This window comes from Ananas comosus, linkage group 12 (genome assembly GCF_001540865.1).
Source record: "Ananas comosus cultivar F153 linkage group 12, ASM154086v1, whole genome shotgun sequence".
Classification (NCBI taxonomy): domain Eukaryota; kingdom Viridiplantae; phylum Streptophyta; class Magnoliopsida; order Poales; family Bromeliaceae; genus Ananas; species Ananas comosus.
In genome coordinates this window covers 9239024-9383202 of record NC_033632.1, presented here as the reverse complement: position 1 = coordinate 9383202, position 144179 = coordinate 9239024, and the positions used below count along the sequence as shown (strand labels likewise).

The 144179-nt window shown below is 39.9% G+C and overlaps 2 protein-coding genes and 10 long non-coding RNA genes across 31 annotated transcripts; 5 read left to right on the top strand and 7 right to left on the bottom strand.

Annotated features, from left to right (window-relative positions):
- LOC109718055 lies at positions 3218-15367 on the bottom strand. 2 transcript variants are annotated; one of them, XM_020244055.1, is made up of 23 exons: positions 15022-15367; positions 13556-13996; positions 13034-13142; positions 12873-12957; positions 12708-12773; positions 12460-12594; positions 12074-12195; positions 11357-11527; positions 11168-11273; positions 10585-10690; positions 10393-10503; positions 10113-10285; positions 8766-8883; positions 8160-8384; positions 7518-7708; positions 6444-6611; positions 6197-6302; positions 5540-5677; positions 5291-5449; positions 4759-4962; positions 4098-4292; positions 3927-3998; positions 3218-3633 (listed from the first exon to the last, which is right to left on the bottom strand). In XM_020244055.1, exons 1-23 carry the CDS (start codon positions 15067-15069, stop codon positions 3520-3522), a joined length of 3363 nt encoding a protein of 1120 aa, XP_020099644.1. In that variant the 5' UTR covers positions 15070-15367; the 3' UTR covers positions 3218-3519. The 2 variants fall into 2 exon arrangements, with proteins under 2 accessions (XP_020099644.1, XP_020099645.1); XM_020244056.1 differs by having other exon boundaries at positions 5540-5671.
- Positions 30292-33279, top strand: LOC109717902. Of its 3 annotated transcripts, XR_002218333.1 has the most exons (6): positions 30292-30391; positions 30473-30868; positions 31211-31372; positions 31465-31625; positions 32381-32425; positions 33027-33279. It is a non-coding gene; the product is annotated as an uncharacterized LOC109717902 (long non-coding RNA). The 3 variants fall into 3 exon arrangements; XR_002218331.1 differs by having other exon boundaries at positions 30473-31372; XR_002218332.1 differs by lacking the exon at positions 32381-32425 and having other exon boundaries at positions 30473-31372; positions 33027-33277.
- On the bottom strand, positions 36553-43244 carry LOC109718335. 2 transcript variants are annotated; one of them, XR_002218444.1, is made up of 4 exons: positions 38884-43244; positions 38718-38786; positions 38535-38602; positions 36553-36591 (listed from the first exon to the last, which is right to left on the bottom strand). It is a non-coding gene; the product is annotated as an uncharacterized LOC109718335 (long non-coding RNA). The 2 variants fall into 2 exon arrangements; XR_002218443.1 differs by having other exon boundaries at positions 38718-43244.
- On the bottom strand, positions 43417-53030 carry LOC109718333. Of its 6 annotated transcripts, none has more exons than XR_002218441.1 (6): positions 52892-53030; positions 50731-50899; positions 50518-50650; positions 50316-50403; positions 49935-50243; positions 43417-44554 (listed from the first exon to the last, which is right to left on the bottom strand). It is a non-coding gene; the product is annotated as an uncharacterized LOC109718333 (long non-coding RNA). The 6 variants fall into 6 exon arrangements; XR_002218439.1 differs by lacking the exon at positions 43417-44554 and adding an exon at positions 48965-49014 and having other exon boundaries at positions 50316-50440; XR_002218440.1 differs by lacking the exon at positions 43417-44554 and adding an exon at positions 48965-49014 and having other exon boundaries at positions 50316-50415.
- Positions 44076-47748, top strand: LOC109718332. Of its 2 annotated transcripts, none has more exons than XR_002218436.1 (3): positions 44076-44214; positions 46560-46622; positions 47540-47743. It is a non-coding gene; the product is annotated as an uncharacterized LOC109718332 (long non-coding RNA). The 2 variants fall into 2 exon arrangements; XR_002218435.1 differs by lacking the exon at positions 44076-44214 and adding an exon at positions 46025-46117 and having other exon boundaries at positions 47540-47748.
- Positions 52903-53554, top strand: LOC109718336. The gene is made up of 2 exons (XR_002218445.1): positions 52903-53043; positions 53178-53554. It is a non-coding gene; the product is annotated as an uncharacterized LOC109718336 (long non-coding RNA).
- On the bottom strand, positions 59479-71445 carry LOC109718539. Of its 2 annotated transcripts, XM_020244806.1 has the most exons (14): positions 70866-71445; positions 68726-68807; positions 68503-68606; positions 66901-67027; positions 66721-66815; positions 66214-66337; positions 63947-64027; positions 63304-63402; positions 63012-63197; positions 62262-62349; positions 62083-62159; positions 61941-62012; positions 60552-60695; positions 59479-60026 (listed from the first exon to the last, which is right to left on the bottom strand). In XM_020244806.1, the coding sequence occupies exons 1-14, from the start codon at positions 70904-70906 to the stop codon at positions 59823-59825; spliced, it is 1524 nt and encodes a 507-aa protein (XP_020100395.1). In that variant the 5' UTR covers positions 70907-71445; the 3' UTR covers positions 59479-59822. The 2 variants fall into 2 exon arrangements, with proteins under 2 accessions (XP_020100395.1, XP_020100396.1); XM_020244807.1 differs by lacking the exon at positions 68503-68606 and having other exon boundaries at positions 68644-68807.
- Positions 78003-80464, top strand: LOC109718058. Its single transcript, XR_002218358.1, has 3 exons — positions 78003-78088; positions 78169-78258; positions 80344-80464. It is a non-coding gene; the product is annotated as an uncharacterized LOC109718058 (long non-coding RNA).
- Positions 90834-92902, bottom strand: LOC109718941. Of its 4 annotated transcripts, none has more exons than XR_002218569.1 (6): positions 92777-92902; positions 92573-92654; positions 92414-92483; positions 92249-92316; positions 92069-92130; positions 90834-90861 (listed from the first exon to the last, which is right to left on the bottom strand). It is a non-coding gene; the product is annotated as an uncharacterized LOC109718941 (long non-coding RNA). The 4 variants fall into 4 exon arrangements; XR_002218566.1 differs by having other exon boundaries at positions 90842-90861; positions 92069-92133; XR_002218567.1 differs by having other exon boundaries at positions 90842-90861; positions 92069-92133; positions 92249-92313.
- On the top strand, positions 110919-112483 carry LOC109718704. 4 transcript variants are annotated; one of them, XR_002218496.1, is made up of 4 exons: positions 110919-111053; positions 111134-111266; positions 111339-111470; positions 112445-112483. It is a non-coding gene; the product is annotated as an uncharacterized LOC109718704 (long non-coding RNA). The 4 variants fall into 4 exon arrangements; XR_002218497.1 differs by having other exon boundaries at positions 110929-111053; positions 111155-111266; XR_002218495.1 differs by having other exon boundaries at positions 110928-111266; positions 111339-111522; positions 112445-112482.
- Positions 133583-136116, bottom strand: LOC109718742. 3 transcript variants are annotated; one of them, XR_002218503.1, is made up of 6 exons: positions 135576-136116; positions 135415-135501; positions 135215-135350; positions 135094-135147; positions 134876-134935; positions 133583-133826 (listed from the first exon to the last, which is right to left on the bottom strand). It is a non-coding gene; the product is annotated as an uncharacterized LOC109718742 (long non-coding RNA). The 3 variants fall into 3 exon arrangements; XR_002218504.1 differs by having other exon boundaries at positions 135094-135144; positions 135215-135339; XR_002218505.1 differs by lacking the exon at positions 135215-135350.
- Positions 136400-141038, bottom strand: LOC109718743. The gene is made up of 3 exons (XR_002218506.1): positions 140531-141038; positions 140267-140446; positions 136400-136585 (listed from the first exon to the last, which is right to left on the bottom strand). It is a non-coding gene; the product is annotated as an uncharacterized LOC109718743 (long non-coding RNA).

Sequence of the window (144179 nt, the reverse complement as noted above, 5' to 3'; positions counted from 1 at the left end):
TTCTAAAAGATCACAATCTCTATCCACAGATTTAAATGGTTTCCTAGGCTCTTTAACTTGCACACATATTTCACATTTATGATCAAGTAAATCAAATTTATGAATCAAATTAAGATGCATCAACCTTTTGATAGTATTAAAATTTACATGTCCCAATCTTTCATGCCAAATATTAGGAGAAATAACATTCATAACAAGAGCACTTTCATTAATAGAAACAGAAGATACATATAATTTAAATAAACCATCACTTAAAAATTCTTTTCCGACAAAATTCACTCCTTTTGTTATAACTACCCTATTACATTCAAAAACTAACTTAAAACCAAGCTGAACTACAAGAGAGCCACTAATCAAATTCTAAGGTCGGGAACATAGTGGACTCCGTGCAAGGTTAGGATATTCCCAGAGGTCAGCTTCAAGTCCACTCGACCTGTCCCTAGCACGTGAGAAGAGGCTGCATTCCCCATGTTCACTGATCCTCCACATAAGTCCTGATAGGTAGAAAACTATGAACGATCCGAACAAGCACGAACATTAGCTCCAGTAACTATCCACCAATCAGAAGAACTATAGGCAAAGTTAATATTCGATAAACTAGATCCTAACCTGATAGTGGAGTCAGAAGGGTCAGACCCAGTAGTCAGCATATTCATCTGGCGCTCAGGTGGAGCTTCCTTCTTCTTCTTTGGTACGAAAGGTCGAGTTTTGCGAAAGTAGCACTCTTTCGCAAAATGGTTCGTCTTCCCACACACAAAACAACCAGAGTTGCCTCCACTTTTCTCAGGTTTAGATTTCTTAAGGTTTGGGTTGAACTTCCTATTGTGGAAAGGCTTCTTCTTAAAGTTCCAGTGAGGCTGAAAGTTTCTACCCTTATTTTTGGGATTCTCTACTAGGTTGGCTTGAGTTGTAGGTTCACTGGGCTTCTTATCCCTAGCTCGGTTCGACTCTTTTATCCTAATAAATCTTAGGACATAATTCAGGGATAGCTCTTTTTGATTGTGGTTAAGATCGTTTGCATGGTTCAACCAAGAAGGTGGCAACTTATCTATAAAGGCGGCAACTAAAAACCTCTCATCAAGATCTATGCCACTAGATCTAAACAGCTCAACTATATGCTGAAAATCATGAAGCTAGTCAGACATGGACTTATTATCTATCAACTTAAATTTAATAAGATCAGACGCCCGGTAACTCTTCTGGGTAGGATCAATTTGACCGTACTTATTTTCTAAGGATGTCCAAAGCTTCCTAACTATTTTAGCACTACAGTAGATGTCATACAATTTATCAGATAGAGTACTAAGAATCTGATTTAAACAATGGTAGTTGATCTGCAGAAGTAGTTGCAGTTTTAGTGGAGGGAGGAGTGGATCCAGCTTGGCATTGGATTCGAGTAATCGATCTATTGATCGCAGTTTGGGTTGCACCTTCAGGTGCAGATTCAATGTCATTCTCGACAGAATCCGAGATAGTAAAAACTAGCCCAAGTATGATGAGCCAGAAACTCATTTGGTTCTGTTACCTCTTAAAATTACGACCATCAAAAGTAAAAGGTTTCGTCGAATCCTCCATAAAAAAATCTGTTCACAAATAATCCTACTTTTATGTCACAAAACAGTTTTGAATTTCAGAAAAATAATAGTAAGATATATATTAATTTGTAGAAAAGAAATATTTTAATTATTATAATAAAAGAAACAGAAAGATTAAATTAATGAATATTTGGCTTCTAGATTATTGGAAAAATCTTTCTAATCTTTATTAAAATATTCTTTAAAAATAATTCGAAAGTTTAATTTCAGATTTAGAAAAATTTCGAAAAGAAATAAAATAACAAATACTGTAAAAAAAAAAAGATTCGAAAAGGCCTATGGATCAAGGCGTGCTCTGCACTGTCCTAGAAGCAAAATTGTTCCTCCACGTGCGAGGCTTCTCGGCAATTACTTCCAGCGATACAACGACCACGTTCCACCCTGTTGGCACGCTTTCAAGGTGGGGCAAGACGAACCCAACAAGCATCAGATGAAGCAAAGAAAGCTCGGCGAAATCAATGACACGAGAAAGCAGGAAATGGCGAGGTAGGATTTAGCTCTTAGGTATGCTCGGGTTCTTATTGAACTCACGCAACCTTCTCCGATATATATAATCAAGACGAGAATCTTGCTTCAACGCGTCAATTCCATGTAGAACAAGATAAATAAAACATAAAAAATAAAAATAAAACAAGCCGGGCGTATGGACTGCGCACAGTAGCCCGGCCCGTGCTCGTGCAGTGCATGTGGTTAAACGAGAGTATAACTCTCATTTTCTCCCAATCAATTAGCTTGAGAATAAAGGGATATATAAATACCAACAACACCCTTTTAATTTTCAATGTGGGACTAAACCTCACATATGAAAATTTTAGTTGGGCTCCCAGGCAAGGCCCATTAAGTATTAGGCTGCCCAAGAAGCCTAACAAGTTTTAAATCACAAAAATCCAATAAAATCCAACATACTCCACCCCGAACCAACTCAAGTCCTTCCTCTTCCTCTTCCTTCGGCTGTTATCTTTATTCATCAGCAAAGTAAATCTCATCCCTTATCATCATTTTTATATCGCCGTTTTTTTTTTTGTCGATATTTTTTTTTTTTTAATTATCTATCCATCGCATTGCGCGGGTACCTACGCTAGTAGAACACTAAAATACAACAGTGAAGTTCCTTGTATGCTGATCACTATCACACAGAGAGAGAGAGAGAGAGAGAGAGAGAGAGAGAGAGAATTGTCCAAGTACAAAACACAAATTTCAGCGTAGTATTCACTAATAAAAAACAATTACTCTACAAACGGGGCAAAATCTTTACTATTCTCCCTGTCAGCCACTGTTGCTTGCCAATAAAACTTTACAACCATTTGATTTGCTTGGAGACATGCACACATAAAATAGTAGAGAATTGGCGCCCAAGTTTACATATACATTCGGAAGTTTGTGGGTTTGCTTATGCACTTTTAGGGTATAAAAGATAACACAATGATATGAAGTTCCACATTTCGTTGATCAAATGCAAAAGAGTATGCATAAAAAATCTGATAAATGACAATCTTAAAGATAATAGAAACAATTACCATTTATTTCGTCCTAAATTGAGAAACAAATTGCAAATATTGTCACCTTTTACGCAAAATGTCCATATGTAGCTATCACTCAGGAACAAAAAATAAAAACCTTCATGCGACTAAACATTATCTTCATATTTTCTATTCTCCAGAACAAAAAAAAAAAAAAAAAAAAAAAAAAGAAAAGAAAAAATTTTACTTTCTTGTTCTAGCTACAAATTGTAATAATATATACTACAAGAAAAGGGACAAGTAATGATACAAAATTATACACACCTGCAACAAGAAATGCAGCACACCAGAGCCTAGGATCTTCAATCCAATTTGAGCTGCCAAACACGTACGTATAGGCTTCAATGAATGAAGAAAATAAACCAAACAACAAAAAGTAGTAGTGAATTTCCCCATTTGCCCTTTTAGCAGAGAATAGATCGCGCATCGATCACCGACTGAGGCGGGTCCAAATCCCTGTCTTGGAGAGAGTTTCCAAGCAGTTTCTGCATTTCTGATGCAAAAACATCATCTAGGATCTGCATAGTACGGCAAAACTACATGTTAGACAGGCAGGCACAGTTTTGTTTTAAGGCCAAAATGCAGTAAAGCCCCAGGAAAAACCTCATCACCCTGAAATTCTGGAAACCAATCTGTTAGTTCATTAAACACCAATCACTTAACTTTGATGTATATACTATGCTAGTTAGTTAGCTCAAAGGCTGATGAGATAAAATGTAGGTGTTTCATATTTACATGAGGTAATGTGAAAATTGTGATATTTTTTGGAAGCTTTCTATTTTTGCAACTCTTATCTTAAAGAGCAGCTTACCCCTAAAGCATAGCCAGATCCTCGATACCATATTCTGTTCTCTTTTCTGCTCTCAAGGAAGCTCAGTACAATCTGAATAAAAAAGCATACATCAGAGCAATGATGAAAATATTTGTTTTCCTCGATACCATATTTTGCATCTTAGTCTCCAGACAGAATTTTATTTCTTACCAGCCCCATTCTGTCCCAGAAACCGCGGCAAATTGCAACAAATATTCTGCTCGAAAAGACATCATGCAAGTTTCGAATGGAATCTGTGAGCTGCATGCAAAGTGCTTGCATTCTTTCACGAATCTCACTTTCGCCCTCGGCCTCTTTTGTTTCTTCGAGAATTCTCTTAAGTCTTGTACTCCGGTTAGACTGCGTCTGAAAACAAAAAAGAAAAAAAAATTTTATGTAAGTTCATAGTTCAACTCTATTACTGACATATTAACTTGTTATATCCCTGCAAAATCAAAACTTTCATATATTTACTTTGAAAACTTAGTTTCTTACATATATAGCCTGTATGTAAAGGACGAGCTCATAAACTTTTCAGATATTCACATACATTCATTTCTAAAAAATTTCATGTAGGCATTTCGAACACTTTATCTTTACATATATACCCTGAAATTGAGAAAAATTTACTTCTTCAATAAAAAGTTTGTTTTAAGGCAAAACCAAATATCTCTAAAAATTGTGGATAACTCGGCTTAATATTGAGACATTTTGTAGGAAACTGCTCTTTTGAGGGTTTAAGTGGCAAAGTTGAGAATTTAAAAGGCCTACTACTACGTAATTTTGATATTAGCGCATAAGATGTGAAGGATTTGTGCATAGCTGTTCTCACATTGCTGATGAGTTTCTCCACTATAGCTTGCATGTACTTCTTGTACTTCTTCCTCAACATTACTGTAATCGCGTTCGTTTGCTCACCAAAAACTGCATTTCCATCGGCGATCGTCAAGTATGCGGCCCATGACTTCAAGATATCCTCAATTCGTATGTGTAACACATCAAGTATCCTTTTCACAGAGTTTAGGAAAGTTCCCAACTGTCATAAAGAAGCCAAATTTGAATCATTTTGTGGAATTATCTTGATATATCTAACCTTCTACCCAACAAAGCCATCTTTTTTACAAATATGCACTATAAAACTATATATCTGTTTACACACACACTCCCCTTGAAAAAACTTCTTCTATCACAAAACTGACTTCCATAAATTGGATGACTACCCAGCTTAAAGGTTCTTTTGTCAGAAAACTCCACTTTTGAGGGTGTATGTCGAAATTCAGATTTTACAAGAGCATGCACAGTGTAAAGGGATTGCAATGGGATTCAAATATGCAAACAAAACTGAGATATGATAAGGTCGTTACTTGATTCGGCACAGCGTAGGTCAACGTAGATTGCCTTCTAGTGAATTTTTGGACCTGTTTTTCAAGCATTTTTGGAATTCCATCCCTCAAAGGCAGTAAACTTTCGCTGTATTGCTTCTCTAGTGTCTTTACTAGTGCCCTTTCAACATCAGCAACAGCCTAAATGAAAGAAACAAAAAAATTGTTCAATATTCTAAAAGAAACATTATTGTCCGGAGTAATGAGAAAAGGCGATATTGATTTGCTTACACTTTCCAAGCTCAACAAATATGAAGGCCATCTATTGATGACCACCTCGTACTCATTTATGCTTTCTTTTATTTCATCATACATACGCTCGACAAATGGTGACGTTGAACAACGTGTGGATACTTCCGAGCACTGAAGCTACAAGAATGATAGCAAGTTAGAGTAAATAAAAGAAAAAAAAATCATCATAACTAAATGAAAACCAGATCGGATTGTCTTTATTGTCTCAGAAATTGCTATGTTATACAGAAATATTGGTGTGTGAGAAAGATAACATGTTTCATTATATGTCAGGTAAACTACAATTTTACTCGACTTCTTGCTAAATTTCACTCATGTAACCTCACTTCAATTTATTGGAATTCATGCGCCAAATTTCCGTTTCAATTGAGCCCATCCGTCAAACTCTTTTAATAAGAGATGACATGTTCAGATGATTTAAGTTTCACATTACTACCATATCATCTCTTGAGATGATGTGGTAGCTGAATCAGTAATCACATAGTCCTTTCGTTAGGGAAATTAAATTAAGTTTGACAAAAAGGACAGGATTGAACTAAGCAGAATGTTGTAATAAGTTTAGCGATGAATGTACATGCATAAATTTATGCACGTGTGCGAGCGCGCGCGCGCGAGAGAGAGAGAGAGAGAGAGAACCTTCTCAGCCTTGCAAAGATCAAGCAAATGCAGCCTGGTATCTTGAACCCAAACCATGATGTAATTATGGAACAATTCCCTTGAAACTACCCCTCCATGAACAGGCCTGTTTGAAGATAGAAATAAATCACATTGACCAAAAAGAATACATAATCATAAAAACAATAGGAGCACATAAAAAATGAATCAACCACTAGCAAATTAATTATTATAAAATCAGGAGAAGTTGAAATATTTTTTTTCTTACCTTATATTCCATGAATCAAGGTTTCTTTCAAAATCTGCGGTTGCAATAAGCAGTTCTGCCACATATGGTAGGGGTCTTGAAGGGGGGCAAGCTGAAAGAAAGCCTCGAAGCCTTTTGCAGAGTTCAGTGCTATAAAGGGAAGCTGATATATTTGGCAAATCTATAGAGCTAAAGGAAAAAAAAAAAGGAAAAAAAAAAAGAAAAAGGATTAGATTATAAAACTGAAAATTTTGGTCATCATAGTGGATGGCAGCTGATATGCTAAAATGTCGGAAACCACACCACAAATATCAAGATTTCACTTTTCTGTCCTGAAATATTGCCACTCATATTGGTCCATGCAGAGTTATCCCCTGTACTATTCCAATACTGCAACCTGGTACCTAAACTTTTGGCTTAACACTTGACGCCTCGAACTATCACAAAATTTTGCAATTTCATCGCAGGCAGGAGGGGGAGAAAAAAAAGAGAATATCCAACATCCGTCTAATGTAAAAATGTCTAATTAATAACAGTTTGAAGTGAACTGAAATAATTCACAGGATAGGGAATAAACTGATCATTTTAAATGAGAAATTAGACTGGCTTTTACATTCAACAATGCAATTGTAATACATAAAAATGTTCGATAACAAAAGTGGGGACAAAGTGGCAATATCAGGATAGTACAGGGAATATCATGCATTTTACCCACTATATACCCCCACTGAGGGGATGCATAGCGCTTCATTCATAGGTCAAGGAGATAATATGTAGGCTCTTACATTTCGCAGGGACATTGTGAAAACCAAGATACTATAAATGTTAAAAGCTCTTAAGCTGCTAAAGAGTGGTGGTTTTTTTACTACTTAGTATTCAAAAATTCCCTCATGTCTAGGCTCGAGACCTTTTTATAGGCCCAACATATGAACTTGAATTAAATATAAGGAAATTAAATAGGACTATCAGCCTAGTGGATTCAAATTCAGAGTCTCCAAAAGAATTAAAACAGCCATTAGACAAACAGTTGTTTAATATGGTGTGTTTTCAAACATTATAGCCTATTATACGTGCGGATTATGAGAAAAAAAATACCTTGGAAGTATATGCTGATTATGAATCTTAATATCTGCCTGAATCTCATTGCTTATGTTTCTACATAATGTCTTCATTTTGAGATATGCTGCAGATATTGTCATCGGGTCTGTAAAAAGGCCATCTGCATTGCTCAACATGAATTCGTCGGTCTCGATCATGTGCCGCCTGCACCTCTTTGCTGCAGCATTCTGTAGACAAACAGAAAATTATTATGTTGCTTAATTTACCCTTTTTATATTTTTCCCAAAGAAATGCAGCTTTATAGACCTTGTTAGGCTATGCTTCATTTTTGTGTTCTGATATCTCCAATACTGCAAAATCTAATGCAGCAGAAGATGCAATTCTCTACTCTTTTCATTGTTGACTAGGATGAAAAATCATCCTTCCAAAAGAAAGTAAAAACAAAAATGAAAGGACAAGTAATAATGCTGATCTTTGTGTACTTTTTTATTCTTTTGCCAGATAAATCCCACAGGATGTATAATGATTGCAAATAATGCTAGCATGCACATTTAATCATGTAAAATTGACTTCAAGAAAGCAAAGATAGCATAAGCATAACCAAACAAGGTCTTAGTATTTGCATGCATTACTTCAACAAAGAAATATTCAGAATATTACAAATTTTTGAGGACCAACCTGCAAATAATTTCTTAGTATTTTTTGGTGTTCGAGGGAGAGTATATCATATAGAAGGTTAAATATTTGTACAGCTGGAGATAAAGCCGGTGCGGCTGATTCAGGAATTGGGCCAAATAAATTGGTTAGACCAGTTGGAGAAAGCTCATCTAGCGACTTGTAGTTCTCAAAAGTAGTTGCTAGTAGTTTCTTTATTTGTTCTTCACAATCTAGCAGTATGCTTCTCTGTAGAAAAGAAACAGAATAAGTAAAAAAGAAATAAACGATATAAGTTCAAATAACATGTTCTTCTAAGAGGATCATAAAATGCTCGCGTAAACAAAATCAAAAAGTAATATGTCTGTAGCATATAAGATTACATAATCACTGATACAAAACTAATTATAAGATCAGATCAACACTTCATAGTAGGACGTTTTGATAACAGTTCTATATGTGTCTTTGAAGAAAATTGAATCAATATTTTATTCTTTGTTAGTTGGATCAATGGTTTCAGAGTTTCCATCATCATCCACTTGTTACACTACTACTAAAATATTCCTCACTTTTTAAAATCAGAACATAAGGTTTCAATGGTTGCAATTTGAGAGGAGTAAATAGGAATACCTCTTGCCTAGTTAGACTTTTATCACCCCTTGCTTTTGTAATGGGCAATAACAAATCATATATAAGCTGTAGACAATCCTTTGTGGGTGTTGCGACATTCATAATATTTGAAAGGTACCTAGAGAGACAAAAAGGAGAGAGTCACTAAAACTACACAATGTCATGATTTCCTATTTTAACTTCCACCATATCTACATAAACGCGTTCGGAGAAATAACATTAGGAAGGTAAAGATGTATGGAGCCTCCCCTCAACTATATACCTTTTTGAAATGGCCCCCTCAACTTTCTGTTTTTTGATTGAGACCCTTTTAACTTTTGGTTTTAAAATTAAATGATTTTATTCAAGATAATGGGTTAGCTTATTAATTCATTGTTGATTTCATCATTTTTTAGAAAATAAAAGTAAACCAATTGACGAGTAGTAACTAATAGAGTCAGCAAATTTGATAATTATAATGCAACTCAGTGAAAAAAAAAACTCTAAAAAACATAGTCGGCGGGTCTCAGTCAAGAAACTAAAACGTCGTGGGGATAGTTGAGAGATCTCCATAAGTTTACATATTAATAATATTTAAGTTTATATATTTACATGTACGTCCAAGAGGTCTTTGAATTTCCATTCCCCATGAATGTACATATTCTTGAAGAAATACTCTATCTAAAGTTGAGTATTCATCCAATTGATGAGAAAAAATTGGACCTGTGTTTGTAATTTTTCATTTTGTAAGTACAAGGGGTATGCATCAAGAACGAATTTCTGATTGACAAAAGAAAATTCAGATTTTGCAGGGTAAAAAAGCAAATAGATAGTTTATATGGGTTATATGGGTATGTTTCTTTTCTATTTTCTAACTATCTCAATGTTAAATTACCTCAGTTTTCTATAGGCATGATATCCCATAATAATCAACAAATTAATTTTTTTTATTAATAGACGTAAAAAATATTATAACTATAAAAATAGTCTTTCACAAAAATTATTTACAAAATTAGGCTTATCTAGTGTATGGATCACTGCTTTTTAAATGAGGTAAATCATTCACCGCTTTCTTCAAAGCATTAGAATTGTTTTTAGGGTCTAATACGGTACATCTTTCAAAGTTCGGATCTAGAAAATATATAAGTTTGGTAAAAGCGGTAAATGATTTACTGCTTTTAGAAAGTGGTGAATCTAAATGTGGTAAATCATTCACCGCTTGGGTCTAGTTTTACAAATAAAAATGTCAAATGCCTATTCATAGAATTAAAATATTCTACAAGCCTAATCCCTCAAAAACCCCTCAGCAAATTCATTCGAAAGCCTATCCATAAGCCAACAATGTGCAACCTTTTCAAGTTAAATTACCTCAATTTTCTATATGCATCGGATACTCCATAATAATCAGCAAATTCGTTCAAAAGCCAATTCCATATGCCAACAATGTGCAACTTTTTTGAGTTAAAGTTCTGGGCTCTCATCGCAGCCTCAAGAACCAGATCATATATGAGTGTTTCCACAGCTGGACCACCCTGCAACATCTTTATAAAGGAAGAAAAAAACAATTGAATAATGCACAAGTGCAAAGGTTTCAATATATATATGATTCTTTTTGAAAAAAATCATGTTACTAAATATGCTAAATGACCTCAGTAGAGCCTGAATTGTCTGGAGAGATAGATATGCTGATGGAGAGCTGAAGCTTCCCAATGCACCCATTGTTGTCAGGGTATATAGGAAACCACCTTATAATTTGCCCCTGGTTTCAATTTTCAAAATATTTCAAAATGCACTTTTGTTTCTGAATGTTATCTTGACAAATACAAAAAGTAATACATACATGACAATCACCAAAGGATGAAACTTGAATTGTGGCGCGACCGAGAATGGCCCTATTGCTATCTTGAACTTCCACCAAAATTGCATCTGCTTGACTCTCAATGTAACTGAAAAGGGATGTCATTGTTAGCTAGTTTATTCAAACAAGTTATCTCAAAAGATGAAATTTACTAGTGAAAAATAAATGTTAATAATGTGTATAGTTTTTGGTTAGGGACTTGAAAGGGGCTTTTACATATAAGAACTTGCAAAATCATCTCATTACATAGATACCCCTTTTAAATCTGTGTTATCATATACACCCTCTGAAGTGAAGTTTCTTACAAAGCCAACTTCTTAGTTTCAAGCTGTGTCGGAATTTTTAATTTTGGATAAGTGCATCTTAGTTCAAGTTCATTTATGTGTAAGACATAAGATTTTGATGGCAAACAAAAAAATTTCAGATTTTGTATAGATATTTACAAGTAAATAGAAATATCTTCAGTTGTATATGCAGTTATGTGAATCTCTAAATCTCATATCGATTTATTTGGAAATATTCCCAAGCAGATCAACCATGTAAAAATTTCTTATGCTGAACTTACAAAAAATGAGAATCACCAGTTCCTGGTTTCAAGTACACAGGGGAACTAGAGTCAGGTGCATCTTTGCATGAGGAGCTTTTCAATTCCAAAAAGCACGTGAGAGCTTCTGCTTATGGGAGCAGTAGAGATGTTAGTGGAAGTAGAATAAACAAAATGAAACTTACAGTTGGTATGGTTCTCTAACTTAACCTTCTGAAGAAACTCGAACAGAAGAAGGTGATGTCAGCATGTTGAGGTGATTCTTTAACACTTTCGATACATGTTTGACATATTCAGAACCCACTTGGATATAATCTGATCTGATAAAAGATGAAGTGGTCCGAAGTTTCGGCTTTTGAGGTATGATGCGTATTTTTTTCACTGTTACAGACAGAGAGGAAGCTGAAGTTTTAAAACACAAAAATGAATTGAATCTTTGTAGATATATACCTCTTGGAGTTCATGTACTTGTGTGTTCCTCCTAAGTTAAATAGATATAGCACATATACCATTAGATTACAACCCTATGTAAGTTTGCCTCAATACCTTTTAAATGTGGCATGTTTGGCACCTAACAGTTGATTTTTTGTTTAAAATGAGTGATTGATGCAAAATGATGGCAATTTTGCCATTTCAAGAGCTCAGTTAAGGTCGAGCAGCATTTATATGCACATACAATAAACTTTTAAAGAATGAGCACAAATTAAACAACTTGGAACAAGAAATTCCAGCACTTCGTAATATGCTTCGTTTCCAAAGAACAATAAAGCATTACTACATGCCCAATGGGAGAGGAGCATTCTTCAGTATAAAAAATGTAAGACTTTCAGATGTTTTAAGCATTTTATATCGATACGAAAATAAACAAGTGATAGTATTCATAAGTGGCACCAAAATATATATCAGTATGTTTAATAAACTCTTAACCTTCAATCTCAATCTGTTTAACAACTTTTCTACCCTTTGTAGTGCAAGCCCCTTCTTTGTCATAGGCATTCTTTCCATCTGATTGAGTATGACCTCTAGACTGCAGTAGAAACTTTTGAATTCTGTTCAATAATGAGACAATCACCAATGAGAATCACTGAAATACTTAGAGCAATATTGGCGTGGCTAGAGCTTTCTGCAAACGAACTGTTGAAAAGTTGCTCGAAAAAGCATCAACAATTTAAAAAAAAAAAAAAAGCAAAAGTGGAAGCTTCAAAATGGGCTTTCTTTTTTCAAGGTTTAAAAGCTCATTTCAGCTCCTGACATAGCAAAAACTCTAACATCTTTTTGATTACCAAATGCCTAGTTACTACATTTGTACTTACCCGAAGGCACTACGAAGAACCATGCATTCATCACGAAGGAATTCTGGAGCCTCCATGCAGTTTCTTGCCCAAGCGTTAAGGCAAAGACGAAAACATGCATCATATGCAATAAATGTTTGCCATGCATTCTGAACACTGTTCCAATTAACACAGGAAAAAGATAAGTAAAGGTCTTAATTAGGTCCGGGTTCTCCAAAAATTTTACAAACAGAGTAGATTGGTTTGAAGTATTAACATCAAACACACACCTGGTTGTGAAGCTTGGTATCTTAGTTGATAAATCTGCATCTTCAGCAATGGATTTAACTCCACTTCTAAACAAGGTCAATAAAAATCAGCAATTATGAAAGATTTCCTAGTTCACATAATAATAAATATAAAGAATTGTCAAAAGAAGAAGTCAAAATATATACCTCAGATGAATCTCATCAAGCTCTTGAGATTGCATTTGAAATTCCAATGTGGCCTCAGTTTTTTCGAATTCAACTTTTGTTTCAGCTGCTTAAAGAGATCAAATTGTTAGTTTTGTTTCTTCGCCTCCTTCATGAAAGACCATATGCATATTGATACTTACACTCGACATCCATGCTAATTTCCGTTCTTCCACTTCCCATGATAGGAGGTGCACTTGGTGTTCCCAAGTCATGAGCATTCCGAGAAATATACTCATTAAACAGATCAGCCTGAAATTTTTGAAGGCTACTATTCATCAAACCATTAGGAATAAAACTTCCCAATGTGGATCATAGAAGTTGACAACTTGACATATCCCCACAAAACCATATTCTTACATATATACCCTAATAAGCATGCATTTTCACATGTACCGCTTTAAGAAGTGTAGTTTCTTAAAAATTTTATGAGAAAAGTTGGTTTGAGGAGGGGCAATTTTTTATGTACAAAGCCACATAAGTTAGGAAGTAAGTTTTTGAAGGTTTCAAGCGAAAATTCAGATTTTTCATGGACAAATACATGTGAACAGATAATTTTCAAGGGCTGTAGTTGAAAACGTCCCACTATCCCAGCAATGTTAATTGGTTCAGTTCACAAAAGAAGATATGAAAGACAATTTCTAGTAATGTTAAGTGATACATACATGTGAATTTCCAACGACTTCAACCCTGAGATTTTCCTTTGAGGCGCCACGAACCAACCCATTTCTTTGTGTCTCCTCCGGTTGTCGAACCGAATCATGGCTCAAACTCGTATAAGATACAACATCTTCCTCGCTACTCTTATTCTTCCCCTTCTCAAAAAGATCAGAATTTTCACTAGAGTCTAACCCTTCCTCCTCAAATGTATTATCAGAATAATTCGCATAGTAGTCTTCTGGGACAGAAGCTACGCTCTCTTCTCCCTCTGAATCGATAAGAATGTTTGAACGTGGGGCGAGCAAATTCGAATGGAATTTCACAGGTGGAAGAACTTTTGGTGAGAGGAATGAATTTGGTTTGTACAATAAGGAGTGGTTCGAGGTTGCGTCGAGAGGATATTTCTCGATCAGGGGAGAACGAGGCTGTGATTCGATATCCGAACCCTGCAAAAGTCAATGAAAATTTTAGAAGAAGAGTCTATTAACCAACTCAATTTGTGTAGTGGCTCTACAAGAAGTTTGACGGGAAGAAGTAGTTGAACAGCTAGTTACGAGATGTAATCAAGGAGCATTCGAAATGGAGTACTACTATCCAGATGATTACTAAACATAGGAAGTTTATGGTTCATTTTAAGAATTAGAAAAATTAAGTTTTTTTCCCTTAAATTCAGTTGAGTCCTGCTATATATAATTTATAAAGTTTTCAGGAGAATATATTAAACATCTAAGTTTCAAGTTGCTGAAGAAAACAATGTGTAGTTTTCACTGCTGAGGAAAACAATGTGTAGTTTAAACAACTAAGTTTCAAGTTTTCAAATGTATTAAAATGAGACTAATTAAGAAGCATTTGAAATGGATAGTTTTTACTGCTGAAAGGTACAACTAACAAAATAAATATTCTAATATTATATAGTAGGAAAAAAAAAAAAGTTAGTTTTTTTAATACTTCCCACTTGGCAAAATTAACCACTCTCTAGCTCAAGATTAAGATTCATAGCATGTGAATTTAGTAAACTAATAGTCAAATGAACAAAAAAAACATTATTTAACCAAAAAAAAAGTTCAAAAATAAAAAAAAAAACCCAGTTCAAAATATCAATCAAACACCAAGAACTCACCTCTTTGAAAAATAAAAATAATACTCAGTTGCAAGCATCAAGAAAAGATTCATAATTCAAAAAAAAAAAAAAAAATCGGCTTTTTAGCTCCAAATTTTTTGAAAAGAACTTAGGGTTTAGCTCACCCTGCTCCAAGCATTAAAAAAAAACCGAGTTGAGAGCATCAAGAAAAGACTCATAATTCACAAAAAATCGACCATTTTGCTCCAATTGTCCTACATTAACTTAAAATTTCACTCACCTGCTCAAAACAGCAAAGAGGCCCAGCAAGAGCATCAAGAAAAGATTCATAATTCACAAAATTGGACTTTTTGTTCTGATTTTTCTACATTAACCTAGGGTTTCACTCACCTGTTTGACCCAATTGATCGCCTTCTCATCTAATCCTTCCGTAAACATCTTCGAACACAAAGATCACAAGCAGAGAAGGAATCAAACAGATCAATCGCCGTTCTTGATGGGGGGAGCAAGAGAGAGAGAGAGAGAGACAGAGAGAGAGACTAGGGTTTTAAAGAGCTCTCGAGCTGAGAGAGAGAGAGAGAGAGAGAGAGAGAGAGAGAGAGAGGTGGGAGATGTGGGAAACGTGGGGGGAGGAGTGGTGGAGGGGAAAGAGTAGGGTTAGGGTTGAGTATAACGGCTAGTTGTTTGGGAAAGGGAAGGGAGGAGGAGAAGTGGGAGGAGTGGGAGGTGGAGGATGTGGAAATGGTAAGCGCATAACGGCTAGTTTCCAGCTGGTGTGTTTCAACATTTCGGGAATTATTGCCCCTGCTTTTCGCCTATATTACTGAGCTTGCCCCTGCCTTTTTTTTTTTTTTTTTTTTTTTTTTTTTTTTTTTTTGGGTAAACTTCAAGTACCATCCTCGTGGTTTCGCATCTCATTTTAGTACCGTGTGATTTAAAATATATTAATTTAGTATTCTGTAATTTTATTTTTCTCTTTTTGTCGGCCTCTCCGTTAACTTTTTATTACATCACATGCAAAAACTTTAGATACCCCACCTATAGTTTATCCAATATTCACTCTTTTAATTTTAATTTTGTTACTGATTTAACGAAAAAATTAGTAAAAAGGGATAAAAAAAAGAGAAAAATAAAACCACAGGGTATAAAAGTGATACATTTTAAACCATAGGATACTAAGGTGAAAAGGTACGAAATCATAGGGGTGGTATTTGAAATTTTTTCTTATCCTTTTGGCTCATCAAAGTCTAATGTTTTAAAAATATGGTCGAATGGATGGCGACTCGAAAATGCTACTTGATCAAGCATTACTAGTTCAACTAGTGATATCAGTATGATATAATAAATATAAAATTATTATTTTTATTTTATTATATAGAAAAATATAAATATGTTATTATTTTAGTATTATACTAAATTATAAAATACTGATTTTAGATTAAATTAAGTAGATATGAAGTTTTACATTGTATAAGACTAATTTGTGGTAATAGAAAAAAAAAATCAAAACTTTTATATGACGCTTGTATTGCCTGTTAGCATACCAGGGACCATCAACTCTTTTCCCCTACTCCCTTCGTCTTCCTTTCTCTTCACCTAATAATTTACCACCTTGTCCCATTTGATTCATTGTCCAATAAGAACTCTCCTCCATACATTGCTTTTCCACTCTTGCTATGGAAGAGGATTTATTGGAAAATTTTCGTGGGCTTTAATCTACGCCACCTACGGCGAAGGTAACTCTCCGGTTGGAGGACGATACACCGGACCCTTTTTTTCGGCACTGCTTTGTGGCGAAACTTCTTGCAGATGTTCACCCGCCATTGAGGGGGCTCCTTAGTGTCCTTCGTCGGGTTTGGTCCTTCGTCAAGTCTTTTGATATTCGAGAGGCTAGGACTGGCATATTATTCATCAGTTTTGGATCGGAGGCAGACCTTTTGGCTGTTTGGAATGCTTCCCCATGGTGCTATAATGGATCTATCTTAGTGTTGGAGCGATTCCGAATGTTTACTCAGTTAGAGAAGTACAAGTTGCATTATACACCAATGTGGTGCAGTTTCATGGATTACCTCCAGATCTTCTTCTACCTAACATCACTCTCAAATTGGCAGAGGAGCTTGGTGAGGTGCTACCTGTAATCCCGAACTCTCGCTTAGTCCGGCCTAATTATATTCGGGCTCGTGTACTCATTGATCTTCGTCAACCATTGAAAGATAAGTTGGTTGCTCACATCACTGACATCGAGCCCTTTAATCAAAAGATTGCATATGAATGTTTGCCTCGTTTTTGCATCTTCTGCGGATTAATTGGTCATGATATGGAACATTGCAGAGTCCGTGATTCAATGATAGACCTCATTCCTCCTGACACATCTGTGTCAGATCGAGCAAGAATCATTGATTTCCTTCGTCCTCGTTATCCAACATCCATCTCGGCTGCGGCAATGGCAGGGCCGTTGCCTGTTACGGTCAGTGCATCAGATGGCAACATCAAGCACAATGTTAGTATTCCTATGGAGATTACCTTCCCGAAGGACAAAATTTTGAAATCTGTTTCCAAGAATGCGGATTCGGTTTTGGAAGGTGCCTTAGAGACAAGTCACTTTCCTGATAAGGATAGTGTGGATGACCGAGAAATCAGGTAGGAGAATCAGTTGCTCCAATCATGCAGCAAGATTCCGAAAGACACTACCAACAAAGCAAGCATAACTGCCTTAAATATCTGCTGTCCTGCTACAAATGTGGGCCAATCAACAATCACACCAATTTTTTCTACAATGAACCATGTAGACAACATAATGCACCTTGAACCAAATGCACCGACTACATCTGAGCCCAATCAGGTGACCTTGTCGAACCAGGATATAATCCAGATTACCGAACATAGTGGCTCTATTTTTAACGTCCCGATTCATGTTATGAGCAATTCTGACGCACGGGTGCTTGGCCCGATTCCTGGTTTGCCTGGACGTTTGAAGAAGGTCAATCGACTTGCGGCTAATAAGACTAGTTTCAAAAGACGTGACCATACCAGCTTGGTGATAATTGAACCTGTTTGTGTGGAGGCTTTGCAACAACTTGCTTTCGCTAATAACGAAACGGTGACGGCGTTGGATAACGCGCCGTCACTCGATCAATGAGGATCATCAGGTGGAACTGTAGGGGGCTCGGAGGCGCCCCTACAGTTCGATATGTCGCCTCCATGACGACGGCCACTTCGCCTTCAATTTTTTTCTTATCCGAAACGAAGTGTACTCGTCGGCGGGCTAATGATGTTTCCTTTCCACCGAAGCTACGAAATAAATTTTTTTGTCCCTACGAATGGTCGTTCTTGGGGATTAGCACTCCTTTGGTCTGATGAGATTCATATTAAAATTTTTGCTTCATCTGCCACTTTCATTCTCGCCACTGTGGATGTTGCTGACTCCCCTCCTTGGCTTTTTGTCGGAGTCTATATCAACCCATCTTTGCTACAAGTTGCTACTGTGTGGAATTCACTTCTTGATCTTATTAAGCAAGCAAGCCTCCCAACTATGCTCATTGGAGATTTTAACTGTATACTTGACCCGCAGGATAAATTAGGAGGTACCTCTTCTTCATCTTTGTCCAACACTCCGCTACACCGTTTCATCCAAGCAGGAGGGTTTTTTGAGGTTAAGTCTGTCGGGCCGGGTTATACCTGGACTAATAAACAAAAACCTCCATTTACGATCCTTGAGCGACTTGATAGAGTGCTCGTAGATCCTCAATGGTCAAATATTTTTCCTGCAACCCGTTTTGTACTTCTGCCTACAGTTGCCAGTGACCATAGTCCTCTACTCCTTTCATTGCATGTATCGAATGCCCGCCGGAAAAAGCGATTTCGATTCGAAAATTGGTGGTTGCTTCAGGAGGACTGCAAGCAAGTGGTTCAGCGGAGTTGGACTGCTGACTCGTGTGCTTCCATGCCGCTACGACTCCGTCGACTCTCTTTTGATTTGAGTCATTGGGCAGGAGCGCACCGTCTTAATTTGCGAGCCCAATTGGATAGTACGTTTCAACAACTTACTAAGTTGCAAAGGCTTCCTCTTAGCGATCCGGCTAGGAAGAAGGAGGGTTCGCTCACAGCGATGTACGAGGATCTTTTGTACAAACAAGAACTATTTTGGGCACAAAGAGCTAAAGACAATTGGATCAGGTTCGGAGATCGAAACACTACGTATTTTCATGCAAAGGCTTCGCAGAGAAAGAAGAGGAATGCCATCACCATGCTAAAGAACAATTCGGGATTCGTGCTCACTGATCAATCTGAAATTCGGGAGCATATTACCCAACACTATAATCATTGCTATTCTTTACCACATTTTTGTGATACCTCTGCTTCAAAATGGAGTACTTTTGACTGCTTTCTCCCTACTATCTCCTCTACTAATGCAGCACAGTTAATAGCGCCTCCCCAACTCTCCGAGTTGCGGGATGCGCTATTTAGTATGAAGCCTGATAAATCACCCGGCCCAGATGGGTTTTCTCCTCGCTTTTTCCAAACCCATTGGGATCTGGTACACACTGACCTATTTTCATTAGTGCAGGCTTTCTTCAGTGGAAAAGATGTCCCCACAAGTATTAATAAGACATCCATTGTTCTTATTCCAAAGAAAGATCACCCCGAGCATATTACTGATTTCAGGCCGATTAGTTTATGCAACGTCACATACAAGTGTCTGGCAAAGATCCTTGTTAACCGACTAAAGGCGATCCTTCCTGATCTCATAGCTCCGGAGCAATCTGCCTTCGTCCTAGGTAGAAACATTACTAACAATTATTTACTCACTCAGGAAGTCTTACATACCTTTAAACAGATGCATCATAAATCGGGGGCCGTGGCTATTAAAATTGACCTAGCTAAGGCTTACGATTGGCTAAGCTGGGACTTTCTTCTCATTATGCTCCATAAATATGGATTTCCTGAAAGGTTTTGTAAGTGGGTTAATTGGTCATCTCCACTGTTGACTATTCAGTTTTAGTTAATGGTGAGGATTCTAATTGGTTCAAACCGACTAGAGGCCTACGGCAAGGATGTCCACTTTCCCCTTACTTATTCATATTAGCCATCAATGCTTTATCTGCTATGTTCAAGGCAGCCACTGCGGAAAATTCATTGGAAGGGATTTGTCTTGGAATTAGGGGACCAATTCTAACTCATGTTCTGTACGTCGATGATCTATTTGTTTTCTCAAAAGCAACCAACAATGATATTCGTGCCCTTAAGATGCTTCTTCTTAATTTTTGTGAATTATCTGGGGAAGAGATTAACTATTCCAAATCGGCAATTATTTTCAATCGACATGAGCGAGGTACAACGAGATGCTATTCGACTGGAGCTAAATATAAATAATGCACCCTTGCAAGGCAAGTATCTAGGGAACCCCCTTTTTCTTGAAAGAAGCCTTCCTAATACTTTCGAGTTTGTTATTAATCGCTTGCAAAAGAGATTAACAGGTTGGAAAGCTAAAAGTCTCTCCCATGCTGGAAGACTAACTCTCATCCAATCCGTTTTACTTGCTATACCACGCTTTTATCTCAGTTTTATTATTCTCCCGGCCAAGTTCATTCACAAGATTGAACGTGTTATTAGAGACTTTTGGTGGGGGTTCGATGACTCAAATAGGCATTTATACCTACGGGCGTGGTGAAAACTCACAAGAGATCGGAAAGATGGAGGATTGGGAATTCCTTCTCTAGAAGTACTCAACAGAGCGCATGCTACTAAATTGGTTTGGAGTTTTCTACACTGTCCTAATTCCCTGTGGGCGAAAGCTATCAGACACAAATACCTAGTGCAGGATTTTTGGACAGCAATAGCTAGATCGAATGCCTCTCAGATTTGGAAATCTATGCTGAGTATGAGACATGTTCTACACGGGGCATTTGAACAAATGGGGGAGCATACTCGGTGGAGGGCTACATCTACAGGACGTTTCACCCTAAGCTCGGCGATTTCGTATTTGAACCGACAGCAATCTTCAAGTTTGAATTATGGGATTAGTGCAAGAACACAAGGTATCTATTTTAAAATTTGGAAGCTCAAGGAAGTTATGCCGCTGGTTAAATTATTCATTTGGCGTGCTGTTGTGGATGCTCTTCCAGTGGGCACAAGCTTGCGGAGCGTATACCTCATTTCGGAGACTCTTGCCCACTGTGCCAGGAGCAGTCTGAGACGAGGGATCATCTGTTCTTTCATTGTCCATTAAGTCAGCAAGTGTGGTTTGCCTCACAGGTTGGTCTGCGCACTGCACAGTCTTCACTGACTTTCATAGAGTGGTTGGATGCACTCATTAACAATGAACGATTTTACGAGATTCGGGCATACTGCATGGATGTGTTGTGGTCCATTTGGAAGGCACGAAATGATTATATTTTTCAGCACAAGAAATTTTCGTGTTCGAAAGTTTTGAGGAATGCGAGAATATGGACGAAGCTCTATAGCAAAGCTCACCTTCAGCCTCTCCATATTCTTGATCCGACGACTATCAATTCTTTTTCACCACCAAATACCATCTGTTGGGTGGATGGTGCTTGGAAGGAAAATCGCTCGGGTGGAATTGGATATTTAGTCGTAGAAGGGGATGTGGACGTTTATTGTTGCGCAGCACCTTCCATCGATTCAGAAACTGCTCTTGCTGCAGAGATACAAGCTTGTTCTGAGGCAGTTAAGTGGCTTCTAAATAATCGGCCTAATATCAAGTGCTCAATTTACACAGATTCGACTACTATCATTTGTTCCTGTTTGTTTAAGGACCAGCATAACCCGTTGTCACTACAAGAATTAGAGCGTATTGCTTCGCTTCGACGCCTTTTGGAGTCCAACAATAATATTCTTATAGGGTGGTCGTCTAGATATAGTTCTTTTTCACAACGTGTTGATAAATTAGCTAAATAGGGCCTTGGTTCCCAGGTAGCTTCTAGTTGGTCTTCTTTCGTAGAGTTTGAGAAGTCTGTAACTCCTTATCATATGGAATAAATGCCTTATGGTGTTCTTTTCCAAAAAAAAAAAAAAGAAAAAAAGAAAAAAAAATCAGCTAAATTGATTTTAAGCCTTTAGAATTTAATATGACTTGATGAAAAAAATCCGATCGATTTGAATAAAACCAAACCGATTCACAGTTCAAAGCGGTTTTTTAACTTATCTAGCTCAAAGTGTTGAACCGAACTACTTTGTAAACTAGGTTACAGTCTAAACGGTCGAACCGGCAGATTCGTCCCGATTTTTAAATTTTTTTTTTTTGAGAGGAAGGTAACATGCTATCCATTTCGTTTATTTCATTTTAGAAATAATAAACTTAGTTAGAAATATGAAATAACTAGACTTCGAACCGGGGATCTCGGGTATCAACAAGCAGGCCTTTTGCCACTTGAACTAGGGACGGTCAATCCCGATTTTTAAATTATTGATAAATATAATAAGTGTATCCCTATGAAACAAGAAAATTATATATATATTTTTTCATATAAAGCTTCAGTTATCAAATATATTTCTCCAAATTAGCATAATAGTGCTTAATATATACCTTTCTATATTAGTTGACAGATTAGTGTTGACCTTGTTATGTAAAATAACCATTCTATCCTTCAATATGCACTTTTAATTATATTTAATATTATTTATTATTTTAAATTATTTTTATTATAACTTACGTATCATTCTACTAAAATCATAAATAATACATCCTGAAAAAGATTTTAAAAATTTATTTTTTTCCAAAGATATAACAGTCCAAACGGCAAAAACTTAACCGTTAACAAACGGTAGTTAAGATAAATTTGCATATTTTGAAGCTTTAAAGGAATATATTGTGATAATTAAAACTTATAATAGAGATGAATTTATAATTTTTTTTTTTTTGAGAGATAGGTAGCACGCTATCCGCTTCGTTTTAACAAGAAATGTGAATCAACTAGGATTCAAACTTGGGTCTCGGGTACCAACCACCAAGCCCTTTGTCACTTGCTCTAGAGACGGTCGGTATGAATTTATAATTTTAATCATGGAATGTATGAATAGTATTGCCTGTACATAATAGTTACATCCATTTGTATGTAGTCACTTATACTTTAAAATTTTTATATTTACCACCAAAATTCTAAGTTTTTTTTTATAATTAATTACCTCTATCCAGAGTCCAGTGCTTCTAATGAGACATGAATGGTGCGTGCTACTAACTTTTGTAGCCTTTAAATCAAATACTATTCTACCTATTCCAACTAAACCCTAGGGTGGTGTTTGGTTGGAGGTTAATTGGGGGGATAAGGGGCTATCCCCCTTTAATCCCCAGACACTTTGGATAACTCGTTAAGGGTGGGGTTAGCTAACCCCACTCTCCTTTTGGAATAGGGGTGGGATTAGCTAACCCACCCGTATTTAATTTTTAAATTAAAATTAAAATTTTAAATTTTTTAAATTTAAAAAATTTATAATCTTAAAGTTAATATTTATAATTTTAAATTATTTTTTTAATTTTATAAATTTAAATTATGATATTTGATATTTTTAAATTTAAAATTTGATATTTGAATTTGAAATTTAAAAAATTTTGAATTTTTCAATTTTTAAAGTTCTATATTAAATTTAAATTTTAAATATAAAATTTTAAATTTTAAATTTAAATATAAGAGACAATATTATTATTTTCTATTTATAACGTACTATCCATTATTCTTCTTATTCCATCTTATCTATCCAAATTTAAACGTTATTTTTTTTATTCCTGGGACAACTTAATTTTCATTCAAACGCAAAATTTAGTTCTTACTTAACACCGAACCAAACGAAGCCGAACAAGTGTTAAAAAATTGATAGCATATATTATTTATGTACTATTAAAAGCATTCCAGCTAGGCACACCAATATCTATAAGTTACTAACAGTAGTCAAATGGTCGCAAATCTATAAAAAGCGCATGCAATCTGTACATATGACTCTTTTTAGTGTCGAAAGTTATTCTTTTAGGTATTTAATTTTTCAAAATGAAAACTAAAACATAATTTTTCTGCAAGAATGAATGTAACATCCAAACGATCCTTTTATATATATTACCGGCATACACCGTTTGTTGTTGTTGACTGATTGGCTTTTTTATAGCAACATTTAATTGACAAAATATATATAGTCCTAGGGGGTTAATTTGTTAAAAAAAAAAAAAAAAGTTTGAGTGCTAAATATAATTATCTTGGTTTGGAGGGGCAGTAGTTAAGAAGCTAATGAGTTTAACTATAATTAATTAATTAATTACAAAACCCTTTCAATGTCAAGATCTGAAAGGTCCATAAAGAAAGCATTCAGAATATATATACATCTCTGTCAGTTCCCAAAAAATAAAATTCGAGCTTGGCATCTTCTTAATTAAGCTTGCAAGCTGTGTTGGAATTTCAATTGCTGAGAAGAGAACACCCACGTACCCTTCGAAAACAAAATAAAACAAGTGAAGACATAAAAAAGCAAACAAAAGAAGCACCCAAATTAAAACTGTCCAATCTTCAATGCCGTTCTCAATCATCTGAGGGCTGGGTTCTTTTCTTTGCTTAATGTTACGTTTAACAACGACTTTATAATTATTTCACGTACTAGTGAAAGTATCCGCGTGTTTACGGTGGGTCGACTGACCCTCCGTAGAAGCAAATGAATGTACTTTATATCGAAGAAAAGAATATAGCGATCGAAGCAAAACTCGAACAGTACTACGTTGAAGAAGGAAGAAAAAAAAAAAAAGAGTATTGTTGGAAGAAGTGGAGTATTGCAGCGGATTAAACTGAAAACTTTAATAAATATTCTTAGACTAAATTTCGATGGTAGATTATTTTTCACACATTTACAGTAGTCTATATATAGGCATAAGTTAAAATCCTAATAGCAATAATTGAATAAGATTTAAACTTATCTCTTATGTCTAACCAACAAACTATTAAGAAATAAACTTGACAAAAATAAATCTAAACTTATCAAAAATATTGGATTACTTATCAACATTCTCCCTTAACCCAATTTTTCGCACTCCGAGTAGCTTTCGTAGTTTCACAAAATTTTTCGATGTCAGTGGCTTCGTAAATATATCAGCGACTTGATTCTCGCTTCTGCAAAAGTGTAGTTCGATTTCATTCTTCTTCACAAGTTCTCGAATATAATGATAACTAGTGAAGGCCCGCGCTTCGCAGCGGGAAATTTGGGTCATTTTGAAAATATTTTGAACAAATTTTTTTAATTTTTTTATTTTAAGATCTAAGTTAAAATTTTAAACATAAAAAAAAAATTAAATATAAAATTATATATAATAAATTAATATATATTTATAAATAAAATTAGATATATATATATAAGTTAAAATTAAAATTTAAGATTTAAAATTTAAAATTTATATATAAAATTTAAAATATAAAATTATAAAATTCTCTCTCTCTCTCTCTCCCTCTCTCTTTCTCTTTCTCCCCCGACTCCCTCTCTCTCTCTCTCTCTCTCTCTCTCTCTCTCTCTCTCTCTCTCTCTCTCTCTCTCCCCCATGGTTGTCGGCCGTGCGCCCGCCCCTTGCCCCGCCGCGCCGCGACCGCGCGCCCGCTCCACTGCCGCCCGCCGCGGCTCACCCGCCGTTGCGCCGCCCGTTGGGGAGGGAGAGAGAGGGCGGGCGGCTCACGCCCGCTGCCGCCGACCGAGCCTCCTGCTGCCGCCCGTTGGGGAGAGGGAGAGAGGAGAGAGAGGAGAGGAGGGGGGGGGGGATGGGGAGAGTAGGAGAGAGCCGTGGGGGGAGGGGAGGTAAAGAGGAGGAGGAGGGAGAACGCGCACGGGGGCGCGGTGGGAATCCCCGGGGGCGACCGACCCCGCCGGGCATGGGTCACGCGCACGTGGGGGGGAGAGGGAAGAGAGAGCTGCGGGTGGGGAGAGAGAGAGGGAAAGAGAGAGAGATAGAAGAGATAGAGAGAGTCGAGGGGAAGCCCGCCATGTGCCCGACCCACGGCCTCTCGCGGGGAGAGAGAGAGAGGGGGAGGGAACCGGGTGGGGTGGGGGGTGGGGGTGCGGGAGAGAGGGGAAGAGAGAGAGAGCCGGGGGGGGGGGGGGCTGCCATGTTCGCGGGTCCCTCTCGCGGGAGCATGCGAGCAGAGAGAGGGAGAGAGAGATCAGTCTCTCTCTCTCTCTCTCTCTCTCTTTCTACTCTGGCTCTCTCTCTCTCCCTCTGTGCTCTTCTCTCCCCCTTTCTCTGTATGCTCTCTCTCTCTCCTCCCTCTGTTCTCTCTCTCTCCCTCTCTCTCTCTCGCGCGAGGCCTCCGCAAAATGCGGGGAGCTCGCCGTACAAACTCTCGATTGTATATATATATATAGATGGACTTTAATATGTTTACACCTATCATGCAAAACTGAATTTTTTGCGATTGCTATAGCCGAGCTATTATCTTTCTTTTTTCTTTTTTTTTTTTTTTGAGAGATAGGTAGCGCGCTACCCGCTTCGTTTATTTCATTTAGAAATAAACTTAGCTGGAAATGTGAATCAACTAGGATTCGAACTTGGGACCTCGGGTACCAACCGCCAAGCCCTTTGCCACTTGCTCTAGGGACGGTCGGTTAGCAGAGCTATTATCACAAAATATTTTTGTAGGTGCTTTTTGATTTCCACCAAATTTTTCAAGAACTCTTCTAAGCCAGATTTGTAACTACCCAGCCCACTAGCAATAATAACTCGTTGGGCCTAGCCAACAGCCCAAAATGCTTAAGCCCAGTTATTATTACCAGTGTCTAAGTCTCTTATAAATCCAATGACAACCCCATTCCCATCCGATGTGGGACTATTGGGGTGTCACAAGATTGCTTGTGTAGCGCTTGCTGACGTCGCTATGTATTTAGCTTTTGCTGTCGAGAGAGAGCTATGATATCCTGTTTCTTCGATGACCATGTGAATGCACCGGTTCCAAGAAAAAATACGCTGCCTGATGTGCTTTTCCGTTTTTCTACGTCACCGGTCCAATCGCTATCGGTGAATCCGATGAGTTCGGATTTGCCACTGTAAGCATAAAAAATACCATAGTTGACCATTCCTTTTATATAGCGTAAAATACGCTTTGTTGCTTGTACATGCATCTGAGTCGGCTTTTCCATATATCTGCTGATCAATCTAACACCATAGGCTATGTCGGCTCTAGTTGCGGTTAAGTAGCGCAAGCTTCCTACCAACTATTTAAAATATATGAGATTAACAAGTTTTCCGTCCCTTTTCTTGTTGAGCTTTAAATCCGATTTCTACTAGGGTCACGACCGGTTTACAATCTGCCATCTGAAACTTATCAACTATTTCCCCTGCATATTTCTTTTGAGAAATAGAAATATCTTCATCTTTTTGTGAAATTTCGATGCCCAGATATTAAGCCATATGGCTCATATTGGTCATCTCAAACTCATTAGTCATGCTTTTTTTGAATGCTCCAATCATAACAGAATTATTTTTTGTAAAGATAAGATCGTCAACATAGAGCGAAAAATAAATAAAACATCACCGTTAGAATTATTTTAATATAAAGAGCATGTTCACAGAGGCACTTACGAAATTCAGCTTTTTGAAAATATAGATCTATACGTGTGTACCAGGCTTGCGGAGCTTGCTTCAAGCCGTACAATACCTTTTTCAATTTGCAAACTGTCTTCTTCATCTTTTTGTATAAATCGTATACTTCTTCATTGAGAAAGCCATTGAGGAAGGTGGATTTGACATCCCTTTGATAGATCTTCCACTGTTTTTGCACCGCTAAAGTAATTAGAAGCCGCACCAACTCTAATCTAGCAATGGGAGCAAACAACTCGTGAAAATGAACACCAGGCTTCTGCTTGTAGCCTTTCACAACGAGTTTAGCTTTATGGCGATCGATCGACGCGTCTTCTTTATACTTGGTTTTGTATACCTACTTCATGCATTGCTTTTTAGCCTTCTAGAAGTTTTGTTAACGCTCAAGTTTTGTTCTTCTCGATCGCCTCTATTTCATCACACATGGCTTTACGCCACTTTTCTTCTTTCGCCGCTTCATCAAACCTGAGATGATTACAACCTACAAACATAATGTAGTGGGTTAAATCACTATCATCATCGTTGTCAATATCATCAATAATATAATCTTTCAATTTTACCGGCATCGTAATATTTTGTGAAACTATGAAAACTATCTAGAATGCGAAAAATTGGGTTAAGGGAGGATGTTGATAGGTAACCCAATATTTTTGATAAATTTAGATTCATTTCTGTCAGGTTTATCTCTTAATATTTTATTGGTTTTAAATCTCATTCAATTATTACTATTAGTATTTTAATTTATGCCTATATATAGACTGCTGTAAATGTGTGAAAAATAATGTACCATGGAAATTTAATCTAAAAATATTTAATAAAGTTTTTAGTTTAATTTGTTGCAATCCTCTTCTTCCAACAAATGGTATCAGAGTAAATATTGGTTCTAACAATTTGTATCAGAGCAAATCATGCTTCCAACAAGTATTAACCTCAAATAGCAATTTTCATGGTCAATCGGTTAAAAAAAAAGGTTTATAAATTAAAAAGTAAGACAATACAGGATGAATAAAAAAACAAAACATCAAATATGGAAAAGAGCAAAATGACTAGATGAAACTTCAAGAGCATATATCAAAGTACCCTTAAAAATTGATTTAAATACTTTTCTATATTTTGCCGATGCAGCTTCAGATTTAGTATAATTTAATAATGTCGGTGGTATTTTCTTAATTTCACTCGTGAGGTAGATTCATGGCTTGCAATAGATTCAAGAATCTGCTATTAATTACCCCACACTTTCAGTGTTAAGAAACTTTCGATTAAGAGACCGAATATAAAGGCTGATAATAAAAGAGACCAAAACGGACGAATAAAATTTAATTAATATGATTTGTTATGTACATAGCTTAAGTAGAGGCATTCCCCCAATGTACATAGATTTTATAAAACTAAATACTTTGTTTATAAACTTGATGGTCGATTGTGATCAGATTGCTCAGTTTAATGACATGGCGGTCGTTTGAAATAAGTTGAGGTTGAGTTTAATTTTAATTTGTTCAATTTAACGATTTGGAGGTCGAAAAGAGTTTGATATGATTTGCTCAGTTTAACGACGTAGTGGTCAAAAAGAGTTTGATATAATTTGCTCAGTTTAACGACTTGGCGGTCAAAAAGAGTTTGATATAATTTGTTCAGTTTAACGACTTGGCGGTCAAAAGAAGTTTGATATTAGTTCGCTCAGTTTAACGACTTGACAATCAAAAAGAGTTTGATATGGTTTGCTCAGTTTAACGACATGACAGTCAAAAGAGTTTGAAATTGGTTTTCTCAGTTTAACACTTGGTGGTCAAATATTCAGTTTAATGACTTAACGGTCATTTATTCAGTTTAACGACTTGACGATCATATTTAAACTTGATTTGCTCAGTTTAGCGACTTGGCGGTCGATTGAAGTTGAGATATTCAGTTTAGCGACATAACGGTCGGTTTGAGTTGTAGTGCTCAGTTTAATAACATTGCGGTCGGCTTTAGATTGAGTTGCTCAGTTTAATAACATGACGGTCGGTTTGAGTTTTGGTGCTCAGTTTACCGACATGGCGGTCGGATTGAGTTTGAGGTGCTCAGTTTAATGACATGGTGGTTGATTTGAGTTTTGGTACTCAGTTTACCGACATGGCGGTCGGATTGAGTTTGAGGTGCTCAGTCTAATGACATGGCGGTCGGCTTGAAGTTGAATCTCATGAAACTGGTTCATGAAATTAATTCATGCTAGGAGCCCATTTGTAAAGCCAATTAAATTAATTAATAAAATTAATTCATGATCGGGGATCATTTGGAGAGCCCATGGAATGGATTCATGAAATTAATTTGTGGTAGGGACTATTTAGAAAGCCCATTGAATTGGGTTCATGAAAATAATTCATGACAGACCATTTGAAGAGCCCATGAAATGGGTTCATGAAATTAATTTATGATAGTGAGCCATTTGAAAAGCTCACGAAATTAATTCATGATAGAGTCTCGTTTAGAAAGCCCATTGAATTGGGTTCACGAAATTAATTCATAACAGAAGCCCATTTGGAGAGCCCATGAAATTAGTTCATAAAATTAATTTATTAATTTATGACAGAGACCTTTGGAAAGCCCATAAAATGGCTTCACGAAATTAATTCATGATATGGGGCTGTTTGGAAAGCTCATGAGATGGGTTCATAAAGTTAATTCATGATAAGGGCCCATTTGAAAACTCCGTTTTTGTTCATGGGATTAATTCAAGGGGAAGCTCATGAAATTGGTTCATGAAAAGCCTATTTTTATTTCATGAAGTTGGTTCATGAAACCCCTGTGCCTCTTCACCTTCCTCTTTCTCTCCTTTTCCCCACCCACAGGCAATCCCACCTCACCGGAAGCCATCCCCCTATATAATAGCTCTGTTCGTCGGCGTGTGCGAGCCCTCCGCTGGCCTGAAGCGGCGGGATCTTGCACGCTGTAGCCCCTCTTACGAGTTCGTCGACGCGAGCCATCCGACAGCCCGAAGCAGCCGTACCCTGCCGCCCTCTCTCATGGTTCCTGCACCTTGCATTTCGTCGCCCCGTCAACCCTCCGACAGCCGCACCCAGTTTTCTATAAGTCGCCCCTTTTGTTAGCCTGCACCTTGCATTTTGCATCCCGTCGCCCCTTGTTAGCCCGCAGCTAGTCCCGCCTGCGCCGCGCCCACAGCTCGTTGCGCCGCCCAGCACCTTGCGGGTTCCTTCACACCGCCTCCATTCTTCTCCTCTTTTTCTCACCCTCTGCTACCCCAAATCTAGCTAATCCCGTATCCTGCAGGTCCCCCCCTCTCACCGCTCCGCATGCCTCGTCGTCTCTTGCTCACCGCTGTCCGCGCCCGTCGCCCGTTCCCACTACGATTTTTTGACTATTTTCTGTTTCTTTACTGGTTAATTGTCAACTTCTTTCTCAATAATTTTTCCCTCTTTTTTCCTCTTTTAGCTTTTAGGGTTTTTAATTTAGTAGAATTCTTTTTTTTTTTTTCATTTATAGGTTAACAATGTGGTATTTTTTTTTTAATTTTTTTTTTTTGTGCAATAATTTACTTCTTTGATTGCAATCTTGCAATATCTTGTTTACTGTTTTAGTATTTGCCTTCCCTTATGTAAAACAGAGAAGGCCAATCTTCCCTGGTTTAAGAGGATTTAGAGTGCTTCAGTAAATAATTTTTAGCAGGTTGGTTTTTGCCAGTTTGTTAAATCTATCTTCAAACTTGAGGCTCTTCAGTTGGAATGTTGTTGAAGTTTGAGAAGTGTAGATATCATAGTTGTCAATATTTGAATTTTGATACTTTACACTATGCAAGATGCAGGCCTATAGATATTAATTTAACCCTATACTCAATTTGATTACTCAATTCGATTACCAGAAATAACTCAAAGTAAAGCGCTTGAAAGTTGAATCAGTGCCAATCGTAAATTAGAAAAAAAGTTGAGAACATTCCTTCAGAAATAGTCGTGGGATCTCCTTACCTTTTATCTTCTTTTTTTTTTTTTTTTTTTTTTTTGTGGCAATTAGCTAAAGCCATACTACTACTGTTAATGGCAAGCACAAATTCATTAAACGTGGTCGCTCTAAATCCACCTGCTATGAGAAGGCCATGAAGTATGTCTATTTTCTAAGCACATTGAAGCTCAGCGCTTTGTAAAGTATTGCTGATGATATCATATTGCTCACATAGTAAGTAGTTCTTAATCTCTGATTTGGTTGCTAAAATATTCGGATAGCTAATTCTTGCTTTTTACTTGACCTAATGCATTAAAAATTTTCAGGAGTTAGCATCATCATTCTCGAGTGAAGGTTTTGTGCTGGTATGCGCCGTGCTGCCTATGAACTAAAATGTTCTTATTGTTAGTTTGAAGGATTCTTGTTTTTGCTCCTTGTACATGACTCAGAAGCAAATTCACCAAGCTAGAATGTTGTTTTACAGCGGGTAAGCCATTTCACCATGTAAGCATTGGTCCTTATTAATCAAAATCCATTTAGGCCCCATGAGCTCTATTTTAGCAATTGAGAGGATTAATGAAAATCAGTGATTGAGAGGATTATTTTCTTCTTTAGCAATATCTTGTTTACTGTTTTAGTATTTGCCTGCTCTTATGAGAAACAGAGAAGGCCAATCTTTATTGGTTTAAGAGGATTTAGAGTGCTTCAGTAGATAAATTTGTTTGTAATGTGTCTATTCATCGGTTGATAAGATTCTCTTTGCAATCATTCAGAAAGGATTTTTCCAGTGTTTTCATTAGATTGTTCAGAAAATAATCATGAACGTGACAGAAAAGATGCCTAATCTAATAATCTTTCCTGTGCAACACCCATTTTTGTTATTTTAAATATGGTATCCTTTGATATTCTTTTTGTTTGTTTATTTTCATTTTTCCTTTACCGTCTTGTTAAAGTATGGATAGTGAGAGATCTATTGTATGAAGATCCTTTGAGTATATCTGTTGGCATGTTTTTTGTGGTAGTAGTGTTTGGCAAAAGACCTCGATTAATCTTTCATATGTCAGGGTTGGATACATTAAACTTTTTCTTATTAGATATTAAGTCATTTTAATGTCTCAAATCCGACGACATTAGATTGAAGCTTTGGACTATAATCAACCAATAATTATTTGATGCCCCATTAGTACCTGATATCAACAATTTAGGTATTGCAAAAGTAAAGTGGATTTCATTATATTTCAGGTGAATCAAAACTTCAGTATGCTTGGCTAGATGCTGAAAATATTTGTAAGACATTTTCTTTCTTACGAAGAAGAGAACCTTATATTTCTTCAGAATATTGCTCTTTTGATCACAATTTATTCTTACCTCAATCTTTAGCTCTTCACTTTCTTATAAAGTAGATTGCTCTGTATGTTAGTTTTTTAGGATATGAGGCGCTTAGATAAGCTCACTGAAGGAAGATAGTGATTAAAGTAAGAAAGGGAGAGCTAGTAATGGCGAAGTGCTCTTATCAAAACGCCAACTGTTTATATCCTCAGTTAATTACAACAACAAAAGAGTAGACTGAAGAGATTGCACACTCTGATGTTTAAGGGTAGAGAAACATAGAATTAACTGTTTATACATATGAACTAGGTGTTTAGTTTATTAGCTATTAATTAAGTCATAAGCAGAAGAAGAGGAAAGGAAAAAGCCTAAGCATGTAAACGTAGGATAAGCAATGTAATCTTATTTAGATTAATTAGTATAGTTTCTGCATGTTTATATTGGTACTCAAAAGTTGTTTTAGATTCTATAAGTTGTTTATTTGCTTTATTATTTAAAATTTATTTGCATGACTTATTTTTACATTATTTTAACATTTATTCTTTTTCTTTTTTTGTAGGTAGTTTATGGTGATTTTTGGGAAAAAAAAAGATGATGAATTGCATGTTCTCTTTTTTGTTTTTAAGATGACCTTTTTTTGAAAAAATGGTGATAGCAGTTGATTTCAGTACTTTGTTCTATTTTGTAAATGTTGACTATATATGTAATGGTGTTATAGAAACTATATGTACTAGGTGAATATTTTGGAGAGAAATATGAATATTGTGGATGCTAATTACTTTTATTGTTAATGAAGTTTTATTATAAGTTTACAAGTTGTGAATTTGCTTTAAGTTTGTTTATATATATATATATATATGTGTGTGTGTGTGTGTGTACATCATTGTGTATGCAAACTATTTATGTGGTTAAAAGTAATAAATGGCCAGATATAAAATATGTGCAAATGCGATATTTGTATCATTAATTAATGACGGGACCAATATTTGTATTATTAACGACGGGAAGAGTTGTCGTTATTATGTTATCTTCTTCTACTTGTGAAATGCTTTTAACGAGGAAAAATGTATACATTAATTATATTAGTGACCAAACTTTTGGTCGTTATTAACATTATGGATAAGATAATTATAGTTTTCATAATCTCTATTACGACTGTAACATTGGTTGTTATTGTAAATTAGAGTGGTTTCTAATGTAACTAAATAACGATGACAAACGATGTGGTCGTTAGTAGTCTATAACGACTAGCAGTTCATTTTGGTCGTAACTGTTTTACATGAAGGAAGCTTTTACGACGGGTCACGACGGATGAAACGTCCGTCGTTATTGACTTTTAACGACGGAAATATGGGTTTATAACGACGGTTTCTCCTTTCATTAAATGAGGTATTTCTTGTAATATATGCCTATCACGAAAATGGCGATACGATCGAATCGAACTGTGCCTATCACGAAGATGGCATATGGTTCGAATATTGCCTATCATGAAGATGGCGAGTTGACCAAGTCGAATCGTGCCTATCACAAAGATGGCGAATGATTCGAGCAATGTCTATCACGAAGATGGCGAAAAACAGTGCTCATTCATTTTTTTTTTTTATTATTATCATTTTTATTATTGTATATTTCTTTTATCACATTTTGTTCAAGTACGGGGGTATATTTTTTTATCACATTTTGTTCAAGTACGAGCGGTTTAATCGTGTCGAGCCTATCGTGAAGATGGCCACTCGGTACATGGAGTAGTAAAATAGCCGGGTTTGATCATGTCGAGCCTATTACAAGGATGGCCGCTTGATCAACCCCTTCGACCATGTCGAGCCTATCGCGAAGATGGCAGCACGGTTTAGGGATTAGCGATGTATACGCACGGCGGAAGTGACGATTTGATGTCAAATTTGATCAGTTCGAATTTATCACGAAGATGGTCGAGTTGATTAAATCGACAAGAAAAATTGCCCTTACACCATTCGTATGTATGTATTTTTCTTTATTGCCGAAAAGTCGTCGTGATCGTCGTTGTTGCCGTTGTCATGGGATGCCACGACCAAAACCCTTTCCTTCTTTTATTTTATTTTATTTTATTTTATTTTTTTGACAGGGAATAGAGGGGAGGTGCACGCAGCACCTCCCTCTGCTGGCGCGTCATCCTAAACTCGTTTTGTAGACACGAGCCTCATTTTGTGAAAGACATTAAGAAGCTTTAATTTCTTCTTAATGTCTTTCCTAAAAGGGAGTACCAAACGGGACCTACACCAAAAAATTTGAAAAAATCTATATTTTACCACGGAGATTTTAAACTTAAACCTCATCCTATTCCTAGCCATAATTAAAATATTTTTTAATACTTATATTTACCTCTTCCTTTTTCTTTTTTACTGTGAGCTTAAAATTAAGTTAAACTTTTTAGATATATATTTAAACATTCTTATAAAATTAGACTTTAATCGTGAGAGATTTCGCCTACAAATCCCTTTTAATTTAAGTTTTTAAGGTACAGGTGAATACTACAAGTTAGAAAAAAAAAAATCATTCACGAAGCTCTCGTGAAGCTTCAGCATATCTTTGTGCATAGTATTTTTGCATAGTATTTTTTGCATAGTATAGCATAGTAACCATATAAAAAAAAATAATAATAATAAAAAAAAATCTTACGAAGCTCCCGTGACTAAACTTCATCATTCGTGCATAGTACCAGCATAGTGTCAGAATTAATTAAGCACCCTTTAATCCTTAATTAAGTACGCTTTCTTCATCAGCCTTATAGACACCCCGAAAAAATCTTGAAAAATCTGAAAAAATCCTCTAAAACTCATCTTGCTTTATTTTAGCCCTTTTTGTTTACCCTGTAGAGTTTTCCACTTTTTCTGAAAAATCTGTTAAAAAAGCTTAGAGTGTTTTACTATTCACTACTGAAATCCCTCTATGATTTTACTCTACTTTCCTAGTATTTCCTCCATTGTGCTCTTCTTTCGCTCTTCCATCCCGACGGCTTTTTTTTCTCAATTTTAGGTTTTTACCTGTTAATTAAATTATATTACATAGTCTAACCCATCCTCATCCTCATCCTCATCCCTACGCACGTTTTCAACCTTTTTCTTTTCAATCTTAAAAAACTCTGAAAAAATCCTAGAAAATTTCAAAAAATATTTTCAGCCTTTCTCTAGGTTTTTGGTATCTTATTTCCGCTGTTTGTAGGGTAATTTGCTTCTTTCGAAGGTTTGTGAAATATTTTGAAAATCCTAAAAATATTTAGGGTTTGTTAATCCCCTCATATCTGTACCTCCTTAAACTGTTTCTAGGTTTTTCTAAAAAGCCCAAAAATATTTTCCACTTTTACTTGTGTTTAAAAGCTTTTCGCTCCATTTTACTCCTCTAGGGTTTTCACAAGTTCACCGTCCTACTCATCTCCTTTCTCTCAGACCTTGTTTCCCCGCTTTTCCCTTGTTAAAGTTTCTAATCGCCACCTCCATTTCCACCTAAACCCTAAACCCTAAACCCTACTACCCTACTCCCCACCTGGTATCAGAGCCAAAGACTTAGTGTTTTTCTAAGCTAGTTATCAGAGCCAGAGACTTAGTATTTCTAAGCAAGACAGAGAAAAGAAAAGTAGTTAAAATCTTACATATTTATCCTCAATACAACCACATTGTATTATAAATATAAATAAAACTGGCAAATAAGAAAAGAAAAACTTTGGATAACACTATTGTCACGCCCGGATACCAGCGGAAGCATATTCGGTACGTGCACAGATCCGCCGTACACCTGCAGTATAGAAGGCGTCTACAAAGAAGCAATTGATAGGAAGTAGAACATAGAAAATCCTATCATAATATCAGAGCAAAGTACAAGTTGATATACTAAAAGCAAAAGAACAACAACTATACAATCCAAAATTTCGACAAAAGAGAAGTATCACAACTGTAGTTCTCGGTCCAAATAGTAAATATACATCACGGGTATGCAAAAAAGTAGATATAATGGTAGTCTCTCTATACATAGGGACATCACCCTCGGCCGTAACCCGAGTAGCAAGGTGATCGACTAGCATGCTCCTAGCAATGTCTAGCTAGACGCGACTCCCTTGCCACGATCCCTAGCCTCTCCTGTAGATGACTCTGTAAAAACAACCACCAAAAGGGCGTGAGAACTATTAACAATAGTTCCCAGTGGGTAAGCCGCCAGCCTCGGCGAATTACACCACTAGGCTCATGATGTACTAAATGCAAATAAAAGCGGTAATTTGCATGATATATTTTCAAGGGTTGAGTGCATACAGGTTCCTGCAAACATAGTCAATTGCGGAAATATCCCTGCAAAACGGAAACTCCATAAGTTGTCCCTGCAAAAGTCTAAAGTTATGCAGATATGTCCCTCAGATTAACATCTGTTAGAGAACTGTTTATTTTTAACAGTTTTCATGTGAAATGACCATTTTGCCCTCACAAATATATCCCTCCAAAAGCATTTTCCCCCTCTCTTTCTCTTCCTCTTTCTCTTCGGGCCGCCGGAGCGAATGACGGCGACGGCGCGGGTCGAGCTCGCCGGCGACGAAGAAGAGGGAAGAGAAAGAATGAGAGGAAGAAAAAAAAGGAAGAGGAAGAAGAAGAGGAAGAGGGAGAGGAAGAGGGAAGAGAAAGATGAAGAGGGAAAGGGTTCGTCACCGCGCGCGCCGCCGCATCTCCTCCCTCGCCGGCGACGAAGAAGAGGGAAGAGAAAGAGGAAGAGGAAGAGGAAAAGAAAGAGGAAGAGGAAGAAGAAGAGGGAGAGGGAGAGGATTCGCTGCCGCCGTCGGATCTTCTCCCTCGCCGGCGATGAAGAAGAGGGAAGAGGAAAAGGAAGAGGAAGAAGAAGGGAGAAAAGGGAAGAGGGAGAGGAAGAAGGAGGAAAAGAAAGAGAGAGGGTTCGCCGTCGCCGCCGTCGTCGCTGCCGCCGCCGCCGCTGCCGCCGCCGCCGCCTCCGCCGCCGCCCTCGCCAGCGACGAAGAAGAGGGAAGAAAAAGAGGGGGAAGAAGAAGAAGGGTAGAATCGTAAATTTACCTTATAATTAACCATGGTTAAGTACTTTAACCGTGGTAAACGAAAATTTTCTAACAGTCCTTAACAGCAGGGACATATCTGCATAACTTTAGACTTTTGCAGGGATAACTTATGGAGTTTCCGTTTTGCAGGGATATTTCTGCAATTCACTATGTTTGTAGGGACGTGTATGCAAATAACCATATTTTCAATGCTAACAAGTAATAAACATGTAAGCAACATGTAATGATACTTTCTACAGTAATGAATTAACTGGTTACATAAAGCTTAGCAACTACGGTAAGCATAGAGATAACATGAACATAAGCATAAAATGTGTAAGTCACTACTGTACACTGTAACTGGTAATCATTCATTACTATCCAATTTCCATTAGCACTTTCCTTTCATTCACAGGGACCTACTCGAGGTAGTCCAGCTTGCGCCGCGCCTAATGGCCCCGCTGTAGTGTACACTCCCCACGGCAATCCACTTTGGCACCCAATCCCGCACGGGCGAGCAACTGTCGTGTAGGCCAACTCCGGAGTGCCGGCTTGTAGGGAGCTACCCTCACAAGCGTGTGTGAATGAGCACGATGGCAAGCAAGCAAAGTCCACAGCCCAACATGTCTCAACTATCACAATTTAGCTCACAATATTCTCGCTCTCGATCCTTTGATCGGAATTCCAATATAACCAATATTGACAACAACTAGTATCCACTAGATTAATAAACATGTTCTCGTTCTCGACTTTATAATCAATAAAGTTACAAGCATGTCATTGTTCTCTACTTTCTAGGAACATAGTAACTTGTACTAGAATGTCATTCAACTGAATTAAACATAAACATAAATACTTTATGCATGTGTGTATCCACTCTACTTCATAGAGGTTCTATTTCAATTATATCAAATGTTGTGATGATATATATATCAAACCCTTTATTAATCGTATAATCATAAAAATGCGCTACTAAACTGATTCTATAGTTACATATAGAACATAGGGGAGCTTCACTTGCTCTGGTTAGGTCGAACCCACCTAGTACTAGGCTCCTCCAAATAGTCTCAAGAAGTCCCACTAATCAGCTCACCAAGGCTCCAATCCTGCTGAAAACAAACATCAACACCGTGTCAAAAAGACGACCGAAATGTCCAATTTTGGCCTAATTTGCACATAGTACAAAGTAACCCCTTAAATCCCTGTTTTGGGCTAGTATAATACCTCAAGTTAAGCTTCCAAAAGGCCCTCCAATGCCAGTTGAAGGCGGTCCAAGGATCAATTACCCTCTCGCTACGAACAATGCCGAAATGGCATCAATAAAGTCGATTATAAGCTATAATAGTCGAAGTCTTGCGAGATTAAATTTCTAGCTGAAATTCCTGCTTACCCTTGATTAGAACACCTTCCAAACTAGATCCCTAGGTCACCAAACTAGCTTAATTTAGTTCGCAAACCTGCTGCGAAGAGAAAAGCTCAAACTACATCAATTTGATCAACTAACCCGCGTATAGGTTCAAAATAGCTTCATAAACAGCTAAACATCTCAAATAAGCTTCAAAGTAGCTTATCCCTGATCTAAGGAGGTTCATTCACAGCTAGTTCACTCATATTTACTTGCTGAAACCTCAGTTTAAAACAGTTAAACAGTTGGAAGCAAGAAAAGCCCGAAATCAATACTCAATCTGACGAATAGAACGTCGATAACAGAAAAGTTGAGTCGGTTGCCTTATCGAACATCCAACCAGTACTCTACTGGTCCAGAGCTGCGAAAAGCTCTCCAAAATACTCCCTCACACGTCCACGTAGGCTCAGCGACGCTCGCAACCAGCGGAAAACCAACGTTGCGACGAAAACGAGCAAAATCGGCGATTTCTTTGTAGAGAGAGAAAAACCTAGAGAGAGAGAGAAAATGGTGCAAGGGCCTTTCTTTGAGCTCTAGCATCATCTATGGAGCTCCAGAGGTCGTGCTGGATTCAAATAGATAGGATCAAAATGTGAATTACCAATATAACCTTGCTGCCACGTTTTACCATTGTGTACCGGTACACCATAATGGCTGTACCAGTACACCAAGCAAAAAACTGCTGATTCGCCAGATCAGCGCACTTTCTTGCTTTTAACCCTCCAATCACTCTCTAACTTGTTCAAAAACTTGTCCAAGTCATTTAGAATATGTAGGATAGTTCCACATTTCAATCCACACACTCGAACTCTGCAATTTGCGAAAGTTCAGTGTATTACAACTACAGACCTGCCATCTCCTCTGGTAACATTTATCTTGACAGCATTTCTTTTAGAATTCCCAAACGAACTCATATACAATATTTTAGATACATTATTAATATTTTGGGAGATCTTTGACCCAAATTTACTTATGTGGCCTTTGCCCTACAAAGGTAAACGGAAACGATAATTTCTTTAGACTTTAATTATTCGACCCTTCTTTCAGAATATACTTTCATCCTAGATAAAGATAACCAAATAATAAATTTATATATTCTTATAAAACCTATTTTAGAATTTCTTTGCACTCCATTCTATATAATAAATTTATATAGTCTTATAGAACCTATTTTAGAATTTCTTTACACTCCTTTCCATATCATAGCCTTTGTTTTGGATTCCCTATTAGTAGGATTACCACCTAGCTTTGTATTTAATTTTCTAGACTCATTAAGCCGTATTTGGGAAGAAGACCCATTTCTTATATTTTGGTCTTTCAAAGATATAAGAAGATTTAACCATAACGAAGACACTGGCTAACACAGACGAAGACGAAATTCTAAGAGACTACGAAGACTACGAAGGAGAAGACGATAGTTCAGACTATAGTGAAAATACTACTAGTCCAAGACAATTTAATTGGAGATATAATATAGTTCATATTGGACGCAGAAGATTTTTGGAAATTACCGTTGAAGACACTTTCGAGGTAGACACTTTCACTCACAACTTGGTAAACAACCCTGTTTACGCTAATCACCCTATTGGAACATTAATACATTACCGCACTTTAAAAACCTTTTATATTGAGCCACTCAGATATCTAGATTTATTTTGGTGCATTATATTCATTTAGACCAGGAACTAAGACACTATCCTCATCTTTTTGACAACCTTTCCAGAAGACCAAACGTTCCTCCACATCTTTAAAACAGGATTAATGTTAGTCCCATCTATATTACTTTTAAGCATCGTAATCATTCTTTTCACTATCCAACAAGTATTGGTGAACATAGAAAAGACTAATAAATCCCAAATAGACCTTCTTAATAGGCTAATCAAATATTTCGAGTCTACCCCAAATACTTCCTTCTCATTTTAAAAGACAAAACCATGGCGAGGATTAAAAGAAAATCAAAAAGACATAGAGCCCTCTTTTTATTTATGTTTCTGACATTATATGACAAAACATTACTAAATCTAGACCTTCCCTATCCCTTTATCATTTACTATCTCACAGGAGATTTCCCTCTTTTTACTTTTGGTTTCTATAAAAATATTTCAAAATAGATCCTCTAAGGACTCTCCAACAATTATTACTTAGACTAGACCAGACAATCAGAACTCAAGCAGAGTTACTTGACAAAATAACACGAAACCTAGACTATATAAAAAACCAGAACACATTAATAGAAAGTAAAATTTCAAGTTTAGACTACAGACTAAGCCAACTAGAAGCAAGACCGCAAAGGATAGAACAAAAACTATTTAAAATAGAACAAGATTTACATATTAGTCTTCAAAACATAGTTGAAATTAGACAAATTTCTCTTGGATGACAAGCCCGGAATATCTAGAAGCTGAACTTTTGCGAAAGACTTTATCAAAAGTCCAACATTATAGTCCAGACAATACTTCTATAGGTTTTTCATCTCATCATCCACAAGCATTATCTGAGCAAATTATAATTAAGCAAAACAACACCATTATACAACTTTTATTTGGATTACATAGCAAGATACATGCATTAGAAACTTTGCTAGCACAACAAAGACCTACTGAGAGTTTCACTCCTACTATAGATACAACCCCTATTGTCCAAGAAGTTATAAAGCATTTTTCTTCACTCCAAATTGAAGAACAATCAAAGGACACTCCTACAAAGAACCTATCCGGCCATGGAGCTTTCATAGACAAGTCCCAAGACATTTAGCCCCTCCAAATACCAAATCTCCTAATACCCCTAGTAAGTCATCAATTCAGCCATTTAATACAACTGGTAAATCCTCTTAAAACCTCTTACATATAATATTGAATATTTCAGATTCAAGACCTACAAGACCACTTTTTGGTACAAGATCTGTGATAAAAATGGTTTTCAAGACCTATGACGAGGAACTTCCAGAGTTCGCTCATCCAGACTTTTACAATGATATGGTTGAACAATATTGGCTAGACATGTGGTGGCTCAGTGCCACAGAACAAAACAGACAGAGAGACGAAAAAGAAACATTATCCGACGAAGCATGGAAAATAGAAGGCGATGACATAAGACATTTGACTCATGACCATACTTACAAAATGTTCGTAAATCTAGAAAGACATCAAGAAGAAATTAAAGAATTGGAAATAGAGAAAATCAGACAAATCCTTTGGGAATTACATTACCAAGATAACATCCGTACAGATATTTGGAGACTATTTGAGGAATCTTTAGATGATATTAGATCTGACATTTGTAGACTGTTTTACCTTTCCCACCTTTAAAACTCATTTCCTAAGACTTTTTCATTTACAAAAGATATTTTGTTACATGCATAAACTCCTTAGTAGAGTATTTCCAGACTGTCAAATCCAAAGACACTTTTCCATTCTATGTAGTCTTTCAAGGTTTTAAAACCCGGTGTTTTTGACTCTTGGATAGAAGTCATACACAGGTCAAAAATTTTCCACAACCTCTCTACAAAGGTTTTCATTCTCTTTCTGAAGCCTTAGACATAGCCAGAAACCACCTTGGTCCAAACCTTTTCATTTCCCCGACTATTTGCTCTTCTCCACAAATTCCAGCCTCTACATCTGCCTACAACATTGAGAGAACTAGTTTCTGTGACAACTGCGTAACAATGGTCACACAGTTCCAGAAGCTCAATATTATTTGTGATGAACTGAGAACAAGAGACCAGAACCACCTACAGAAAATTGCTATTTTGGAGCAACAGATCAGAGATCTCAAGAATCCCCAAGCTCAAGATATTGTATCTCCATCTCAATCTCTCTCCACTCCTCCTCCAAAGTATCTTCCTAAATACCAGTGGTACCCAGTTTGTTCTTTCCCCCAACAAACCAACAGCAAAACAGACCCAACAATAATATGCTTTCTCAAACCTCACTAATCCCAGTAGTCCATCCATCCACCTCTGTAAAAATAATTCCCTTATCACTATCACCTTCTCCACCACAAGCATATATTTTCTCTGAGAAACCTCCAATACCGGATACCGGAACCTCCTCAGAACAAATACCAAACCCTAGTATAGATAGCACAAAAGAGAGGCAAGAAGACCCTATGATACTAGAAGTATCTTCTTCTCGACTCAAATATCCTCATTCAGTCTTAAAGACCTAGGGGAAAAAATTTAAAAATTAATCCCCTGCTGATTTTATTTTTACTTTTATTTGTAAATATTCCAGTTCTGCATCTGTTCTTCGCATGATTTGCAGTCCGCTTAATAGGACATTGTAAAAAAAAAAAGCAAAAACAAATGAAAAATCCAGAAAAAAATGGAAATAGTAGAAAAAAGAAGAAAAAATCTGTGAAAAAAGAAGAAGAAAGAATCTGGAAAAAGAAAGAATACCAGAAAAAAGTAGATAATAGGTGAAAAAATTAGAGAAAGGATAAAAAATCAAGAAAAATCAAGAAAAGAAAGAAAAAATCAGAAAAAAGAAAAAAGAAAAGAAAAGAAAAAACCCACTGTGATTTTATCACAGGCAAAAATAAGGGTTCTTAGTTTAGGATTTTATTTGAATGGTAACACCTTCTTCTCAAACTTCACCACCAAACACCTTCTGATGCAACTCCATGATCGAACACCCTCTTGTCCAAACTCCACCATCATCAAAACCGGGCGTTCTCTACATTAGAAGAGATCCACTACCAACCAAAAACCAAGGTATTCAAGAAACATCCTACAATGGTGACTCGTGACTGCTAAATGACAACCACAGGACACTACAAAATTTTTGTGAAACTTCCCACTCACGGACAAAACAAATGACGGATTATTCGCGTGGCCCCCACTTCAATTAATTAAGACTCCCCTGAAGTGCATCAAAACCATGGGCATCAATTTACAAAACAGTGGGCCCCACCGCAATAACGAATCCGCCTCGAAGCTTCCTCTGAAGAAAACAACAGAATTGTGGACCCCGCCAATTTAACGTTTTGCAGGATCCTTCCTCCTCCTGCATTTGGCCGCTCCTTCCCACTTCGCCTATAAAAGGAATGCATTCGGAACATCAAAAAACAATTAGACAAAACGAGAGAAGATAGAAAAAGAAGAAGCACATTAAGGAAGATCAATTCGTCGCCAAGAAAAAGAGACAATTATATAGGAGAGCATCCTACCTCCACAAATATTCTCAATGGCCTTTCTTTTCCTTCCTTTCCTGTAAATAGTTCTTACCGCAACTACACCTTGAAGTAAGGAGTCTGTACAAAGGAGTCTTTCTTCCCCCCCCGGGAAGTCCCGGAAGGGAAACCTTCTAGCTTTGTGATGTAAGTTTTATCTCTTGTTTTATTATATTTCTCGAACTCTTGTATCCATGGCATTTTCTTTGCTCCATGAAACCCTTTCCTTGAACTCTTCATGAAATTCCTTAATATCTTTATGGTAAATATTTCATCCTGAGCAAGTGTGAAGCATATACGCTTGGCAGATTTGATAAGAGAAATGCTCTGTAAATTTCGCCATTGATAGCCAGAGAGTGCTTTGCGGCGTAGGAGCGGGGTTCTCTGAAAACTGTACGCCAGGAGAGTCTTGTGCACCGATACTGTGTCTCAAGTGATATTGCCATAAAAGACATCTGATTTCATCCTAAGTCCAGGTTTAGGTTACCTGCATCATAAAAAATTTTATGAGATAAAGAGTTTTAGAAATATAAAAACAACCGAAAAATTTTTATCGTGATTCCTAGAAGGGAGTACCAAATGGGACCTACACCAAAAAATTTGGAAAAACCCATATTTTACCACGGAGATTTTAAACTTAAACCTCATCCTATTCCTAGCCATAATTAAAATATCTTTTAATACTTATATTTACCTCTTCCCTTTTCTTTTTTACTGTGAGCTTAAAATTAAGTTAAACTTTTTAGATATATATTTAAACATTCCTATAAAATTAGGCTTTAATCGTGAGAGATTTCGCCTACAAATTTCTTTTAATTTAAGTTTTTAAGGTACAGGTGAATAGTACAAGTTAAAAAAAAAATCTTTCACGAAGGTCTCGTGAAGCTTCAGCATATCTTTGTGCATAGGATTTTTTCGGGGTGTCTAAAAGGCTGATGAAGAAAGCGTACTTAATTAAGGATTAAAGGGTGCTTAATTAATTCTGACACTATGCTGGTACTATGCACGAATGATGAAGTTTAGTCACGGGAGCTTCGTAAGATTTTTTTATTTTTTATTTTTTTTATATGGTTACTATGCTGCACTATGCAAAAAATACTATGCAAAAATACTATGCACAAAGATATGCTGAAGCTTCACGAGAGCTTCGTGAATGATTTTTTTTTTTCTAACTTGTAGTATTCACCTGTACCTTAAAAACTTAAATTAAAAGGGATTTGTAGGCGAAATCTCTCATGATTAAAGCCTAATTTTATAGGAATGTTTAAATATATATCTATGTGCATAGTGTTTTTTGCATAGTGCAGCATAGTAACCATATAAAAAAAAATAAAAAATAAAAAAATCTTACGAAGCTCCCGTGACTAAACTTCATCATTCATGCATAGTACCAATGTAACATATCGAAACCCGAAAACGATAATCGGACTTTAGTCAAATTGGTTAAAGTGTTGAGAGAAATGGATTGGTGAGTTCTATTTTGCATTCCAACGAGCCTGGAAAGGCAAAAATGAGCTAAGGAAGTGTTGGAATAGGTTTGGCATCGCACGACGCGAAGTAGAGTCGAGTCGAAACCAAAACATCAATCTGGAGCATTGTGTACCGGTACGCCATGGTGGTTGTACCGGTACAGCAAGCAACCCGAGCCCAGGCTGCTCTCGGGTTTGAGCCTGCGCGAAGGTGTACCAGTACGGGACCCCGTGTATCGGTACACAAGCTGCGAAACCGAGAGACCTTGCTCTCGGGTTTGACCTCTGTATACGGGTGTACCGGTACACTTTGGGTCTGACAGCCCAGTGAGGTCTGATGTAAATAAAAAGAAATGGAGGGCCTAGTTGCAATTGTAGCAACATGTTAACACCCCAACACCTCTCTCTCTCCCTCCCACAGCCACACACATTCCCCTCTCTCATTTCTCTCTTTCTCTCTCTAAAACCTCTCTAGGGTTTGGTGGAGAAGGTGGAGAAGAGCTTGGAGAAGGTGCTTTTGGAGCTTGGAGAAGACCTAGGGCTCTCCTACAAGGTGGACTTGGGGATAGCTTGTGGCTAAGGTAAGGTTTTCATGGAAACCTAGACTAGGGTTTGAATTTCTACCATGAAACTTAGAGTTTTGGATTTCTCTCTTGTTTAGAAATCCTCTAGAGGCTTGAGCTCCATGAAAATCCATGGGAGCTCAAGGTGCTCTAATGGTAGATTTCTAGGGTTTGCATTTTGAACCCTAGAAATGGTTGGGATGGCTCTAGGTGAACTTCTAGAGGTTAGACAAGCTTTCTTTTACTTGTTTTAGAGATCAAAACCTAGGGTTTAGCAATGGGTTTGGTTAGGGTACCAAATTTGGAGCTTTTATCCTAGGATTTTTCGAGGACGAATTGAACCCGTAGAAACCTAATTGGGGGTATGCTAAGCGCGTGGGGCAACTCCGTTTAACGTTACAAAAATATTTGAAAATAGTCCATGTATATAGGGCCTAATTTGGCACTATTTTGGTTGTAGGACGCGACTTCGACGTTCGTGAAGTGCGAGAGGCTTCACATCTTTCCTCTACTACCACTCACGGTGGGTGGTGCATTCCAAGGACATCGGAAATCTCTTTATGTCTAAATGTCATGTTTTGAGCATATGAGTATATTTGAGCATTTTGCATAATAGGGTTAAATTGTGAGCTTTTTATAGTATAATGCAAATTCAAATGCATGTTAAATGTTTATAAGATTGTGAAAATGATAATCCCTATGTATGCATGAATGTGACAAGAACCAAAAAGGGTTAGTAAACAAAGGTGACACAATGACATAGATCTAGCGAGTGGCATTGATGAGTCTAGAACACTTAGTAAACAAGTGTGGCATTTGACATGAGAACAAGAATATAGCACTTAGAAAACAAGTGTGGCATGAGTACAAGAACTTGATAGTGTATATGACACGAGTGATAGTAAAGAATGCAAAGAAAAGGATGACTGAGATATTGTGACATTCAACCCTAGAGTTAAGGGTCATTGAGCATAGTCTTCCTTAAAGTTAAGGAATGGATTGAACTTAGAATCCTCAAATGTAGGATTGATCATACTCACTTTTAGTCCCTGCTCGAGGTTGTGGTAGCTCCCCCTCGGGTGATGTGCTCCGGAGTCGACATTACTGGGTTGTAGCGAGTATCTCCCCAGAGGACGGTCCCATCGGGTTGTAGCGAGTATCTCCTCGATTATTGGGATTTTGAGTTGGTGAGTTTGTTGAGGGCGAAACCTACGAGTTAGCCAAGAGATTGGGTATTGGCACTATGACCTTGCATTCATCATGAGCATTACATTGTGCATATCATTTTATATTGTTCAGGCATATTAGTTGCATTTGCTAGTTGGTTACTTACTTTCCTTTATTCTATTATGCCTGATTAGACCTAGTGGATAGTCGGCGTGGTTGGTTGCCGAACCCACTGGGAACTTTGTTGTAGTTCTCACACCCCTATTTCCACAGAGCCGGGACCCAGCGAGCCAGCGGACGATCGCGGTAAGGGCATCGCGCCCTAGGTAGAGACCGCCCGAGATGTTTATTTACTCTAGTTGCATACCCCTTTTACTATATCATCTTTTGTACTTGATGATTTGGTTATTAAAGAAAAGAACATGTATGTTGTAAAAGATCCTTACATTTAAATGCAAGAATGATATTTTGAGATCCTGTGATGCATAAGAAAAGAAATGATGCAAAGATTGTAATCCATTCATAAGTGTAGTTGTTTACCTTCACTCTTGGCTATTGCTTGCCCTCGTGCAAGCCATTGTGTATGCTTCCGCTTATGCAATTTCTATACTCTATCTGTACCTGTTGTTGAGCCTTGGGCGGACAGGGGAGGCTCTGTCCGTTCGGCGTCTGTTCGACGCACTCGAACCAGCCAAAAGGATCGGGCTCCGGGCATGACAACCAATATAGTGTTAGAATTAATTAAGCACCCTTTAATCATTAATTAAGTACGCTTTCTTCATTAGCCTTTTAGACACCTCAAAAAAATCCTGAAAAATCTAAAAAAATCCTCTAAAAATCATCTTGCTTTATTTTAGCCCTTTTTGTTTACCCTATAGAGTTTTCCACTTTTTCTTAAAAATCTGTTAAAAAAGCTTAGAGTGTTTTACTATTCACTATTGAAATCCCTCTATTATTTTACTCTACTTTCCTAGTATTTCCTCCATTGTGCTATTCTTTCGCTCTTTTCCATCCCCACACCTTTTTTCTCAATTTTAGGTTTTTACCTGTTAATTAAATTATATTACATAGTCTAACCCATCCTCATCCTCATCCTCATCCCCACGCACGCTTTCAACCTTTTTCTTTTCAATATTAAAAACTCTGAAAAAATCCCAGAAAATTTCAAAAAATATTTTCAGCCTTTTTCTAGGTTTTTGGTATCTTATTTTTGCTGTTTGTAGGGTAATTTGCTTCTTTCAAAGGTTTGTGAAATATTTTCAAAATCCTAAAAATATTTAGGGTTTGTGAATCCCCTCATATCTGTACCTCCTTAAACTGTTTCTAGGTTTTTCTAAAAAGCCCAAAAATATTTTTCACTTTTACTTGTGTTTAAAAGCTTTTCGCTCAATTTTTGTCACGCCCCGGATGTCTCGTTCCCCGGGCACGCCGACAAATCCGCCGTATACAAAGGAATTTCCCCTGTATACGAAGGGTCAAAGTACCAGTAGAAATACAATACTACAAACAGTAGTATAGAGCTGCCCAAAAAAATAAGCTAAATATCTGAGTTTCATATACATAGCTAGAATCCAAAATACAAAGCTACTCGCACTGGCGAGTTAAACAACTATGTACATAAACTCCAAAACAAAACTACCTGCAGTAGGGGAAAGCCTCTAGCTCTGACTGTCGGGTAGGGCTCTAGCTCGCAACGCTCTTGCCTCGATCCTGATCGGCAGAAGATGCAGCAGCCGGCACCTGTGGCTCTGCAAAATATAAGTATCAACTGGGCGTGAGAACTACTGTAAAAACAAGTAGTCCTCAGTGGGTACCGCCCAAAACGACATCGGTCACCCACTAAGTCTACAAAAGGGAGCAAGGATAGAAGAAAAAACAGGAAGTACACTCTACCGCTATCAACCACTACACTATCATGCTCTACACTAACCAACTGTAGAAAATGTCAAATCTGACCCAATCCAAATCGGGACTGTAAGCATACCCGTCCCCGGGACTGTGAATACACCCGTCCCTGCACCGTTGCGACTATTGGGCTCTATCCACTCTAACTGGTCCGTGGAGAGCAAGTCCAACTGGCATGAGCGACACCAACGCAAAAGCACAAGCCTGACTCCGGAGTGGCACTCGTGGGCGCTACCCAACCGAGTATGCAGCGTATCTCTGTCGAGCTCAAACAGGCTCTGGAAAGCCAAAGTCAAGAAATCGACTCTAAACTGGTCTAACAACCAACAGGTAACGTGCCCTCGGCACAATCTGACGCCAAAAAGGCGATACGGGTCCACCGTCAACTCTGACGGCACCTAACAGTCCAAAATAACCTAAACGACCCGGTAAAAATCCACTCGGCGAACCAACACGAGTGTAAATATATTCTAAACTACCTGGAGTACTCGTCTCGACAATACTGCGACAGTACAATTTTCTAACGGCTCCTAGAGCTAAATCAAGCAGTTTATACAGGTGACAGGTCCAAATCGCAGGTTTTCTCCTAATTCAATTTCCAAGTCCAACATGTATAATCTACTTAATTTAAAACAACATGCTCCAAAATTCAGATTTCACAATCTACATATAGTCCATGAATTTGAGCTAAAATTAATTACCGAAATCAAGATCTATACATGTCGACCAATAAGAACTTAGGAGTAAAGCCGATGTAACCCACCTCAAAAGCTAAATCCAGGCAGCGAACGAAGCCTCGAACCAGGACAACCTCTGCTGGATCAACTGGGGACCTCCAAGTCCGGTGGACGAGCTAACGCCAAGCTAAACAATTAAGGATCCTCGATTCAGTCCAGAAATTCACAGCAGCTGAGTAGGAACGGGATTCGACCGAGCTAACCTTCACCAAATCTGGCAAGTGAGGGCTTCGTGGATTCCTCTCGAAGTTCCGAATCCAACGAACCAAGCCTCGTCGCAATCCGACGTTCCTACGCAGAGAACGGGCCAGAATACGAAACGTCGACGCTGGAACCTGCGAAACAGCATCTCTGAAATCTGCTCGGCAAACAGCAGCCTAGTAAAACTAGGGTTTGACAGGGCAAACCTGCTCCAAAAATCACGATCTTGGACTCAGAATCTTCGTCTCGAAGTCGCGAATCTAGCACATCAAATTTCGTCGCGTTTCGACACTCCTACACAGAGAACTAGGTAAAACACGGCAGGTCGATGCTGGAATCAGCAATCAGCACTTCAGAGTCTGCTCGGAAAACAGCAACTCAGTAAAAAGAGATTTCGACAGAGCAAACCTTCTCCAAATCGGGCGAGTAAGGATCCTATGGATTCGTCTCGAAGCCCCGGTTCCAACGAACCAAATCTCGTTGAAATCCGATGCTCCTACGTCGCGTACGAGCTGAGATACTAACAGTCGACGACAAAATCCTGCGAATCAGCACTTAAGCTCGAATTGAATGAAGCTTGAAGTAAAGAAGAAATCCATGGAGGAATGAGAGATTACCCACCTCAACCAGTGACTCCAATTCCGGCACGGCGTCGAGAACGACGAAAACGCTCCCTCGCCCGGCCTCCTCGCTAAACTACGGCGACGCACGTATGCTCGGACGGCTCCTCGGCGCGACGTCGAAAATCACCCGAAATGGAGCCATAATCTCCCCAAGCCACGATCAAAGTCTGAGAGTGAAAGAAAAATGATAATTATCCCTTCGCAACAGATAGAGTGGATAAATATCAAAAGGGAGTTGGTGGCATGCTTATCCACCAACTCAAAAAGACCATAATGCCCTTTTTTTTTTTTTTTTTACCAACTCCAAGCCAAGGATGCCACATCCTCCCCCACTACAAAAAGTTTCGTCCTCGAAACTTAATACATACCTCAACACGGGGCATCGAACAGGTCGGAGCAGGACTCCCTCATCAACGTCTCAGGCTCCCAAGTCGCCTCCCGTTCCTCGTGATTGCTCCACTGCACTTTTACATACGGGATGACCCGGTTGCGCAATTCTTTCGTCTCGCGAGCAAGAATTCGCACCGGTCGCTCCTCGTATCTCAGATCCTCACTAATCTCGAGTGGAGTGAAGTCAATCACGTGAGAGGGGTCGAAAACGTATCTCCTCAGTGCTGAGACGTGGAAAACATCGTGGATGCCAGCAAGTCGCGGGGGTAGAGCTATCCTATAAGCAACCGGTCCGATACGCTCCAATACCTCGAAAGGGCCAACAAACCGTGGACTAAGCTTTCCACGTACTCCAAACCGGCGTATCCCTCTGGACGGCGAGACTTTGAGAAAAACATGATCTCCAACCTGGTGCTCCAAGTCTCGTCTCCTGGTATCGGTATAGCTCCTCTGCCTGCTCTGTGCTGTTAAAAGGTGTCGTCGAACGACTCTCACCTTTTCCTCAGCCTCAAGTAGAATCTCTGGTCCAAGTGTCCTCCGCTCACCCACGTGACTCCAAAATAGGGGGGATCGACATCTGCGTCCATACAACGCCTCAAACGGAGCCATCTGAATGCTCGTTTGATAGCTGTTGTTGTACGCAAACTCAACCAGTCTCACATGTCGATANTAGAGTGGATAAATATCAAAAGGGAGTTGGTGGCATGCTTATCCACCAACTCAAAAAGACTATAATGCCCTTTTTTTTTTTTTTTTACCAACTCCAAGCCAAGGATGCCACAATTTTACTCCTCTAGGGTTTTCACAAGTTCACCGTCCTACTCATCCCCTTTCTCTCAGACCTTGTTTCCCCGCTTTTCCCTTGTTAAAGCTTCTAATCGCCACCTCCACTTCCACCTAAACCCTAAACCCTAAACCCTACTACTTAATTTTTGTAAAATTTTTTTTATTTTTATTTTTTTATATGGTTACTATGCTGCACTATGTAAAAAATACTATGCAAAAATACTATGCACAAAGATATGCTGAAGCTTCACGAGAGCTTCGTGAAAGATTTTTTTTTTTAACTTGTATTATTCACCTGTACCTTAAAAACTTAAATTAAAAGGGATTTGTAGGCGAAATCTCTCACGATTAAAGACTAATTTTATAGGAATGTTTAAATATATGTCTAAAAAGTTTAACTTAATTTGAAGCTCACAGTAAAAAAGGAAAGGGAAGAGGTAAATATAAGTATTAAAAGATATTTTAATTATGGCTAGGAATAGGATGAGGTCTAAGTTTAAAATCTCCGTGGTAAAATATGGATTTTTCCAAATTTTTTGGTGTAGGTCCCATTTGGTACTCCCTTCTAGGAATCACGATAAAAATTTTTCGGTTGTTTTTATATTTCTAAAACTCTTTATCTCATAAAATTTTTTATGATGCTGGTAACCTAAACATGGACTTAGGATGAAATCAGATGGCTTTTATGGAAATATCACTTGAGACACAGAGTCGATGCACAAGACCCTTCTGGCGTACAGTTTTCAAAGAACCCCGCTCCTACGCCGCAAAGCAGTCTCTGGCTATCAATGGTGAAATTTACAGAGCATTTCTCTTATCAAATCTGCCAAGCGTATATACTTACACTTGCTCAGGATGAAATATTTACCATAAAGATATCAAGGAATTTCATGAAGAGTTCAAGGAAAGGGTTTCATGGAGCAAAGAAAATGCCATGGATACAAGAGTTCGAGAAATACAATAAAACAAGAGATAAAACTTACATCACAAAGCTAGAAGGTTTCCCTTCCGAGACTTCCCGGGGAGAAAAGAAAGACTCCTTTGTACAAACTCCTTACTTCAGGGTGTAGTTGCGGTAAGAACTATTTACAGGAAAGGAAGGAAAAGAAAGGCCATTAGGAGAATATTTGTGGAGGTAGGATGCTCTCCTATATAATTCTCTCTTTTTCTTGGCGACGAATTGATCTTCCTTAATGTGCTTCTTCCTTTTCTATCTTCTCTCTTTCTGTCTAATTGTGTTTTAATGTTCCGAATGCATTTCTTTTATAGGCGAAGTGGGAAGGAGCGGCCAAATGCAGGAGGAGGAAGGATCCTGCAAAACGTAAAATTGGCGGGGTCCACAATTCCGTTGTTTTCTTCAGAGGAAGCTGCGAGGAGGATTCGTTATTGCGGTGGGGCCCACGGTTTTGTAAATTGATGCCAATGGTTTTGATGCACGTCAGGGGAGGCTTAATTAATTGAAGTAGGGGCCACGTGAATAATCCGTCATTTATTTTCTCCGTGAGTGGGAAGTTTTGCAGAAATTTTGTGGTGTCCTGTGGTTGTCGTTTAGCAGTCACGAGTCACCATTGTAGGATGTTTCTTGAATACCTTGGTTTTTGGTTGGTATTAGAACTATCTAGAAACCAAATTTCATGATTTTTTGACTTCGTTTGCCTAGTGAACGAGTAGCCTCAAAATGAACAACTGAAAATAAAAATCTCATAAAAAACAGTGATAAATGACTCAACTTTTAAATCGGAAGTATTGTTCTTGCTATTGATGTTAAGTAGAATTTTCTATTAAATTTTCATGTAATTTGGATACTTCTATACCGTTGAACTTAAAAACGTGCCGCATCGGCCGTTAAAATAGTCATTTTTGGGACCTTTTGATCGCTTAGTAAATGATGTCAAAAAATTATAATATTTGGTTTCTAGATAGTTCCTATAGGGTAGATTATACCTAACGGAGCCGATCATCGAATCGGATGTCCTATCATCGAAAACAACTTACAAGCACAGAGGTCCCGGCACTTTCGAAAGCACTGGAGACGTACTCTATATATATATACCTTCTCTCTTCTTTTTTTTTTTTTTTAACTCGAACAACCCTATAGCCTAACTTATCACCTCCATAGCCAAGAAATATACAATTGATTTGTGGCTCTGCGAGATTCCTCATTCAACAATGAAGCAACAATATCATTCAATTAACTTGAATTTGTTCCCCATTGTGTTCGCCGCCATAGTAACAAGAGTATCCTAACTTGAAGGTAAAGAACTCAACAAAGGACTTCTTTATCAAGGTTAATTTTGAGAGACTTCAATTGTGCTGCAATAAAGTTGAACTCACTCACATGCTTATGAAAGTAAAACCTTCTTGCATCTTCAAAAGGAAGAGTCTTTTCATTACATGCATCTTGTTTACACCAGAAGGTTGCTCAAACGATTGCAACCAAATAATTATGTATCATGATTTTCCATATAGGCCAATTGCTCTCATTCAACTTTTCAAATTTTCTTGCTTTCTCTATTTGAAAGATGGGTGAATAAATACAAGTAAATACTTAGATAACTACCAATCAAGCTCTAATACCAATTATTGTAAAATAAGGGGTGAAAAATATTGATGGTAATTTCACAAACACTTGTTGGGCAATTTCATAACCCATACTCTATAAACATCCAAAGGAGAGCCAAACAAAAGAGCAAAAACAAAACAAAGGAAATCACAAGAACACAAATATTTACGTGGTTCGCTAATGCTTACATCCACAGGAGAACATTGCAAAAGAAGCTTCCACTATAAAACTTGAAGATTATAAGAGAGATACAAATGGGAGAAATATCGCCTTCTCTCCAATAAAGAGAGCTCCAATAATTTCTACCCAAATGGTGTAAACCACACATCACAAGGAAGATCCTACCTCTTTCTTGATAGAACTAAGATTAAATCAAACTCTAAAATTTTCTCTATTTTCTCCCACTTCCTTCCTCACTCCCTACTTCTCTCTCTTTTTCTTTAATATTCTGATACCCCACTTTAGCTCTTAGACAAGAAGCTATATGGCCTTTGGATCAAAAAAACTATGATCCAAAGGCTTACATGTAGGAGGCTCACCTATATAATAAGAAAATATAGAAGTAGAAGATTTTGACTTCACTGAAATTACATAGCCCAAATAACAAGGCCCAAATAACAAATAGGCCCAATGTAATTAACTCAACAATTTGGAAGGTGAAAAACAACATTACAAGTCGAAAGGGTCAGCTCCAATAGCTCTAATAGGAAGAGAAGTGCCTTCTCCATGATAAGGATAGAGAGAGGAAAGGTTACCTGGTTCCCTGAGTCATATGAGAGGCGGCACCAATATCAAGATAGAAGGATGGATAAAATGAATTACTGGTGGACAAAGCAGCAAGATGATTAGTAGCATCAAACGGTTGGTAGGATGATTGCGCACATACGTTGAGGACAATAATGAAGAGCACGACCAAATTGGCCACAACAAGGACAAGGGACGATAGTGCTGCAGGCATTGGTTTGTTGAATGAAGGTAAGAGGCCAAGAAGTTCCCCGTCCACAAGCAAAATAAGGTGAGGGTTGATCTGTAAAATAGTAAGAGCTATTAAAGGACGCGTATGAATTTCCAACATCCTCCACAACCACGGCTGCGATTGCATTATCGTCCGCCATGGCCATAATTTGAAGAATTGTTGCGAGATGTGTTGGAAGGAGCATTACTGTTTTGAGAGTGCAGTAGAGAAGAGGTAGTAAAGTTTTCAATAGACAGTAAAGCGGCAATAGGTTGGACTTGTATGAGAGAATCATAGGGCATTGAGCTAATGTGCTTGAGACGTGCTTCATGACCAAGAAGCATTAGTCCACATCTCTTGAAATTTTGGAGGAGGTTTCTAATTAGCAACGATTGTGATCAAGGTCTTGTACATGAAAGAAAGGCCTCGTAGGACATACATAATCTGCTCTTGGTCAGAGAGGGGTTGGCGAATTGCTGCGAGTCTTAAGATTGTGAAGTTGGGACTTCAAATGAAATCTCGTGCTGTTGAGATCGAGAAAGTGTGCTTCAAAAAGTGCAATCCATGCTTCATGAGCAGAAGTAGAATGATTGAGAAACGGAAGATCATTTCTGTCACGCCCAGTGACCGCCAATTCGGTCGGTTCGGGCACGTCCACAGACGCCGAACGAACAGAACCTCCCATGTCCGCCCAAGGCTCAACAACAACGACTATCATGTATAAAGAATTAGCCCAGGATTAATTTCATTATACATGGCTTGCACGAGGGCAAGCAACAAGCACAAGTGAAAGTAAACTAACTATACATGCATTCATTGTATCTTGAATACTTTAAACAAAATACAACATTTGATACTTCATTACATTCATTTGCCAAATTACATTACATGTCCTTCAAGTACATACATAATCTTTCATATACATAGCTCTTTTCATCATATACAAAAGATGAAACCAAACTGGGTACAAAACTAAACTCGGGGAAGCCCACTACCTAGGGCGCGATGCCCTTGCCGTGATCCTCGACCGGCCCGCTCGCGCTAGGATCTGCAAGGTTAGTGGTGTGAGAACTAATGAAATTCCCAATGGGTTCGGCCGCTGACCTCGCCGACTCACCACTAAGTCTACTAAAGCATATGTAGAAAGAAAGAACAGACAGATAACCCAACTAATGCTACTACAATGCGCAAAGCTGAATAGAGATAATATACTCATGATGCATGCATTTTACTTTTACCTTTACCCAATCCGCTTGGTTAACCATTTGGTTAAACCCAACTCACCAAACCAAATCCATTTTGTCAGGGAGAATACTGCTATCACCCGACGGGACCGTCTGCTGGGGAGAATTCCGCTATCGCCCAGTTGATGACACTCTAGAGCTCACCGCTTGAGGTGGAGCGACCACCCTCGAGCATTCAGACTATCTGTGAGTACGATCCAATCCTCACTTGGAGGATACCATGTCACTATAGCCATATTGTTCACATAGTTTTCTTGTCTAGCATTCATTCTTTTTGGTGCTATTCATTCCGTCTAGTCACAATGTCACCTTGTTTACTAATGTCATAGATTCATAGAGTTTCTATGTCATGGTCTTTTATCATTCCACATGTTTTCTACATTGGAAGTATACAAACTTGCTCACATTTAGCCACATGAGAACATTACCCTATAATGCATGAATTCACTATACATATACATGTATGCTCAAGAAAGTGACAAAGACATAATGAAGGATTCGAAGATTTCAGATAGCACCACCCACATTGTAGTGATACCGGAGAGCGAGAAACCAATTCCCGCGATTTATAGACGTCCGCTCATCTCGACCCACGACAAACGAAGCCAAATTGTGAATTTTTCTCAATAACTTGACGTAGACTTGTCGGAACTTCAATCCGAATCTCCCAACGCGTCGATTTATACTTCAATTAGGGCTACAAGAGATCAAACCCATGTTAGATCTCTCATTTTACAAAACTCCATTTTTAACCCTAGGGTTCATACATGACACCCATAACACAATTTTTTTAGAATTTTCTAGCATAAAACAAGCTCTAGAAATCCAAGAAAATTGAAAACCAACAAATTAGGAAATTTAAACCAAACCCTAACCAAGAAATGCAAGAAATCTACCTTAGGTTCTTGCTCCACAAAGTTCTTCTTGCTCTTGAGCCTCTTCTCCACCAAAACCACCAAGTTTTCCACCTTTAATCCTTCTCCAAAGCCTCCAAGTCCAGTACCGGTACTCAGCTTGGCAGCAACCAAACCCAAGAGCTACCCATTTTGCACATTTAATGGGTACCGGTACCACATTGGCTTGGTACCGGTACTCAATGTCTCAGCTGCAATTTCATAGCAGCAAGGTTCCGGGATCTGTTTACGCGCCCCATTTGCGCAGAAAACACTTAAATACATTCGAAACTCACAATTAACCATCCCCACACCTCCAAAGTAACTCGGGGACATCACACATCACGTTCATGCCTCATTTTGATCAATTCAATCAAAGCTAGCATCGTAACTCGGAGATTCAGTATATTACAAGTTTTTTCTGAACAGTGGCATTGATCCAACTCAAGAGAAGTTGATCTAGTAACCGCTATGAAGAGTAACTAGGATTTGAAATAATTTTGTTATTTTCGGAGATAGTTTTAGTTGGAGAAGAACCTTTTTTGATGTCTTGAAGATCATAGATTTGCAAAACAGGGGGGGGGGGGGGGGGGGGAAGATATAACCAGGTCAAGTAGTTATTCATATCTTAGTTTTGATGAACATAATCTATAATGTTAGCAGCAAACGGACTGGTTTGAAGCTCCGAAGATGAGGCTGCCATGAGAAGACAAAATAAAAAATAAAATAAAAAGAAGGAAGATAGCAAAATAAAAAAGAAACAGAAAAAAATAGCTTAAAAATGGTGGAAGTGAGGGATCCATGATGTTCGTTGATACCATGAGATTAATGAGCATCCTATCTTTATGTTAAGAATGGGTGCTTATATTTTTATATGAAAACAAATAAGTTTGTTACAACTAAAAGCTCCACTATTACAACAATATATAAATGAAGAATATCCTTAACACATATCGGATGTGAATAGAATTATGTATGGAGATATCAGAAAGAAAACTCCAATAATAATAACAACGCTGCTGAAATAGTCTGGACCTACAATTTGGGTCTAACAAATTATTAGTCTAGTAGGCTAGCTCGTCATATTAGGCATCATAGTTAATTAGCTAGTCGGAAGTGTGGGACGGGTTTTACAGTCTCTATACCTAGAAGTCTCTAGAGCTAGGAGTCTTTAACATTCGAATTTATAATTTTTTGATATCATTTACCTAACGATCGGAACATCTAAAAAGAAAAACCTAATAAAGAACAAAGTATATATACTTAAATTTCACACTAGATGTCCTAATTTACTTCCAGATAGTGAAAAGAAAAAATATTCATCAAAATTTTACTCGTATTTGAACTTTTCCACATTGTTAAATTTAGGAGCACCTCACACGGCCTTTAAATTTGATTTTGATTTTCATACGATTTGTTCGCTTAAGGATTTCTACAAACTTCAAATAAAGTAAATCGTACAAAACTATTGTCGATATTTGGAATGTTTTATCATAAAAAATAAAGTAAAAGCAGAGAAGCTTCTTGCGCAACTCATCAAATGAAATTTTCTATCCAAACCAAATAAAACGACCAAACCAAACGGAATTACATCAGTTTGCTTCGATTCATTACCGTAATTAGCTTTGCCTTCACCGAGGACTGGGGAGAATACAACAAATATCAACAGTATAACATTCTCCCAATCTTCTATATGCATGCATGCATAATCTTCCTAAATTTATAACATATGGAAGGTGAAATTGGCCGTGCTGGATCCATCGTAACCTACGAACCAGCCCATGAATAAGAACGATCTCTTATTTTACATGCATGTAGAGAGATTGTGTGTGTAGCATTTACCATTTGTAGAATAACATAACACTCCGTCTAATTCAAGAAATGAATCCTCACTATAACCAAATAAATAAACAAATAACAGAAGCCTTCTGAAGATAGAATATGATAAAACACAAGAAGCATCGCGTTTACAAACGTAAATGGCATTCATTAACTGTTTAGATTTACACAGGGTAGAAGAAAGAAGGACAAACAACATGGAGATAGGATACAAAGTCACTTCCTCTCGCCTATTTCCGAGAATCAGTGGACCTAAAACCTGCTAAATCATGCACCTTTACAGTCATATTCGCCAAGCATGCGCAACGTGAGAGAGAGAGAGAGAGAGAGAGAGAGAGAGATGAAAGCCTGTTTCTTGTAGAAATCAGTGTTGAAAGCCTGATCTTGTTATGCTACAGTGCTTGTTTACAGAGGGTGGTCTCAAGACGATCGGTGCCTTTTGTGGTTAGCCCGCCCGAGAAAGCAGAGGCGGAGGCGTTGGCTAAATGTGTCCCCCTTCTCCAGCTTCTCGCGTTTTGGCCTCTTCCATATAGAAAAGCCCTTCTTTTTCTCCTTCTGCTTCGGCTTAGAACACTGCTTCCGATCAACCCGCCTTAGTGGCGTTGCAAGTGCCTTCAGTGTCATCTGACGAAACAATAGGAATAAGAATTGTTTAGCACAGACTATTTATGTTTGGTGCTGGAATAATGCATCACTAACATGTCATTTTACAAGAAGGGGGTTCGTCCTGATTTCCAAAATATCAAGACAAGCCCCTCTCGCTTAAATTTGCATTCACTGAGAAACCAACAGCAATTTACACCAGTAGCGCATGGTTCGTACGTGCATAGATAACCAACCTTTAACAAAGGTTACATACGCACATAACCAGCTCTATGTTGGTTGGTTGATGGATTAAACGATGATGATGACAACAATGACGACAGCAATGACAACAGGGGAGAAACACATATAAAGAACTTGCTATCCATTTTCAATGTCATAGTGATATATGAATTAGCTAGAAAAGGAAGAAGACTGTTGAGCCACGAACCAAAATAAAAGAGGGGGGAGGGGGGGCGGTTAGAGAGGAAAACAATTTTCTTTACTTTTGGTTCCTTTCCATTAATTGTATGGGATGAATCTAAGATTCCGGAAGAATAGTTGTACCTGATGCTTCTTATTCGAGGTCCCCATGCACTCGCCTGAGGATGAACCCTCGCTCATGCCCCCCAAAGAAGAGCATCTTCCCCAACTTTCTCTGTTGGAGCTCGAATAGGAGCAGCACTCCTCATTTTGCCTAGTTGATTTCTCCTGAGGAAAGAAGAAAACAAGACTGTAAATAACGAGGTAGTGGAAACCAACAACATAATGTCCCTCTTCAATTTTTCTGACATGCACCTCTCTTAATCATAGTTTTATTTTCAGAATACAAATAAGAAATAACCATTAAATAAATTATAATTTGCATGGCCAAAGAAAAAACTACATCAAAGAAACGCTAAGCTTAAAGCCAAGTTTATGAAAAAGGGCATAAAGAATAGGTATTCATCCCTACACGTTCGCACACGTCTGGGGCAACAGTAGTGATTGAATAGCAGATTATTTGGTGGTGGATCACAAGAATCCATGTGAACCATTATCCTAAGGGTACCTGTCCCACATCTGATTTCTTTTCTCGGTAACCAGGAAAAAGGTGTTTGATATTTTAATAGATTGGCTCTCGAGTTTATGCCCTCTCAGCACTGCGAGTATACAAGGAAGGTGTTTGATATTTTAATAGATTGGCCCTCGAGTTTATGCCCTCTCAGCGCTGCGAGTATACAAGGTCGAACTAAGGTCGAACTAAGACACTAAAAGAAAATGACCATGAAACAATAACAAATGTTCTTTCATTCACATCAATACTGCAAATTCCTACTTTTCCATTCAGCCACTGGATTTAGCATATCTACAATGAAGTGTCGAATTCAAATACTGTGTTTTCCCAAATTACAATAACACCAAGGAAATTCCATGATTTCGCCATCCCAAGTGAACTACCAACAGTAGGCTCCCATACAAGGCAACAATAATCTTCTCCACATATACATGGTAGGGGCAAATCAAACTACAGATAGTAACATACATACTTCTGCAACATTATTTACTTACATTTTATATCCCTACAAAATCTGAATTTTCATGTGCTCTTTGAAACTTAAGTACTTAAAAAGTAACGCTGCCCCCGCCCCCCCCCCNCCCCAAAGGTACAAAAACCAGCTAGCCCATGATTTGGATGATTGCCCAACTTAAGATAAGGGTATTTTTGTAAGAAACATCACTTTGTAGGGCAATATATGAAAGCTTAGATTAAAGCGCACATATTCGTATTAGTGGAATCCAGAGGGGTATATCATATATGTAAAAGAACCATGAAAACAATAACCGTCAAAACCACACTACACTTTTCGGCAATGGGCATGGTAACCTCAGATCCTAAATTTGCAATGCAGCTGGAATGAAATGCCATTTGGCAACGATTATTATATGGTAGTAACAAAGGTATATAGAATTTACCAGTAAATGTGATCCTTCGGCAATACTTGCATCCACTTCAGTAAGTTTATGGTCATGATCGAGCAGGAAATCCTGGAATATCTGAAACATGTTAGCTAACTTAACAGACTTTTAAAAAAGAATCCTTCACTTAAGGACTAACCAGATCTTTCTCATCAGTTACAGACAAGTTAGATATGCTTTCTGATAGCAACTCGACAACTGATTTTGGAGCCGAACCTATTATTTACCCAAAAGAGTCAAAGATCAATATCGATGCCAGAAAGAAGGTCAAAGTTGACAAACATATAAATTTGCAAATAAAAAGGATTTTGCCAGCACCATTGGGAATATTAGATGGAGCAGATGATGAGCTGGCAGAATTTGTCCCGGTTGCTCGCAGACCAGTGATGATCTCATATAACAAACCCTGAAACATACCATGAATACTTATATTAGCAAACTAAAGGGAAAACACTATGCCCGCGAACGTTATTTCATTTTCATATAGGAAAGACAAAGTAGATTGGTAATATGGAAGATGCGTGGAACCCAGAACTCCAGTCCCGACCATTCACATCATCGTCTTTGTAGAATGTTCATAAAGTGTTCATGGATAGAGCATATCTATATTATAAGAGCCTGATTGGCCTTGCCATGGTTTCTAGAAGTGCTATTGAATAAAGAAGCTCGGAAAAGCACTAACAGTTTTCTCATTGATTCCCTCCAGAGTAGCTTCCTACTGAAGCAAAATAGAAGTTCAAAATTGGATCTTTGCCGTTTGGAGTTCAAAATCTCATCTCAGCTTTTTCTATATTAAAATCTTTGGACTTCTATTTGCAAAATGCCTAGCTCTTGATCTTCAGCATAGAAAAAATACAGTTAAGTGATTAAATTTATGTCCCTCCCCAGAAGAACACAATATAACCAATGCAACGGCATAGAGGACCATGGTACATAGAAGTCTAAAACCCCAAATTTAACAGCATACAATTCACTCCATATCAGATTTTATCTGAAAACTTGAATTACTTTTCTTGACTTTCTTTCAAGTTTGAAGAAGAACATAGGTATACAAGAATAGGAAATCACCTCATTGCCACCAGCAGAAACCTTCAAATCGCCCAAATCGTAGTACTTCTCCAGCTTACTTGACAATATAGAAGGAATTTGAGGGGGATGAAGGACGTTATAAAAGAATATGGAAACTGAGTCATAATAAAATTGTGGTCTTGGGGAGTTGTGGTCACCCTCAAATTTGATTATATTCTTATCACCCTGGATAAAAGCATTGCATGAACACTATTAGAGTTTATGCCCTTCACATTCAATATCAATTATAAAATACATCCTTAATATGATCGGAGCAGATTAAGATACTTACCGCATATGCTTCGTATATAAGATCACAATGATGGGGCTGAATGAATATATCCGCAGAAGCATGCCCAAATAACGCTGGAATAAAAGTCTTGGGTGCATACTGAAAAGGAAGCATAAGAAACATACATATAAGTCAACCTGCAGAATTTCTTTGTCAAATTCCAAGTTTGCAGATATGATCCCATACAAAACTTGCGTCCTAAACCACAATAAATTTCAAAGCATTTTCTATAGAGTTTCTGAAGTTCCATGTATAACAAGATATTGCTTGTCAACTATGTTCATGCTTAAGCAAAAAATTTGTCCATCCCATTCGACAGAAAATTTAGGCCACTCAATTTCATGTCAAGAAGACTTTAGACCATTTAATGTTAGTTAAACACAAATTTGCCATGGCTCCAACTAAAAATATAAATTCAAGCTAAGGTTCAACAACAAGCACATAACAGATCAACATATCAAGTTGAGAAGGACAATTGAGGAATTTGGTAAGAGAGAGAGAGCGGGAGAGCGAGAGGCTGTAGAACTGTATCTCTACAACGGAACAAAGTTTCCTCTCTTCATTTCTCCACCGTTTTGAGATGTGTAAGCAGCATGCATGAACTTCTAAGTTAGATGGCGGAGAGAGCGTAATAAAAGCAAACCTGTACAGTGTTCAGATCCATTATATCAAACTTAGCCCTCTTCTGGATAACACGCCGCATGTATTGAATAGCCATTTTGACCTGAGGGAACAGACATTTCAATCAACCACAAAATGTAGGAAGCATCTGCAAAATAGATGTTTGAAGGTCTAAGAAGACCATCATGCTAATACAGTTTGAAATTTGCATAATTGTAATCAAATTCTCTGGCATAAGTAGTATTACATATAAGATACCAAAGTAATTCCTTTTGGGGCAGTCACTATGTTTGTTGAGACAGCTAACTCCATGATAGAATGCAAGGATGGCACATCAATAGATGTAATTGGTTTAAAATGTATTCACAGCCAAAACAAACAGTAAAAGCAAGTGAATAGAATGAGGGAATACTATTGCTGATATGACATAATCAACTCCACTGTAAGTCACATTTCCCAAACAAAGTTAAAGCAAAAGAGTTAGCAAATCGAAAATACATTTCCACTGATGGCGTTGGGCTTGAAAGTTCTTTTAACAAAAACCGAGATAAGGATAGTATGAAATAGTGTTAACAACGTGGCCACTAGTAGCAATACAATAAGCAAAATTTGTGATCATAATAGGTTTTCATAAAGGTTCTGCTCTGAATCCTTTCTTTTATTTTCAAATCACTCAAAATTTGCTGTTTGGTGCCTCCTATTTACCAATAAGTCTTACGAGTAAAATCTGGAGTACATAGAAAGTTACAATAAAAGGAAAGTGTTTGGAGTGTAAAGTATTCAAAATGAGAAGTAACCAAATAACCAAAGTGAAAATTTGGTAGGGTTAGGAGATGAATTAAGAATATACACGGAAGATTGATAAACAAGTATTCAAAAAGGTAAGTATCTTTAATTACTTGTGCCAACTTTTCAAAATGGAGATAGCACTCAGGATATAGGATTAAAGGTAAAGATGAAGAGAAGCAGAGCATCAAAAGTTTATTGTGACAGGCAAATATATCTAAAATTTGGGAGATATTTTGTAAAATATCTACAACTCTGACCATGCTTATGTGGATTTATATTGGCCATTAAGAAATAATATGCCCACAAACAAGTGTCACAAAGGCAGAACTGTTAAGATGGATGAGTGGTTTTAAAAGGGTAGATCATCCCTAATATTGATGATTTGACTGGCTCTAGAGCAGATTTTACAAGATTTGCAGAATATGGAGGTTTGTATATCTTCTAAGCATTCACGATGCAACATGAAATATACCTTGCTGCTGTCGAAAGAAATGCACAAAGTTAAACAATGTTCACATCACAAACCAGTTTGACAATTTCACTCACATTATGGTGATTAGCCAGGCTTTTTGGTATAGTACTGTTAAAAAAGTGTTGTAGAATACAATGTTGTGCTGTAGAAAAATCTGTAGTGTTTGGCTAATTTTATTATAAAAGTACTGTAGCAGATGGAAAGTTGTTTGATTAATATTCTGCTGAAGTGTTGTAAAGTGCTTATAGAGCTAAAATTATCAAAATACCCACCATTCTAGTTTTTCAAATAATAAAATTTTAAAGTATTAAAGAGTCAGGCTGGGGTACTATCGATAGCACCAAGGATTCGGTGCTATTGAGTTTTCCACCGTTAGATTTAACTCTTTGATTATTTTTACCCGTTAAATTATACTATTCAACCAACCACTCACTCAACCCTAGGAGGCTCACATTATCCTAACCACCCATTTCTCAATCCAAGGGCTAAAAAATCAATAGCACCAATAGCTTGGTGCTATTGACAGTATTCCAGCCTAGTTCAAGTATTAAATAAAAACTTAGGACAAATAACAAAAAAATATATATACACGATATTCAAAAATCTATTTTATGAATTATTTGTAGCCACAATAGTTTTATTGTAAATTGTATTTAAAAAAACAATCTGTCATGACTTCAAAAAAGTTACATAATTAAAAAATATTTACATAACTCAGAATTAAATTCAAATTAATTAAATACTTATATAACCTCCCAAATCACTCTAATTTGGGATTTTCTTCAAATGCAAAAGCATACTCCGATTGCTTCTGTGGTTGCTCCCACGGTCACAACTAATGTGTTACCATAACGCCACACAGGCCCTTTTTGTTATTCCTAAACGGATATAAATGGGCCAAAAGCGCAGCCCGCTTTAGCCAAACGCCCTCAATGTCATACACAACGATTATACAAACAAATTACTGTGTTGATTCAACATAATATGACAACTAAAAATCTAACTATTTCGGAGGATAAAATGCATACTGTAAACTTAGGAAGCCGGATTTTGTAAACATCAACCAGCTCCATCATGAGACCAAATAAGTTAGAGAAGGCACTATCCAACACCATGCCAGCAATCGAGGGGTCTTCCGCTCCATATAAAAGGCTGTGTTTCATGGTATACGAGCATCATGATAAGCAAAGGATTGACGTAATCATAACACATAATAGAAGCATTTGAAAATTGTAATTCATGTGTTTTATAACAATAAGACGCATCCATCAATGTAAGTCGACTTGGACCATATGAATTATGAGGTCGTAAAGAAGAATGCATCTTGACAAAAACAACTTGACAAAAGAAGAAAAAAATATAAATATTCCTTTGATGAGCATTATCTCTCATTAACGCTCTAAAACCCTATGTTTAACCTAAATATTTTGAAAACAAAGTGCCTCTGCAACATCAAAGAAGACGATTTTACTCTAGGTAAATGCTTGGTAAGTAACAGATGTACCCTTGATATAAACTCTGGCCAAGGAAAGTACCTTGTGACAGCACCCATGGATCGTCCCCAAAGCCCTATACAGGAGACTTTTTTATCGCTCCGTAGATGAGAGACCACAACCTTGAGATCATCTTTCTGCCAGCAAGTCATTGTTTAATAAAGCTGTTATAGATTTTTCATAAGCACAAAAAGTAAACACTAGAAGAGAAATAAAGTATACCTCATGCCAACCAAGGCTGACATAATCTCCACCAGATAGTCCAGATCCAGAAAAGTCAAGAGTGAACAGAGTGATATTTGAAGGGAGGAGGATCACTGCTGCTTCATTTGCATCAGCTCTACATCCACTGCATTAATAAATGACAAGCAAGCACAAACTTACCTTAGTAAAAAATAATAATAATAATAATAATGCTAGAACTGAAAGGAGCTAAACCAAAAGACTGTTAAATACAATACTGCTGAAGTGCATAACAACCACATTTTAACTGATATAGTGCCCGCGTGCAAGTAAGAGGAAAATGAGGAAGGAAAAGCACTATTCAATGGAAAGGAATGATAAATACAAGCAATAGATAAATTTCGATAATAGAGACACGAGGCAAAATAGACCTCTATAGAGTCCAGTTACTATACTATTGGAAGCAGAGAGGCCTCCATGCCTCCAAATTATTTTCAATAATGGAAAATCCGCATCAACGATCGACTCTGTTAGACATGATCTACACTATTTGAAAATATCTAGAAACCAAAAATCAATATTTTTCGACATCATTTGACTAGTGATCAAAAGGTCTCAAATTAATAATTTTAAAGGCCGATGTGATGCGTTTGTAAGTTTAACGTTGTAGAGCAATCAATCCAAATTCGGTGAAATATTGATAAAAATTTCTATTCACTCTCTAGAGCAAGATCAGCACATCTGATCTGAAATTGAAGTCCTCTGTCATTGTTTTCTACGAGACCCTATTTTCAGCTGTTCATTTTAAGGTTACGTCTCAACTAAATAAATGATGTCGAACAATCATGAAATTGATTTCTAGATACTTCGAACAGTGTAGAACATGTATAACCAAGCCAATCATCAAATTCAGATGTCCCATCATCGAAAACAATTTGCAAGCATGGAGATTTGAGTGTTTCCAATAGTATAGTAGCTGGCCTCAACCAATATATCCAAAGATAATGATACAGTACAAGTTTTTTATCACTGAAGTTTGACATCAGACCTTAAAATCACTAGGTATATGTCATAGTTAGGTCGGGTGATAATTTGAAGTTGGAAATGATATAAAACAGCCAGTTACCAGAATGGTTTTCTTCTTTTTTTCTCTCCAGCTTTCCACACAAACCAACATAATACTGTTATTAAAGACATATATATCCTTTCAATAGTGGTGAGGCGACCAAGTTACAAAAGAAATCAAACTAAAAGAACGACATATGTGCCAGTGCATTCAAAATTGTCCTCTTATTCTACCAAATGCAGCATTTTTCTAGACAAGATGGGCTGTCTGATTACCAGCAAATATTCCTTTCAATCCCTGTAACAATGCTACCTCACCACACATCATCCCTAAGCTATCCATGTTATAATTATAGTAATTTCTAAACATCAACAAAACCAAACATGCCCATGACGTTCTAAAACACTATACTTGGGTATAAAACATTGGGCAAGAAAATAGAGACATAAAAAACACTTTTCATCAAACTATACAAATTAAAGGATAACCTAAAAATATTAAAAAAGTCCCTGTGAAAGGAAATTACAGAATGGAGAAACCATAGGCATAAGCTAGGTAGAAAAAAATTGTTTAACCTATTCCCATGGCAATAAATGACACAGGGAAGAGCTGTATCCTCTGAGACATTGGACGGAACATAGTGGCTGCACTGTAAGGTATGACCCCTTCCATTTGTAAGCTGTGAGATTGAAGTTCAAGCCAAAGTTAACAATTACCAGAATTTCAATTGCCATAAATGGCTTATCATCAGCTGATAGAAAGACAGAAGAAACCTCGGTAACTGATCTCCGTACTTGCCTCCAAGTCTAGTCGTTTGTACTTTCGTCCTGCAAGAGTGAATTCTGTCTCCCATAAATACTGGTCTGGATTATATTCTGCCCTGTATATTCACCACATATTAAGGAGGGGACAACCAGCATAAAATGTTAGAATTTTTAGACAATCGATAAATAAAAATAATTCAGAAGAAAGAGAGTTTGCTGCTTGATGCTCTAGAAAGAAACTGCAAGGGCATCGTCTCCATACATTGACTTTACTATAAGAACATAAGGTCTAGTATACATTTTAAGAAATAGTAGATTAATTTGGAACCACTATAGCACAAAGGAGCTCCTTACTTCTTAGAACTGTTCTGAATTGCTCTAAATTGTTTTCTTTTCTTTTCATCTATATATGAAATTATGAATTTTTTCATGAATATCCCAACTTTATGTTAGCCCCTCATGATACAAATTACCACCAACAAGAGGACTATGATTTTTGTGAACTCAAAAGTTTAAGAAGAACAGAAAGAGAAAAACAATGATCTATTTCAACTATTCGACTGACCCATCCAGCAAGCAATCGCATTATTCCATGTAAATTCTGCAAAATACAGTTCGCAAAGGATTCCCTTTAGAAAATTTATATCAATTTGGAAAGTGACCACCTAGGCATAAAAAGAGCTTTTCAGATATATTTCTTCTCAACTTTTATAAACTTTGGGGCCTTTGGGCCAATCTGTAAGTTTGTTGAAAAATAGTCTCAAGACTTAATGAATTAGAAGGTCTATTTTGTTTTTATGTGGCATCCAAATGTATTATGTGAAGCCATAACTTCTACTTATTCCATGCAAAACTGCTGTCCAGTTTGGAAAGGATTCTCTTAGACAATTCAATCCAATTTTGGAAAGTGACTAAGCATGAAAAGTGCTTTCTAGAAATATTCACAGTCCACTTTTGTAAAAATTGGGCTAATCTGTAAATTCTCAAAAAATAGTCACAAATCCAATTTAATTAGCAGTTTTATTTTGCTTTCAATTCAGATTTTCACTCCGATACAGGGCGTCTAGATGAACCATGTGAAGCTACAACTTTCGAGCAGCCTTCATTCGATAATAGTGAATTTCTGAGTTGTTGGGCAGTAAAGGCAATAAGGCATTGGTGTTATCATCTTTTCCTTACCTTCTTAATCTCTCTCATCTATTTAAGAAGTTCTCTAGCATCAAGAGCTATGAATTTATCCACTACATCGAAAGTTTAACACGACTTGTGTAAAACTTACATATCAAAATCCTACTGAATTGACTGATTGCTCAGCATATCTTTGTTAACCGTTCTACCTCTTCCTCCTACTATCAGACCAAATAGGCATATTGAGTTTCCTCATCAAGCACACTCTCTCAATGAGTTAATTTCTTGGTTCATCAGCCTGAAGTGAATGTTTGAGTCATTTGACCCAAAAGCTTTGTATGCCAAACTCCCTGCAAGCTTACCCAAATTGGTACTATAACATCCTTGGTCTCTCTTGCAGCAAAACCATTATGAACAATACATGATTCGATTCGCTAAGTAGGGAATCACAGACAGCATCTTTGTTAGGCTATCCCTGCTATTCGTTTTTGTTAAGTTTGACCACCAAACTGACACAAGCAATTCAAGTTGAATTCCTACTTTTTGGACCATCACAAGCTTGAAATATTCTAACTACATCCTGATTCAGTTACAAGCTTGACGAACGACCACATGGCTTTAAAATAGGTATGCTCTTTAGTTATATTTCCCTACATAACAATCTTATTGTCTCTTTCACTCGACTTCTGATTCTGTATTAAGCTACAAGTAACCTTACGAACTTCTTTGCCTAACCAAAAACGAAGAAGCTTATATGAGATTCCGAGCCACAAAAGTAAAAGCTCCAATTTGGCGCTTCCAATTTTCTATACAGATCAGGGAATTTTTCTTTGATGCTTCTCCTAATAATGCTACTCAAAAAGTACTTCATCAAACAGCACAATACCCTACATAGGGCCAAAAAAATCCCCTTACATGAATATGGTACAAATCCTAAAAACTGATTTCACATTTCTACAAATGTAACTGAGCATAGTTTCATGAATTCAAGCAAGCAATTGCACTCACAATCATAAATTGCAAAAAAGCAAATAAGAAGAACAAACCTAGGAGGTCGGATCACGAAATTGATGAATTGCTCAATCATCTCACTCGCTCCACCCTCTTCAAAGAAACTCCGCCCCGAGGGTTCTCGCAACAACGGAGACTCCCCTAAATCATCAGAGATCCCAATGCTCCACCATCTCAAAGCACGAATTCATCCTACTCGCTTACTACTCCAACTTTCTATGCTCAAAATCCATACCAAATCCCCAAAATCCCCTTCAAGATGTCAAAAAGCACATTAACAAACAAGATTCATCGCTCTGCGAGATCGAACGCTCGATCCCTCAGCTCAAGTCGGAGCGAATTCGCCGCTCCTACGAGATCCGTCGAGCGGAAACCCTAGAATCGGCCGTCGCGGCGTTCCCGGGCGATTCCGCAGCCGTTCCCCGCGATCCGAGGATCGAATCGCTCCCCGCGAGCCTCCGACTCGAAAGAGACGAGCAAGAAACCCTAGAATACGCTGAAGAGAGCAAGGATTAGGGTTTCGAAGGGGCGAATCGAATCGGGGAGCGAGAGAGAGAGAGAGAGAAAGAGGACAAAGAAGGAGCGAAAGCTGTGGGGGGCGTGGGAAATGAGAACGTTAAAGAGAGAAGGTTAATGTACTACATCTCTGACGACAGACATGTTCATGTTAAATTGAAAAACACATCAAAATTGTGGGGCCCGAAGTAAAACCTATTATTTCATTGGTGGATTCGATTATTCGTGGACAGTTTTGTCGACGTAACGATTAACATTTATGCTCGAAAAGTAGTTTAAAAATTTAATTCGGAAATTACTTTTTTTGTTTTTTTGGCATAATTACATATATACCCTTCAAAACTTCCAAAATTTCTTACTTATTCTTACTTTTTTTTATTTCTAATATACCCGTCATATGTTCATCAGTTATTCCAAAATACTCCTACAGTTACCAACCATTAAGTTAATTTAGGTTAAACGTGAGTTAAATATCTATTTGAGTTTAAAAAATATCAAAATACTTATTTTGTCCTTAACTTAAGAGCAAATAAAAAATATTGGTGATAGTAGAAGGGTATATTTGAAGAAATCAAAAATTAAAATATTTTTTATACCTCTAACTTAAGCGCTAATAAGAAAAGTCGATAATGATAGAAGAGCATGTTTGAAAAGACAAAATAATAATTTTATATAAATAACAGTTATTACTAATAGTTTATTAATAAAATTTAACTCTAAAAATATATTTGAAATAGATTGTAATATAAAAATAGTATTTTTAATATTAGTCTTTTAACAAAGATAAATCAGAAAGTAATTTTTCAGACGTACGTAAGCAATTGTCTTTTTTTTTTTTTTTTTTTTTTTTTTTTTTTTTTTTTTTTTTTTTGTTCGAAATAACTGTGAGGGGACCGCGCCGGAGATGGTATGCTTTAATGTATTAAAAAATAAAAAATAAAACAGAGAGAACTGTACCACACTAGAACCAAATGACACGCGTCGGTTGGTAAGTGGTTCGTTTTCACAGGTCCCGAAGAACATATAAAAGAGTCACATTTTGGAGTCGAAAAAGTAGGCGTGATTAATTTCTTCGCTTTTGTGGGCGTGTTTACCTTAGGACTCGGTTTCGTCCAGCGAAGAAGCCACACCGAAACATATCTGTTTTTATTTATTATTTGACGAAATTACCCTCACACTTCAACTAGAATTATGAGAAAATTCCGTTATAATAATCCAATACAATTGAAAAAGTGTAGGGGTATTTTAGTAATTTCTCGTGCACGTAAGACTAGGTTGTCCACGAGTGGTAATAATTAGTCATCAAAACCACCACGTCGGCGCTTTAGTACGTGTCAGGAGATAACCTCATCTTAATTAAAGTATTAATAATTTAATGAACACTTCCACTGCTTAGTGCCACTTGTAGACCAGCATTAGTGAGAATCTATTCGGATTACGGGTGTCAATCAAGCTCGTTGTTTGCGAGCCAGTCTGCCTTCGACTCGGAATGAGCACCAACGATCAACATCCACTTGTTTTTAATAAATGAGGCGACACAAACCTAATTTTTCCAGCTCGTTTAATAAACGATTCAAAACACCGAGTTGGATCGATAAACAGGCTGAATATTATATATATATATATATATATATAATATATATATATATATATTTATATATATATATATATATATAGTATATATATATATTAAATAATTATACTATATAATAAATTTTTATTATTTGGTTTTTAGCTCTAACTTAAGTATAAAGTGCAACTCAATTATAAATAAGTCATTATATATACAAGTTTTCAATTAGATCAAGTTAAATAGGTACGACATTTATAAATTTATTTCATACGCTATTTTCATAATTTTTTTATTTGTGTCGTCATGACGCGGTCGTGTATGGCCGTGATTCGTCATTGACACCCATAATTCCAATATTGACCGCTTAGTCTAATATTTTTACTCTCTACTTTTATTATTTTTTTTTGACATATACTGCAACTTAGTTCTAATAAGTTAAACAAATAGATTGTGAATTTGGAGATGTGTTAGATACTTCCCAAAGAAGGTCTCTATACTAATACTTTGTTTTTAGTGATGGAACATCGAATCAATGTATGATTAGAACTACTAACACTACAACAAAAACGGTCTATAGCGACACATTTAAATGTAGGTACATGTTAAAAAAGTGCTGCTAGCTAAAATTACCGACACTTTTAAAAAGTGTTGCTATATGTGGGGTCGCTAAGTATATAGTGACAGCTAAAGAGTGTCGCTATAATCTAAAAGAGTGCTGCTAATTTACCAACACTTATTTAAGTATTTAGCAACCGCCGAAACTCTATCTCATTGGCTGCAGTGGCGGAGGAGGACGACAGTAAAGCCTCTTCGTCTAGAATTTCAGTGGATTGAGTGAAGAGAGAAAAAAACAAGGTAATTGATTTTTCTTTATTTTTTTTTCTTTTCTGTTTGTAATCGGGCCAAATGGACAGGGTGTAGTGGGTTGAGTAGAGTAATCTTTTATTTTTGGTTGGATTGGGCTTTATATTTAAGCATTAGTAGATGTGTTTTTAAGTTTTAGTATAAATGGGACACTTACTAAAAAGTGTCCCAAACATGTGTCCCTATAATCTAATTCTGTTGTAGTGTAAAAGTATCTAAATATCAAATTTTATAATTTTTTATTATTATTTATCTAATTATCGAAAATGTCTCAAAATCGACCAATTTAATAGCTAATGTGACCCATTAATATATTTAACTATATAGAACAATCCAAATAATGTGACATTTTTATAGGAAACTCTAGATAAATATCTCTAATTTAACATTTAAATATCGTATCTTCCTTTTATGTGACATTTTTATTTTCAATAGTTCAAACTACTCATCTACTTAGGTAAATAGTACCAAAAATCATAAAATTTAATTTTAAAATACTTCTAATAGTGTAGAATATATTAAATAAAATCAATGTTGATTCGAACATCCCATCACGGGAAAAAAAATTAGAAGCATGTGTTGGCAGAGAAAACACGGGCCAACACGTTGTGTATCCTAATTCATTTGCTCCCGACCCCTCCGATTGAACGGAATATTTGACTTTGTCTCAAGCGTGGATTGGAGAGGGAACGGTTCGATGGGGTTCCTCTTTACCCGAAGCAGATTCTACCTCGAAGCGTGTTCCAAGGCTTTAGGTACCGACCAAACCACAAAGTGTTCAACCTCTCAGATCTCAATCACTAATGCAGGCTTATAACAAAATATGGAAACCCTTAGATTGAAATGTTTTTCGAGATGGAGGATCGCACATGGAGAAGGCATGTAGTTTGTTGGTGCATTCGTTGGCAAGAAGCGAGGCTGTCCAGTGATGGTCAGAGTGGTTGTGGCGACTAATGCAGGGTGGTTCTTCACAGACGAGGGCTTCAACATTACAACTATTCCTAAATATATACTTGACGATTTAATCTATTAGATTGATAAACTATAGTGTCAACTAACACACAAAAATACCAAAAAGTAAGGATAACAGAATAGAAAATAAGAAGTGCAACATAAGGTGCAGACAATGCCAACACCAAACCCTTATTTATAACTAATGAAGCATAGATATTCAAGAGAGAGAGTGGGGAGCATAGTGAAGAAGAAAAATTAGGGAGATTCAAGCAGAGAGAGATAAGGACGGGAAGGAGCGTACAGGCAATCAAAGGCAATGGCGAAGGACAAGGTGCAGACCTGCCATCACCGTTGGGCAGCACACACTATTCACAGGAGTAGGTACTCATTGGTGAGTGTTGGCGCATGGCGGAACCCTAATATTATGTGTAGCACACTGAACATTAGCAAATAGCAAGGTTCCAGTGTTAGAATAGTGTTTTGAGCTATTCCTGGTGTTTCTGAAGGTCGTTGACTGTGCACTGACCTATCGCTCGTGTTTCGAGAACGCAAGGAGGAGTACTTAGCACCAAATCTATAAATTCAGGTTTTGGAGCGCTGAGTACCGGTACCTGGGTGAGGTACCGGAACCCCAATGTGTGACCGAGAGAGCTGCTCTTGGGTTTGGGCTGAGAGGTGCTGAGTACCGGTACTGAGTTACCGAGTACCGGTATTGGTACTTCATCGAGCGGGTACCGGTACGCCGTAAACAAATCGCTTGACCGAGGCTCGGGTTTGGCAGATTTGGGTGCCGGGTACCAGTACTCCTCTCCGAGTACCGGTACACAGTGCAGAAACTGCAGTTCGTGCAGTTTATAATTTTTAGAGTTTTGAGGGGTCTTGAGGGAATTGTTACAACGTGTTTATATTACTCCCTCCCCCCCACATGTCCCTCTTTGTGTTGAGGTTGGAAAGGAGCAAGGTAGGGTTTCTCCCTCTCTTTCTCTCTAGATTTCTCTCACAAACCTCTTTTGATTTGGGATTTGATCTTGTTTCTCTTCATTTCCTCCTTGAAGCTTGCATCTTGGAGCTTGAAGAGAGCTTGGAAGTAAAGAGAGGAGCTTCTTGGTGGATTAATCTTCAACCCTAGCTCAAGCTATTTGGAGCTTTCTTGAAGGTTAGTACTCATTTTGCAACTTCTATTTGTAAGTTTTGTAAGATTTGTAGATGAAAATCTAGTTTTGGAAAGAATTAGGGTTTATCTTGGGATTTCTTATTTTGGGACTTTTGGAGTTTAATTGATGAGTGTGGAACTCTCCTTTAGGTTGGATTTGAAGCTCCATTGAGTTGATTTGAGCCTTGGACAAGTTTTGTTTGGTCAAAAGTAATTTTCACCTCTTTTCCTTGTGATTTTTGGTGAACTTTGTATGATGTTCGTTCGAACTTTGTAACCCTTTTAGAAATTCTTTTAGGGTACTAGAAGCTTAGTGGACAACTTTGTTCGAAGGAACGAAATGGTTCGAGGAGTATCCAGTGGGTTTGACCTCACCGAAATGGGTGAATTCCCTCTATGTCTTTCCTCAGGGTATAAGACATAATTTGATGCATATTCATGTTAATTATGACATGGTAGAATTTTTGAATACATGCTTCTCACATGTTATGTGTAGGAAAATTTATACTCTATGAAGTAGAGGCTTTCAATGTGGACTTGTGCATTAAATGGCACTTCATGATAGATTCCTCCTATGTAACCTTAAGGAGCATGCTAGAGTTGAACAAAGGTTCAACCTTTGGAAAACACATAGTGAATGGATTAGAAAAAGTAGTTATCTTACATGATGAACAATGTACTTGTTGTAGACAAGGTAAATGTGATGTGACATAGTGACTATGCATGTTAAGGTTAACATGAAGCTAAGCTTGGTGCATTTAACCTAGTTGAACAACTAGAACTTGGCATTATGACATGGTATTCGATCTAGAGATTAAGTTGTATTCCATATTTTGGATACGAGGAAATGAGATTGTACAGCATTGGGGTGAACCCTAGTAGAGAAAATTGCATATGCATGACATGCATTATAGTACTTGTGTACATTGTTATAACTCTTTTGCATATGGCATTAGTAAATGTCTCCTTTCATAATTGTTGGAATTGCATGTTTAATGAAACCTCCTTGGGCCTTGACTAAAATAGAAAATCCTCCGAGATAGGATTAAGAGATGTGAACAATGATTTATGCTTGACATAGTGAATATAAACGTCATGTAGTGACACTTAACTTAGTAAATGACTAAACCTCGACAATGTGACATTGTATTGGACCTTTCGGTCGATAGTGCTTTTTCCATGTAATATACTGAAATTTTCGGGTTACAATGCTAACCTTGATTTAGGGGATCAAAGTGAAGTTTGAACTGGATGTGCATCTTTCCCGAGTAATTCTGGAGGTGTGGGAATGATTTTGGAAAGTAATTGAATGTTTCGGTGCAAATTGGACGCGAAATAAACTCGAAAGAGAGTTTTTGGATTGTGATACTAATTTCAATTGAATGGATCAAAGTGAGGCATATATATATAATTTGTGACATCCCCTAATCATTTTGGAAGTGTGAGGAAGGGTAATTGTGGATTTTGAAGGTGTTTAGAATACCAAATGTCGAATCTCCCAAGTTGAAGCTAACTTTGATCAAAGTGATCAAAGTAATGCAAGAAGATAAATCGGTTGCTCCCCGAGTTAAATTGGTGAGTTGGGGATGCCTAATAGTATAAATTAGATATGTTTAGAGGTGTTAGAACGTAGTGGACGCTCGTAAGGGCCCTGGATTGATGCTACTGCTGCTGCCAGCTGCCAAGTGCAGATTCTACACTAAAGGGCTACAGGGACCGATCTATAAAAACAGAGTTCAGCATTTTGTGAGGACTTAAGAGCAATTGCTGCTCAGTGCTGCTGCTGCTGCTGCTGCTACTGTTAAGTGCTGCTGCTGCTGCTCCTATTGCTGCTGCTGCCGAGAGCTGCTGCTACTGTTGCTGCTGTCAAGTGTAGAAAAGAAACTGTAAGGACTGTTTTGTAACAGCTGCAGGGACTGTTTTGTAACAGCTGCAAGAATTGTTTTGTAAAACAGCAAATTCAGCCTTGTGGAGGGTTTAGTTGCAATTATCCAATCTTATCTTTAAACCCAGGTGTACGTAGGGTATGCCCAGGCAGGAACCAGCTTACTTCTTCTCTCTTTTCCTTTCGTTCTTCCTCTTCTCTCTCTAAACCATATGAAGGGGATTTGATGGAGAAGTGGTGGATTGGTGTTTGAGCTGAGAAGAACAACAACAGCAGGGGAAAAATCCTGTGGAGAAGGGAAACTTCAGGTTAGGTAATGATATTCTGTGGTAAGGCTTGTTCTAGTTGCTCTAGGCATTGAATTTTTGAATTTTAAAGCTTGTTTTGCCATAGAAAACCTGAAGAAAGGCTATATATGGTATTGTGTTGAGCTGAGAAGAAGTTTGGTAGCAGGAAAGCAACTTGTTGGAGATGAAACCTGAGGTAAAGTGATGTAATTCCTGGTTTGGATTAGGTTAATTACTCTAGAAAGGGTTTAAGTTATGAATTTTTGGGTTCTGAAGTTTATAGATGCTATGTAAATGCTATGTGAACCTAGAAATAGTATTATGGACAGCATACATGTAAATTCTTGGTGAGTAAGGAAACCAGAGATGGGTTGGCTGCTAGGGTTGTTCTACTTACTCTAGAAAAGGATTCTTTACTTGCTAGAACTTGAAGTTACCATGAAACCTAGAGAACAAGCCATATGTCATTATATATGTATGTGTGATTGTCATGTATGGATTTGGATAGCTGGAATTAAGGTGAGATAACTATAATTCCTGGTGAAAGATGGATATAAATCCACTAAATTAGTTGGATATGAGGTTCTTGGGTTAATAAAAAAATTGAATCACTCTATGTGTTTTTATAGAGTTTGTATAATAACAAGCTATGTAAAACCTAAGCTTAGAAATGCTATTTTGTAGTATTGAGATTCTAGTTTGAAATTGATCGCGTGAAAACCTAATTAAGGGTAAAACTAATGCGTTGGAAAGCTCGGATCGGCGTTCTGATGAGCCTACAGCAAGCTAGTGAGAAAAACCTCATTTTAGCTTCGTTTGTCGCGAGCAACGGTTGTAATGGTTCGTAAGTTGCGGGAAGTGAATTTTTCGTATTCCGGTATCAAGTAAAGGTGGGTTGTGCTTCACCGAAGCGATTAGGTCGCTTCCATGCCAAAGCAATGTATGGTTTTCATTGATGCATATATGTATAGTGGTAGGTTATGAATGATAAAATGAATACATGAATCATGATATAGTAGCTAATGTTACCTACTGTTGAAATATGCTATGAATATATTATGGTTAATGCTAGAGCATGTATGAATATTAACATATTGTGAACATGCTAGATTCACATGAATTGAGTATTGATCGATAACTCTAGATTTATTAGAGAGTTCGCCGGTTATAAAGTGTAAAGTGAGAATATGTAAACTATGATCCTAGGCAAGGATAACTAGGATGATATATAGATCCAGTGACATGAACCTAGTGTCATTGAACATAGGTTGAATAAGTAAACCTAGAATCGAGATCTAGGTGAAAGGACATAGAACCTAGCGTAAGTGAACCTAAGTTATAATGTATGGTAACACTTAGTGTACTTGAACTAAGTTATGAATTATAGTAGTAGTAGGACCACTAGGATGTGAATGGTTTAGACCTAGGAAGGTCGTCAACATAAGGTAAGTGTTAAATCCTTAAGTTGTGAAAGTGGATTCCGGAATCCCTAGGAATGGTACTGTTGGCAAGAATAGAATCAGAACTACGGGTTTGACGGTTCTCCTCGCCCGGTAGTGATTCAACGGGCTCGACGGTTCTCCTCGCCCAGTATGCCATGAAATAAATGAATTAGAACTACGGGTTTGACGGTTCTCCTCGCCCGGTGGTGATTCAACTGGCTCGACAGTTCTCCTCGCCCGGTATGCCATGAAACAAATGAATCAGAACTATGGGTTGGACGGTTCTCCTCGCCCGGTAGTGATTCAACGGGTTTGACGGTTCTCCTCGCCCGGTATGAGCTCGAACGGGCTTGACAGTTCTCCTCGCCCGTTGAGCTTGAGCGACTTATGGTCACGGGGATCGACGGTTCTCCTCTCCCAGTGATAGACCTATAGTCGTGTGGACTTAAGGCTAAGGTGCTTGTGAGACGTCCTTTACCTCAAGTCTGACTTAACGTGGTACTCCGCGGATGATTGACTCGAGGCCGAGTGAGGTGGATAGCTTGATAGCTTGATAAGGTAGATGAAACCTTAGAAGCTAGTGTGATATGAGCTATGGATAGCGGGATAGAAAGTAGAATCTGTAGATCTATTGTATATAGTTGCATAATTTGCATATTGCATATCTTGAGGCATACATGTAAATATTATCTGCATAAATTATTTGTGAATATCTGTTGGACTAATATGTTACAATGCCTCCTTTGGACCTAGTGGGTCAAGCTCTTCACTTGGGTGGCCGTACCCACTAGGAACTATATTTATATAGTTCTCACCCCACGTTGTTTTGGGGATTTCAGGTTTCCATGTGAGCAGTGCTGCGGAGCGAGGAAAGAGCGTAGCTTCGTAGATAGCGCTCTACCACCAAGACTTGAGATAGAAGAATCCCAAAGTGGTCTAGCTTAGCGGTTTTGTAAGACAAAGACCTAACTTGTAACAGTGTTATAAAACTTATTTGTACCTGAAAGTGAATGTAAAATGAAAAATGAAAAACTGAGATGAATGCTTGTAATAGCCTAGTTTAGTATTTATGTTTTTGATACTTATACAATCTATGTTTGAATACAGTTCCTGGTTGGAACCTTCTGTATTGTATTATATGGATTGTGACGCCTTGAATGTATAGGAAAAGCTCTGTCCGTTCGGCGGTCTGTTGGCGTGCCCGAATCCGACCAAATGGGCGGAGTTCGGGGCATGACATTCCATGTTTTAGACATGAGGAATGTGATTACAACGCCTTTGGGTGAATGATAAGGAAGGACAATTGCATATAATATTAATTGAATGAAGCCACTTGCATGATATTTTGTTTACTGCATGAGTGGAGGCTTCGGTAGAAATGCATGTGCATGACATATATTATAATCTTGTGAATTTCTTGTGACTCCTTCGCATATGGCATTAGAATGACCCCCCTTGACTAGTGAAAATTGCATGGTTATGAACCTCCTTGGAGTCTTGAATAAATAGTGAATTATCATAGATAGGATAATGACAAGCGAACTATGCATGCTTTAGGCATACTATGTGTTGGTAGGGACATACCACCTAAGTAATTGTGAACCTGATATGACATGAATGATCTAGAATCCGACCGTTGAGTCGATGTGTGAGATTCCATGTTTTAGACATGATGATTGAGTATCCACATTGTGGACCCTATACTATAACCACACTTGCTTGCCTTTGTGCTCATTCGCACATGCTTATGAGGGTAGCTCCCTATAAGCCGGCACTCTGGAGTTGGCCTTGTGACGATAGATCGCCCGTGCAGAATTGGGCGCCAAAGTGGATTGCCGTTGGAAGTGTATGCTATCACGGGGCCATTAGGCACGGCACGAGCCAGGATGTTACCACGTGTAAGTCCCCCGTTGATTAGGTAAATGTGACTTAACTGGACATTGTACATCACCCATGGTTGATGCATATATAGTAGATGGACATACTAGTGGTTTGCTACCTTATATTACCACTTGATGCATTCACAGTAGTTGGACATTTCGTGAGACATCATTACATTGACAACCTTAGCGGTAGTAAACCTACACCGATGTGGATTAATATAGATGCATGGTTGAATGACAATGTAAGGCATAAATTACTCCTTGTGGCATTATAGAAATAATGAATATACATGTAAACCGGCATTGGCATACAATAGAACTTGTGGCATTAGAACATCATATACATGTTAGTTAATTTTATGAAGTAGAGGCATGACTTGGACATTAAACATGTTTAATTTACTTGTTTTTCATATGTTGTTTACTTACCTTATTATAGCATGCCTCACCTAGTGATGTATTTCGCCACTTTCGGCGACTTACCCACTGGGAACTATCACTATAAAAAAGTAGTGCATTTGCTACGGATTTGAATTTCGTATGTCACCAAAAAAGCTTTTAGTTATAAAATAAAAAAAAACTGTCGCAAAAATAAGGGAATGAGACTTGAACCCGCAACCTTTACATATCTTCTATCCCTCTTAGCCACTACACAACTATTGTGTCCAAAAATATCAACACTTTTTTTATTTATTCATATTTACACGTTGTATTTTAAGTCCGCAAACCTCGCCTAATACCATTGGCATACCCCGACATTTTTTTCTCCCAAACCCTTCCCATTCGTATCCAGGTTTCGTTCCTCCCGAGATCTCTGGCAATCGCCGCCGTAGAGATCTCCGACGATCACCATGCGGAATCAGAGGGGACGTGAGCCACCGCGGAGCTTCAACGGTGGGTGTGAGCAGCGACCGACGCAGGCGCACCCGCTCCCCCACCCTACGTCCATCTCCTCGCCACTCCCTGCCACCGCACACCACGAGCACGGCGGCAGTGTCGGCGTCGCGGGTCCGCCTCAGGCTCGGCTTCGGCTTCGGCTTCAAGCATCAGCTCCTCGGGCTCCTTGGATGATACCCCCAATCTCGGGATCTATAGGTATTTGGGGCATTTTCTCTTTCGATCGATTGGTTTATTTTAGAATTGACGTAATTCGTTTTATTTTTTTTAAATATTTAATATTTTTGTTATTTTTCATGTTCTTATGAATCTTTAGGATCAAGAGTTATGATCAAAGAAGTATAATCAAATAAATGCTTCTTTTAATATTATAATCAAATAAAATGTGAATAAAAGAAAGTATCAAAGTTCTAGGGAGTGGTCGTGTATTGGTTTCTAGTTTACGAAGTCCTATGGCTGAGGTGGTCACAATACATTTTCACCAAATAAAATGTTGGTAGAATAGAAGAGTAGAGTTGGAAAACATGGTCTAAAGGTGTTGAGCACCAAGATTCTCACAGTGAGTAGATTTGGGATTTGGTGATTTAATGGGCACGCAATGCAGAAGTCGTGAGAACTCCCTCTCGTACTCGGCTACCGTCCGATCCCCCTGGCGCAAGCCGCGCAAGTTCTTTTCTATTTGCCTCTTGACACTGTCTGGGAAGTAGTGCGCCAACAGAAGCTCCTTGAACTGCTTCCAAGAAATAGCTGATAGGTCGGTGTTGGGGTTATATCGAATGTCCAACCACCATCGATAGGCTTTGCCGTCAAGGTGATGTGTTGCGAGGCAAACTCTGTCCCTCTTCTTCACGAAGGTGTCGTAGAAAAGCTTCTCTATGTGCGTCAACCACTTCTCTCCACGATCTAGTGGTCGACCTTTTCTCCATCGAAGATCCGGGGACTGCACTTCCTAAACTCGTTGAGGCGATCCATGAGCCGGTCCCGCTCTGCTCCCTTAACCATCACGGGGAAAACTGCCCACGCTGGAGGCACCTGAATAGGTGGTGCCACGACCACTTCCTCCCGAGGTGCGACCACGGGTGCCGCACGCGAAGAGCCCGGTGCGGGAGATGGCGCCCTGGGTGCTACATCCTCAACTGGCGTGGGTGGTGGGGGAACTTGAGCCCCCTCTCCACTGACTGCTGAAGAAGCAAGTCCTCCAATCGTTTCATCCGCGCCTCCTGTCGGTGCGCCACATCGGCCTATCGCTGAGCCGCCGCCGCCTGCTGTGCCACTAAATCAGTGAGGACCGCAAGCTGGGTCCTCAAGTCACGGATCTCGCTAGATCCGGAAGTAGCGGAGGTCTCCACCTCCTCAAGGTTTGCCGCATTTTTCGCCCCAACAGACTTAGAGCGAGTTGTCGGCATAATCATTACAACATCATAAAAGGGTAAGTTAGTAAAACCCACGCTATCACAACCCCACTCAAGCAAATAATACCCAAAATCATGCGAAAGTAATGAAGTGTCCTTTACTACTAACTCCCGATGTTACGTTGTCGGCGGCCAACGTAACCCTCCGCAGAGTTAGAAGTTATACACTTCGATTCAACTCTAACATTTTAGAGTTTATATAATACCCAATCATGATATTTTCGCTTGCAAGTCAAATAGACCCCGTCTCTCACGAGCCTATTTTCTATAGTCCAACCGGCCTAAGGTTTGTTAGGTCCACTAAGACTCAACCCTAAGCTCTGATAGCAAAACAATCTGTCACGTCCCGGGACCCAGCGGAAGCCCGCCCGGTGCGTCAAGACCCGTCATATGCCTACAACATATAAGGCGTCTACAACAATAGTACAAAGAGGTAAGATAGATAAAACATCTAATAAGTTATCAGAGCATACAACAACTAAATTCTAATGACAAGTAGAATATCAAGGAACTAATCCACCAATGTAAAGCATAAAGTAGTACATCAATAGGATCCAATACAAGTGCTAGATATACAAAAATGGTGGTCTCTACACATAGGTATAAAAACTTTCACTCTCTACATCAAGTACAAAAATAGAGAGATGAATCACCTAATAGAAAATACTCCTCGCTAACTAGCTAGTACGATCCCTTTACCGCGATCCCGAGCCTCTCCCGGTGCGTATGGGTCTGTAACAAAAACAATAAAACAGGGAGCGTGAGAACTATTAATCAATAGTTTCCAGTGGGTAAGCCGCCGACATCAGCGAAATGCACCACTAGGTTATGGAGGCATAAGTAGTATATTCTAACATTTAAATGGAAAGAACAACATGTATATTAAGGATGAATAAAACTTGCTAAACTACTATGCTTCTACTTAGCAGGAATTTCCACAAGAATAATTGCTATTCTAACATGAATGAGCATATACATACATAAGTAGCATGATGTCCACAATGCAACTAGTAGAATGTCAACATTTACAAATAGTCTAATGTCCATTTAGCATTTTAGTTCAACATTGTTCTAATCATATAGAACCTACACAAGATAGTCTGGCTTGCGCCGTACCTAATGGCCCCGCGGTAGTCAACATTCCCATCCTAAGAATGAGCCTCCCCCACGGTATCCCATTTCGGCGCCCAATCCTGCATGGGCTAGCATATGTCGCGATGGCTATCTCCGGAGTGCTGGCTTGTGGGGAGCGACCCTCATAAGCATGTGCGAATGAGCACAATGGCAAGCAAGCGTAATCATCCGTCTCAAGTCTCAAGTCGTTATGTCTAAAATATGGTATAAAGGCTAATGTCCCAATGGCCTATCACTATGTCGTCAAGTACATGTTTAACCATTTGCTAATTGAATGCCACTTTATGACATTTAATGTCCACTATGTCAAGCACGAGTTCTATGTCCAAGAGCATATTATTCTTGTCATTTTCACTAAATGGAACATAATTTTAAGCCAAATAGAAGAATGCTATTCACTTGCATGAATACTATATACAAATCTCTCTACTACATAGAGGTAATATTAAATAATTCATAACACATGTGTTTTAAGCATTTTAAAATTCACATATGCTCTATATAGCATGAATATGCATGATTTTCTATTTTACAATAAAGAAAATAATATAAGGGGAGTTCACCCATTTCGGTGAGGTCAAACCCACCAAGATCTCCTTGGATCCCTTTCGTTTGCGCTAACAAAGATGTCCACTAGCCACTTAGCTCCCTAGAGAAAATTCTAAGAGGGATAAGCGAAATGAACGAACACTTCTAGAGTCAAACTTTAACCAACCCAAGAAAAAGGCAAAACTGTCACGCCCGAGTACCAGCGGAAGCATATCCGGTACGTGCACAGACCCGCCATACACCTGTAGTATATAAGGCGTCTACAAGAAACAAGTCGATAGGAGTAAAAACATAAAATAATCCTATCCAGATATCAGAGCGTAGTAAATGTCACAAAGATTATCAAAAATAGAATAAGGAGTATCTAATCCACAAACTCAACAAAACGTAAGTATCACAACTATAACATCTGTCTAGAAAGTAAATATACATCACGGGGTGTACAAAAAGAATAGATACAATGGTGGTCTCTCAATACATAGGGACATCACCCTCGGCCGTAGCCCGAGTAGCAAGGTGATCGACTAGCATGCTCCTAGCAATGTTTAGCTAGACGCGACTCCCTTGCCACAATCCCTAGCCTCTCCTGTAGATGGCTCTGTAAAAACAACAATAAAAGGGCGTGAGAACTATTAACAATAGTTCACAGTCGGTAAGCCGCCAGCCTCGGCGAATTACACCACTAGGCTCATAATGTACTAAATGAAAGTAAAAGCAACAATTGCATGATATATATATATGCAATGCTAAGAGGTGATGAGCATGAAATCAACATGAACATAAGCACGAATATGTAGATACCTACTATAACAGGTAAGCATTCGTTACTATCAAATATCATTTAGNTCTTTTCTTGCTTTTACTTCCGCTTTTATTATAGACGCCTTATATGTGTAGACATATGGCGGGTCTGGGCACGCTACCGGGAGGGCCTCCGCCGGTCCCGGGGCGTGACAAATCCTCTCCCACTTCCACACTGGTATGGGTAAACTCTGTAGTTTCCCTGCAAGAAGTCGATGTTCAGCCTTAACCTTCTGACAGGTTAAGCATCTGGCCACAAAACCAGCAACTTCCTTTTTCATTCCAGGCCACAAGTACGTTGACTTCAGATCTTTATACATTTTTGTATTCCCAGGGTGTAAAGTGTACGGTGCCTGATGTGCTTCCTTTAAAATCTCCTCTTTAATATTTGGATCAGCAGGCACACAAATTCTATCACCGAATTTTAGCAATCCTTGATCATTCACTCGAAAATCGCCAATTGGATCAACGGTGATTTTTGCTCGAATCTTTTGCAGGGATTCATCTTGAGCTTGCTTTTCTTTAATTCGATCGATCAGGGTAGGTTGCACCACTAATGACATAAGTCTCCAAGGCGTGTCAGGAGCTACAACTTCCAAATTCAACTGCTCCATTTCCTTTACCAACAGTGGTTGCATAGTCATCGACATCGCCAAATTTTCTGTCGATTTTCGACTTAAAGCATCTGCTACGACATTAGTTTTTCCTGGATAATAGAGGATCGTCAAATCATAATCTTTGAGCAACTCCAACCATCTACGTTGTCTCAAGTTTAATTCCTTCTGCGTAAACAGATATTTTAAACTTTTATGATCTGTGTAGACTTCGCAACGTTCACCATAGAGGTAGTGACGCCAAAGCTTTAAGGCAAAAACTACAGCAGCCAGCTCTAGATCATGCGTAGGGTAGTTCTTTTCATAATCCTTTAATTGGCGAGATGCATAAGCAATTACTCTGCCATTCTACATTAGAACACACTCTAATCCATTCAACGACGCATCACTGTAAATTACATAATCCATTCCAGTAACCGGTAATGCTAAGATCGGGGCAGTAGTCAATCTTTCTTTCAGCTCTTGAAAGCTTCTTTCGCAGGCTTCATTCCACAGGAATTTAGCTCCTTTATGTGTGAGTCGAGTAAGAGGAGTAGACATCTTCGCAAATCCTTCTACAAATCTTCGATAGTATCCTGCTAAACCAAGGAAACTCCGAATCTCTGTGACATTAGTCGGCCTGGGCCAATCTTTAATTGCATCAATCTTCTTTGGATCCACAGCTATCCCAACCTCTGAAATAACATGACCCAGAAATGCTACTTCTCGAAGCCAAAATTCGCATTTCTTTAATTTTGCAAACAGTTTCTTTTCTCGAAGTACTTGTAATACCACTCTTAAATGATTTCATGCTCCTCGTCACTTCGAGAATATATCAAGATATCGTCGATAAACACGACCACAAACCTATCCAAATAGGGCTTAAAAACACGATTCATTAAATCCATAAAGGCTGCTGGGGCATTTGTTAGTTCAAATGACATAACTGTAAATTCATAATGCCCATATCGTGTCCTAAGGTCTTGGAAACCTCTTCAGGCTTGATCTTAAGCTGATGATAACCTGACTGCAAATCAATCTTAGAATATACTTTTGATCCTTGCAGCTGATCAAATAAATCATCGATTCTGGGTAATGGATACTTATTCTTGATTGTGACTTTGTTGATTTCTCGGTAATCTACACACAATCGAAGAGATCCATCCTTCTTCTTAACAAATAACACCGGTGCTCCCCAAGGTGACACACTCGGTCGAATGAAACTGTTATCCAATAAATCTTGTAATTGTGCCTTCAGCTCTTTCAATTCAGCGGGTGCCATCCTATAGGGTGCTTTTGAGATAGGGGTGGTCCCAGGGACAAGATCTATCACAAACTCAACTTCCCTATCAGGTGGCATACCCGGCAACTCAGCTGAAAACACATCCCCGAACTCCCGCACAACCGGAATCTCATCAATCTTGACGGTTCCTCCGTCACTCACAGAAATGCTAGCCAAATAGGCTACACAACCCCTCCGAATCAACTGTCGTGCTCGCGAAGAACTAATAGTCATTGCGAATAATGAACTCTGACACCCCTTATAAACAAACTCCTGCTGACCCGGGTCCCTAAAGGTCACCGTTCTGTTCGTGCAATCTATGGTGGCATAATACTGGGTCAACCAATCCATACCCAATACTACATCAAACTCTCCTAGTTTGTGTAGTACCAAAAGATCCACTGGCATAATCCAGTCGTCTACCCGAATTGGGCAGCGAGGGCAGAACTCACGAACATCTAGGGTATAGTTGGGTACGATCACTCGTCCCAGATGCAAAGTAGGTACTACCTGAATGCTATGCAACTCGGCGAACTGCCGATCAATAAAAGAATGCGAAGCACCAGTATCAAATAATGCACGAACACGAATATCATAAAGCATAATGATACCTGCTACGACCTCCTCTGCTGCTGCGGCCTCCTCTGTCTGGGCGGCATACATACGCCCACTCGAACCATGCTGAGGACTATCAGACTGCCGCTGTCCCGGTGGTCGTCTGTACTGCGAGGGTGCTGTCGGGGTCCCCTGGCTCGGAGCTGAAGATGCAGGTGCTGATGCTGATGAAGGTGCAGGTGAAGAACCTCTCGGGCACTCTGAGCGAAAGTGGCCCTCCTGACCACAAAGGAAGCACTTGCCCCCATGTTGTGGACACTGTGGCGGTACGTGAGGCCCACCACAAATAACACAACGCGGCGGTGGACGCCGCTCGGGTGCTCCACGGCGTGCTGAAGAACCTCGACCTCTCGACTGGCCCGATTGGCCTCTCGGGTACTTTGGTGGTCTCCTGAAGGATTGCTGACCACTGCTTTCAGCTGCTGGTCTCTTTCCTTTGTTTCGATCCACAACATCTCTTTCTTTCATAATCTCTGCTCCCTTCTCAACAATCAGTGCCCGGTTTACCACCTCCCTGTAAGTAGAAAGGTTTGACGCCTGGACCAATCTGAAAATCGCAGGCCGCAAACCCACCTCAAAAATTCGAGCCTTGTCCTCATCATCTCTGACCACAAAAGGAACACAATGCAGCAATCGGGAGAACTCTCGCTCATACTCTGCTACTGTCTTGTCCCCCTGCCTCAGATTTCTCAAATCCCTTTCCATTTGCCTTTTTACACTCTGAGGAAAATAGGTAGTCAACAATAATTCCTTGAACCTCGTCCAGGTGATAGCGGACAAATCAGCACGAGGATCCTCACGGATATCCACCCACCACCTGTAAGCCTCGCCGTCAAGATGGTGCGTCGCGAACCAAACCCGGTATCGCTCCTCGACAAAAGTATCATAAAATAGCTTTTCCATATGCATCAACTATTTCTCAACCAACCAATGATCTGCTTTTTTCCCGTCAAAGATACGAGGGTTGCAATGACGGAATTCATTTAGTCGTTCCATCATCCGCTCTCGCTCCTCAATCCCCACCATCTCTGGGAACACTGTTCCTGTCGCAGTCGCAGGTACTGGTGGTGGTACTATTGTCTCCTGTCCGGGCTCTACCCTCGGAGCTACTGGGGGTATGTCTGGGACTGGTGACTGTGCTCTCATTGTCGCATCTCTGTCTGGTACTGTAGGCATAGGATCAGGAATCTCTCTGTCGGTCGTCTGCCGCAATAGTAAATCCTCTAACCTCTTCATTCTGTCCTCCTGCCGAAGCGCGGTATCCATCTGTTGTCGCGCTGCCGCAGCCTGCTGAGCAACCAAATCCGTCAGCGTCGCGAGCTGATCCTGCAACTCATGGATCTCACTAGATCCAGAAGTAACGGAGGTCCCTATTTCCTCCGCATCCGCCGCCTCAGCTGCCCCGGCGGCTTGCGAACGAGTCAAAGGCATCTTGAGCTGCAGCACAAAAACAAATATAGATTAGTAAAACCTATACTATTGAACCTTTACTTCTGATATAAATCAGCTAATTAAGCGAAAGTAATGAAATGTAACGCGTACTAACTTCCGATGTCACGTTGTCGGCCGCCAACGTGGCCCTCTGCAAAGTTAGTAATTGTACATTCTGATCAAACTCCTACCATTCGGAGTTTATACCTTACCCAATCAAAGTACTTTCGCTAACAACAACCTCAACTAGACCTCGTCTCTCACGAGCCTATTCTTATAGTCCAACCAGCCTAAGGTTTGCTAGGTCTACTAAGACTGAACCCTAGACTCTGATACCACTATAATCTGTCACGCCCGGGTACCAGCAGAAGCATATCCGGTACGTGCACAGACCCGCCATACACCTGTACTATATAAGGCGTTTACAAGAAACAAGTTGATAGGAGTAAAAACATAAAATAATCCTATCCAGATATCAGAGCATAGTAAAAGTCACAAAGATTATCAATAATAGAACAAGGAGTATCTAATCTACAAACTCAACAAAACGTAAGTATCACAACTATAACATCTGTCCAGAAAGTAAATATACATCACGGGGTGTACAAAAAGAATAGATACAATGGTGGTCTCTCTATACATAGGGAAATCACCCTCGGCCGTAGCCCGAGTAGCAAGGTGATCGACTAGCATGCTCCTAGCAATGTCTAGCTAGACGCGACTCCCTTGTCACGATCCCTAGCCTCTCCTGTAGATGGCTCTGTAAAAACAACAATAAAAGGGCGTGAGAACTATTAACAATAGTTCCCAGTGGGTAAGCCGCCAGCCTCGGCGAATTACACCATTAGGCTCATAATGTACTAAATGAAAGTAAAAGCAACAATTGCATGATATATATATATGCAATGCTAAGAGGTGATGAGCATGAAATCAACATGAACATAAGCACGAATATGTAGATACCTACGGTAACAGGTAAGCATTCGTTACTATCAAATATCATTTAGTACTTAATCTCATTTATAGTTTTCCTTTTCATTTATCAGGACCTACCCCAGGTAGTCCAGCTTGCGCCGCGCCTAATGGCCCCGTGGTAGTATACACTCCCCACGGCAATCCACTTCGGCACCCAATCCCGCACGGGCGAGCAACTGTCGCGTAGGCCAACTCCGGAGTGCCGGCTTGTAGGGAGCTACCCTCACAAGCATGTGCGAATGAGCACAATGGCAAGCAAGCAAAATCCATAGTCCAACATATCTCAAACATCATGGCATAGTATGCTATGTTCTACCATCGATCTATTGATCGGAATTTTCAATATAAAGAATATTGACAATACTAGTATCCACTAGATTAGTAAGCGCGTGAGAAAATGCAAATTCACATATGGCATTAGAAACTATCCACCATCGTGGTACTATCATTATAGTCACAAATCATATCATAGTTCTCTACTTTAGAGTCAAGAGAGTATCATTGGTCTCTACTTTATAGAAGCATTATAAACTTAGCTCTTAGTTGTTCTACTGAACTAAACCAGAATACTATTATGTATGAATACTTTTATGTATGTATGCTCTCTACTTCATAGAGGTTCTATTGCAATTACATCAAACGTTATAGTGACATGCTCCAAATACTTTACCAATCACAATAATCTCAAATACACACACACTATACCAATTCTATAGTCACATATAGAACATAGGGGAGCTTCACTTGCTCTGGTTAGGTCAAACCCACCTATTACGATGCTCAAATCAGCCCCCCAAGAGTCCCGGAATTTAACACAATCNTTCTCTATTTCATAGAGTTCTCAATTTAATTATGCATTATGCATCGACACTAGAGTTTAATGACTAGTCTCAAGTCCTATATCCACCACCAAAAACATACAATTATGTCAATTCTATAAGGACATATAGAACATAGGGGAGCTTCACTTGCTCTGGTTAGGTCAAACCCACCTATCACAAGGCTCAAATCAGCCCAAAAGAGTCCCAAGATGTAGCTCAACTAGTCCCAGACCCTGCTGAAAATGAAACGTAAGAATCGCGTCATAACGGGTACTACAAATCCAATTTCGGCGAAATTCTTAATTGCAACTATATTGGGACTTAATTCCTTGTTTTGGTTCAGGGGAATACCTCAAATTAAGCCTCCACAAGCTCTCACCAACCAGCTGAAAACAATACAAGGGTCAATTATAATCCTGCTGCGGACAAACAAGAAATGGCGTCAAAAAGCTCATATACAAGATCAAATGGCTGAAACTTTGCGAATTCAGTTTTCTAGCTGAAATTCTTGCTTACCCCTGGCTGGAACACCCTGTAGACAAGTTCTCGAGGTCATCAATATAGTTTAATGGGGTTCGATAACCTGCTGCGAAGACATAAAATCCAAACTGCATCAATTACACGGTTAACTTCGTTTAGTTCCGAACTAGCTTCGTAAATAAGTAATTCTCTTACTTCGGCTTTACAGCAACTCTTTTACTGAGCTAAAGTAGTTCCTTCACAGTCAAAAGAATCCCTCTTTACTGCTGAAAACCTCCTCGAATTCAGTTAGAAGCAGTGAAACCAAAACGCATCAAATTTCAATGTTAAATCGCAAATTAGCGAGAAATTGAGCTAATTCCTTATCTAAAGCTGAGATATAGCTTCTCAGGTACTAACCTCATAGAAAACTCAGAGAAAAACTTCCTCCCCACGAGCTGGAAGCATCCCGAGAGTCGCCAAGGCAGCGAGCAACGAGCACGGCACGAAATCGACTCGAATCGACGACTTTTCCGTAGAGAGAGAAAAACCCTAGAGAGAGAGAGAGAAAAAAAAAGGTGGAGGATCAAATCCTGAGCTCCAGAACCCTCTACTGAGTATCCCTGGTCGAGCTGGGCAAAAGGGATAAGAACAGGAGGCAAAAAGACCAAAATAACCCTGTTGTCACGCACCTGCTGCTGCTGCTGCCTGTTGTACCGGTACAGGGTGATGGTTGTACCAGTACACAATGCAAAAAATGCTGAATTTTTCCAGTTCAATGCACTTTCTTGCTTCTAACTTTCTAATTATCCTCTAACTTGTTCAAAAACTTGTCTAAACTTTTTAGAACATGTAGAATAGTTCCACATTCCATTCCACACACTTGAACTCTGCAATTTGCAGAAATTCAGTGTATTACAAAAACTCACCTAAAATGGTAGAAAAACCCTCTCAAATCCCAAATGGGAGCTAGAGCACTTCTAAACCAAGCTAGAGGAAGGTTCAAAATCAATCAATTAAGCTCCAAAAGCTACAAATCAAAAAATTCCAAATAAACCCTATGTAACATATCGCATCCCCGTCGAGTTGTGCCGAGCTTCCATCGAAACAAGCGGAGAGCGCATTCGGACAAGTTAGAGTGGTCTGCAAAGTGTTTAAAACACTTGGGAATGAGTTGCATAGGGGTTAGAGGACCCAGGAGAGTTGGCTTGTGATTTTTCAGCAAAATGCTGAAAAATCATGCTCTCGGGGTCTCGTCCCTGTAGGCGAAATCTGCCCAGTTTGGGCTGCTTTGAATTAGTGAAGTTGGAGGAGCTAATGTGCAAATGTGTAAGTGTGGGTGTGTATATGTTTGAGAAATGAGGTTTTCTTCTCATTTCTCTTACCCCAACACATTTAGGGCTTCTCTCTCTCTTTCTATAACTTCTCTCTCTCCCTCCTTCTCTCTCTAGGGCTTGACCAAGAGAGGCCTTTGGAGGGACTTTGGTGGAGAAGAAGGTCAAGTGGAGGTTGGTGCTTGCAATTATACAAGGGGCTTGGAGAAAGCTTGAACCTAAAGGTTGGTTTTCTTGATTCCAAACTAGGTTTTGGTTTAATTTCTTCTAGTATGTGCTTCTAGGAGTTATTGTGGGTAATTGATGCATTGATATCCATTAATGGTGGATATTATGAGGTTTAGGTGAAACCTAGGGCTATGTTTTAGGGTTTTGTAAATATGAGGTCTAAAGTTGGAATTGATCTCATGTAACCCTAATTGCTAGGTATTCTAACGCGTTGGCGAACTCGGTTTGGCAATTCGACAAGTGTACGTGGAGAAATCGAGAAAAAAGCCTGTTTTGGCTCAATTTTGCCGCAGTCGGAAGAAATTGACGTCTAAAAATCACAACATTTGGATCGTGGCTTCTTAGCATTCCTACAAGGTGGGGGGTGCTATCCGGAATCTCTGAGTTTCCTTCTATGTCTATGTTATCTTTATTTGAGCATATATGTGAATAGTAACATTCATGCATGATAGGGTAGAGTGACATGTGGTTATTGGTTGAGATTCAATTATATGCTTCTAAGTAGGTGAACATATTAATTGATGTGGAACCATGTGAGACGTGTGTGGAACCATATACTTGTGTGAATATGTGATGTGGACTATGACAATAGTAAACAAAGGTGACATTGACATTAGCGACGAGATTGGCACCGAGAGATGAATTGCTAAACAAGGTTAAACCATTGTGGCATTACGGCAAGTGTGGCATTACGGCAAGTGTGGCCTAGAGTGTGGCATAGAAAAGTGAAAGTTAGGATGGACCTAGAAACCCTTAGGGTGAAAACTTTAAGGATCTAGGGACGTGAGCCACGTGGAATTGATTTATAGCGAAAGCCATGTGGATTGGGTTAGTGTTGGTATGTCTCTAATGGTAATTAGGGATTAATTCAAGTGGATATTTGTTCTCTATTTCAAGAGTTATGTTGGGCGGCCGACAACATGATGCCTAGGAATGAGAATGGATTCACTTGCATGCTTTCGCCTGATTTGGTTTCGTTACGTATGTTGTAACGACGCGATAGTGTTGTGGGTCAAATAACTAATGTGGTTGTTACGTTTCAGGAAACAATGGCTTGTGGTAGACCTCGAACAAGGTCGACACCCGAGAAACCGTGTTCGGCTCCTGAGCAAACCGGAGCGAGTAGCGACGGGGAGCTCCGGGAGCAGGTGTCCGCACTTATAGGAATAGTGCAACAACAAGTGGAGTCGGTGCAACATCAGGAGGAGCAAATCAAGTGACTCCAGGAGGCTTGGACGCAACAACAGGCGACGTCGGCTCAAGCGGGTGTCGAACGACCAGCGCCCCCTGTCGTGATACCGAATGCGACTGAAGGCGTGGCCGCGGCGGCTATACCAGCCCCGGCGGCGGCAGCCAGTTCGGGTACCTCAAATCCCGAGGGTGCGGCCATGGAAGCGGAGAGGGAGCGTGCACTCGCGGCTCTCGTGATGTTCAAGAAGTTCAATCCGCCTGTGTTTGACAGAGAAAAGGTGGAGCCGTGGATGGTGGAGTCATGGATTGACTCGATGGAAACGCTCTTCGAGGATATCTATACCTTTGAGAAGGATAAAGTGCACCTTGCCATGCATTGTTTAGAGAAGTCGGCGAAGGTGTGGTGGAAACGAGTGAAGTGGGATTGATCTTCCGACCTTCCGCTTATGGTTTAGGAGGAGTTTCGGGGGTTAGTATTTACAAACTACTTCCCCGATAGTGAGAATAAGAAGTTTAAGGATAAATTTCGGAAGCTAAGACAAGGAGATCGCTCGGTGGGAGAGTATGAGGGGGAGTTTTCCCACATTATCGATTGTGTCCCGGATGTTGTTCGGGATGACAAGGATCGGACCGATTGGTTCTTGTTAGGACTTTAGCCAAGGATTTATGAGAAGGTGCAGATCCTCAAGCTTACAACCTTTGCGGAGGTTTTGGATCGGGCTTTGTGGGCGAAGCACGGTAGTGCCTATGCGCGTGGGGAGCGCGAGTCTATGGAAAAGGACAAGGACAGAGGAAAGAAGCGGACTGCGGGCAGTGCCGGGGGTTGGCCGAATGCTAAGAAGCCCCCTCGGTATCCACGGCAGCAGTCGAAGAATTGGAGACCTACCCGATGTGTTATTTGCGGCGGTGATCATCGACCGCCAGTCTGCCCCCAGCGTGATGGAAGGTGCTTTAGGTGTGGCCAAGCTGGACATATTAGTCGGGAGTGCCCGAGTTGGACATCACCTGCCCCGACGACTGCATCAGTTTAGTACACCCCACGACAACTTGCGGGACTGCCACCTGCTTTGTCGGCTGGACGCTCGTCAGTGCCGCATCAGCCGGAGGGATCTCGAGCGGCACCGAGTGGCCGGGTTTTCACCGCTCAGGTGGAGGAGTCTGCCGTACCGGATAATGTTGTGGCAGGTATTGTTTTAATTAACAGCACTAGAGCTAGAGCGTTGTTTGATACAGGTGCATCTCATTCATTCATTGGCATATCATTCGCTAGAGCTCATGGTATTGAGGTGTCGGATAGTCCGGATGCTTGGAGGGTCTATGCACCAGAGCATACTTTTAGTGTTAAGGAGTAGTGCACGGCTTGTCCAGTGCAGATTGGCGATTGAATTATGCCGGCGGACTTGTTTGTCCTGACCCGGATGTGCGGCTTCGATGTAATTCTTGGAATTGATTGGCTCTCGAAATACTACGCCGTCATTGATTATGAAAGTAAGGTAATCACTTTTCGTGAGCCCGGTCAAGAGGAAGTGATGTATCGTGCGTGCAAGAGCTCGCATTTTGCGGCGACAGTGTCGGCGTCGAGAGCAAGGAAATTGATCAAAGGTGGAGGTGTGGCCTATTTGGCGACGATGGTGGAGACTCAAAGGGAACTCCCAACACTTGGGGATATTCCGATAGCATGCGAATTTTCGGATGTGTTTCCGGCGGAGTTACCGGGATTGCCACCGGACTGGGAGATCGAGTTCGTCATTGACTTCGTTCCTGGGACGGCGCCAATTTCGAAGGCTCCGTATAGAATGGCACCAGCGGAGTTAAGTGAAAGCTAAACTACAAGACCTACTCGATACAGGCTTTGTGAAGCCGAGTGTGTCGCCGTGGGGAGCTCCGGTACTATTTGTGAAAAAGAAGGATGAAACATTTCGGCTCTGCTTGGATTATCGCGAGCTGAATAAGGTGACGATCAAGAATAAATACCCGTTACCGAGGATTGATGATTTGTTCGACCAGTTACAAGGATCTCGGGTATATTCGAAGATTGATCTTTAGTCGGAATACCACCAGTTGAAGATCAAGCCGAAGGATGTGCACAAAACGGCATTTCGTACGCGATATGGCCATTATGAGTTCACGGTGATGCCGTTCGGGCTTACCAATGCCCCTGCAGCATTTATGGACTTGATGAATGTAACACACTGGACCTTTGCAAATTGCGAGGGTCGAGTGTTTGGTTGTATTTCGAGCTTTTCCACACTTGGTGGAAGGTTATAAAATGTTCCCCGACCCGAAAAGTTCGAAATCTGGAACTTTGGACAAGTCCTGAGAGTTTTCACTCTCGGGGACCGGTCCCTGGAAGNCATGAATCGCACAAGTCCAATCAAGCCTTGATCGACCAAGTTCGTCAACTCCAATCCGACATACAAAAGTTGTAAGGAAGTAAATTCTCGAGATCCGAGGATTGTACTTCATCCAGGATCGACTGACTGTCGAGAGAATACCCTTAGTGGGAGTTAAGAATGCCCAAAACACAAAAAATGCTTTGGAGTGGAGTCCGCGAGAGCAAATAGGCAAAATGGACTTCGGGAGCGCGAGGCCACTTGGGAGCTGGAGAGCGCACTTCGGGAGCGCTATCCCCATCTTTTTCAGATGGAGGCTTGAGGTATTTTGTCCTTTTGAGTTTCGCGGACGAAACTCCTTTTTAGGAGCGGTGAATGTAACACACTGGACCTTTGCAAATTGCGAGGGTCGAGTGTTTGGTTGTATTTCGAGCTTTTCCACACTTGGTGGAAGGTTATAAAATGTTCCCCGACCCGAAAAGTTCGAAATCTCGAACTTTGGACAAGTCCTGAGAGTTTTCACTCTCGGGGACCGGTCCCTGGAAGGAGAGACTGGTCCCCCCAGTGAGCAGTGTTGAGGCAGCCTGAGGCAACCGGTCCCTGGCAGGCGAGACCGGTTCCCGAACGCGTCTTCGCAGTGAGAGACCGGTCCCGCGCAGGGAGAGACCGGTTCCCGAACGCTGGTTTTTCGGGTTCGCAGCGAGAGACCGGTCCCTGCTGGGGAGAGACCGGTCCCTCTGGGCGAAAACTGCCCAGTTCGGGCTGATGCAATTTTGGATTTTTGAGGGGCCTCACTGGATTTTGTTATATTAGATGGGCTTATTAGCCATTTCCCCCTCTTCCCTCTCTCATTCTCTCATTCTTACCCTCTCCCTACATTTTCTAGAGAGTGAAGAAGAAGAAGAAGGAGGAGAAGAAGAAGAGGATTTTGCTTGAGGGAGCTTGGAGCTCAACCCCTTTCTCTCTTTCCCACCTTTGCAAGGCTTGGAGCTTACTTGTAGGGCTTGGTGGTGGATCAATCTTCAACCCTAGAAGATTTGGAGCTTGTTTTGAGGCATCTAGAGAGGTTAGTACTTTGATTCTACCCTTTGATTCTTGTTTTTGTGATTTTTGAGAGATGAAACCCTAGAAATGAGATTTAGGGCTTATTTTGGGCATTTTTGATCTAGGGCTTTTGGACCCAAATTGATTGGTTTAGAACCTTCCTAGGGCTTGGATTGGAAGGGTTCTAGCTCACTTTTGGAGCTTTGGGAGAGATTTTTACCCTTGAGGTAAATTTTGGCCATTTTTGCTCATAGGTTAATGTTTGATCTCTCGGATGGTCGTAATGCCCTCGTATCTCTTCGCTGATTACTTTTAGGGTATTGTGAGACTCGTGGACAACTCCGTTCGGTGATTCGAAAGAGCACGCGACGGTTCGTTGGGTTTGACCTAGCCTTTATATGAGAAATACTCATATATGGTGAAATATGTTTCGTAAATTGAAAAAGCATGCATAATCATGTTAGGTATATTTATTGTGAATTTTAGGATGCTTCATATGCCTATGTTATGTGTAAGAAAATTTCGGACCTCTATATGGTAGAGAACTAGCACGCGGTACTTGCATATATTTGGCACCCTTTTTAGACTTGGAATCATGACTTCTAATGTGAAAATGAGCACCTCTTGCATGCATTTAGGGACTATTCCTATATTGAACTTGAAGGTTCTTGGTAGGCCATAAAGAGGCTCGGGGACTTGTGTTATTGTGAATAGTTGGGCTAATGTCATGAAGGGGCATTGAGCTCGGGTCATGTGTAAACCTCGTGGATAGTGCCATTGAAAGAGTTGGATATACTTGTTCATTAAAATGTCTAAGTGTCATAAAGGGACACACGACTTAGTATATCAGAACTTCATATTATGACTTAGACTAGATCTTCGGGATGCTAGTTATGATGCCATGTTAGAGACATGAGGATTGGACATTTGAGACTTGGACTACGCTTGCTTGCCATTTGTGCTCATTCGCACATGCTTGTGAGGGTCGCTCCCTATAAGCCGGCACTCCGGAGTTAGCCTACGCGACTTTTGATCGCTCGTGCGGTATTGAGAAGCCTACGGGGTCGAGTGGGACAGACACATTCCAAGAGTAGGGATGTTGGGCTACCACAGGCACTTAGGCGGCACAAGCTGGACTACCTTTGGTAGGTCCTTGATTGGAAATGGAAATCGATACGGGGTCGAGAATGAGCAATCACTACTAGATAGACTTAGTAGTTGGGTTACATTTACATGCATATAGCATAGGGTCGAGACATGTAGTATACTTGATAGTCACCTTTTTGCATTAAAGCATGCTTGGATGCCATGACAGAACTTGCATACTGTATTCATAAAGATTAATGACATACTATTTTGATATCGTAGATGTACATCACCATGACATCGTTATACTTGAGTTTAGTAAGTTAGCATTTTAATTATGCCTTTATATTGCTATCATTATTGTACTTACCCTTTTCTTTTGGGGCCTAGTGGTGCATTGAGCTGAGGTCAGTAATTGCCCACTGGGAACTATAAATTATAGTTCTCACGCCCTCTGTTTTATGATTTCTTTCAGAGCCTTCCACGCCGGGAGAGGCTAGGGACCGCGGGAAGGGAGTTGCTTCGAGCTAGCTTCCTTCGAGGACGATTTGCTAGGTGGTCTACCTCTCGTTGTACTTTATTTTGGAGAGGTTGAGAGTTTTACCAGTGTACTAGAGACCACCACTTTTGTATTAGAGGCTGATACTGTATAACTTATGTTTACTTTTATGTATTTGTTATGTTCTATTACTATGAGTATAGATGTTAGAACTTTACTCGCTCTGATATCACTAGTTGCTTGTTATTTCACTTCTTCTATTTGTTCTACTGTTTGCCTTTGCTTCCGCTTTTATTGTAGACGCCTTATATGTGTAGACATATGGCGGGTCTGGGCACGCTACCGGGAGGGCCTCCGCCGGTCCCGGGGCGTGACAATGAATCGAGTCTTCCGGCCATTGTTGGATCGATGCGTCGTGGTGTTCAGTGACGACGTATTGGTTTATTCGCGAAGTGATGAAGAGCACAAGGAACATTTGAGGACCGTGCTGCAAATACTCCGAGCTGAGAAGCTATATGCCAAGCTGAAGAAGTGCGACTTCTGGCTACGTGAGGTTGCCTTCTTGGGTCATGTAATATCCGGGAGCGGTGTCTCGGTTGATTCAAAGAAAGTTGAGGCGATTAGAGATTGGCCTCGTTCGACTAGCGTCGCAGAGATCCGCAGTTTCCTTGGTCTTGCGGGGTATTATCGGCGGTTCGTGGAGGGGTTTGCTAAAATAACTACTCCACTGACGCGCCTCACGCACAAGGGAGCAAAGTATGTGTGGAGCGACGATTGTGATCGGAACTTCAAGGAATTGAATGAGTGGTTGGCTTCGACCCCGGTACTCGCTTTACCGACTTCGGGGGAGAGCTTTGTGGTGTATAGTGATGCTTCATACAATGGTCTTGGGTGTGTTCTTATGCAAGGTGGGCGAGTTATTGCTTATGCTTCTCGTATTTTAAAGAGTTATAAGAAGAACTACCCTATACACGACCTTGAGCTAGCCGCAGTGATATTCGCATTGAAGCTATAGAGGCATTACTTGTATGGTGAGCATTGTGAGATTTACACCGATCACAAAAGTCTTAAATACTTGTTCACCCAGAAGGAGCTGAATATGCGGCAGCGGCGGTAGTTGGAGTTGTTGAAAGACTATGATGTCACTATACTTTACCACTGGGAAAAGCCAATGTAGTGGTCGATGCACTGAGTAGAAAGTCGGTGGAGAATTTAGTTACGGCAATCACACACCAACCGTCGTTGCAAAAGCAGATGCAACAGTTTGGTTTGGAAGTAGTAGCTCCGGAGGTGCTGACTATTCTTGCCGCGTTGGTGGTTAAACCGACCTTGTTGGAGAAGATTAAGGAGCAACAGGCTTCGGATCCTTATCTTCAGAATGTATGGGGTGAAGTTGAGAGCGGGCGTGCCGGTGATTTCGGCATAGGATCCGATGGCACACTTCAATTCCGAAATCGTTGGTGTGTGCCAAAGGATGAAGATATTCGCAAGGCGATATTGCTAGAAGTGTATCAATCTCCTTATAGCGTGTATCCTGGCGACACTAAGATGTACAAAGACCTAAAGGTGCATTATTGGTGGCCAGGAATGAAGAAGGACATTGGGGAGTTTGTGGTGCAATGTTTGACATGCCAACAAGTAAAAGTAGGGCGCCAATTTTCGACGGGAAAGCTTCAAAGTCTATCCATACCCGTTTGGAAGTGGGAAGACATGGCGATGGATTTTGTCACCGGTTTAACCCGATCTCAAGCCGGGCATGATGCGATTTGGGTGGTGGTGGATCGCTTGACGAAATCGGCTCATTTTTTGCCGATCCATACTACTTGGTCTGGAGACAAGTTAGCATAGGTGTATCTCGATGAGGTTGTGAGACTGCATAGGGTTCCAACGTCTATAGTATCGGATCGAGACCCCAGGTTTACATCTCACTTTTGGAAGAGTTTGCAAGATGCTCTGGACACATGACTCGACTTTAGTATAGTATTTCATCCTCAACGTGATGGTTAATCGGAGAAAACGATACAAATCCTTGAGGGCATTCTTCGAACGTGTGTACTTGATTACAAGGGTGGATGGCACGATTATTTGCCAATGGCGGAGTTCACGTATAATAATAGCTATCAGGAAAGTATCGCGATGGTGCCATTCGAGGCTCTCTATGGAAGGAAGTGTCGCTCCCCTATTCATTGGAGCGAGGTGGGTGAGAGAGTTACTCTTGGTCCGCATGTGTTGCGAGAGGCGGAAGAGAAAGTTCGCCTTGCTCGTCAACGGCTTGCGACAGCGCAATCGCTGCAACAGAGTTATGCTAATAAGCGTCGGAAGGATCTTCAGTTCGCGGTTGGAGACCGCGTTTTCTTGAAGGTGTCACCCATGCGTGGTGTGAAGCGATTTGGGGTCCGTGGAAAGCTTAGTCCCAGATACATTGGGCCATATGAGGTTTTGGAGTACGTCGGCGTGGTGGCGTATAGAGTTGCATTACCGCCGAAGCTTGCGGGAGTACACAACGTGTTTTATGTGTCGAATCTCCGCAAGTATATCCGCAATTCCTCTCATGTTTTGGAATATGAACCGGTAGAGTTGCGCGAGGATATGACTTATGAGGAGTATCCGGTGTGCATCCTTGATCGAGAAGAGAAGTTGCGGAATCGTACAATTCCGTATGTGAAGGTCCAGTGGAGCAATCATGCAGAGCGTGAAGCTACTTGGGAACTTGAGGAGGCAATGCGAAAGACCTATCCTCACCTATTCGAGTCGGCGTGTTAAGGTATGGAATTAAGTTTCGCGGACGAAACTATTTTTATGGGGTGGAGAATGTAATATACCAAAACTTCGGTAGGTTGTACCGAACTTCAGTCGAATTGACCGAAGTGCAGAGTGGGACTAATTAGAATGGTCCGTTAATTGTTCCGAGTGTTTCGGAATACTTGGACAGGGTGTATGGACCTTGGAGAGCAAGCTGGGAGATTTCCAGGCCATTTCGTGCTGAGAATGCTCTCGGGGTCTAGACCCTGCTCGTAGGGTCCGGACCCCGTACGCGCAAAATGGATGGATTGGTCCAAAATGTTAATTGGTGAAGGGCCTAAGTGCAAATGTCATATTTGGGACCATATAACAGGGTTTGGATGTCCTAGATCTCTTTCCCTCTCTTGAGAACAAAGAGACAAGTATACTCTCTCTCTCTAGAGCACCTCTCACTTCTCTCTCTCTCTTTCTCTCATAAGGGTTGCTCCAAGAGGGGGCATGGTGGTGAAGAAGGCTTGTTGGAGGGTGGAGTTGGCTTTTGTGCAAAAAGTTGAGGAAGAAACAAGAACTCAAGGTGAGTTCTTATGGTTTAAGCTAGGGTTTTGAGTTAATCTCTTCTAGTAGTTGTATTTAAAAGCTATTATGATAGATTTGTTCATGAGTTTCCATGAATTAGTGAGTAATTGGCAATTATGGAAACCCTAGGAGTCAAATTGGGGTTTTACTAATTATGAGATCTAACTAGGGTTTGATCTCTTGTAGACCTAATCGGAGTAAAAACCGATGCGTTGGGAAACTCAAATCGGGATTCCGTTAAGTTTACGCCAAGATATTGAAGAAAAATCCCATTTCGGCTTCGTTTGCCGAGGGTCGAGTGATAGCGGCGAGCAAAAAACTGTGGAACTTGGACTCTAGCACCTTAGCGACCCTACGAGGTGGGTAGTGCTTTCCAAAATCATCGAATCTCCTTTTATGTCTAAATGTCACTATTGAGAATATATGTGTATATTAGGATTCATGCATTGTAGGATTAAATGAGAATGTATGAGTATATTTCTTGCATGCTTTTAGTATAAAGATGCATATGAGTTGAGGATGAGATATTGAACATTGAACAATTGTGAACTCTATAGATGTATGAATTGAGACATGAATCAAGACATGAACTAGCCAAGTTAGAGAAAATGGTGACATTATGACAAGTGATTGATATAGCACTTATGGCATTGAATGTGAAAGAATGGAACACTTTGTGTATCATAGCATTGTGAACATGGCATCCTCAGAGTTGTGGATTGGATCATACTCACCTGTAAGTTTTAGCTTGAGGGCGGTTGCTCCCCATCGAGCGATGAGCTCCGGAGTAGTCATCACTGGGTTGGAATTTCTCCAGAGGACAGTCCCGTCGGGTTGTAGGAGTATCTCCCCGATATCGGGATTTGGTTGGTGAGTTTTGAGGTGAAACCTACGGGTTAGCCAAGGGGATTGGGTATTGAGAATGACAATCGGCATGTATCATGAGCATCATATATTGTTAGCATTCTTGTTCAGGCATAGTAGCTGCATTTGTTTATAATGGCTACCTATCTATCTGTTTTTCTTCTACTTATGCCTAGTTTAGACCTAGTGGGAAAGTCGGTGGGGTCGGCGGCCGAACCCACTCGGAACTTTCTTATAGTTCTCACCCCACTATTTTTACAGATCCAGGTCCGAGCGAGGCTGTCGAGGACCGTGGTAAGGATATCGTACCCTAGCTAGTGACTACCCGAGTATAGTTCATACTATCTTTTGTATATGATGAACAGAGTTGTAAAAATGTATAAATGATGTAAAAAGGCTTATGTTTTGAGAAATGATGATCATGTGATGTATAAAGAAAAGAAAAGAATGAATGTAGTTGTAATATGCATGTATGTGATTAAATGTAATCATAGTACTTGTATGGATGTAATAGTTGTAGAACTTTCACTTTTGGTTGTTGCTTGCCTTCGTGCAAGACATGTATATCCATGTTCCGCTTGCGCAAATTATATACATGTTGATGCTTGTGTTGAGCCTTAAGGCGGGCAGGGGAGTTGTTGTCCGTCCGGCGTCTGTTGACGTGCCGAATCGACCAAATCGGCGGTCCCGGGGCGTGACAATCATATAGTCTCACACTACTGTAACTATTTATTGATATTTAGAAAATATCACAATATATATAATATATATATATATATATATATAGTATATATATATATAATATATAGAGAGAGAGAGAGAGAGAGAGAGAGAGAGAGAGAGAGAGAGAGAGAGAGAGAGTCCGCTATGGTGCTTGTAAAGTATCAAGCACTTGGTGCTTGTGAATTTTTTACCGTTAATCTACGCTTTGATCATTTTCACCCGTTAATTATACTATCAACCAACCACCCACTCAACCCAAGAGGGCCCACATCATGCCTAACCGCATATTATTAACCAATAGCTAAAAACTTACAAACGAACATGATTGATACTTTTAAACACATAGGAGCTCAATTCTATATATATATATATATATATATATATATATATGTCTCAATTTACTCTACTGATGGGTGTCAAAATATCACTATTATCTCAACTATCTCGATAGTTCATCTCACAGACTAAATAATATAATATGAATATAGAAATTAGTTCACCAATTTTGACAATATGGAACCCAACTATAATGCAAGTCCAAGGAAATGAACGGTAGATGGGATAGCAGCCACAATACTCTAAAATAACTTGAAACTCTCTCGTCAAAATTATGCAAAATCCGCTCTTAAAACTTATAAAAAAAATAGTTTCCAACTCTCAATTTCTATGAAAAATAATTATCAAAAGAGTCTAAATGAGAAATAATAATATTGTGATACTGACCGCGACGTCGAAACACCAAAAATACACGTGCGTGTGCTTGACTCGCTCACTCGCTAAAACGAAACCAAGCTTTCTCATTGTTTTTCTTCAAGCTCAAACTCCATCTCTCTATCCTAATTCTTCAAGATGAAGGAATAAAGTGGATAAGTATGAAGCCTCAGGTGCCTACGTGGATAATAATAGCCTACGTGGATAATAGCAAAAATGCCAATCAGTCCCTCAAAGATCAAATATTTTGACTTTTGTCTTTCACAAATTAAATATTGAGTTTTTGAGACCGTTTTTACATCTATTTCACTCCAAAATGTCTCCAACTCAGTCAAGTACTATATAAAAAAATTTGATTAAAAAATTCATACTGCAACCTTGCCTATTTGCTAAGGTCTAGTATATCACATCCTGAACATACTTTTGCAACATTGATACATGGAACACATTATGTACCCGAACAATAGAAGGTGGTAGTGCCACTCAACGCCACGTTTGTCACGCCCCGGAACCCAGCGGAAGCCTGCCTGGCGCATGCCCAGACACGCCATATGTCTAAAACATATAAAGCGTCTACAATAAAACGATAAATAAGGCAATAATAGAAGAACAGCTAGAAGTATCAGAGCATAGTACAACTAGAATCTATAACAAGAAAATCGAATAAAAGATCCAACAACAACTAATAAAACCGTAAAGTAGTACAATAGATGTCCCAAAATAAGTGCCAAAGGAGTACATAGGTGGTCTCTATACATGGTACAAGATCTCTCTCTCTCTACTACAACAAAGAAAGAGTAAACCACCTAAGAGCAAAAGCGAGCTCTCCGCTAACTAGCTACGCGACTCCCTTGCCGCGATCCCGTGCCTCCGCCGGTGCCGAAGGCTCTAAAATAAAATCATAAAACAGGGGGCGTGAGAACTATTAATTAATAGTTCCCAGTAGACAATTACTGACTTTAGTGAAAATCACCACTAGGCCCAAAAGAGCTAAAATAGGTAAGTAAACAAGTAAAAACGATATGAACGACATGTAAATAAACATGTAAACTTGCTACCACATGATGTCTCTACTTAGCATGAATTTGCATAAGTAATGAAGCTACTGTAACATGTAAGTATATGAGTGTAACTAACATAATGTCCACAAGCTGAATAGTACAATGTCATTGTTTGCTATTCTAATTAATGTCCACTTGGCATGTTAACTACTTAAAGTTTAAATCTTGTAACACCCGCCCGAAGGCTGTCTGGCCTGAAGACCCACTCGTAGGCTGTCTGGCTGGTGCCGTGCCTAATGACCCCATGGTAGTCAACATCCCCACTCTAGGAATGAGCCTTGCCCACGGCAATCCACTTCGGCGCCCAATCCCGCACGGCGAATATGAATCGCGATGGCTATCTCCGGACTGCCGGCTTGTAGGGAGTGACCCTCACAAGCATGTACGAATGAGCACAAAGGAAAGTAAGCATATAAGTCTGTCTCAAGTCTTAAGTCATCATATCTAAAATATGGAATATAACATATGTCTCAATGGCCTATCACTATGTCATCATGTCTAAAACATGAAATATAGTAGATGTCACAATGGCCTATCACTATGTCATCATGTCTAAAACATGGAATATAGTAGATGTCACAATGGCCTATCACTATGTCATCATGTCTAAAACATGGAATATAGTAGATGTCCTAATGGCCTATCACTATGTCTCTATGTTGCAGTTTCATAGTTTACTAAGTCGGTGCCCCTTTATGGCACTTTTGTTCATCAAATCCAAGTATGAGTTTAGTGTTTAAGAATACCTCATTCGAGTCATTTCGTCATATGAGACGTGTTTCCAATACACAAGGAGAAAGGCTTCTCACATGCATGATTAATCCCCACAAGGCTCTACTATATAGAGATGAAGTTTCATAATACATAATACATGCATTTTAAGCATTCTAAAATTCACATAAATTCTATCTAGCATGGATATGTATGCAAAGCGAAGAAATGAAAACATTTAACCACTTAGGAGAAGTTTTCTCCTATTCACATAAAGCCAAACCCACTGCGACTTCACGAAACCCTTCGTTTGCTCCGACGAAGGTGTCCACCACTCTCCTAGTACCCTAAAGGTAACAAAAGGAGGGATACACGAACGTTACGAACAATTCTAGGTTCGAACATTAAACAACTCAAGAAAAAGGGCAAAACTCATCGAAAATGGTGAAAATGCCTCTTGATCTCCCAAAGAGAGCAAGAATCCTTCAAAACCAACCTAAAGGAAGGTTCTAATAAGGTCAATCAAGATCAAGAAGTCTCAAATCAAAAAATGCCCATTTAAATCCTAATTTTCACATTCTAGGGTTGCATCTCACAAAGCCTACCAAAACAAGGATCAAGGAGTAGAAGAGTGCTACTCACCTCTCAAGATGCCCCAAACCAAGATCCAAACCAAGTAGGGTTGAAGATCTCCTCTCAAACAAGCTCCTCTCTAAGCTCCAAGTCTTCAACAATGGAGAAAATCCAACAAAAAGTAAGGAGGAAAAGAAAGGAGATATCAAAACTAACCAAAATTCACCAAAAATGAAGAAGAAATCAAAGGGGAAGAGTCTCACCTTGCTTCTCCACAGGTTAGGGCTCAAAAGAGCTCCTAAGGGGGCTAGGGTGGTATTTATAAGGTTTGCAACAATTGCGAAAACACCCCCCCACAATATCAGCCTGCAGAGCAAAATATACCGGTACACGGGAAAGTGTACCGGTACACTTCCTGCGAGACAGCCAAACCCGAGCCTCGGGTTGGCAGAAAAATCAAAGTGTACCGGTACAACCATCAAGGTGTACCGGTACAAATCCTATACCGGTACAACCATCAAGGCTGTACCGGTACACATCCTGGTTGAGGCTGACCCGAGAGCGGGACCAACAATCCAACCTTTTGGATTTTGGTGCCAAATTTTAAACCTCAATTCTCGGGATATGAGCCATAGGTCGGATTACTATCAACGACCCTCCAGATTATATGGAAAAACTCGAAACACAGAGTAAACACTCGAACCTTACAATTTGCAAAGGTCCAGTGTGTTACAACGTTATTGACTAGTTCTAGTATCTCAAAAGGTCCAGTGTAACATAGATTCAACTTTCCTCGAAGCCCAAATCATATTACTCCTTTGGTTGGCGACACTTTCAGAAACATATGATCACCAACTGTGAATTACTACACTCATCAAGTTATAACTGTAACTTTTCTATCTATTTTGTGAGGCTCACAAATGCTTCCGCACAACCCGCACATTTTCTTTAGCTCGTTGGAAAAGCTCAGGCCCCAAAATCTACCTCTCAGCTACATCATTCTAGGGGATAGACGATCTATATTTTCTACTATAAAGAGTATCAAAAGGGGACATCTTAATTGTATATACCGAACTTTTATAATCATAAAGTTTTGGTGGAAACTAGCTTAAAAAGCTATTAGAGTAGTTCCGGTGAAGTTAGGGGAGCATTTGAGTGTTTTCGGCGCAAACCGGACATGAAAATGGGCTCAAAAAGCTGAAATCTGCCTAAGTTGCAGATTTTGTATTGAGTACTGATACTGGAATCTGAGTACCGGTACGCAATACAAAATGAGGAAAACATGCTCTCGGGTTTTGAGGAACCAAAGTTGTGTACCGGTGCTAGATTTGTATTAGGTACCGGTACTGGAAACTGAGTACCGGTACACAGTAGAAAATTGAGAATCCAACGTTCAGGTATTAAGGTACTAGAAACCGGGCACCAGTACTGGATGCCCGAGTACTGGTACGCCAACCCGAGTACCGGTACTCAGCCCTGTACAATGCTGATTTTGAGGGGTAAAAGGATAATTTCATGTGGAGGCTTATTTAAAGGGGTGCCCTTCCCCTTTCCTCTACAGAACACACACACACACACACACACACACTGAGGGAGAGAGAGGAGCTCATCCCTCTCACTCTTTTCTTCTCCTTCTCCAACTTGGTGATCTCGGTGGAGATCGAACTCGGGAAGCCCGGAGGAGTGGTGAATCGAGCTCTCAGACGCTTGGTAGCTCGGGGCGCTTCCGACTCGAGATTCGTTTTTGGATTAAGAAATTAGGGTTTTGGGTTTAAACCTTCTAAATGGACTTCTAGCAAACCCTAGGCTAATTTAGGCTATAAATTGTAAAGATTAGCAAATGGAATTGGGTTTTACCATGTAATTTGAAAAACCCTAGGTTGAAAGGAGGATTTACTTGTGAAGGGTTCTAAAAATCTTTTAACCCTTTAAAACACTAATTGAGGATTGGAAAATCATGTGAGGCCACTTGATTTCAAGAGCAAAAATTATTTAGTGGTTCGAAAATGGTAACGAATGGATCTCTTATTTAGGGCAAGAAAAGCTTGCGAGCAAGCTTGGAGATCTAAGGGATTGGCCTAATTGCAACTATCTACAAGCAATTAGGAAGCTTATGAGGTGGGTTGTGCTTCACCGAAGTGACTAAGTCGCTTCCATGTCAAAAGAGTAAAATATGGTATTGTTATTGATGCATGTATATAATGGTAGGTTATATGTTGTAAATATGAATGCATAAATCATACGTTGCTAGATAATGTTACCAACCATTGGATGATGACATAGGCATGTGAGAATGTAAGGACTGAGATTTTGGCAGTGTAGCTAAACTCTCTGTTGACGATATTTTTATGTGTAATTTAATTACATAAGCACTCATCAAGTTTCAAAAGAAAATGAGTTAGAATGGAGAAGTTACGTGATCATTACTAATGACTTAAAGTGAAAACTAACTCCGGTTTTTCGGAGAGGCTACGGAGTAGAGTTGGCTTCTGGCACGTATCGAACTCCGTTCATAGTGATCCAATAGCTCGTTTCGACCGGTTCAGCTATTCTAGAACCAATGGTGCTGACGGAATTGGGTTCTGATGCACGATTTTCGAGAAAAAGGGGTTTGATTGGATTTACATATATGTATATGTGTGTAATTGTTGGTGGAAGGCAAGAGGGTGGGTTTCGCCGTGAATCGGAGACCAAATCTGTGGCATCCTTGGCTTGGAGTTGGTAAAAAAAAAAAAAAAAGGGGCATTATGGTCTTTTTGGGTTGGTGGATGAGCATGCCACCAACTCCCTCTTGATATTTATCCACTCTACCTGTTGCGAAGGGATAATTATCATTTTTCTTTTACTCTCAGACTTTGATCGTGGCTTGGAGAGATTATGGCTCCATTTCGGGTGATGTTCGACGTCGCGCCGGGGAGCCGTCCGAGCATACGTGCGTCGCCGTAGTTTAGCGAGGAGGCCGGGCGAGAGAGTGTTTTCGTCGTTCTCGACGCCGTGCCGGAATTGGAGTCGCTGGTTGAGGTGGGTAATCTCTCATTCCTCCATGGATTTCTTCTCTACTTCAAGCTTCATTCAATTCGAGCTTAAGTGCTGATTCGCAGGATCTTGTCGTCGACTGTTAGTATTTCAGCTCGTACGCGACGTAGGAGTATCGGATTTCGACGAGATTTGGTTCGTTGGAACCGGGACTTCGAGACGAAGATTCTGAGCCCAAGATCGTGATTTTTGGAGCAGGTTTGCCCTGTCGAACCCTAGTTTTACTAGGCTGCTGTTTGCCGAGCAGATTTCAGAGATACTGTTTCGCAGGTTCCAGCGTCGACGTTTCGTATTCTGGCCCGTTCTCTGCGTAGGAGCGTCGGAATTCAGCGAAACCTGGGCCATTGGATTCGTGACTTCGAGACGAAGCTTCAGGACCCTTGTTTGCTGAATTTGAATAAGGTTAGCATGGTCGGATTTAACGCTTTCTTCGCTGCCAGGAGTTGCTTGAGAGGTGGGTTACATCGGTTTTTACTCCTAAGTTCATATTCGTCGGCATGTATAATTTTCGACCTTTGGATACTCTATTCTAGCTCGAATTCATGAATTATATTGTAGATTGCAAATCTGAATTTGGAGCATGTGGTAATAAATTAAGTAGGTTATACATGTTGGACTTGGAAATTGAATTAGGAGAAAACCTGCGATTTGGACCTGTCACTTGTTTAAACTGCCTGATTTAGCTCTAGGAGCCGTTATTAAATTGTACTGTCGCAGTATCTTCGAGATGTGTACTCCAGGTAGTTTAGATTACATTTACGCTCGTGCTGATGCGCCGAGTGGATTTTTACAGGATCGGTCAGGTTGTTCCGGACTGGTGGGTGCCGTCAGAGTTGACGGTGGACCCGTATCGCCTTTTTAGCGTCAGATTGTGCCGAGGGCACGTTACCTGTTGGTTGTTAGACCAGTTTGAGTCGGTTACTTGACTTTGCCTATTGAGAGCCTGATTGAGCTCGACAGAGATACGCTGCATACTCGGTTGGGTAGCGCCCACGAGTGCCACTCCGGAGTCAGGCTTTGTGCTTTCGCGTTGGTGTCGCTCATGCCAGTTGGACTTGCTCTCCACGGACCAGTTAGTGTGGATAGAGCCCGATAGTCGCAACGGGGCAGGGACGGGTGTATTCACAGTCCCGGGGACGGGTATGCTTACAGTCCCGATTGGATTGGGTTAGATTTGACATTTCCTACAGTTGGTTAGTGTAGAGCATGATAGTGTAGTGATTGATAGCGGTAGAGTGTACTTCCTGCTTTTCCTACTATTTTTGCTCCCTTCTGTAGACTTAGTGGGTAGACTGATGTTGTTTCGGGCGGCACCCACTGAGGACTACCTGTTTTTACAGTAGTTCTCACGCCCAGTTGTTACTCCTGTTTTGCAGAGCCACAGGTGCCGGCTGCTGCATCTTCCGCCGACCAGGATCGAGGCAAGGGCGTTGCGAGCTAGAGCCCTACCCGACAGTCAGAGCTAGAGGCTTTCCACTACTGCAGGTAGTTGTTGTTTTGGAGTTTATGTACATAGTTGTTTAACTCGCCAGTGCGAGTAACCTTATATTTTGGATTCTAGCTATGTATATGAAACTTAGTTATTTAGTTTTTTTGAGCAGCTCTATGCTACTGTTTGTAGTATCGTATTTCTACAGGTACTTTGACGCTTCGTATATAAGGAAAATTTCTTTGTATACGGCGGATTTGTCGGCGTGCCCGGGGAACGAGATATCCGGGGCGTGACAAAATCGGACGAAACGAAATGCTAGATTCGATGCCCCAGTCGTACTGATCGCGCTGGCGCACTCCGATCAGAAATTAGACGAACGGATCTCCAGGAATAGCGAAATGTTCGCTGAGGGGTCGAAATCGTCAAAACGAATATAACGCGAAAACCCTAACATTTTATGTGTCATTTTGCGAGATTTCGAACGTCGAGGTGCGTACGTGCAAATTGCACAAGCTTGCAGGGGCTGGACTGTAAATTATATGCTGTGAGGGGATTTTCGAAAAAAAGGACAAATACTATATATAGGGTTTTAGGGTTTCACCCATGGAAACCCTAACCCTAGTCTACCCTATCTCCTCCCAGCTAACCCTAGCCGCCCAGTTGAGCCCTGCCCTGCTCGTGCGTGCGCCCCGACCTCCGGCAAGCAGCTCCTGCAGCCGAAAAACCCACCTGAACCCTCCTAACCACCATATCGGCCACCCTCCCCTCCCTCTTGGCGGGAAGAAGCAGGGAAGCTTCAAGACCCATCTGGAAGCACTCCCCTTGGCCGAGACTCCCCTCCGGCGCCATCACCGGCCGTCCCACCGTCAAAGCACGCCGCCGGAGCAACCCCAGCTCTCTGCGGCCACCTGCAGTCACCTAGGCCGAGCCTGGGTGATCTCTGCATCCGCACGCCGCCGCCGCTCCCCATCGGCCGCGCCGCCCTCGGGCGACCTCCGGCGACCTCGCGCACTCCTCCCCGCCGTCCCTGCATCCCGCCGGCCACCGCCCGAGCTCTCTGCCGCCGTCCTGAACGCGTGCGGGCCGAGTTTGGACCCGTACAGTTTCTGAGCGCGCACCGTCGCCGTGACCGAGCGCCGTCGCCCCGAGGCTCCTCCGGCAGCTGCCTTGCCGCCGGGAACCCTTGAACCCGAGAGTAGGTGGTAGAGTTGATCTCAGTCGTCGTGCCACCGGCCGCTTCCCGCCGCCGTCCAGCACCTTTCCCGGACCCCTCCGATCGGCCGCACCCTTCCCCGGCCGGAGCACCCGCCGTTCGGCCGCCAGTGGCCAGCCCTAGCTCCCACTGGCCAGGTAAGCATGATTTTTTCCTTCCAGCATTATAGTTTGGAGTTTCGGTCGCCTTTTTGGCGATCTGATGGCACCCTGATGAATGTGGAAGTGAGCACGATCATCGTCGTTTTGTGCTGAACGTCGTTCTCACCTGCGTCGGGGTCAACGGTGCCCTGGTTCGTGTTTTAGATGCAATCTTAGCGCTATGCGTGCTATTTTGCTGAGTTTCGCGTCACTCGTGCGCGTGCCACAGTGCCCGGCAGTGCTCCGAAAGGTGAGCACGGCCTCTGGCACGCCGAGACCTGTCAGCAGGTGTCTCGGCTCGGCTGATTGACCCCTGGTTTGAGTAGACGGACCATAAAAGCCTAGAAATCACATGAAATAACACGATTTCATGTTAGCGGGAGGGCTTTTATGCAATTTAGTATGTCGTGGCTGCTGTTGGTAGCACATGTAGGCTAAGGGTAACCTCTGGACTGATCGTCCAAGGCCCCAGGCCTTTGCGAAAATCGAAAAGTAATTTCCGAAGCGTTTTTCGGCAAAATCCGTCGACAGAACGCATTTTCGGTTCGGAATTCTTCCGACGGTGCTCCGTGATGATTTGTGATGTCGCTGAGCCTTATTGGCTGGTCACCCGCATNGTCGTTTTGAGTGTCCGAAAACGACGGGTGAGCGACGGTGGGTTCCGGTGTCGAATTAGACACTTTCGGGAACCCGGATCGGAACGATTATCCGATGATAATCGTTTCGGAGTGAGTTAAGGTCTTTGCTTCCAAGTCACATGTAAATATGTGTTTAGTGGCAGCGGGTGACTTGTATCTTGAGTCGGTGAGTTCCGGGACAGTTCGTGGGTCCCGGCGGAGTCCTGGTGCGGTTTCGGGACTCCCGGCGAGTTACGGTAGTCGGTTTTAGGAAACCGATCTTTGTGGGATTAGTTGTGGGGTTGTGGCTTTAGTGTTTACTATGTGTGGGTTAGACTCTAACCCGGTGGACCTTCCTTAGGTCCGGTTGACATTCTTTCGCAGTCAGAAGACAGGCGCGATATTCGTACAGGTGGGTGCTTCGATCCGAAGTCGGTACAGTAGTGCATGCTCGGTGATGGTTTCTTACCTTTGCTCTTTCGTTATTATCTAGCATATATATATCTTGATATATAGTGTTGAGCCTAGTACCCATGTTATTTTGGTTATACTCTACTCTGTAGTTTTTCATATCTAGTATCATGAATAGGAGAAGAGTAGTTATACCATATTTCCTTGTTGCTCTACTTAGCTGTTCTGCATATCCTTTATCCCGTATTTGTGACCTATTCGGTCAGTTCCTTGACTTCTGTTGTCCGATGACCGTTGAGGTCGGTATACCCTGAGGGGTGGGATTGTCGGTTAGTTGCCGACGGATGATTATAGTTTACTCATATCCACCATTTGACATGTTTGTGACCTAGTCAGTCAGTTCTTGACTCTTGTCGTTTGATGATCTTTGAGGTCTGTGTACCTTGAGGGGTAGGATTGTCAGCTAGTGGCTGACAGTAGTTCTGGATTATACACTAAGATGACTTGTTGGTTCTTGCGTATATACTTTAGTTGACCTATTGATCAGTACTTGCATATTTTTGGGAGGATGTTGAGTTGTTCCATCCTAGTTGACCTGAGTGGTCGGTTCTTGTGCTTCCTTACAGTTTGATGACCTATTGGTCGGTTTGCCCCAAGGGACTGTGATTGTCGGCTGGTTGCCGACGGTTGGCTATTGAGCATATCAGCATCGATCGCCCGAGACTCGTTCGCATTTCACGATCACTAGCGGTCTGATCCACCGCAAGAGGGTGTTCTTTTCCGAAAAAGTAGTTGGATGTGCCAACCGGTGAGCCCAGCGGCCTAGGCTGGGTTATATGCATGGTAGAGTGGCAGTGGGCACACGCTTGAGGTCTGCAGTGCGGACCAACAGAGCACAGATTTCAGATTAGGTATATTTGGACTTCTCGTCCTGTTGACGCATATAGCTATAGTAGTGGTTGTTGCATGTATACTTACGGTTCTTTCTTTACAGTTGTCTTGCTACTATAGTTTTGATATCCTTGTATGCTTTCAATGCTTCGTTACAGTAGCGGTAGTTGTTCTTTTATATATATATCTCAGTCGTTCATTATCGTTGCTACTGTATTTCACTTACCCATACTGCTATTTATCTCTTCCTGATCCTGTGAGCACTTATCGCCTTCGTCGGCTTGCGGTACTCACTGGGAGGGGAGATATGTTACATGTTCTCATCTCCCCCACCATATTTTCACGAATTGCGGGCGGTGAGGGTTTAGACGAGACGTGAGACGTTTGTAGCGGTCGATGGACCTTCCGACCCGGTTTGTTCGGTTTAGTTGCTAACCCCTTTATTTCTGTTGATATAACTTAGACAGCTAATATGGTTCAGTATTTTATTATGTTACAATATTCAAGATTTCAGTTGGTTTTCTGAATTTAATAAAGATTTGTGGATTTTTGTAAAATAGAAAGGTTTTCTACCCCTCGTGGTAGCGAGTTTTAAAAAGAAAAAGGTTTCCGTGTGGGAAACAGTTTAAAAGGGTTTTCTCGTGGTTTTTGTAACTTAGTATTTCAAAACCAGTTTTCGGGTAGGAAACGTTTTAACTAATAGTTGTGGTTTTATATTTAAACACTGAATGGTAAATCTGTAGTGAATGGTGAATGAATGTTAATGTTGTATATTCATTATGGTGGTTGTACTTTGTTTGAACATCTTGTACTTGTGTAACGCCGTGCAAATACAGGGGAGACTCTGTTCGTGTGAACAATGGATTCTTTGTATTTATGACGGATCTGGCATACCCTGAGAGCTAGGTTTTAAAAAAAAAAAAAATTTAGGGCACTTCCGCTGTATTTTCAAACTAAAAGGGACTCCGGGGCATGACAGAGAACATATAGGATGGATATATATATATATATATATGTACGATACATGTATGTTATAGATAGTAGTAGTATATATGATATAGTTAGTATATACATACATGTATATATATTATACATGTATATATACATACATGTATATATATATACATGTAAAGTAGTAATACACTGTATTATATGGATACTGCATTATATGATCGTATAGATATCATCATATAGTATGGTATACTAGTATACATATGCATGAGAGGATATACTACAGTAGGATTACTGTGAGATATATAGATTAACCGATGTAGTAAACATGCGATAGTTATAGGTACTATTCATATATATGTATATATATACACATGTATATATATACATATATATATGCATGTATATGTATATATATACATATATATGCATATGTATATATATACATGCATATGTATATATATACATACATATATATGTATATGTATACATATACATGTATATGTATATATATACAGATATATATATATACATATATATATGCCTAGATATGGATGATGAACATAGGTCGATAAACTCTAGAAAAATTAGAGAACTCAACAAATATGAAACCAAGGACAAGATGTTATGAAATTATGAATCTGAGGTGTGGACAACTAGGATAAAGAAAGAACATCATTGGGTATTGAACCTAGTGTCATTAAACATAGGTTGGATAACATAGTGGTAGGAAGACCGCTTGTATTAGAATGTCATTGAACTTAGTGTCATTGAATATAGGTTGAAAATGTAGTGGTAGGATGGCCACTAGGACATAAATGACTTGACAATATAAGGTATGTGACTAACCCTTGAGACTTGAAAAGTGAACTCCGGAATCCCAGGACTTGTGACTGTCGAAGTTTTTGGCCGTGGGTGCATGCGGCGGCATGTTCCTTTCCCACCGCAAGAACCTCGAGGGTTGTGACTGTGGAAGATTCTTGGCCGCGAATGTATATGGCATGTTCCTCTCCCACCGGAAGAATCTTCGTGCGCTGGGGTGTATATGGCATGTTCCTCTGTCATGCCCCGCTACCGCCAATTTGGTCGATTCGGGCATGTCAACAGACACCGAACGGACAGCACCTCTTCTATCCGCCCAAGGCTCTACCAACATGTACAATAATAGCAATTCAATACAAAATGAATGCAATTATACACGGTTTGCTCGATGGCAAACAACAACCAACAACAAGTGAAAGTACTATGTACTAAACTAAACCATTCCACACACATGTTATTTAATTACATTTTTAACCAAATACAAGTAAACTATAATTATTCCATCCATTCTCTTCTTTCCATACATGTATATACATGACATAGTCATCCAACCCAAAACATAAGGATTACATCTCATTTATTTATACAACATCATTCAACATACAAAAGTTGAATATATATATAGGAAATGACTACAACTCCGGTGGCCGCTAACTACGGCGCTATACCCTTGCCCCGATCCTTCGACGCCCCACTCACGCTAGGATCTGCAGGGTTAGTGGTGTGAGAACTAAAAGAAGTTTCCAGTGGGTTCGGCCGCCGACCTCGCCGACTCGCCCACTAGGTCTATTCAGGCATATGTAATGAAAGAAAAGGAAATAACAAACCACCCTAATGCTATTAAAATGCCTGCAAGAAAATTGATCAATAGATAGATAATCATATGTATGATAAATGTATGCATGCTTTACATTCACTTGGCTTTTACCTAATCATCACGGGGTGCTCCTGGTTTACCCCAAACTCACAACCAAAATCCCTGTCGATTGGGGGAGGCTCCAAGCACTACCACTCGAGAGACCGTCTTTGTGGACCGCTCTCCCCGTGGTGTTAATTCCGGAACTCACCGCTTGAGGGGGAGCTACCGCCCTCAAGCCAAGACCCAATGTGAGTATAGTCTCGTCCTCAATTTTGAGAACGCATAGCCACACTTGCTATAAGCCACAATGCCACAATGCTACAAAGCCCAAGGCCACTCTTGCCTCGATACCACAATGTCACAATAGGTTTTTACCTGGTTTAATATCACTTACTTGGCCACACTTTCCATAATGTCATAATATCACTAATATCATAGTTTGACATGTCACAATAATTTAGGCCACACTTGCCACAATGCTATAATAGGTTTAACCTTGTTTAGCCATTCACGTTCTCGGTGCAAATCTTGCCCGCTAATGTCAATATCACCTTTGTTTACTATTTTCATAGTCCACATCACACAATCATAGGATTCTAACACACATGGTCCATTTCAATTCATATGTTCTCTAGCCTAGAAGCATACAAATGATTCTCAACCATAAACACATATCTCATAGCCCTATAATGCATGATTTCTACTATACATATATGCTCAAATGAAGGTAACATATACATAATAGAAAATTCAGAGATTTCGGATAGCACCCCCCACCTTGTAGGAATGCCAAGATACCACGATCCAAGTTTTGTGATTTTTAGGCGCCTATTTCTTTCGACTGCGGCAAAACTGAGCCAAAACAGGCCCTTTCCTCGATTTCTCCGTGTAGACTTGTCGGATCGCCGAACCGAGTTCACCAATGCATCAGAAAACCTACCAATTAGGGTTACAAGAGATCAATCCCTCACTTAGATCTTATTTAAGCAAAACCCTAACATAACCCTATACAATGTCATCTTCTCCAAACACACCCCTAATACATGGAGAAACATGCTCAAAACCACCAATATACCTCCTAGGAACTCATGCTAGAAGGAAAAAGCTTAACCCTAGCTTAAAACCATGGAAACTCACCTTTGGTTCCAAGTTTTCCTTCAAGCTTTTGCACACTTGCAAGCTCCACCCTCAACTTTGTCTTCTTCTCTACCAAAGTCCCTCCACAAGCCTCTCTTGCTCAAGCTCTAGAGAGAGAAGGAGAGAGAGAGAAGTTTTAGAGAGAGAGGGAAACCCTAATGTGGTTGGTGTGAGAGTAAATGAAGGCTAAACTCTAAGCCATCCAACATATACACACACATACACACTTACACATATGCAAAAAAACCCCCTCTACTTTCACCAAAACAGGGTTGCCAGCTGTGGCGAATTTCGGCTACGAGGTCTGGACCCTGCACAGGGCCCGGACCCCGAGAGCAAAAGTTGCAAATTTCGAGCTGCAACTCTCCCAGCTAGCTCTCCTGGGTCCTCCAACCCCTATGCAACTCATTCCAAAGCACTTTAAACACTTTGCGGACCGTTCCAACTCGTCCGAATCCGCGTTCCGCTCGTTTTGACGGAAGCTCGGCATCACACGACAGGGATTGGATATGTTACATCCTCTCCCTATCGAGGATTCCGGCTGTGGGTGTATGCGGCATGTTCCTCTCCTACTGGGGGATCCGTGACCGCAGGTGTGTGCAGCTTTTACGCTGCCCATCTGGCGCCTTGGTATGTGGATCGAAGGCTGAGATGCACGGCAGGTTCCTCTCCTCAGCCCTGGATGTGAGCGATAATCCGCTGGTGATTGACTCAAGACCGAGTCGAGTGGTAAAACTTGGCTAAGATAAAAGAACCTTAGGAGCGGATAGTAAATGCAATGGATCGTGAAATAGAAAGTAGGAATGGTAGATCTATTTGCATAGATTTCATATTGCATTTTGTGAGGCATAATCATGATGTTTATTACTTGCATAAATTATATATTGATATTTGTTGGACTAACTTGCTTATGTTGCCTCCTTTGGACCTGGTGGGTCGAGTTTTTTCCTTGGGTGGCCGTACCCACTGGGAACTATGTTTATAGTTCTCACCCCCATGTTTTTTAGGCCTACACGTGAGTGGCACGGCGCCAGGGGAAAAGGGCGCAGCTCGGTAGATAGCGAGCGCCCTACCACTTGAGACTAGAGATAGAAGTACCCTCGGTCGGTATAGCTTAGGGTATAGGAAGGAAAGAAACAAAATTGTAATAAAGTTGATTGTATTTAGAAGGAAAAAGAATGTAAAGTAAATGTGAAATGTGACGAATGCTTGTAATAGCTTAGTACTTATGTTTGATGCCTTCCTTATGCAATCGGTGTATGAATTCTGTTCCTATTTGGAACCACTTGAATTGTACTGATTGTGATGCTTTGGGCAGACATGGAAAACTCTGTCCGTTTGGCGGTCTGTCGGTGCGCTCGAATCCGACCAAAGTGGTGGGTTTGGGGGCATGACACATCTATATGCTGGCTTGGTTACTATTATTATATGCAAACTCCGCCAATGGTAAGTGCCAATCCTACGACCTACTCCATCAATCGCGCATGCTCGCAATATATCCTCTAATATCTGAATTGTGAGATCTGATTGACCATCGCTCTGCGGATGGTATGCCGTACACATATCTAAGCAAGACCCCAAAACCTCATGCAAGCTATGCCAAATCGCGACACAAATCATGGAACTCGATCCAAAACAATAGATATCAGGACACGATGTAGCCTCGTCATATCTTCGATATGTAACTCCACAAGTTTCTCCAAATTGTAACTCACCTTAATAGGTATGAAGTGCGTGGACTTAGTCAGCTGGTTCATGACCACCCAAATTGCATCAGACCCTGACTGTGTACGTGGTAACCCTACTACAAAGTCCATAGTGATTTTCTCCTATTTCCACTTGGGCACTAGCAGCGGCTGCAACAACCCCGCCATCCTTTGGTGCTCAGGCCTGACCTGTTGGCATACAAGAAATTGTGAAACAAATTGAGCAATGTCTTCTTTCATGCCAGCCCACCAGAAAACTCTTTTTATGTCATGATACATCTTTGTGTTATCTGGATGTATGGTTTAAGCTGACGAATGAGCCTCTTCCATGACTTTTTTCTTTAAGGCCTCGTCGTTGGGAACACATAACCGATTACTGTATCTTAAGGGGTGTTTGGCCTAGCTTTTAAAAAGTGATTCTGGGCTCAAAAGTAAATTTCGGCTTAATAGAGCGTTTAGCAATCTCGTTTTCAAAATCTGATTCTGATTTTTAGAATCAGTTTTTTGATTTTCGACGCCCAAAATCAAAAGTAGCTCAAACCTACTTCTTGAAATCTGTTTCTAATTTTGGACTCAAACTTTAATTTTTTTATTTTAATTTTTGATTCAAAGTTTAAATTTAAATTTAATTTTAATCTTAATTTTTGAATTTATTTTTGAATCCTTCATAAACTCAAGTCATAACCCTTCATAAACTCAAGCCATCTACACCGTCGCATATTTAGTTCTTTTTGTGTGAAAAGATACTTCATGTTTTTATGATCGATGTAGAACTCATAGTACTCTTCATAAAAATAATGACACCAAATCCTCATGAGTAAACACCATTGCGGCAAGTTCTATGTCACGCCCCGCCACCCGCCTATTTGGTCGGGTTCGAGCCCGCTAATAGACCGCCGAACGGACAGAGTTTCCCCTGTACGTCCTAGGCGTCGCAATCAATACAATACAAGAGGTTCCAACTAGGAACAATATTCAACATACAGATTGCATAAGGAAGTATCAAAAATATAAAACAACTAAGTTATTATAAGCATTCAGCTCACTTGCATTCTTACATCACATTAACCTCCAAATACAATCCGATTATTTCAATTATTATTACAAGTTTGTTTCTTTCACTTCTACACCCCTAAGCTAGACCACCTCGGGGTACCACTATCTCTGGTCTAATGGTAGGGCGCTATCTACGGAGCTACGCCCTTTCCTCGCGTCGCCGCGCCGCTCGTGTGTGAACCTGTAACCCCAAAACAACATGGGGTGAGAACTATTGTCTATAGTTCCCAGTGTGTACGGCCACCCAAGGAAAAAGCTCGACCCACCAGGTCCGAAGGAGGCCCTTCAACATGTTAGTTCCGGTCTTTGCTCTACTACGAGATGGTACACTTCGGCACATCTCCAATGTCAACCCTCAAGAGAGCATTATCCTCAACTTCCGCATGGCTATCCATGATCCAAGTGTCTCCTAGAGACCACTTTACTCTCTTTTTCGATTGCCACAGCCAACACCAATTTGTTCTTGCAACAAATTCACACGAACACTCGGTTCGCGAACCCAAGCCAAACTCACTAACAGAGTTATCGGCCAAATCGCTTATCTCGGTTTCCATAAGGTAGACCAAAGGTCACCGATCCTACACAAGCCTACTGCCTAAACCTTTCTGAACTACGCATAGCGTCTCTCAGTCGCAAGCGTAGACCCATTAATCACTGGCGAAATTCTCACTTAGGAATTCGCACACACTCCAATCAGGAGAAACCATGACCCCAAACCACAACAAATCCTCGGGTTGGGTCACTACACACTCGGTGTATCATCGATCATACGATCTAACACGTGGCATTCCACGCTCCCGGGTCTAAGCTCGGACTATCGTCCTGACCAAACATCTGCCCTACCCGTAGGTACTAGGCCGCTGTTCTACACAGCTGACTATGCTTGTCCGTAAGGCCCCAGGCTCCACAGTCTACAAATGGTCCAGGCACGGATCGTCCTCAAGCAACACCCGTCGTCGTCGTCTTACACGACATGCTTTACCGAGTCATACGTACCACTATCGGCTCCTAAGCACCCAGTGCGAGCTACCAGCCCTATGAGTGATCCATGGCCCGCTTCACACTTAGCAATACTGAAGTGCTATTGCCAACTCACTCTCTCGGCTAAATCCACATCCGCACTCTACGAGTATCTGCATTCGAGCGTCACACGCTTCTATAGCGTTCCACACCAAGTCCACATTAGCCAACCTTGCCTACGCACAGCGACCACACGAGCACGACTCACCCACCTCAATTCGAGGTACTACTAGGTCCACGTGCCCGTACTCGGCAACCAACCAACCGCTCTCTCAAAAGTGATCTACTTTCACTGTTCAATCTACCGGAACTACATCCGAAACACTCGGATGTTTACAATGTCATGGCTCAACTCTCGCAATCAACTACTCATTGCCTTGAAAGTCGCTTCACCATTTTATCTCTACCACGAGTCTCATTTCTTGTCCAAAAATCATTACTAGCAATTCACTAGTGTCATCCGATTCTCTACCTGCTCCAGCAGACGCTATACTCTCTCACACAAGCATGCCCGGGTACCCACACCTACCCGTCCACTGGTCCCTACTATACTAATGCATAAATAGTAGCAACTGACCACTCGATAAATATATGCAATGCACCAACTTAACATCATGCAGAAGCATATGCTTGCTCAATTAATTCATACCTGCTATGGCATCGTCAGTAGCAGCAGGTCCCACAACCCGGGTCGCGTATCCATGGCTACTTGCCGCCCGCCGCGAACCCCTCGGTTGCATCACCCTCAATGGCCGCTCTTCCGATCATGCCGCAGGTGGCACACCTACAGGCTGTCCCGATGAGGAGAAGGTCGTCGCCGGTGTCAGGATCTGGTCATACCCTTGCGGACACTCATCCCGCACATGGCCCGGCTGCCCACAACGAAGGCACCTTCCATCGCGCAGCACACACCGCCGAGCCCAGCGGGAACCACCACAAATCACGCATCCTGGGGAGGACCGGGTAGAGGACGATTTCGAGTGGTGCCTAGAACTTGATTGTCCACCCGAACCGCTCGACAATGGTCTCACCCCTCACGTTCAGAAGCTTCACGCTCCTCACGCACGAAAGCATTGCCTTGCTACGCCCACAAGGCCCGATCCAAGACTTCGGCAAATGTCTGCAACTTAAGTATGTTCACAGCCTTGTAAATGTCTGGCCGAAGTCCACGCTCAAACCAATTGGCCATATCTTTGTCATCCCGCACCACGTTCGGGACACAATTCACGACACGGGAGAATTTTCACTCGTATTGCCTGACCAAGCGGTTTCCTTGCCGCAGCTTCCGGAATCTTTCCTTAAGCTTTCTCTTTTCACTGTCGGGGAAATAGGCAGAGAATATCAATCCCGAAACTCTTCCCAAGTCATAGGAGGGGGACTAGGCGATCGATTCCACTTGACGCCTTTCCACCACACCTTCACCGACTGTTTCAGATAGTGCACGGCTAGGTGTACCTTGTCCCGCTCCAAAGTGTACAGATTCTCAAAGAGAGTTTCCATGGAGTCAATCCACATCTCCACAGTCCACGGATCTGCATCCTCTCCATCAAAGGTAGGCGGATCAAATTTCTTGAAGGTTATGAGAGCTGCCAAAGCCTGCTCTCTCTCCGCCTCTACCTCTGAAAAGCTAAAGGTCGGGTTGCCCGACCCCGACGGAAATACCTCCGCCGCGACTCTCGGCCGTACTTGACGAGCCGAAACTGGTGCAGTCACGAGCTGATCTACCATCTCTTGGAGTCTTTTCATTCGCTCATCCTGGCGCATGACAGCCTCCTGCTGACGCTGCGTCACATCTGCTTGTTGCCTCACCACTCAAACGAGTGTGGCCAACTGATCACGAAGTTCGGAGTCTCCGCTTGTGTCGGTTTGCTCAGGGACACCACTTGTCCCCTCCCGCGCCGATCTGGATGAAGATCGCCTATGCGGTGCCATCGCTTCCTGAAATAGGACAACTCGATCAGCTCTCGACCCTCTAGGTCGAGTACAAAACAATTAACATCGACTCAAATCAGGCGAAAGTCGCGCAAGGGCGCTTATTCTCATCACTCGGTTTCATGTTGTGCGCGCCCAACATGAACACCCTTGGTTGAGAATAAACCACACCTCGAGTCTACCTCTAATATCCGTCTTAGAGGTTTATAACACAACCCAATCCATTAACCTTTCACCACTAATCACAAGTCCTCGTCTCTCACGAGCCTTATTCTCTATGGTTTACTATTTTAGGGTTTCCTAGGTCCGTCTAAACCATTTCCATTCTCTACTTTATGCTCTGATACTACTTTATCTGTCACGCCCAGCCACCCGCCTATTTGGTTAGGTTCGGGCCCGCTAACAGACCGCCGAACGAACAGAGTTTTTTCTGTACGTCCTAAGCGTCGCAATCAATACAATACAAGAGGTTTCAACTAGGAACAGTATTCAACATACAGATTGCATAAGGAAGTATCAAAAACATAAAACACCTAAGCTATTACAAGCATTCAGCTCACTTGCATTCTTACATCATATTAACCCCCAATTACAATCCGATTATTACAATTATTATTACAAGTTTGTTTCTTTCACTTCTACACCCCTAAGCTAGACCACCTCGGGGTACCACTATCTTTGGTCCAATGGTAGGGCGCTATCTACGGAGCTATGCCCTTTCCTCGCGCCGCCGTGCCGCTCGCGTGTGAATCTGTAACCCCAAAACAACGTGGGGTGAGAACTATTGTCCATAGTTCCCAGTGAGTACAGCCACCCAAGGGAAAAGCTCGACCCGCCAGGTCCGAAGGAGGCACTGCAACATGTTAGTCCAACAGATATCCACAGATATTTATGCAATACAAAAATACATGTTATGCCTCTCAACATGCAATATATAAATCATGCAATTATGCAACTATGCAGTCAACTAGTAGATCAATTGATACTACTTTCAATCCTGCTATCCATAGCTCATATCAACTAGCTCTAAGGTTTTCACTACCTTAGTTCCACAGCTCAAGTCCAACTAGTATCTAAGGTCTCTACCGCCTTAGATCATGCCATTTATCACTAGCCTTTAAGGTTTCCTCTACCTTAACCAAGCTATCCACCCGACTCGGCCTCGAGTCAATCTTCTGTGGACTACTGCACACTGGCTGCATCTCTGCCACAGCCTGGCTGCTACAACAGCCCACCGCACTCCTTGGCTTAGCCATCTGGCGGCGAACGCATCGCACACACCCAACAATGGCTCAAGTCAATCCTAGCGACATCATCCAATAAGCTAAATGGGCGAGGAGAACCACACATACCCATTTCAAGTTTACACCGGGTGAGGAGAACCACACATACCCGTTGAATCACTGTTGGGCGAAGAGAACCACACATACCCGCAGTTCTGATTCACTTACATTCTGCCACAAGTTTCCACAGCTTCTTTTGCGGCCACATCACTAGGGATTCCAGAATCCATTTTCTCATCTCAAGGGTCATCTGCAACCCTAAACTGTTGACCTATTTAGGCTCGACCCATGTACATCCTAGTGGCTAATACCACTGTCACGCCCCGAGACCGCTACCAATTTGGTCTGGTTCGGGCGCGTTGAACAGACGCCGGATGGACAGCACCTCCGCTGTCTGCCCAAGGCTAAGCATCAAGATTGTGTACAACAAGTGCCCAGGAATAACAACTTGAAATACATACACAATCAACAACCACAGCGAGAGCACAACCAGTGCTAAACAAATAAGAGCAAGTGTCACGAGGATAAACAAGTGAACAAAATAGAGATACTCTAACTATTACATCCATTCAACTCTTTAATACATTTGATTAACTTTACATTCTTCCAAAACATAAACATAAAGTTTACAATCTTCCAAAACATCTCACATCTATACATCATCTACTCTCATGTATATAAGGTGACCACTAATGCAAAATAGGAAGTATCTACAACCACTAGGGCGCTAAGCCCTTACTATGATCCTCGACCGATGCGCTCGTACTCGGCCCTGCAACAAGGTGGGGTGAGAACTATTGTTTATAGTTCCCAGTGGGTTCGGCCGCCTACTCCGCCAATCTTCCCACTAGGTCTAAGCAGGCATAAGTAGGTAGACAGATAGATAGATAGATATGTAGACATGAATGAAAACAACAACGATGCTCAACAACGATGTTATTTATTAGATCACCCAATCACTCGGCTAGCCCGAAGGCTCGCCCTCAATCTCACGACTCAATCGCATAGGTGAGGAGTCCCAGCCGCTCGACTCACCCGAGACCGCCTGCAGACAGCTAGCTACTGCCTTCTCGTGTGACCAACCTTCGGAGTGCCAAAGTGGCGTCCTAGAGTCACCGAGCTCCATTCCACGAGTCACGACATCGCCAAGAGGTGGGTGGTGACTATCCCGAAGCAGTTGAACTGCTCCCTATGTCTAAGTGTATTGTTGATCAAGTCTGCATATTGAGTTTTTGCATTATAGGGTGCTAGATGGTTATTACACGTTATGCATGCTAGTGGTAGTGTAGTGGTTGTNCATTGATACCCTTCCCATTGAACGAAGATAGTTCATTTTCTCTTTCGTCCACTTATTTCTAGGTTTGGGACCCGTAACATTATCGACTACTTCAGTAGGATGTTTCCATCCGAATTCAATAGCTTTCCAAACCCTCTCGTCAATGGCAATAAGGAACGCTCTCATTCGGACTTTCCAATAAGCGTAATTAGTGCCATCAAAAAGAGGTGGTCGATTAATGTTACCTCCCTCGGCCATAGTTTACAACCTATACCCACTCTGATACCACTTGAAAGATATGGATCCAAAGGATCTAAAAGGTAAATAACACCTAGAAGGGGGGGTGAATAGGTGTAAATGGCAAAACCAAATAAACTCGATGCAAATTAAAAGAGAATGCGAAAAATAAAATCAACATACCGAATTTTAACGTGGGAAACCTCCAATCCGGAGAGAAAAACCCACGGGACCGATCACGCAAAGAAAATCCACTAAGAAAACTTAAGTGCAGGTGATTTAACGAAAATACACAACTCAATTTACCGAATCCTCGTTGTAGATTGTCTTTGCCGGTCCTCGATCGCTTGGAATCCTCCAACCGATCACGCCGCAAGTCCTCGCAGCAAACACGCCTCGACTCCACGAAACGCCCACCGAATCCACGGCCTTCACAAGCGATCCTCGCGCAAATCCTCCATCCGAAGCGCGTAGAGATGATAGTTTGTGGTGATTGAAACTTAGAAAACCATAAGCTTTGAGGAATTCCTTTTAGTCAATCATAAACTTGATTCTCAAAGAAACATTCAAATTAAAACCTTAGAATCAAGTCGACGATCAATGAATTGAAACTTGCTTTAAGAATTGAATCATAAAGCTCGAAAAACAAGTTTCTAGGGTTTATGATGGTCTAAATTCTGAGCCTTAAGCATAATGTAACCCTCATAGCTTATTTATAGATTTAGAAGACTTCTAGATAGACTAGGATTTCAAAAACACAATTTTAAAAACTTATGTCGTCCTCAGGGACCGGTGCTCTCGAGGAGACCGGTCCTTGGAGGACCGGTCCTCTCAGGTGGAGATCGGTCCCTCGATGCGTAGCTGAAAACATAGGCTACGGGAACTGGTCTCTCATCTCGGGGACCGGTCCCTCGTTGCGTAGTTGAAAACCGAAGCTACGGGAACCGGTCTCTCAGCTCGGGGACCGATTGCATTGCTTGAATATGCACGGAGGACCTACGGGGACCGGTCCTTCTGATCAGGGACCGGTCCCTGAACCTTGAAAAGCTCAGATTGAAATATTTTAAAACATTAAGGCAATCTAAGTCTTCTAAATACATTTTGAACTTTTAGATTCACCACAAATGATCTATCTTGCATACCTGAGGTGTCGAGCTTCCCAAATGAGTCTTTGATCTTCAAATTGAATCTTCTTTTCAAAAACTTCGCTTTTAACTCTTCAAGACTCCATTCGACTTTACAAAATTCGCCAACTTTAAGAATCCTTAACACGTTTCGAGTAATATATATAGCCCACATGCTCTTGTTTTCCAATGTCAACTTCTCTAATCAACCTAGAGTTATCGACCAAGTTCACATCTACATGAATCTAGCACCGGCTATAACCTTTCAACATGCATGTCATCTAGAATTTCTACAATATGTTCATTATGCATCCATCTCAATGGTAGGTAATAAAAACCAAGCATAATAGGATTCATGCATCCACATTATCATATTCAACCTACCAATTATACATATATGCATTTCATCTAGTATTTCTACATTAGGTACTCTTGCATCCAATGGTAGTCTAACATAGCATTCATATGTTTTACAACTAACTACCATACATGCATCAACAACAACTCTCACTTCGCTTCGACATGGAAGCGAGCTAATAACTTCGGTGAGCACAACCCACCTCAAATCGCTTTCCGATTGCTTGTCGACACTTGCAATCGGCCGCCCGCGGCACTCGTTGTCCGGTTCGACCCGTACTCGCAAATGGTCACCGAACACTTGTCGATTCTCAACTTAGAGTCATTAGGGGCTCATCTCTAACCTTCAATTAGAGAAATATGGGGTTAAAATAGATCAAAACCCCAACAAACCCAAAACCCCCATTTCTAAGCCCTAGCTTCCTCATATTCCCAAAATAGTCCAAATCTCATGGAGAAAACATGTTAGAACTATACTAGAGACCATTAGCACACTAAGCATTAAGGATTAAACCAAATCCCAAAAGCTTACCAAAATATGAACGCCGAGACGGAACCACCCCGCTCAAACGGGCGCACGAGGGCCCGCACCGTCGCCTCCCACGCATTCGCAAGGTCCTTCTCCTCCAAAATCCCAACTTTGGGAGATAGATCTTGAGAGAGGAGAGAGATATCTAGAGAGAGAGAGAGAGGAGCTTCTCTCTCTAGAAACAATGGTGGGGTGGCTGTGAAGAGAGGAGGAAGATGAAAGGGAGAAGAAGCCCCTTTATACATAAAGTTCCCCCTAATTACAAAACTGCCATCAGCCCAAACTAGGCATTTTTCGCTCTTGGGGTCCGGACCCTAAAACCAAGGTCTGGACCCCGTAGGTCCAGACAGCCCAGTAATTTTAAGGACTTAGCCAAATTTCAGCATTTTTTCGTTTCTTCTCCGTTTTGCTTCGTTTTCGCTCGTTGGGCCTCCGATTCATCTCTAATCGTACCGAGACCCCAAAACATGTTTTCGAGCGCGTTTAAACCCTCTTTTCAACCACGCCTTGCCAGATTTAGGCCAAGGTCCAATCATAGCTTTTCGGGTTTTGTTTTCGCGCCTGACGCGTATCGAAAACAACCGAATGCTCCCGAACTTCACCGGAACCATTCTAATAGCTTTCCAAACCAACATACACCGAAACTTCACAATTATAAAAGTTCGGTATGCTACACTAAGCGATCACTCAATTATTTTGCATTAATACACACCTTAAATCTTATAGGGATGTATCATTGTAAATGATAAAGCCTTCACCCTTAACATAAGGTCAAGATAGGAGCCGTGACCAAGCATGCTTTAGCTCTTGAAAATTTTCCTCACACACATCGGTCAACACAAATTTTGCTCTTTTTTGCATTAACCACGTCAAAGGGACTGCTATCTGCGAGAACCTCTCTACGAACCACCTATAATAGCTAGCTAGGCTCAAAAGGCTGCGCCTCAATAGCATTTGTGGGCCTCAGCCATGCTTCCACTGTTATGGATTTTAAGTTGGCATATTTTGTGAAGTAAGTCAGAGTCTTGAAGGTTTATAGAAGAAAAGATGAAAATCGAAGACTCGAAGACTCAAAACATGAATCCACAATGCTTGGTAAGTTTGAATAATATTGATGATGATTTATGATCATTTACAAGTGTTTGGAAGACATTAGAATAGATAAAAAATGATTTAAAATATAAAAATTAAGTTTTCCAAGTTTCAAGTTCCAGACCCTGAAAGCAAGGTCCGAAACCCGTAAGCCTTCTTGGCTGGTAGGCTGTCAAGGTCAGGACCGTGCAGGCAAGGTCAGGACTTTCAAGGTCCGGACCCTGAACCCTACGTTAGTTTTCTAAATATGGTTTTGAGTTTCCAAATATGATTTTTTCAATCTTAATCTATTTCTAATGTCTTCTAAACATATAAATAAGATGTGGGGTGTCTCTAAAACATGGCTAAGCATAAAATATCTTTTTGAAGCCCTAGCAATCGAACAAAGGGTAAAACCTCATTAGATTGTTCTATTAAGCCCCAAGAGTGTAAATTTGAAATGAATCGATGTCTATGTTCAAAAGAACCGAAACTAGAACCTCATTAGACTATTCTACTGCGCCCTAACAGTATAAATTTGCAACGAATACATCTTCTCATTCAATCAAACAAAGAGAAAAACGTAATTAGATTATTCTATTATGCTTCGAGAGTGTAAATTTGCAACAAATCGATGTCCACGTTCAAAAGAACTGAAACTGGAACCTCATTAGACTATTTCCCAGCGCTCTAACATTATAAATTTGCAACGAATACATGTTCTCATTCAATCGAACAAAAAGTAAAACCTAATTATATTGTTCTACTATGCCCCAATAGTGTAAATTTGCAACGAATCGATGTCCACGTTCAAATGAACCAAAACTGGAATCTCATTAGACTATTCTCCAGCGCCCTAACAGTGTAAATTTGCAACGAATAAAAGTTTTTATTCAATCGAACAAAGAGTAAAACCTCATTAGAATGTTCTATTATGTCTCTAGAGTGTAAATTTGCAACGAATCGATGTCCACGTTCAAATGAACCAAAACTAGAACCTCATTACACTATTCTCGTGCGCCCTATCAGTATAAATTTGCAACGACACTATTCTCGTGCGCCCTATCAGTATAAATTTGCAACGAATACATGTTCTCATTTGATCAACAAAGAGTAAAACCTCAATAAATTGTTCTATTATTCCCTAAGAGTGTAAATTTGCAACGAATCGATGTCCATGTTCAAAGGAACTGAAACTGGAACCTCATTAGACTATTTTTCTACGCCCTACGCCCTAACAATATATATTTGCAACAAATATATGTTCACATTAAATCGAACAAAAAGTAAAACCTCATTAGATTGTTCTATTATACCCAAAGAGTGTAAATTTGCAACGAATCGATATCCACGTTCAAATGAACCGAAACTGGAACCTCAGTAGACTATTCCCCTGTGCCCTGACAGTATAAATTTGGAACGAATACATGTTCCCACTCAATCGAACAAAGGGTAAAACCTCATTAAATTGTTCTATTAAGCACCAAGAGTGTAAATTTGAAACGAATCAATGTCCATGCTCAAAAGAACCGAAACTAGAACCTCATTAGACTATTCTACTGCGCCCTAACAGTATAAATTTGCAACGAATACATCTTCTCATTCAATCAAACAAAAAGAAAAACGTAATTAGATTATTCTATTATGCTTCAAGAGTGTAAATTTGCAACGAATCGATGTCCATGTTCAAAAGAACCAGAATTGGAACCTCATTAGACTATTCCCCAGCGCTCTAACATTATAAATTTGCAACGAATACATGTTCTCATTCAATCGAACACAGAGTAAAACTTAATTAGAATGTTCTATTATGTCCCTAGAATGTAAATTTGCAACGAATTGATGTCCACGTTCAAATGAACCAAAACTGGACCCTAAATACACTATTCTTCTGTGCCTTTGGCAGTATAAATTTGGAATGAATACATGTTCTCATTCAATCGAACAAAAAGTAAAATCTAATTATATTGTTCTACTATGCCCCAAGAGTGTAAATTTGCAACGAATTGATGTCCACGTTTAAATGAACCAAAACTGGAACCTCATTACACTATTCTTGTGCGCCCTATCAGTTTAAATTTGCAACGAATACATGTTATTATTTGATTGAACAAAGAGTAAAACCTCATTAAATTATTCTATTATGCCCCAGGAGTGTAAATTTGCAACGAATCGTTGTCCACGTTTAAAGGATCCAAAACTGGAACCTCATTAGACTATTCTTCTGCGCCCTAATAGTATATATTTTGTCACGCCCGGGTATCAGCGGAAGCATACCCGATACATCCCGATACATGCACAGACCTGCCATATTCCTACAGTATACAAGGCGTCTACCAAAACCATGCTAGAAAAGTAACAATGAGCCAAAGAGTCTAACATGGTATTAGAGCAAAGTATGTACAAAATATACCAAAAGTACTACCAGCTAGCGGATATAGATATAAACTTCACCAAGATCAACAAGAAGTAGAAACATAAAACTGTAATTACATCACTCTAACCATACATATACACCTCAGGGTCGCCAAAAGAACTATATAAACACCTGGTAGTCTCTCTATACATAGGTACACATCCTCCTTGTCGGCAAACTCAGAATAGCGAGGTGATCACCTAGCAGGACTCCACGCTATGCCTACCTAGATGCGACCCCCTTGCCGCGATCCCTAGCCTCTCCCGTAGTGGATGGCTCTGTAGACAAACAACAACAAAAGGGCGTGAGAACTATTAAGCAATAGTTCCCAGTGGGCAAGCCGCCGACCTCAGCGGATTACACCACCAGGTTTATGATGTAAGGAAAGAAAACAAGTATATCTATAGCATGAAAGAAATAACAATGCTAATACAGCTAGAAGATATTAAAATGACTTGGTTTCCAATATCACAATCACGATATGCAAGTAAAGGCTATACTATACAAGTAGGCATGCTACATATTCTCATGAATGCACACTATCAAATAGAGAATATTAGCAATACAATATAGCAATTTGTTTAATTCATAGCGATCTACACAAGGTAGTTCAGCTTGCACCGCGCCTAATAGCCCCGTGGTAGTAAACACTCCCCACGGCAATCCACTTCGACACCCAATCCCGCACGGGTGAGCAATCTGTCACGTAGGCCAACTCCAGAGTGCCGCCTTGTAGGGAGCGACCCTCACAAGCATGTGCGAATGAGCACAATGGCAAGCAAGCATGACCCAAGTACAAGGTCCTCAATCATCATGTCTCAAATATAGAACAACCTCTACCGACCTATAGGTCGGAGTTTAAACACAATATAACATACTAGTGTCACTGGATTATACAACCATATGAAACTGATGCTAGTTTACACATGCCCTTTGCATTCATAACTTATCTATACAAAGATACTATTTTCCAAGTTATAGATTTAATGCCTTGTTCTCTACTTCATAGAAGTATGATAAAGTCATCTAATCGAATTACTACTATTCTGTCAATCCAACCTTTCATAACCTACCAGCTTATGAATGTCAAGTCTATTTCATTGTTAATGCATCTATACTGAATGTTAACTGCATATATGCAATACAAGATATTTGCCCCCGAATATCTACTCAATAGAGGTCTATTTTAGTCGCATAAAACAAGTATGCTCGTTATCTCAAATACTCTTCATTTAGTAATCTATTATCATGGTTACCCATAACTAGCAATTCTATAGTATCATAAAGAACATAGGGAAACCACTTATTCCGGTGAGGTCGAACCCACCAATACACGTCAAATCCTGTTGAACCAGCAAGCAAAGGTAAATCGAAGTCTCCAAGCACCCTAGCATGAAATTTGAAATCAGCTAGGAGTTTACTTCCTATTTCCACATTAAAGTATACCAAATTCACATAATTACTCCATTTAGGCTAAAATTCCCATCTAATACTGATCCAAGATTACTTCCACTTTACTTTAGGTTAGAATACACTAATTCTAACCTTTAATGACCATCAAAATCCCAGTCAAGAGGTCCCACACCAGTTGTGAGCCTGCTGCAACCAATCATCAAAAACGGCATTAGTATTCCCATATAAGTACATAGTATAGGCTGAATCTTACTTGTTTAAATTCCCAAACTTGGATTCCACTTTCCAGTTGGTTGAAGTACCCCTAAATCAGCTTTAAAGGTCACCCAAAGTTCAGTCCTAAGGTTCATAAAAATCTATTGTGAATCCACCTCCCAACTGCATCACAACTATAACTAATACACTTAGTATAGTAACAAAACAAGGTAAGTAGTTGGCTAATCATTTTCCAACCTTTATTCCAGCTTTTCTCTAGTTCCAGGTGGCTGAAATTTAGCAAAATATCCCTTGGTACATCTGGTGAGTACCTCCCAAAATCGGCTGTGACAAGAGACCAAGAACCCACATCAACTTTATTACTATAGCATCAACTAAGGGAAAGTTGAGTAGTTCACCTCACCCAGCTGTAACTCAACTTCCTACAGAACTAGAGCTGCGAATACCCTCTCCCAAGACCACTTTTCTTCTTCCCCACAGCTGCTCTAAGTCCTCCAAATCAGCAAACACACAAGAGGAGAAGAAAAATGAGCTCAAAACCTTGATCCCTTTTAGAGAGAGAAAAAAATCTAGAGAGAGAAAGTGAATGAGATACAAATCCCTTCCCTTGAGCTCTAGTAACCTTCAAGTAGCTTCAGGGGTTGTACAGGGGCCTGAGGGGATAAGATTGAATGCCAAAAAGACCAAAATCATCCTGTTGCCACGCAGCAGTTTGCATTTGATACCGGTACCCGATCTGGTACCGGTACCTAGTGCAGAATGCAGAAAAGTGTATTTTGCAATGCACTTTCCTACTTCCGGCAGTCCAATCACTCATATGGCTTATCAAAAACTTCACTACCACTCTTTAAAAGATGTGGGTTAACTCCAATTGTCAATTCCACTCTCGAACTTCGCAATTTGCCCAGTTCAGAGTACTACATATTTGCAACGAATACATGTTCTCATTAAATCAAACAAAGAGTAAAACCTCATTAGATTGTGCTATTATGCCCAAAGAGTGTAAATTTGCAACAAATCGATGTCCACGTTCAAATGAACCGAAACTGGAACCTCAGTAGACTATTGTCCTGTGCCCTGACAGTATAAATTTGGAATGAATACACGTTCTCACTCAATTGAACAAAGAGTAAAACGTAATTAGGTTATTCTATTGTGCTCCAAGAGTGCAAATTTGCAATGAATCGTAGTCCACGTTCAAATGAACCAAAATTGGAACCTCATTAGACTATTCTACTGCGCCTTAGCTGGGTAAATTTGCAAAGAATACATATTCTCATTCAATCGAACAAAGAGCAAAACCTCATTAGTTGTTCCATTATTCCCCAAACGTGTAAATTTGCAACGAATCGACGTCCACGTTCCAATGAACCGAAACTGGAACCTCCGTAGACTATTCTCCTGCGCCCTGACAGTATAAATTTACAAAGAATACAAATTATCATGCAATCGAACAAAGTGTAAAACGTAATGAGATTATTCAATTGTGCACCAATAGTGTAAATTTGCAACGAATCATAGTCCACGTTCGAATGAACCAAAACTGGAACCTCATTGCAGAATTTGGAACACAATAAAAAATCTAATGTGCTGCTCGTGCTGCTTTGCACTCTGCGAGTAAATAAGTATGTCATTAATAAACACCACTATAAACTGGTCTAGATAGGGCTTGACGATTCGATTTATTAGGTCTATAAATGCGACTGGAGCATTTTTCAACCCAAACGGCATCACAAGAAACTCATAATGCCTATAGTGCATCCTAAAAGCTGTCTTGGGAATATCTTCAACCTTGATCTTCAGCTGGTGGTAGCCCGACCACAAGTCAATTTTTGAGAAAATCTAGAAACCCTATAGCTGGTCAAATAAGTCACCAATACGAGATAATGGATATTTTTTCTTCACTATGATCCGATTTAACTCCTTATAGTTAATACACAGTTGCAAACTTCTATCCTTTTTCTTCACGAACAAAACTAGTGCACCCCATGGCAAAACACTAGGTCGAATAAAATCTTTATCAAACAGCTCTTGTAGCTGGTCTTTCAACTCCCGCAACTCACGGCAGCCATCTGATACAGGGGTTTAGAGATAGGTTTCGCACCCGGAGCCAAATCAATAATAAACTCGCTCTCTCGATCAGGCGATAACCCCAACAAATCGGATAAAAATATATCTGAAACTCCCTCACAATAAGAATCTCCTCAAGCTTTAACTGCTCATTCTAAGAGTCCATCGTGGATATTAAAATAGCGAAGCAGCTGCTCCACAGCATTTTAGTAGCCTTCAAGGCTGAGATGATTCTCGGGGGAGAGCGGCTCTGACTCCCGATGTGAATATAAACTTTGATCCGTCGAGAGTATGAAACATCACTTTCTGACTAGAGCAATCGATTGTGGCTCCATGGGCCATCAATAACATGGAACTCATTCATATCGATGACTATAGGGTCAGTTGGCAACACATGACCGTTGACTTCTACTGGACAAGATCTGCACAGTTCGCAAACACTAAGGCCTCCCACAAGCATGTCAATCTACAAATCAAATCCCAACGGTGAATGCGTCAAACCATAATTTAAGATTACCTTCCTAAATATAAAAGAGTGTGTGGCACTAGAATCAAATAAGGTATATGCATAAACTGCTGAGAAATGTAACATACATGTCAGGACGTCCATGCCTCCTAACCTATCCCGCTGCGTCATCGCATATGCTCGCATCTGGCTTGAGTGACCCGAGCCACTCTAATCCCTCTAGTTTTGTATCGACCTCTATGCACGTGGACCCTAAGGAGTCGTCCCGCTTGTTGATGCGCCCGCACCTTACTGATGTATCGCATCTCGCTTCTGCTTCCTAACTAGGCAGCTAGTGATCTTATGTACAAATGAACCGCAGGCGCCCGACTTCCACCTACATCTATTTGTATGGTGTGGTTCGCCACATTGGCTACACCTCATATTTTTAGGTTGCAGTCGTGAGAGTCGACCTCCTTCTCTCTGTCTCGAGCCATCATTCCTGCCTTTCTGATTGTCTCGGCGTTCGGACGCACCTCCTAAAAGAGACTGAGAAAAGGTGTCATGAGTTCAACTCGGCTCAAAAATAACTTGTGCAATCTGCCTTGTTCACAATATCTTTGAGATTCAGCAATTCATAACCAACAACCAACTGCATGATGTCTAGCCTTAGCACTTTCTCAAATTTTTGAGCTCGTACTCAGTAACCATGCGATTATCTTATTCCAAGTGCATGAATTCTGCCTTCTTAGCCCAACAAATACTTTCTGGGACATATTTGTTATAGAAAATCTTGCAAAATTTCTTCTATGTCAATGATTGTGTCTTTTCACTTTGTCCATTCCGGACTGACTTCCACCACTCATAAGCTCCTCTCCGAAGCATATAAATGGCGAAGGTCACCTGCGTCTCTCCTCTAATGCCCATATGCATCAAGGCCTTCTCCATCTTCTGGAACCAAAATTCTGCCTCTAGAGGATCGTCGACCTATGAAAAATAGAAGGATTTAGCTTCTGAAAATCAATAAGGCTTTTCCCACCACGAGGATCGCTACTTTGTGTTGCATTAATGCCTCTGATCTCCTTCTATAGGGCCATCATTTGATCCTGCTGAGTGTTAATAACACTCAACATCTCCTGCAATGGGTCTTGGGACCCTCTCTGTCGTTTCTAGCTGAAAACACCTCCGATTATGAGTTCTTTGGTGGTAGGTTCTTCGACAAAAGAGGATCACTAGGTACGTTAGCTTGCGAACTAATAGTCCTCCGAGAACGAGCCATCATCTACATAACAGACACAATCAAGACATAAAATACGCTAAACCCTCGCCTCGTATCCAAAAAAGTAATCCCACACACTCGGGAGTCCTAAATTCCTGAGTATTGTGTCATTTTGCCCTAAGGTGTTAATAACTTAGGCTCTGATACCAGTAAAGCTGTCACACTTTGGATCCAACTGCTCGGATCCGAGCCGCAACAACTGGCCACGAATCTGAAAGAAGAACCTCGAAAAACGGAAGCCCTTAAATAGATTCAGAGCCCCTTTTAATTAAAGACTAAATAAAACAATTTATTAATTAAAAAAACTGAGCAATAACTACTAAATGTCCAATAAATCAATCTCAAATCAAAATAAACTATATGTCCAAAAGATAAAAATCTATCTAACGCCAGCCAATTATCTCACACGCCCTAATCTCGGCTCCTGAAACCGTACACAATAAAAGTAAGCGCAACGCTTAAAAAGAAATCTATTTTAAGGATAACGATAATTTTTCAATTTGAAACCACAATGGTCATAATTTGGAGCATCTCCACTTTGTCGCTCTAACCACGAGAGTTACAACTATGCGTCGTTCCTCCTTGGGAATTGTGTACAAGAAAAAATCCCTTCCTTCCTAGGTATTCGACCACAGCGGTCGTGAACAATAGATTATTTTAATGATAATAATAATATGAAAATAAATAAACCACAACAACCTATAATAATCATAAAATCCACTCGGGTGTACTAACAACTAATAAATAAAACAAATAATAATCGTGCCTGAGACCCACTCGGATCCATATGTTTTCTATCTTTTGCAAAAAACTAACTATTTACTTGCCTTTATTAATGCTCACAAATTTGTCACGTTCTAATATTGAGGTTTTATAGCAGCCCCATTTCAAGTAAACTCTTTAACTATTAAAAATTTTGCGACAAATATATAGCAAATCTAGATAATTAGAACACATAATCTTATCCGTATTTTCAAGACGAGTCCAATGGCACTTAAATCGTGAAATTCCGCCTTATAGATAAAAAGTTATGCCTTTTTTACGAACCAGTCCCTAAAACCAAGATTGCTATTTATAGATTGGTCTCTGGCTGATCTTTTAAGCAATTATAAGCACCCAAATTTCATTGCATCTAGTCCAACACCGGCAGCATGCACCATAAGCTTTTTTGATTAATTATAGTTTATTAGACAGAGGCAAAATGCTCTAATTAACAACTTAATCGCTTATAATATCGTTATGATAAATTGAAACTCAAATGTAAAATAAACCATGCAAAAATTAATGTGGTCTACCATCAACCAGGTCTAGCTATATCCAAAATAATTCCATCTTGTTCCTTCTCCTTCCCAACCCAATCAAAGAATCTCCCAAACCCCTTTCGTGGCTAACCCTGATCACCCCATGCGGAGGAGTTCGCCTCGACCCGATCGTAGGTGGCCGGCGACCACTCCGGCGTTGACGATGGTGGTACACTGTGAAGAGAGGATAAGATGGGGAGGTAGAAAAAGAATGAAAAGAAGATTAAAAACCAAAAGAACTAAACATTGGAGACTCACCTAGTTCTCTCTCTTCTTCCCATACGATCGTCGGATCTTGCTCCCACTAGCAGCCACGCATAAAGAATCCGGGCACAATATTTTATTATATATTTTTTTGGCCGTACACTCTTTCTAAGTTACCTATTGATAGGTGATTAATTAGGGTTAAATCTAAATCCTACTCTAACAAGTGTTAGAGTATAACTAATCCGAAAATCAAATCCAACCAAATCGGTTTAAACCGACAAATCCAACGAAATCAGTTAAATCCGACGGCACAAATAAATCCCAATTTACTAATGGGTTTATCACGTCCATATATTTAGATTTTAAAATTAATTGGGTACGGGTATTATACCGCACCCTTCACTTGATTCCTCATAACAGAACCAAATATGTATGGAGTGAGAATTGACAAAGGAGTTTTAAAGAGCTAAAAAAAGGATTGACGACGGCTCCTATCCTTACCTTTCAATCATAGGAAAGGATTTGTGATACACAGCAATACGTCTCAGTTTGCTAGTAAACTACAAAATGGATCCATTACTAGCGCAAATTTTATGGGGACTTTGAACTACTCTGTATTCAGCTAGCTACTCCAATTCATGCAAGTAGGTATGCATATGCAAAAGGATTTTTGTGTTCAGTAAATGTCTAAATCAAAAGCTCCTATGCGTGAACTGTGCAATCCATAGTCTCCAATCTTCACCCATGTGCAAATGATTGTAGAGGTGAAGTCATTGGAGTGCAAAAAGGATCAGAAACAATCTGTTCGAAATCTAACTTCTCTCTTTCACACAAAAAGGATGAACTACAAAAGTGGCCCCCAATGAGTACGTGGCCTTAAAGTTAAAGAGTCCCATTCCCTCTTGCCATGAAAGAAAATCTCTCGTCATTGAACAAATATAGAATTCTAGTGTTGTACAACCACATTCGCTGGAAGGAACACCTCTCTCTCTCTCTCTCTCTCTCTCTCTCTCTCCAGCTTGTGTGATCCATACTCCATGCCTTGTCACATTTTCCCTTAAATATCTTTTGTAGTTAAGAAAGATATCCATTCTTATGACTTGTATCTAAAGGCCAACTAGAACTCCAGAGCAAGTGACAAAAGAATTGGTGGTTGGTACCCGAGGTTCCAAGTTCGAATCCTACTTAATTCACATTTTCAGCTAAGTTTATTTCTAAATAAAATAAACGAAGCGGGTAGCGTACTATCTATCTCTCAAAAAAAAAAAAAAAAGAAATTGTGTTAAAAAAAGTGGTGTGCCAAAGGTTTTCCACCAATTTGCATTACCACTATCTGTTTAATGAATATTAGATAGCTCCAAAAATTGTGGCAAAATAATCTTTGCGCTCAAAGTATTTAGATTAAATTAAATTTTGTAGTAAAAGTTTTCTTCGTTCGATGCACTGATTTAATCAATTGAAAACAAATTTAGGGTGAATTGCATGTTTGGTCCTCAAACTATTAGGCAGGTGACACTTTATGTAATCCTTAAACTTTAGTTTTTTGCAATTTCTAGTTTGACCTTTCAGAATTGTTGTAATTAAGTCTCACAACCCAATTTAGTCGATAAAATTCTGATGCATTGCTGATATAAAAATGTTGTAGCATCTTAGTTCTTAGCACATTATCAATTACAACATTGTTATATCACTTTTATCTTAGCGAATATATCAATATTTACTCAACTAAATTGTGTTATACAAGTTTTTTTTTTTAGAGATAGGTAGCATGCTACCCGCTTCGTTTATTTTATTTTAGAAATAAACTTAGCTGGAAATGTGAATCAACTAGGATTCGAACTTGGGTCTCGGGTACCAACAATCAAACTCTTTGCTACTTGCTCTAGCGATGGTCGGTTGTGTTATACAAGTTGATTGCAACAAATCTGCAAGTTTGTATAACGATCCAGCCCACTAGCAATCCGATGTGGAACTATCGGGATGTCACAGACTCTCTGTCATAGACTCTCAGCCAAGACTCATCTCACAGACTCTGATACCAAATTAACGACTCGACCGCTAGCAATAATAACTCGTTGGGTCCACACCACCAGCCCGAAATGCTTAAACCCAGTTATTATTGCTAGGGTGAAGTCCTCTTAAATACCCAATTATAATTCTATTTCCATCCAATGTGGGACTCTTCGGGTGTCATAGTTCGAGTTAAAAATTATAACAGAGTAACGTTTGAGTAATAAAGTCTCACCCTCCTCATAGTTTGAAGACCAAATGCGCAATTTACCCACAAATTTATTTATTGTTGATTTTTATAGCAAAAATTCTTTTTTTTCTTGAATTTAATAGCATTAATTCATGAATTAATAGTCAGTTGCGAAAACTGTTATGATGAGGTCATAGCACATTAATTATACAGTAGAATAATTAAAACCGTACAGTTCCCTACGAAACTTACAATTTTGTGCATATATAATTTAGGCTTATCTTAAGAGATGACAAAATTAATTAAGTTAGCAGAATCAATGCAAATAGTGGCTTTTCTTGGTCATGCTGATTTTGGACTTTAATTAAGCGAAGACCATAGAAAAAAGCTGATGAAGGAATGAGATTCCCTGATCAGTGCTGATCAGTCACATTCATGTATCCCTTTTCTTCTGTTGTATAAATAGATAGGTTGCTTCCCCAAGAAACAAAAGTAAAACTTCTTCCGTACGTCATTATAGAATTGAGCTTCTATGCTTTTAAAAGTACCAAATTATTGGTGCTTGTAAATTTTTAGCCATTGGATTAAAAGATATGTGGTTAAGATGATGTGGGCCCCCTAGGGTTTAGTGGGTGATTGGTTGAATAGTATAATCTAATGGTTAAAAATGATCCGAGAAGTAGATCTAACGGTAAAAAACTTACAAGCACCAAGTGCTTGGTGCTTTTACAAGCATCATAGCTGGACTCCCCGTCGTCATATTACAATTACAATAATTTACTTCGTCTTCCTACGTACTTGCGCCTTTAAATAAACTTCGAACAGGCAGTTGTTCTTTATTTACTTAGATATGTTAAAAAGAGGATTTTTTTTTTTTTTTTTTTTTTTTTTCGGGGTTCCTCCAATCCGGAGCATGGAACCTAGCTAATGGATGTGTGACATGCTGTAGTACCTTAGATCTATCTTGATTCAAAGAACCGTAATAAATAACAATGTGCATAATAATAATGTGATGGTCCGACATTCAATACACCACATAAATCTTGACCATTTATTTTTCTTAATAGATGGTATAGATTTAATATGAATCTAGAGATGATCTACTATTGAAACATAGGTACTATTCACCAAGTACCTATTTAAACGGTATTTTGGTCTTTGTAAAATATTTTGATTTACAAAACCAATTTTATCCAACTAAAAATATTCTGATCTTTTCAAATGCCTACAGAAATAGTTGGATTTCAAATTACAACCAAATTGTAAATTTAAATTCAAAACAATATTTAAAACTTAATTATAAATAAAATTCAATTTTTTTAAATATAAAACACAAATTTAAAATAAAACTTTCAGTTTCTATTCAAAATTTCAATTTAAATCAAAAATTAAAATTTGTCTTTAAGATTAAAAGTTCAATTTAGATTCAAATTTAAAAGTTTAATATAAATTTCAAAATTAAAATTTTACATTACAATACCAACTTCAAAAAATAAATTT

What these genes read in the sequence shown, in the direction of transcription:
- LOC109718055 (XM_020244055.1), bottom strand. Translation starts at nt 15,069, where the DNA reads ATGTTTACGGAAGGATTAGATGAGAAGGCGATCAATTGGGTCAAACAG. An exon ending in AATTAGCATGGATGTCGAGT is followed by an intron (nt 12,958 to 13,033) that starts GTAAGTATCAAT and finishes CTCTTTAAGCAG; the next exon opens with CTGAAACAAAAGTTGAATTC. An exon ending in CTTGATGAGATTCATCTGAG is followed by an intron (nt 12,774 to 12,872) that starts GTATATATTTTG and finishes GACCTTGTTTAG; the next exon opens with AAGTGGAGTTAAATCCATTG.
- LOC109718539 (XM_020244806.1), bottom strand. Translation starts at nt 70,906, where the DNA reads ATGATTGAGCAATTCATCAATTTCGTGATCCGACCTCCTAG. An exon ending in ACAAACGACTAGACTTGGAG is followed by an intron (nt 68,607 to 68,725) that starts GCAAGTACGGAG and finishes TCAATCTCACAG; the next exon opens with CTTACAAATGGAAGGGGTCA. An exon ending in TTTCTGCTGGTGGCAATGAG is followed by an intron (nt 62,350 to 63,011) that starts GTGATTTCCTAT and finishes GGTATGTTTCAG; the next exon opens with GGTTTGTTATATGAGATCAT.